Source organism: Rutilus rutilus, assembly GCF_951802725.1.
Source record: "Rutilus rutilus genome assembly, chromosome: 1".
NCBI classification, from domain to species: Eukaryota; Metazoa; Chordata; class Actinopteri; order Cypriniformes; family Leuciscidae; genus Rutilus; species Rutilus rutilus.
In genome coordinates, this window is record NC_140209.1 from 48,657,116 (window position 1) to 48,801,294 (window position 144,179).

Sequence of the window (144,179 nt, forward strand, 5' to 3'; positions counted from 1 at the left end):
TGGTAATAGTTCTTGAAATTTAGACTTCTAACATTGGCTGGATTACCAATCAGTTATGTTTTAATAGAGCTATAGACTTAAGTCAGGGGTAGCACCATATTTAGAAGTACAGTAGGCTATATTCAATGGATTGTACCGTTGTTTAACATACCAATCATTTAGCTGGCTAAACATCTTTCCAAAAAATGATGTTCACTACACTTTTGAAAGTTGTGGGTTTTTAAAATACATGTGATTTAGGACCTTTATACAGCGGCAAGCCTATAGCCTTTTTTTTATTTATTTTTTATCTGTGTAAAGTTAAATATGGTATCTACACTGACTAAAGAGTCCATCTGAAATTTTCTTCTAGAATGACCATTTTTATCAAGCTCGTATATTTCAGTTCAGTAATTTCACTTAAATGACAATTAATAGGTAATTTTCATTGCCATTTAAGTGAAATTACTGAACTTAAATATACGAGGTTGATAAAAATGATCATTCTAGAAGAAAATTTCACATGGCACTTAGAGGCTTTTGCATCTGAACTCTTCATATATATTATATATATATATATATATATATATATATATATATATACTTGGTGCATTTCGCTAGAATGCAAAATGTTGTATGTGCATTAAAACAAAAGAGGGATGACCCAAATACTAAGACATTCTGAGATTGTTTAAACTTTTCGTGGACTTTTGAACATCACTGTACATAATTGTGCATTGAAACAGGAATTGTAAGGAAATGTGTTTATATCTAGTATCAAAGAAATAACAACTATTGCGTATGTGCTTGAAGCATAATATATAATTTACAATAATTTAAAACAATTACTGAACTCTATTGAATTACAGAAAAGAAAATATGTAACTAGCAAACACAAATAAAGCAATCTTTTTATAAGACATATCTACCTTCCCACATCCGTTTGTATCCGAAGATGTCACTGAAAGAGGTAAGTGTGTACATGTACAAACAATCGCTTCACTGCACACTCCTTATAACTATAATGAAACATTTAACATATTACTGTTGTAAGTCTGGCAATGTATTATTTTCCAGTTGTTACAGGATGAAAATAATGTCCTTGAGTATCTGAAAGGCAGTCTCACTTTCATAGATTTACAGCGCAAACAGCTGCTTATGCTAGTGCCTCAGTATAACCCCAGGATGGCCCTGAAGGACTCCATCACTTTTCATTTTCTTTTCACTTTCACCTTCTCCCTCCCTCCCTCTCTTTTTTTCTATTTTCCTCCTTCCTCTTTTGTCGCACCATTTCTAGATAGAGAATAAACCATTTTCCTATGCAGTACTTATGCAACTGAAAATAGCATAGAATACCGAACATCTGGGTTTGCAAAACTACAGTACATATTTTCCAAATGAAACAGTCAGTGGGTTCCCTGAATGACTAGTTGACTAATTTGACTTAATGAAGTTCTGTAAAAACACAGAAAATTAACAAGCAGTTTTCTGCCTCTCACTCGCCTTTTCCCACCATTTTTCTTGATTCTTTGCCTTTTCTGAGCTGTAATACGTCTATCCTTTCTCATAAAGTTCTACATCTATCCTTGAGGATTTATATCCCTCTTTTTCTCCACTTATTTTCTCCTCCACCAGATCACAATCCAATTCTCTCTATCCTCTGGACTCCATTCGTGGTTGAGTCTGACTCCCTCGACCCAGACCTCCGTCTGTCTATTTCCCTCTCTCTCATTTTCTCATCTAATCATCCCTCTCTCTTCCTCTATATTTACATAGTGGGGTGAACGGGGTGTAGGCTCTTACAAAATGCTTCTCCCTGTAATATCCTTTTTTTCAGACTTTTTTTCTCCTCCCATCCGTGTCCTGCGGTTGGTAGCGCAGAGCAAACACAGCCTGTTATTATGGCACGCTAGGTGGGCAAATATCATCAGCCCACTGCCATGGCTATTTTTACACATCAATATTAACACAGACCACAGAGAGTAGCAAAGCACTCTGGGAAAATTAGACCCCCCAGCAGAGGTCTAGCCATGGGGGGAGTTGTAATTGTGGATGCATACTTATAAAAACAGATCCTGCATACAACCAATGCCCATGTGAAAACAGCTTCACCCTCTGAAACACCATTAAAGTGCATCAACATGTCAACCAGTGTCATATTACTATGGTAAGTGAAGCTTTAGTACAAAACATGTCAATTACACAAAGCAAAAGAAATGGAGATGTGTATTTTCAACAGCCTTTGTCCTTGTTAGGTGTGTGTCCTGATGTAAAATCCGTATGTCTCATTAGTAAAATTGAGTTTAACATAGACAGTATGGAATAGGAGCAAACTTTACTTCACTTTACCAGAAACAAGACCTAGCTGGCTTCATTTGAGGAGTCTATGTAAATTTGTACCATCTTTTACTTGTTTACTTTAAAGAGTGATTCATTCCTTCATTTGCAACAAGTAACACTGTAAATCACAGTAAACACACCCATTCCGTACCAAACCGGAGAAGACCGGCGAAACGAGAATAAATAACTTGTAAAAAGTTCACGGCACACCTGGAACTCTGCTGAGTAAGCGATCTGAGTCCTCTCAGCGGCATTAAACCCTGGACCATTACAAGCTTGTTTCCTTTCACATCGGAAAACTCTTTCAGCCAGAGCCCATTGGCTGGCTGCTTGGACTGGGAAAGAGCAATCTTATTACAGAGAAGCCAAATCTCAGCGCAGAAAAGCTCTACTGTATGCCATCGGCTGTAGATCCATTCGGCCTGGAGCAGTCAGTCATGAGGATTAGTGTTGTTATTCTCATCTTTGGAAGTTGAAAAGCACTGCCTGCTTACGAGAGAGAGAGAGAGAGAGAGAGAGAGAGAGAGAGAGAGAGAGAGAGAGAGAGAGAGAGAGAGAGAGAGAGAGAGAGAGAGAGAGAGAGAGAGAGAGAGAGAGAGAGAGAGAGAGAGAGAGAGAGAGAGAGAGAGAGAGAGAGAGAGTTGCTCCATTCTCTGTTCCAATCATAATCAAAGGCATTTTATGTTTCTGCTGTAAACAATTGTTAGATACGCAGTTGTCTCTTATGCTCACCAAGGCAAAACATTTCTTTTTTGTTCAAAAATACAGTAAAAACAGTAATATTGTGAAGTATTATTACAATTTAAAATAACCATTTTCTATTTTTAATTATTTTACAACATTATATTATATATCTTTCCGTAATTATATGAGAAATTCTACATTTCAGTAAGATGTACTGTATCTTTCAATGTACCTTCAAAGGTTTATTCATGTTTTTTGTGCTATGACAAGCGGTTCGCTTGCGCTCCGTTCACTTCACATCCGTCACGTCACATTAAAGATCGTCAAAAGCGTAAAAAATAGGCTATTGTTTGGATTGTGTCATTTTTTTAAATAAACAATTTAAAGGCTGAGACCGTATTTTCTATAAAAATTACCCGAAAAATGACGCTTTTTGCTTATATTAATAAACAGCGTACTGTGACTTCTGTCTCATAATGAAAGCGTGCGTCACAAAGTCTTACAACAAGAATATGATGTCAGGCCATTTAAATCAGGTGTGAATTGTAAAGATGTCGATTCAAATGCTATAGAAAGGGTTCAAGGAGAATGAATAACACAATAGATACACATACACTAATATACACAAAAACACACATACCCATGTCCCACCACTAGTTCAGCTCCTTTGGGAAAAAGAAAAGAACAGTAAATGAAGGACATTTTACAGAACTCACAACCTTTCCAGGCATGAGCTGTGTTCAGCATCCTAAACCTAAAATGTCCCTTACACGCAACTTTATTCGCTCATCAAAATGCCCCAGAATCACATGGAGGCCTGCATAGGATCCAATTCATCAATTTAATGCCACACAACAAAATGTGAGTGAAAAGAGTTGGTTTATAGTGGAAGCATATTAGAATGCTAATCACAACTATAAAAAGCCAATCAAAATTTTTGCAACTGGTGAGGAGCATATTTTTCTGGTCCAGAAAAAAAAAAACTAGTCTGGCTATCACGAGACCAAGCTCAATCTTTTAAGACTGAACATTAGTCTGGGGAGCCAGTTTGTGATTGGTCCCCGCTAATTTGTAACGGAAGCAGGATAGAAGAATGTACAGGTTTTCAGCCTGAGCTGCAGGGCGAAATCAAATCGCCGGCAGATCGGGCTGGGTTTACCCAGTCTAGGAAAAAACCCTCATAAAGGAGAAAAAAAGACCCTGCAATTCAAACCCAGAGGGGTAAATATTGGCCCTTAATAAAGGTAATTTCTGACACCGGAGTGCACACATCTGCACAAAGTGCTTACGCTACATATAAACCATTAGGCCAAACCCAACATATTTCATTAAACAGTTAAAATTGTGCTTTATTTTTGTGCAGCATCAGGAGAGATTAAAGACGGCTACGTCTCTGCAGTGTGTTAAACAACGCTGGCTCTGCAGAACAAGCTCAAAATCAAACCCAATCAACTCAACTGCACTGCAGGGACGGCTAGCCTTTTCCACTTCCTGCAGTTCCGCAAACCGATGCAGAAACATCAGAACCCCCCGTAGACTCCCCAGGTATCAGAGACTCATGCTTGATACAGAATGCACTAAATCAAAGCTAAATTAAAGCCAACTGTCCTCTGATACCTTAGACTGGGCTCGAAGAAATCTAAATCTAAAATGATCCACATGCTATTCATGAGCGCCAGTGTTGTGATCTTTTTTAGTGGCCTATTTGTTCATAAAGTTTCTAGCAAACATAGGCATAGGCATACACAAACACATGTGCAAAACTTTAGAGAAAGCATTCTTAGTCCTTTTTTCTTGTTCTTTTTTTTTTAAGTGCACTGATTTAATTCAAGGAATTCACATACTGACTGACTATCAGTGTTACTAAAAAAAAAAAAAAAAACTAATAAGTAATTAAGATGACTGTACTAATTACTCTCTCTGAAAAGTATTTCATTACTTATTACTTTCTAATTCCCATATCAACCTCGACTAGTTGAACAATACAAGGATAGATTTTAAAACTGCTCTTTTAATTCTTTCAAACAAATAATTTAAAATTGCATAAATTGTTCTTGAACTGCCCAAAGTATTTAAAGGGAGAAGATTACATTAAAAACATACATTTTATCATTAGACGTTAAATTTTGTTGTTAAAATCCACTATTGTTTTATAAAGAATGGTTCTATAGTCTACAGTAGGCCTATAGTGCAATTGCATCAGAAGTAACTGTAATTAAATTAAACCCCTTACTTTACTTTTTCCTGTGTTATTAACTAATACTGATGAGATCCCTAACTAGCTTTATCAGCTGACTCATTCAGTCAGAAAGATAAGGAATGCATGCTCGCACACACACACATTTGCCAACCCACACCCCCATCAAGGATGAGACAGAAAAATGGAGAATGGTACAAATAATAATAATAATAAATACACAAATGTACATTTATAAATGTTGTACATTTTCAAGTTAAATGCAATCTGGTGCAGTTTGAGAGAAAATACCAGAACGAGTCGTTCGCAGACAAGGAATCGCTGCCCAGGATCAAGCACTCAACACCAGGTACCACCAACGCAAGAACCTCAACTTGCAGATCGACAGTAGATGTAGAATGTGTGGCGTATCCGAGGAAACAGTCAGTCAAGTCATTTTCGGTTGCCCCACACTTTCTGGCAAGAAAGTTACTTTCAGACTATATGGAACGACAGCTACATCCACTGGATGATGTAACGACTGAGACAAATCAGACACAATTATTTGTTATATGTAACAAATAATCTTTAAAACTCACTCTGAGATCTGTGGTCCCATCCCCCCAACAAGGGCAAGAAGGGCCTTGGTTACCATGACTACGATCAGATAAGTTGGTTTTACTGCTGTTAAAAATGTGGTCACATGGAAAAAGCAGAGGCCATAGAAAATACCCACAGCCCTTAAAACATACATTTTCTGCATCAATTTATGGACGAACTGATATATAAATGAACATGCACCCCAGGACACTGTGTGCATGATTTACTGTCTTGTGTACTATTATGTCTTTGATACTACAGTATGTATTTTATGATACAACCAACGGTCAATGTAACCCCATCGGTATTGTGTCTCCTATCTAATTAATCCTCATTTAATGACTCACACTTTAGTGTACATCACCTTCTCTTAGAATGCAGTGTGTGTTTGTTATATCTATCTGAGTATGAATGGACATAAATGGCCAGGCCTATGTCTAACCACACTTGAGATAGAGTCATAAATCCTACCAATAGAGGAATCTCCCGTTTGGAAATTCCCCCTTTCTTATTGGTTGAGCCAACCCTGAAAGGTGGGAACTTTCTCAGGCTTTAAATGGTTTCTACACAAGCCCTTCCCTCTCTTCTTCTGGCCTTCACTGCTGCTTTCTTTTCTGCTTTCCCATGAGCCTGTTACCACAGCCTGCTATGCCTTCACTCTCCCAACAGAGTCAGACTGTATTTTCTTCAATCCAACTCAGAAGAAAACTGCAACTTTACCATCACTGAATGGGCAACCATCAACTCTTCCAACTTCCTCACTCCTTGGTTGCCTGCATGGCCTTTCCGGCCCAGGGCCGGCAGGTCACAATCTGCATGTGCTCAGCCATATGCTCATGGAGAGAGAGAAAACCTTCAACCAGAACAGAGTCAAAACAAACCACTCAAGTTCATCATATCTTCTTCATCCAACAGAGAAGAAAACGATTGCAACTTCAATGTTTGACACTCACCGAACAATCAACATCCTTTTTTCCGAGAACTTCAAGAATTGTTTCCACTGCAAAGGCCATGCAAGTATACATTTAATGAGGTGCTCTGAAAATGATAAGCTGATGGTTCTTTTCATAGTTAAATGGATCTTTTCCATAGTTCCATTTCCTGCTTCTGGTTCCATTCTGTCACTCACCATTTTACCTATGCATGTATGTGTGTTTAGATTAGTCGTGTTTGTGATTTAGTTCTTCAGCAGTGATTTTCTGCTTGCGACAAAGTTTACTTTACGATTTAGATTTTGACTACAGGCTCTAGAAGTACTGGCATTTCCCTCCCCTGGAAATGAATATTTATTAGAATGAATAAACAATTAACGCTGAGTGTTCATGGGATGAACAGGTGGGTTGATTGTAATATTAATTTTACTACATTAAGTTAATTCTATTAACTGATCCAAATATTCATAATCAATTATAACAAGTTATGATTGATAATTAATATTTCTTTGAGCCAACTCGTTACAATGATTTGCAAGGAACTTGGTATTTAAGTGCCCAACAAGTGGTATGAGAATGTCCCACAACCAGTAGTGAACACCGACGGCCAGAGGTGGGACAAAGTCATTGTTATGCAAGTCACAAGTAAGTCTCAAGTCTTTGCCCTCGAGTCCCGAGTCAAGTCGAGTCAAAGATGAGGCAAGTCCCGAGTCGAGTCAAAAGTCAAAGCCAACAAGTCTCAAGTCGAGTCCAAAGTCCTACCATTTTAGTTTCGAGTCATTTCAAGTCCTCTTACCACAGAAATAAAATTTATACAAATCATGTACGTCTGTAAGATTTGTATTTATTTAAACCTCTTTTTATACAATGACATTAATCAAATACAGTAAAAAACAGAAAATTTAATTTTCACAAAAAATGCTTGTATTTCAACAGCATATTGCACTAGAACAATGCACAGCATGCAGCTTCAGTCCTGTATTGTATTAACCTCATATTGCAAAACAGTTTAACTTTCAAATAGACATGGGTCGTTTTAGCCTAAACCTTTTTAAACATGTCATCAATAAAATCCTCACTCCTCAAAATTATCACTTCTGAAAAACTGGACCAACCTGATAATATAATTGGAATGCGTGTTGCAGTGCATATGCGGTGCAAGACCAGCACGCGCAATAGTGCTTTCACATATGCTGCGTTTGCAGTGCGTGATCCGCGGCTGTACCACAAATACATACTCACTATTTGTATTTCAAATCCAGAAGTTATTAGCATGTTTTATTTTTAAAAAAAATTGTCAGCATTGCGATTCTCTTTGTACACACGTATACACTCTTTAATAGACGTATTCACGTTTAAATACAATTTAAACAACGTATTATTTAATGCATTACTCTTATATAATTATATATTAAGTTGCTCAAGCAAGTGGTAAAATATTTAACCATGTACTTATATTAAAATCGCATAGCCTACATTTTAAATTAAAACTTAAAATTGACAAAAACAGCAGACTCATACTCTTTCTTTTGCATAATTTAAATCTTTATACAATAAATCTCGCATGTCACAAAGAACTTGTTTTTCCACCTCCACGAATGAGACGAGTGTTATGTTTCCTTGTTGAAATATGTATTTTCCCTTGATTTAGGCTACCCCGGTCTTAACGTCTCAGCATTGCGATTCTCTTTGTACACATACACTCTTCAATAGACGTATGCACGTTTAAACACAATTTAAACAACGTAGGCCTATTATTCAATGCATTACTTCTACTTATATTAAGTTCCTAAAGCAAGTGGTCAAATATTTAACCATGTAGGCTACTTGTATAAAAAAACAGCCGACTCTCATGTCTTTTATTTTATATTTAAATTAATACAATAAATCTCGCATGTCACAAGGAACATGTTTTTCCACCTCCACGAATGAGACGAGTGTCGTTCATTATGTCGCCTTGTTGAGGTAAATTGTAGTTTTCCTTGCTTTACCCTGGTCTTAAAGTGAAAATAGTATTTAATTAAATACATTTATGGTGAGATTACTACATTTTATTTAATTAATCGCGTTTATGGTGAAATTACTAAATTTTTAGGTCAATCTGTGTTCATTTTGACCACGAAACATGCGCTGTCACTTTAATTCAGCGCGTGCAGCACATGTGCAGCACAGCAGAAATAGACTCGGTGCGGAAACGATCGCGGCACTGCTGTATACGCTCCGCACCTGGAACGGATTGACCGACTGCAACCGTGTGCAGTGTGAAAGCTCTAACCTGTTAACATGGGTACGGAAAAAAATACGCACCGCTGGCGCATACGCACTGCAAACGGAGTTTGTGTGAAACGGGCGATGCTGTCGAATCAAAACAACGTGGGACTACAGTGATTGGATGTCCTGCAGGCAGCGCGCGCGCTCGCTGCATGCATACAGCTGGTGCACATTTTTTTTCACAGATGCAGATAAACTGAGAGCGGCGCGGCCATGTGGACATTTTTTCCCCCAGTTTTCGTGGGAAGTAGCAAGTCTTCTCGAGTCAAAAGGTGCAAGTCCAAGTGAAGTCACGAGTCATTGATGTTAAAGTCCAAGTCGAGTTGCAAGTCTTTGTACATTTTGTCGAGTCGAGTCTGAAGTCATCAAATTCATGACTCGAGTCTGACTCGAGTCCAAGTCACATGACTCGAGTCCACACCTCTGCCGACGGCTGTACCATCATGTGGGACAAGGGTACGTTTACCGACCTGGCCATCAGTGCAAACCGCACGGACATCATTGTCCACAACAAGAAGGACAGGCTGTGCCTGCTCATTGACATCGCCATCCCAGTGAACCACAACATAGTGGAGAAGGTGAACGACAAGCTCACCAAGTACAAGAGCCTTGAATCGACATCAGCAGAACCTGGAATACGAGAACACATAGTGCCAGTAGTGATAGGAACCATGGGTTTATTAAGATTTGTTAAGAAATTAAGAGCACCAACTCCTTTTATAGTATACAGAAATGTATTAAATACGACATGAGTATATTATTTTACTTTACACTATTAAAAAAACAACAAAAAAACAATTACTAAATTTCTTCACTTATATCTGATACATATCTAAAGGCTTTGTACTTCTAAAGCTCTGTAACTTGCTGCTAAATTGCTGATGATGATGAGCATTAAAGATTCACAAAGACTTGGGCATTATTGCATTTGTACAGAGAAAATATGCATCTTTCACATTTTGTGAAACGTTTGAGCATATTGACTGTAAATGAATCAAATACATAACTATATATTTAGAACTACATGTTGAAGATAATACTGTAACCAGTCCTTGCAAAGCAGAAAACTTAGATTAATATTTAGTTTGACCTCCTGTGGTTGACCACGAACATTCTCGGAGTGGAGTTTTAGACCCAATTTTGCACCATTTCATGGAAAGAGCCTTTTAACATGGAGTTTGTCAGTGTGCGGTCTGGTCAGAGTTGGTCAGTTGTCAAGACTCTCCGCTCATATCTCTAAGAGCTCTGATAAGCAATGCTCTGTGGCTCATTCTCTCATTAGCGTTTAGCGCTACAGCTTTGTTTAAATGATTTAAGCTGTTTGCTGTCATCCTTCACATACGCTGCTTAATTTCTGATGTATGAGAGTCCTGGCCTCAAAGGGAAGACTATAAAACAAGTTCTTACCATGTCCAGATGAACAGAAAAAGGAGAGGAGAAAGAAAAAGGAATGAAATAATGACAAAAGGATTAAAGAGGAAGCATGAACATGCTGGATGGGTAAAAAGAGAGATGTAATACAGTGATAATAGCTCAAGTGACACAACAAACACATTCATGTTGGCCATGACCTTTTAAATGAGTGTGTGTGTGTGTGTAGCTTACTCTCTCTGAAGGACACTGGATCTAATGTATCTGTCTCATGTTTGAAAAACAATGAATGGGTTTCGCACATCCTTCTTTCTTCCACCTTCTTTCTTTATCTCTCTCCTCATATATTTCCCTGTTCTTTCTCTTTCATCACTGCCTTCTTTTTTTTTTTTGCAGTCCTTTTCCACGCGCCCTTCTTCCCAGACCATCTACAGACAAGTCGCCGTGAGCGATTGCAAGTTGCCATGACGCTGTCTGTCTGAGGACTCCTCTGACAGCAAGCTTGTGTGGGATTCATCTGTCAATCAGCGACTTAACACACAAGAACACACACGCTTAAAAGACAGTCAAGCAGGGATACATTAAACAGATCAGAATTTCAAAAATGCAGAAAGCAAACAGAAAGACGTCATTTGGATTTCTGTCTGTGAAGAGATGTGCACATGCACAGACAGCTTAATGAACAACTGCAGACAGATATGTGACAAATTGATCCTCTAAAAATGACCTTTGTGACAATACTGCAGATTTCAAGAATGATCCTGCTGCTCATGTGGGATATCAGTCACACACACACACACACACACACACACATATTAGAAGAACTAAGTAAAAGTAGCAACACTCTGGTAACTGAATTTATCAGTAGGTTTTTTTTCTTTTCTTTTTTTCAATAAAGAGCTATTTTTCCAGCGTTTAAAAGTGAAATGCTGTATACATTTCACTCCTGTAATCTGTAAATCAGAGTAAAACAGGATTTTCGATAAGAGGAAAGAAACAGGACAGGACTTGATTTTATCTAATGAATTGATAATAAATGGCCTTACCAGATTGTTGTAAACATTTAGAGGGCAGCAATACCACCAAAAAAAGGAGCAAATTAATGTATTAAATAAAGTCATTTTGAATTCTAATTCAATTTAATAACCAAGTGTGATTTCATCCTTTTTTTTTTTTAAACATAGTAATATACATAGCATTCAAAAGTTTGGGGTCAGTAAGATTTTTTCAATTTTACATTTTATTTAGCACTTAAATTGATCACAAGTAACGGTAAATATATTTATAATGTTACAAAAAAAATCTATTTCAAACAAATGCTGTTTTTTTAAACTTCATACTCAAAGAATCCTGAAAAAAATGTATTGTGGTTTCCACAAAAATATTAATCATCACAGATGTTTTCAACCATGATAATAATAAGAAATGTTTATTGAGCAGCAAATTATCATATTAGAATGATTTCTGAAGAATGACACTGAAGAATAGAATATACCTACTTGAATAGTGCATTTTATATTTATGTATGTAAATATAAATAGTTTTAGTTGGCTTTGACTACAATGTCGTTAGCTACATCTATTAGTAGCTTATAAAGTAGCTAACGACTTTTTAAAAAGAGTTTTTAAAAAGAGTGACTGTATACATCACTTTAAATGACCAGCAGCTTGGGTCTGACACACACACCCACACCCAATACAGTGAGGTGACTGTGCGCCACACAAACACCTTGTAGAGTTTGTTAGGAGCATGCATTAAAATACACTCAGACCTTGTGCAGTTTGTTAGAGCAGAATGTGAGACAGGCGCACACACATACACACACGCAAACAGGCAGGCGAGTGAAATCCCTGACTGCCTCCAGCCTTCACTTTGCATTTTGAGTGAAACTAAAGATTAAAGCCCTTCTCAATACAAAACCCCAACAGCAGCACAGCCAATTACACCTCCTAGACCTACCATAGAGAGAGAGGGGGAGAGAAAAAGAGAAAGAGAGAGAGCGCAAGGAAAAAGCAAAGAACTGGACTGAGAGAGGTACAGAAAAGAAGTGGGCAGACATGCAGAAAACAGAAGAAAGAAGAAAGGCAAGAGAGGGCTGGTGAGGTTGAGGCCAAGACACACTGTTTCCTCCAAAGAAACAGTCGAAGAAGAGAGATGAACCATGCTGACAAAAAAAAAAAAAACACTTATTTAGAACAAAGTCAAAACACTCTGAAGATTGTAAAACCCAGCAAAGGAGCCACTATTTTTTTTGCTATCAGTGATTACACACTGTTTTTTTTTTTTTTGTTTTTTTTTTTAGAGCAATCAAGGAGCCTGGTGCTCCAGACCCTTCCAACGCATTGAAAATGGAGGGAGACGAGGAACGGGAAAGATTAAACAAGTACACTTCCACCATCTTTCAAGCTGTGGTTCAGATACAGGCTCATTATGGAGGGAAAGTGTGTGTGATGAAGAATAAAATAAAGCCACCATTAGTGAAGTGTTTAAGTGAGCTTCCATAATGGTCGCAAGTAGACTGACCTAGTATCGTAATGGTTGAACATTCTAAATTCTTGGACATGTCTCAAAAATGCAGTGCTGCAATTTATTTATTTTTGGCATTACAGATGTATACAGAATTTATGGAACTTAAAATGGTCTTGAAAAGAAGATGCAGGAACAAACGATGTAATCATAATCATAAATATGTTGCGCTTTTCACAGTTATAGCCTAAATATCGTTTCAAATCAGCTTTACAGAAAATGCACGTAGGCCTATCTACATAATTTAGAGTTATCTGTTATCAGAGATGACATTGTCTAAGTTATGTATTTCAGAAACGTACATAAATATCACGCAATATATCTACCTATACATCTAATAGGCTACAGTATGTATCAAAATAACACAATCATTAACATTAAACAGCATATCAAAACTGCCCAATGTTACTGAATGAAATGTCGACGCAGGACGAGCTATAGTACTGTGCAAGCATTAATGGTGTTGATGGACTCCATGTTCTGATCATCATTCTGAATCTGATTCAGATGTAGTTTAACAAAATTCGTGATTTTCTCTAGCCTGGTCTACGTAGCTCATAGCCAATCGTTTCAATTATACCAGATGACGTATGTAGAGCGACAGAAATTCGAGGAAGAAGACGAAATAAACTTGCGTTCTAAACTTAGAACACTAAGGCTGCATCGAAAGGCAACTTCGCGTCTGATGCCATGTTGGATCCATAGATATAAACAAACTGCTTCGGTGTGTCGCATAGTCATCGTCATCGTCTTGCTGCTCCCTCCCCGTTCTGTGATTGGTTCCCTTTTTGAGGGGAAAATCTGGTCCATGGTGTCCAGGCTGCCTAGCAGCGAATAAAATCGCGCTGCGGCTGCGCGCAAGGCAGCATGTGGAAACCCAGGCTAGATTTTCTCAGCTTTTTGCTAAAATTTTTGCTTTGTCTTTTAATGAAACTTACATTCAAGTGTTGATAAAATTTAAAAGTTAATAACATTTTGGGGCGTTAAACAGTCATTCAATACTGTGTCTCAAAATCTAGTGAGCTTCCTGCCCAGCATTTTGCATCGTCAGTCAGTGCTTAATTTGAGCCGGATCCAGGGACAGATTGTGGCGATGATGTGCCCTGGGCACGGATGTCTCAAGATGTCGGATGTCTTCACCACATTTTTCGACATTTTTATTTTTAATTTTTTTTAATTTTTGCTAAATCGTAAAATTTCACGAGTTGCCCAATTCGTATGAATTCATTCTGGACACAGTATGCAATACCTGCTCTTCCTCTCTCATCTCCATCTCCTCCTCTCTTTCTTCTCTTGATTGATACAGTCTTTGCAAACTGATTATTTTTGTCGGTCGCTTAAAACTTCTATCTTAAAACAGCTGTTTTGCCTCTTATCTCGCACTGTATGACCGTTAACTGAAGCGTGAAGCGCGTCGCGCTGGAATTCCCGCTCGGCTCGCGCTTCTGTGAACATAAATTAAGCCCGCCTACTGTGTTTTAATTGGTCATTTGGTCACTCGGTCAGGTGTTTGAGAGTGCTGAAGCAGCTCAGATGAGAAGATTGGTTATCGTTACCGTCGCGACTCGCGAGAGAGATAGTTGGAGTCTGGAGATACCTGGAGATAGTTGGTCGCTTTGAGGTTTTTTTTTTTTTTTTTTTGCTTTCTTTTCATTGATCCACTCGGTTGTGGTTTTAAACTCATTTTTGTTTTGTTTTTCGAGTAACCATCTTCTACGCGTGACTTTACATTACGCAATGATTTTCAATCGCGTCCCTCTCAGCAGAGCAGGAATACATTAAAATGATTTATTTGATTTATTTACCAGTTATTACTTTGCAACTGCAAAAAAGAATCACATTATTCCACAATATTCAACAATTTTACTGAAAAAAAATTAATAATAATAATTATTATTAATTGAAAAGAACATAAATTTGACAGGGACCCCTGCTGGCCCTAATCCGTGCCTGGCCTTCCGGAAAATGTCCGATTTTTTTTGTCCTATTGAAGAGATGAGTCCGAGCTGCGTCAATAGCAGAGGAGAAAGATCGCGAAATTTAAAAATACGACTGCTATTGTGTCACGAAATGTAGTTTTAAGAGTTTCTCAATCGAGAATGTAGGTGTTTGAAGCTCAAATATGTTGTTTATTTATAAATAAATAAAAAACACTAACAACGAGAAATGTTTAATTTCACAATCTAGCTTCGGTTAAATATATGAAACATAAGTTAAAATACATTAATGACTTGTTATAACGTAGTACAAACTTCTTCCATGGTTGCCAATTCTCACGCATCTGGCGTAACACTCACGCTTTCAGCATCAATCTCACGCTCTCACGCACACGCAAGAAATGTCACGCCAAAATCCACGTTTCTCCCCTCTCAATCCGTTAATTTTCTGTTGATGACTATACTAGACCACAGCGTATTAATGACAGGAGAGGAGTTTAAGGCACACAGCTGTAACATCTGCCTACAACGTTCTCACTGCAGTATTCTCTGATCGTTGATTTGCTGAAACCTGATACGTCAGTTGCATGTGAAAAGTTCAGAGAGAGTTCGAACTTCGTAGCATAGGTTCGGAGTCAGAGCCACTGATGCGCGTTTGAAAGTTTGGATGACAATCAAGGTAAGCTGATAATAAAATGGTGTGCCTTGTCACTACAGACGTAGCCTTGACTAATCAGTCTGTGTGCCGAGAGTACAGACTTCAACTATAGTTGCAAACGTTGTCTGACGTGCGTTATGTGGGCTAGCTATTTGCTCAATAAAAATAGGCTCATGGTACAAATTACGTTTTGTCAAATCGGGCAAGTGGCATTTTAAAATTCCCCAAATTATGAAAGGTTGCCCAGATTGTGTTAAGTCTGCCACAGTCAAATGCGGAGCGAAGCTTTTCAGTTATTGGCCTAAACAAGACTGTCACCAGGAAGTGATGGGAAGTTCGGATCATTTTACTGACTCGCTTGTTCTACCTCGTTCATTAAAATGAACTAATCTTTTTTCGAGTCATTTCGTTCATTTAAGGGGCTTTAAATGTTATACTTTTAACAGCCAAATTCCACGAACACAGTCTACGCAGTCTTTATCATATTCCGAATTAAGAAATCATTATAATGCAGTCAAAAATAATTTACAGGGAACATAAATAGGCTACTTACTTTACCTTCCGAGTCTTTCGTTCATTTGTCACGTGACAGACGCATTACGGTTCATGAACGGATTGAACCCTGCTTCAGATACGAGCCTCCTGCAGAGGTGGTGAAGCAGGCCAACACTGCCACAGTGGCATAGGCTCCAACAGGCCTAATGTGTGAAACTTGTGTGTTGTGGTTTTCTGGGGAGGTTGAGTAACTATTATGTGTCCCTTTTGTTTTGAGATTTCTTATTGTTTTGATGTTGTTGTTTTACATGTTTGTTATTTAATCACCTCTATCTTAATTTTTTATATCAATCGATCAATCAAATTATTTGTACCATTCTATTAGTTTTTTGTCTTTTTTTCCCATAAATCAGGGTTTATACTAAGTAAACAAGGACTGATATTTTTAAAATTAGGGTTGGCAAAAAATTTCTCAGCGTGCACGCGCACTGAAGTTTTACAGAGTCTCACTCCAGCCAAAGTCCCAAAGTTGGCAACCCTGCTTCTTCTACAATAAAGTGATTTTGTATGATTTGTGACCAGGCACTAAAGCGATTACCCATAAAACGTGCTTTGAACCAATCGGATTGCTTGGGTCCTAAGCTCGGACTCATCTCTTCAGTAGGACTCATTTGTTCACCACACCGGTATTCGTTTTTAAATGATCTAGAATTAATCACATGGTGACAGTCCGTGTACATGAGACAGAGCGAGCACGGGTTTATGCAGTAATTGGAGGTTATGTTTTGCTACTGGCCTTTAACATATATTTTTTTATAACCAATCAGCTTTCTTAACTTTAAAATCTTTGGAACCTCACACTGGAGGTCTGGAGGAGGGATTTTAATCACTGAGCCCCTGCACCATCACTAACCAGTCTCACACATATGCACAACTGCAATCAAAGTGGCGAGACAGTGGCGAGATGTCTAGTGAGATTTAACACAATCATTATACTAACAAGCCCCCTCTGTACACATAATGAAGACTAAACCAAACAAACATGCTCTTCTCTATCTACGTCACTCTTTCTACTATCATTTTGCCAAAAAGTTTCTATTTAAGAAGACACGTCCTAAATAACTGCATAATACTTTTTAATGTTAAACAGATTTTTTTTTTCTAGTGATAAAGTATGTTTACAAACGGTTTAAATAATAACATTTAATAAAAATAATAATGGATTAAAACAAAATTAACTATTAAAAATAAAATAAATTATATATATAAATAAATAAATAAATAATTGAGAGAGAGAGAGGGAGGGAGAGAGGGAGAGAGAGAGAGGGAGGGAGAGAGGGAGGGAGAGAGGGAGGGAGAGAGGGAGAGAGGGAGGGAGAGAGGGAGGGAGAGAGATAATCCAACCTCAAATTACGACATTGAAAAAAATAGCCAAAACAAACTATGAAACTTCAATTATTTAAGCAGGTAGCCTAAAACTCCCATGGACATTTGCTGAAGACAGTCACAATAAAAAAAAAAGAAAAAAAAAGACAGAGCAATAACAATACCTCCCCCTCCCAAATTCCACATCCCATCTATCCATCTTTCCTCGGCAGCATTATGCGTTTTGCTTCATTAGACTTGAATCTCATCTCCTGACTGCGTTCAGTGCCAGCCAGTGTGGCATCCGCAGAGGAGATCTGCACATCGGGTTCAATGGCACACTTAATACGTACTTAATACGCACGTCTGCATCAGCATCACTACACACACACACACACACACACTTGGCACAGCCATTAAACCCCCAAAACACAAGCTGTCAGCGAGGAAGAGAAATCAGACTGGAGCATTCATGCAGGGTGAATGGTATATTTGTTTATATGTTTGTCGGATGAAGGAGGTAAATGTTGAAGAGATCAAATGAAATGTTTAGGTAATAAAAGGTATGGAAATAAATAGCAAAGTGTAAAATGTGTGTGAGAGGGAGCGAGTGTGAAACAGACATGAGGCCCCTGAGAGCGTAAAAGCGTCTGCTTTCATTACTTTTCAGAGGCTTTTAGTTTAATTGTATTCTTATGGTACGTCTCTGGTGAACGGAGGGGTTTGCTGAAGGATAAAAGTCTGTTTGCTCTCCATCTCCCACTGAGAATTGTGTGGGAAGAAAATTTGAAACTATTTTTTTTTTTAACCAAAACTCAGATAAACTACTCAAACAAATACATAAATTACCTCTCAGATATCAACACTTTAAATATTCATTAAAATATTAAACAGTACTCTAAAATCCAGTCAGCGCAAATGGCTACACTGTGTCAGTGGCTTTGGTTTCGGTTTTTCCTATTCAGTTTATCTAGAGGAATTTAAAAAAAGTTTTCAATAAAAACAACCAAATTCAAAACGATCATAACCTTTGACATGAAGCAAAAAAGTATTTTAAAACTGGAGTGCGTTAAATGTAAAATATATGAAGAGTTCAGATGCAAAAGCCTCTAAGTGCCATCTGAAAATTTCTTCTAGAATGATCATTTTCATCAAGCTCGTACATTTAAGTTCAGCAATTTCACTTAAATAGCAATGAAAAGTACCTATTAATTGTCATTTAAGTGAAATTACTGAACTTAAATGTACGAGCTTGATGAAAATGATCATTCTAGAAGAAAATTTCAGATGGCACTTAGAGGCTTTTCCATCTGAACTCTTCATATGTTGTACATATTATCAATGATTTTGTAGTCTGATTCAAAAATACAATGCAAACTACATTCATTCCCTTTTATCAGTCTAATATTTTAATTAAATTATTTCCTTAATTTAAATCGCACATCAAAATTGCTTATCACTTTTTTGAACAAAGTTGAAATCATGAATATTAAAATTGCACATATTTAAATAATTGGAAGCTTATTGCTTTTTTAAATTATAATCAAATTGCTCAGATTTCTTTGTGCTAAATCAATTCCTCATATGAAGAAAATGAATGCGTTGCTTTAAATTTATGGAACTTAACTCTTAAGAAACAAACAGCAAATCAAAGAAAATTTGTTCATAAGCAAACATTAAATTAACTAGCATTCAAAGTGAGAGTTCACACTTATTGCATTCAAAAACAGCGAGACGGAGTGTCAGAAGTTAACCGTTTTAAACATGGCAGCACTTAAAAATACAGTGCTATGCATAAGTTTAGACACCCATACTAAAGTTGACTAAAAAATCATCTTTTGGAAACTGAACTTAATGCCTTAATTTAAAAAATTAGGAAAAATCCAACCTTTAAGGACACCAATTTTCTTTGTGAATGAATAATGTGATTCGTAAATAAATAAATGTTCTTCCTTAAAATACAGGGTGCATAAGTTTGGACACCCCTATGTTAAATTCCCATAGAGGCAGGCAGATTTTTATTTTTAAAGGCCAGTTACTTCATGGATCCAGGATACTATGCATCCTGATAAAGTTCCCTTGGCCTTTGGAATTAAAATAGCCCCACATCATCACATAGCCTTCACCATACCTAGAGATTGGCATGGTTTTATTTCAGTTAGCCTAAAAGCTAGTTTTTGCATTGAGAGATGATCTTATGGAAAGTACCCCATGCCAATCTCTAGGTATGGTGAAGGCTATGTGATGATGTGGGGCTATTTTAATTACAAAGGCCAAGGGAACTTTATCAGGATGCATAGTATCCTAAACAAAAAATAAAAATAAATACTTAAAAATAAAAATCTGCCTGCCTCTATGGGAATTTAACATAGGGGTGTCCAAACTTATGCACCCTGTATTTTAAGGAAGAGCATTTATTTATTTACGATACATTATTCATTCACAAAGAAAATTGGTGTCCTTAAAGGTTGGATTTTTCCAAATTTTTTTAATTAAGGCATTAAGTTCAATTTCCAAAAGATGATTTTTTATTCCTCTTTTTAGTCAACTTTAGCATGGGTGTCTAAACTTATGCATAGCACTGTAGATCTGCCTATGGTTGCAATGTTTAAACACATCTGTGCATGATAGAAAGGAAAAGATGACAACAACAAAACGGACAGACGATAACACTAACCTTTTGGTGATTTTCAGTGGTGTAAAGTATCTGAGTAAATGTAATCAGCTACTTAAGTACCTTTTTGGCTACTTTGTATATACTTGATATCCTTGATATACCTTTTATACGCTTACAAAAATACTTGATTTGTTGGGGGAAGTAACTACACATGAATGAGCACATATAATTTTGAAAGAACAAAGTGTTTTTTTGCTAAGAATCAACTTTAAAAAAAAATGACACAGTGTAGATTTAATTCATAATGCAATTACTCATAACATTTTGCATGGCACCTAACATTTTCTGCAGCACTTTATTTCTGCTACAAAAGAAGTGATATCGCCATCCACAGGACACTGAAGGTACTATATCTTGTGCAAACTTGTCAACAAGGCTACTTCATGCGAATGCAAGTGCATTGACGGGTAGTTGCTGAATCGCAGGTGTTTCTGTATGAGATGAGGACATGCAGCTGGTGATGAGGCCAAAACAAGCACGACCAGTGCAAGTAGGCTTTGACTATTTAATTTTACTTCACATTATTTTATTTTTCCCCTTTTACTAAAGAGGCTTTTTGGAAAGATGTTGGTTTACTGATGCCCTCTTTGAGCACTTGAGCTTAACTAAGACTTGAGTGTTTGTAGACGTTTAAAAGGCTGTTCCGACGACCTTGATTTACTGCTATATTGAGGTGTTCAGTTTTTAGGTTCTTACAGGTTTTGAAGACTAGTGCTTTGAGCCTACATTCAGCAAAATACTTAAGTAGTGTTAAAACCAGATACCCTAAGGCCTGGTTTCAAAGACAGGGCTTAGATTAAGCCAGGATTAATTAGGACATTTAAGTACCCTGGAAATCCAGAGTTCTCGCAAGAGCACAAGTTGAATTTGCTCAGCGAGTTACTCTGGCGTCAAGTAATGATGCTCATTAAATATGCCCTTGTATCCGAGCTGCACCAATCACATTGGGTTATCTGATATAGGCGGGCGGGCTAACATTTAAGTAGCTTTTATAAAATAAAAATAAAAAAAACCTTACTGGTGTGCCTCTTGAGACAAAACTATGGCAGTGACATATTTTAAGATCTGTCAGTGCAAGTTGCATTCAGTTAAAACAGCTAAATAGTCTGGGACTAGACTTAAACCTTGCCTGTGAAACCGAGGGTAAGACTTCTGGAATTTGTGACTTGTAACTTGTATTGGAGTCATTTTTGCTGTCAGGTATCTGTACTTTTACTCAAGTACTACTATTTAGTAGTGCTACTCTTTACACCTCTGGTTATTTTGGAGGCCTCATAAGACTCTCATAACTTCAGCTTTGTGAATAAGATGACAAGAACTTAGAGGATCCATTATCCACATTCTATCAGCTCTCTCAGCGAACAAAAGCTGTGAAGAGGTCAAAATCTTCTCTTACATCTAGACTTTGACAATAGTCTTTCATGGCTGACAGACAGCGCCGCTGGCCAGAAGCCACAAGAGTGGCATCAAAAGATAATGATCTACGGTCGCATTTATTCTGCACCATTGACTGCCCTGCTGTAGTCTATACGTCTACTTAACTAACATGCCCAGAAAGAGATAAACAACCGCTGCTCCCTCCACATCCTTCTCCATACATCTCTGTCCCTTCCCCTTTCCCGGGCTGTCTCATCCGCCACGTTCTCTCTCTTGCTTTGCGTCACTTTCTATCAGTTTATCGCTTCCCCTTTCCCTTAAATATCCATCCATCTCTTGTTCTATCACAAGGCCACAGTATACTCCATTCATCATAGAAACAGGTCTGTCTGAGGGCATCTATCTGCAGCGTGTGTTGAGACAAGAGACAAATCAAACGTTCATATATTCAGGAAAAGCAGAGACATGAGGAGGAGGAGGAGACGGATGTGAGAAATCGTAAAACTCCATATGGCGGCTGTAGGAACACAAGTCCCGCCTATCCGTTAAAAGAGCCAATTGCCTTTGTGATAAACTCGTCACAACTTTCAGCACAGAAGACGTACGACTAGTCCTGGCTACCATTAGCAACAATCCTGAGCAGTGATGGTAAAGACAGTAAAGCGAGAAAAGTGAATAGTCCTTTTTGATAAAAAATAAATAAAACAAATCAATTTAAGAGCCCTCAAAAAAGATATAATCGTCATATTTAAGAGAAAAATATGAAAATGAAATATTTTATAAATGTATAAAAATGTTTAGCAATATAAATGTGTAGGAAAGATAGATAGATAGATAGATAGATAGATAGATAGATAGATAGATAGATAGATAGATAGATAGATAGATAGATAGATAGATAGATAGATAGATAGAGAGAGATTACATGTAATTAGACCAAAAGTACTTGTAATTAGATTATATTACATTTTAAAATTATTGTAAACAGACTACAGGTACTTTTTTATTGATTATATGATTACATATTAACACAATAGCAGTAAATCATTCATAATTTATTTGACTGAATTTGATTCTCCCTAATTGTTCTTATTAATCTCTTTAAATTTTCCCTTCTAAAAGCCTGCCACTTATATACAGCGGGGGAAATAAGTATTGAACACGTCATCATTTTTCTCAGTAAATATATTTCCAAAGGTGCTATTGACATGAAATTTTCACCAGATGTTGGTAACAACCCAAGTAAGCCATACATACAAAGAAACAAACAAAAATAAGATCAGAAATGAAGTTATGTGTAATAATGTGAAATGACACAGGGAAAAAGTATTGAACACATGAAGAAAGGGAGGCGCAAAAAGGCATGGAAAGCCAAGACAACTGCTGAAAACTTACAGTAATTAAAAAGCAATCCAGCCCCCTGTCAGTGGAAATTAATAACAGCTGGTTCAGTCCCAAATGATGGCCTACAAAAAGGTCTCATTGCCAAGGTGTCACACAAGACACATCTCATGATGGGTAAAAGCGAAGAGCTGTCTCAAGACCTTCGCAACCTAATTGTTGCAAAATAAAATGATGGCATTGGTTATAGGCGCCATTCTAAGCTTCTGAATGGTCCAGTGAGCACTTTTGGGGCCATTATACGGAAGTGGAAAGACAATAATTTCACCATAAATTTGCCTCGACCAGTGCTCCTCGCAAGATTTCTGATAGAGGAGTGAAAAGAATAATCAGAAGAGTTGTCCAAGAGCCAACACCAAGTTGTATGGTGTTTTTAGGGTAATGTGCACTGCCATTTCTCCTCCAAATATGGTGTGTATTATGGCATCCAAACAGTTCAATTTTGCTCTCATGTGACCACACTATATTCTCCCAGTATTTCACTGGCTTTTCCAAATGTTGTGCAGCAAATTTTAAATGAGCTTCAACATGCTTTTTCTTCAGTAATGGAGTCTTGCGTGGTGAGCGTGCATACAGGCCATGGCGGTGGAGTGCATTACTTACTGTTTTCTTTGAGACAACAGTACCTGCTATCTGCAGGTCTTTTTGAAGCTCTCCACAAGTGATCCTTGGCTCTTGGACAACTCTTCTGATTATTCTTTTCACTCCTCTATCAGAAATCTTGCGAGGAGCACTGGTCGAGCACATGCCTTTTTGCGCCTCCCTTTCTTCATGTGTTCAATACTTTTTCCCTGTGTCATTTCACATTATTACACATAACTTAATTTCTGAACTTATTTTTGTTTGTTTCTTTGTATGTATGGCTTACTTGGGTTGTTACCAACATCTGGTAAAAATTTCATGTCAATAGCACCTTTGAAAATATATTTACTGAGAAAAATGATGACGTGTTCAATACTTATTTTCCCCGCTGTACATCCAGAAAGTCTTCCAGTTTTGTAGAATTGCACATATAGACCAGCTATGGTCAGGTGGTTATAATTGCACGGAAATGTGCATTTAAAGCATTTGACCACTGGGTTTCTGGAAATTATTTCACTTTTAAGGAAGGTATTCTCAACATTGCATATTGAATCAAATTTTTTCAAATTATTGTTTATTTTTATGATTTATTTATTAACTTTTCTTTAAACCCACAAACCCCCTACAGTTTCATCTCAAACCCCAGTTTGGGAAACCATGACTATGTAATGTTTAATGCACTTCATGTTGTTGATTTTTTTTTTTTTATATAAACGAGTTGGGTCAAAAGTAATCAATAAATTGTCAGATTATATTACCTAAAATGTGCAATGTAATTTAGAATCAGTAACGGACTACAATTCGTAAGTAAATATATATATATATATATATATATATATATATATATATATATATATATATATATATATATAAAATAATGACTTTGGCCAAAGATGAATTAATGCGACGGCAAAATGACACGTGTACCTGTTTATAGCAGTATCACACGTAATTGTGTTGTTCTGTTTTCATACCATAATAACCCACTCATACCTTTTCTCGCTCTCTACCTTTTTAGTTTGGACAGCCAGTGCACACCATCCATCCATCCATCCATCCATCCCTCTCGCTACGGCTTTCTCTTGGAGAGCTGTTCATCCTGTTTGCAGACTTGACCTGCTATAACCCTCCATTCAATAAAAGACACAGAGTGATGGAGAGTCAGACGGAGCATTGGTGATTGGCCATTTGTGCTCTTGTATCTATCGATCAACAGATGTTGTATTGATCTCACAGTATAGCCACATAAATCGCACACTTGATTGCAAATTGGACACGTACAGACAGAGGTAAAATAAATAAATACAGATTCACAAGCAAAAAGGGAACTGTGACATAAGGAAACTGTGCTGGATGTCTCAGTAAAGTGGTTCAAAACTGAATGGGTTCAGAAACCTTGAGCAAGATCCTCATAATGCCAGAACTGAACCATCAATACACAAACAAATGCTTCATTCCAGACGCTCAAGGATGAGACACACACACACACAGTTTTTTTATGAGCTTACCTGCACACATGGCAGCACACATCTTTATAAGCACATTCATGCCACACAAACATGAATATATAAGAAAACAAACAAACACAAAACTCACACATTCCACCCACAGGGGATTATACGGGCCACGCGTATCTAATATTCGTAAGTGTTTTTTTTCCTGAGTCTTGTTAAACAGAGCAGAGAGAGTATTAGAATTCCAAAAGGCTTTGAGAAAAAAAAAAAAAAAAAACCTCAATTAGAAGCAGCTCAGGATGTACTTGGGATAAAAATAAATAAATAAATCCACACAAAACACCAGCAAGTACCACCTTTTCACATCTAATCCACTGGTTAGCCCATCAGACCTGTTATATGAAACAGCCTGCAGGTAAGTTCTAGAAAACACTTCAGCCAAGCTTATTGCGATCAGTTTCCAGCTGGTAAATCAGAGGAGCCGGCGACCCGAGTCTCATTAGAAGGAAGAAAAATGGAACAGCATGAAATTTGTTCATGTTTTTGGTCAATATAAAGTGGGGTCCACACGGAAAATCTGTGACTACATATCTTATTTAAAGTTTTAAGATGTTGAAACATTTCAAAGAAATATTATGAAGGCACTACTGTATATCTAGGTCACTAACCAAATTGTTATACACACATCACTATTTGTAATGAAAAAAAAAAATAGCATTTTCACTAGAGGCCTTTTGGACCCCACTGTATTGTACATGTGTATTACAAAAAGGGTAGTTCCAGTTCTGGTGTCGGATTTGTCAATTCATTGTTCAAGCGGTTTTGTTACACAGCAACATTCTATGTCGAGCTCTATTGGCCCATTTACACCAAGGAGGATAACTATAACTATAACTATAAAGTATTAACAATTGTTCTAATTCTATGAAAATAGGGATATCCACGCCACAGCTATAGCGGTTATCTTTCTAGTTATTGCTCTTGGTGTGATCGGGCCTTATATCTTTAAGCAGAAGAATGAGACTTAAAAGAGCACTGCAGGGATGATGTGTTTTTGTAGGCCAAAACCCAGAAACGAGTCAGCATTTCAGCACTTCTGGTTTCATCATCCCGAAGTCAATGGGTTTTTAGAAAAAATGGGTTTTTGGTTAAATGCCTGAAGTAAGGTCTGTGGTGAACACAAGCTATTTTCACGTTTTATTCTATAACATAAAATACATCAGTACTACTCTCTTGTGATTTATTTTAACGCTTATAATTGTCTTGACCAATGCGGTTGTTAACAAGTGGCTAAATGGGACTACAGAGGTTGTCTTCAGCTGAACAGGTAAACTCATCTACTCACTATTCTTTCTCGCACGCTTGCAAACTATTAGCTCGAACTGTCAGAGGCTTAGTGATGCCAAAGCCATGTGACCACGGTGTAGTTCGTTTATAGCCTACGTTTAGCTTTTGACTTCTGCAGATTGTATTTGCGCTTCAAAATTCCTAAAAGTTGTGTTCATTTGTGAAGACTATCACGATGACCAAAACGAGCAAGAATCATACGTTTTGTTATTCACATGCCTTATTTTCAGCAATTATACATATGAGAGAGAAAGAGAGAGAGAGAGAGAGAGAGAGAGAGAGAGAGAGAGAGAGTGTGTGAGAGAGAGTGAGAGTGAGTGAGTGAGAGAGAGTGTGTGTGTGAGAGAGAGTGAGAGTGAGTGTGTGAGTGAGTGAGAGAGAGAGAGAGAGTGTGTGTGAGAGAGAGTGAGAGAGTGTGTGAGAGAGAGTGAGTGAGAGAGTGAGTGAGTGAGTGAGTGAGTGAGTGAGTGAGTGAGTGAGTGAGTGAGTGAGTGAGTGAGTGAGTGAGTGAGAGAGAGAGAGAGAGAGAGAGAGAGACCCAATTAATTCATTTCAGCAAGTGCCATTTCTAAAATAAATGCTATTTAACAAGTACTCCATAAATAAAGAACATCTGGATATGACAGAACACACACACACACACACACACACACACACACACACTGCACAAATAATACAAGTAGTGTAGAAGAATGACATTCTGCGAAGAGACTAAGCACTGAATTATATCTGGAGGACTAATCAGTAAAAAGTTTTCCTTAATAAAAATAATAATAAAATAAAATTTACAGAACAATTTTAGTAGTATTTATTCTTGCATTTCAATGTTGGTGATTATAAGTAATTCATTCAAGTCCTTTTGTCACTAAGAACCATCCAGTATGTCAAATTTTTCATGAAGAATATGTATGACCCTTTTGGGCCCCAATATACTGGCGGCGAACAAAGTTCTTCTTTGTTCTACGTTTAGGGGTAAAAAGTTACGAATACGAGACCAGCAGTATACATCCCGACGCTGCCGAGAACGCCCTTTAGATGAACGTGCTCCGCGCTTTCCTCTCAATAAAATAAAATGACAGTTGTGAGAAAATTGTAGTAAAGAAAGCATCTGATCATAGCAAAGTGAATGTTTGCACGACATCTGCAAGTCAGCACTTCAGTAAAGTCACGTCACATTTACTCCCATAGCACATAATAGATCGCTTTAAAGCAGCTTTACAGTATTAAACATAAAAAAAAAATGTCTGTCTCTTTCAATTAGAATTACAAATTCAGCTTCTACAATAAAGTGACTCTCCAGTGTATATATGTTTTTACTTGCGGACATATGACCTCGATGGACTAAACAAAAGAAATGAAGATTTCCATGTCAAAGCAGGCGGAGTCTCAGAGCCACACCTACCTATTACATCATCGCCACAGACCAATGGTAGTTCAATGACATTTTTCCGGAAAGCTCGCTTTGGCAAGCCGTTTCAAACTCCCGACATGAACACAAAACGGACTTCATTTCGGCCTGACTTTGTTCAGAACGACGTCACACCGTTTGTTCTACGGTTTCACTTGAAATATATCGGGGGCCTTTGGTCTCTGTTGAACATCGAAAAGGTTTCATTTTATTTTTTTTGGTTGCGTTTTACCCAATTTTTGTGAGCATGCTCAGCAATTATTATGTGTGATTGGTTTTGTTGTTGTTGTTTTTTTGTTTTTTTACAACCAAGATTAAGACCCGTACAAAATTCCTTTTATGGAACCAAAAACCCTGTATGTTGTCTGTCGGACAGGCTTTTATTTATTTAAAAAAGCCAATTTTCTGTTTCAGCAAGAGCTCCAGATTTGACTAATCCATGACTGAGACCAAATATAAAGATATAATGAAATCAGCAGAAAGCAGGATAACCGCTAAGATACGCCCATAACACAAACATCATGTTGTGGCTGTTACAAAACAAGAAGAAATACACAAACACAGACAGGTTTGTGTTTTTTTGGCTTTTTTTTTTTTTCATACAGAAAGCCTGGATTCAAATACACAAGTGCTACAAGGAGGAAAAATCTCAAATAAACATCACAAGGAAAAATAAAAATAAAAATAAAATAAAGAGTTCCATGAGCATTTCCCCATTTTTACACTCCTCACTGGATTCGTCAATTTACTCACCCTGTAAAAGGAGACCAAACCACTGTAAGTCCATTTGAACTCCATCTCCATTTGGAAGTCAGGCTAGCTTGTGGGTTGTAAGTCAAAGTTCACAAAGGTGGCAAGTTCTAGGTTTCAATTTTCCCAAGAAGCAGAGGACAGTTCTGGAAAAGGTTGTTTGTTGTCACACAGGATTCATAGTCACACAGGAATCTACTAAACGCTGATGTCGTCATTACGAAGACACATGCTACCTATTAAAAAGTTATTTCGCAATGATAACGGAGTTTGTCCTCTATTCCTTTTCGAAAGAACAAAACCTCAATCCATGACTGTAAAGGGGAATGTCTACCGGCCAATCATTTTTTGGAAGGAGGGATGAAGCGAAGATGGAGAACCGGTTCACACAGTGAAGGAGAGCACAAGGTAGTGCCAGTGGAAGGAGTTACGTAAAAAGTCCAGTCTTAATCCATCTCATGTTTAACTGCCCAACCAAAAAGCTCAACCTTGATCCATCCACCCACGCTCATGAATCCAGTCCAACAGAATCATTTCTCTCTGGAACAGACAGCCAGACTGATGCAGAGGATGGCCACATTTTTGGACAGAAATCGACCTGCGGCAGCCTCCACACTCAATACTGAACACGGAGGAACCCGACGGTGGGGCAGCGACAAACAGGGTCCTCGGCGCTGGAGGGTTCTGTCTGGATAACGTGAAGGAAGGGGGCAGGTCAAGAGCTGGTTTAGGCATCTAAAGGGACAGAGCTTGGGGGGGATGTAAATCTAAAATAGCTCTCCCCCCCCCCCCTCTTGTAGGCAGTTGTCTGTTGAGTGTGTGTGCAGGTGTGCGGGTTAGGTAACAGTAAGGGGCGGCACTAAGACTGTTTGAGTCGTTTGCGGGGAGGGCCCAGGAAAGGGCACTGGGCGGAGGCCAGGGAGCGGTATGCCTCGGCAACCAGGTGAGGATGAGACGCCACCATCGACTTCCACCCTGAGGTCTCCATCACATCAGACGCATGGCTGAGAGAAAGAGAGAGAGAAACATTTAGAACACAACCCTCTTCGCTGAGCTCAGCATCCCGAGGGCACTCACACTGCACTATCACGCACACCAAAAAATGGCCTTTAACGACATTTACTCTGAGTGTGTTTGCGTGCGAGACGCTGACCTCCACCTAACCCCACCACGCTGTTGCCCCCAAACACTTGGCATTAATTGCAGCTCTTGCTCGTAGTGTCGACATCAGGCTTTGCGGGCAGATACCCATACCACTTTCCCCAATGCAAAAGGTCACTGCGCGGTCAACCATCCACAAAGAACAGGTTACAAGCACAAGCTTTCCAGAATAAATGGGAAGTAAACAAGACGGGGGGGGGGGGGTCAAAAGCAAAAACAGCTTTTATATGAAACAGTCTTGTGTTTGTAAATGTGTCAGTGGAAAAAAATCTATACATTTATCAAGCATTCAGAAGTTAATTTGAAAGTGTTGCTCAGGATTCATGCACTGGTGTAATCCAATATGGCAAAAGTAGACATGACAGGAAACAATGGTGATATGAGGGGGAATGGGAATAGGACATGCTGCATGACTTAAACCCACATCTTTCTAAAGATGCACTGATATTACAATTCTGGCCAATACCAATAAGTCATTTTTTTTATGTTATGGCTGAATACCTGAAAAATTTATAACAATTGAATTGCACACACACACATACATATATACACACACACATCTATAGCTATATATATCTATATGGTCTATATATATATATATATATATATATAGACCATATAGATATATATATATATATACACAGTGCAATGCATAAGTGAATACACCCATGCTAAAGTTGACTAAAAAGAGGAATAAAAAATCATATTTTGGAAATTGAACTTAATGCCTTAATTAAAAAAATTAGGAAAAATCCAACCTTTAAGGACACCAATTTTCTTTGTGAATGAATAATGTATCGTAAATAAATAAATGTTCTTCCTTAAAATACATGGTGCATAAGTGAGTACACCCCTATGTTAAATTCCCATAGAGGCAGGCAGATTTTTATTTTTAAGTATTTTTTTTTTTTTAATTTTAGGATACTATGCATCCTGATAAAGTTCCCTTGGCTTTTGGAATTAAAATAGCCCCACATCATCACATAGCCTTCACCATACCTAGAGATTGGCATGGGGTACTTTCCATAAGATCATCTCTCAATGCAAATCAAACTAGCTTTTAGGCTAACTGAAATAAAACCATGCCAATCTCTAGGTATGGTGAATGCTATGTGATGATGTGGGGCTATTTTAATTCCAAAGGCCAAGGGAACTTTATCAGGATGCATAGTATCTGTCATAGTATCATAGTATTTAAAAAAAATACTTAAAAAAAAAAATCTGCCTGCCTCTATGGGAATTTAACATTATGCACCATGTATTTTAAGGAAGAACATTTATTTATTTACGATACATTATTCATTCACAAAGAAAATTGGTGTCCTTAAAGGTTGGATTTTTCCTAATTTTTTAAATTAAGGCATTAAGTTCAATTTCCAAAATATGATTTTTTATTCCTCTTTTTAGTCAACTTTAGCATGGGTGTATTCACTTATGCATAGCACTGTATATATAAATTCAAATAAAAAATAAACACTGAATTAAAAATAAACTACTAATAAATTAACATAAATTAAAAATAAACACTGAAAACTAAAATCAATAGTCAAAAATCAATAATACTGTATTTAAAGAATTTAGGCACCACAACATTATAAAATACAGTGTGAAAAATAGATATTTAAATTAGAGTATTTTGTTTTTAAAGATTAACTTTAAATGAGCTAGAAAACAGCAGAAGGTAATATAGGACATGAGCATGCACTATTAAATATTGAAACTAATAAATTAGAAAAATCTCTAAAATCTCCCAATAATATGTTAAAAATACATTGATATATTCCTTATGATATATTGATACATCCCAATTCTTCTAGTACTTGCAATTTAGTACATTGGATGTTAATCCATTATCCGCTCCACATGATTCTGTTAATGAGTCATGTAAACGATTTTAAGACCTTTCAGATTGCCAAATAATTTTTCTTGAAGAATATTTATAACCATTTTCTCTCTATGCATACATTACACAACTTATTTCTCTTTTTTTGTGTGGTTTTGTCTCTCACCATTTTTGTAAGTATACTCAGCAATTATTATATAAGAAAGTACAAAATTCCTTTTAGAGAGTCAAAACTGTATGCTGTCTGTCGGAAAGGCTTTCATTAAAAAAAAAAAAAAAGATTAAAAGAAAGATTTGTTTATATCTCGAACCAAAAAAGAACCAGATCATGAGTCATTCGTTCTTGAATCGGACTACAGTGGCCGTGCTTTATGCTTGTAGTTGTGTTTAGTTGGAATAGAAAACATCTTTCATTGTATTGTTTTAAATGTATTCATTTGCAAAATTTCACTTTCTTTTCCTGAGCAGGGGGGATGGATGCTCCTGCTGGCAGCCCTTGTCCTGTGATGACTGGACAAAGTCTGGCACTGTGTGGAAAACTGCTGCACTCTGACACTAAACTCCAACATGCCGCAATAAAACCATTTGAGAAGAGGAAGACGAGCACATAAACCAATAACATAAGCAGCAAACATGAAAGCAGGAAAAGAAGGGCAGAGAGGACGAATCATTTTGGGAGGGGGTGCTGGTGTGCATGTTTATTTTCTGTGTTGCCCTTGTTATTGATCTCCCTCTGTCTCTGCTGTTGTTGTGGCGGTGGGTGTTTTGTATAGAGATGGAGAGAGAGAGAGAGAACTGAAATGATATGGCCACAGTCCAGCTTCATGCCAGCCAAGTTACTGCCATCCACAAAATGAACTCAAAATTACACCGTCCAATAAAGCTGCTGCAAAGACAGACTGAACAAGCTAGTTAAAAAAAAAAGAAGAAAAAAAATACAATATAGAGCATAAAAGATAAGTGTGGACTGTGGAGAGAACAGAGGAGGGGACTGAGTGAAAATAACAGTAAATTGAAAGAACTCAAAGTATTTGCTATTCTAAGATTGAAAGGAACTGGTAAATTGGTATTTATTGTTATTACTTGCATATACATATAATTATTGATTTGATAAAAATATTTATACTTAAATTTATACACATACAATAGCGGGGAAAATAAGTATTGAACACGTCATCATTTTTCTCAGTAAATATATTTCCAAAGGTGCTATTGACATGAAATTTTCACCAGATGTTGGTAACAACCCAAGTAAGCCATACATACAAAGAAACAAACAAAAATAAGTTCAGAAATTAAGTTATGTGTAATAATGTGAAATGACACAGGGAAAAAGTATTGAACACATGAAGAAAGGGAGGCGCAAAAAGGCATGGAAAGCCAAGACAACTTGGTGTTGGCTCTTGGACAACTCTTCTGATTATTCTTTTCACTCCTCTATCAGAAATCTTGCGAGGAGCACTGGTCGAGGCAGATTTATGGTGAAATTATTGTCTTTCCACTTCCGTATTATGGCCCCAAAAGTGCTCACTGGACCATTCAGAAGCTTAGAATGGCGCCTATAACCAATGCCATCATTATATTTTGCAACAATTAGGTTGCGAAGGTCTTGAGACAGCTCTTTGCTTTTACCCATCATGAGATGTGTCTTGTGTGACACCTTGGCAATGAGACCTTTTTGTAGGCCATCATTTGGGACTGAACCAGCTGTTATTAATTTCCACTGACAGGGGGCTGGATTGCTTTTTAAGTTTTCAGCAGTTGTCTTGGCTTTCCATGCCTTTTTGCGCCTCCCTTTCTTCATGTGTTCAATACTTTTTCCCTGTGTCATTTCACATTATTACACATAACTTAATTTCTGAACTTATTTTTGTTTGTTTCTTTGTAGGTATGGCTTACTTGGGTTGTTACCAACATCTGGTGAAAATTTCATGTCAATAGCACCTTTGGAAATATATTTACTGAGAAAAATGATGACGTGTTCAATACTTATTTTCCCCGCTGTATGTATATATATATATAGAGAGAGAGAGAGAGAGAGAGAGAGAGAGTACAATTAAATGTAATAATAAATAATAATAATAAATGTAAATATTCCCATGATAAACATTTAATAATGGCAATATTTAATATTTATTTTTTTTATTTATTTTTTTTACTTTCTACTGTATTTGTAATATGTGTGTGTGTCTGTGCGTGTGTCTGTGCATGTGTGTGTAAAATAAAAATACATTTAAATATTGCAATTATTAAATGTTAAATCAATTTATTTTGGTGGGGCCACTGAAAATGTAGGCAGGTCAAGTCAAATCTGAACTACTGACAGGAGTACCACTCACTAGTTGATGAAGTCGACGGCCTGCGTCTTGAGCTGGTCAGCGCTGTGCAGGTCAGCCAAGATCAGAATCTCTGCTGCGTTTTCCACGGACAGACTGGTGCACAGAGCGTCCTCACACATCACCTTCAGCCGCTCTAGAGCATACTAAAGACAGAGGCATGCACTTCAATAAAAATATGTATACTAGAGTTGGCAAAACAAAGCATGTACTATTTGCAGCCAATACTTGATTATCATTTTAGCTTGCTGCTCATGACACGTGCACATTCTGGTCATTTTATTGGTGTGTCTGGCAAGAAAAATGTGAATGCATGACTGTGAAGGGGCAAAAAATGCCATTGTGGCTTTAAATAAACTTCTTCCTCTGTTTGGCATATATATAGCTAAATTTAGTGTTTGTGCATGCGCAATACTCGCCTTGTCAGCAGCTGCGAGCAGGTCGTCAGCCATCTTGTCCAGATTGGGTGCTTTGCCAGTGTAGATGAAGAACATCATCTCTTTAAAGACCTCAGCCTCCACGTCATTTATCTCCACTCGGTTCTAGGCAGGAAATCACAGCAGAATCTGGTCAAACTTACAGTCTCAGAGAACATCAGGTCGGAAAACCGTCAAGATTCCTGTCAGTCTACTGACTGAACTTTTGAAGTTTTAAGAGCTGACATAATTGGACCTGATGCAGCAGTTCAGGCCGTTAAAACTGTTGTAGAAGCATAATGAGAAATTGTGTCGAAGTCTGGCTTTTCCGCTCATTAACAGCGAACATACCGAATTCACGCGACCACTGACCTCCACCGTAGAGTGCAGGGTATACGAGCACACAAAAGGACAGAGTGGATAAAAGCAAATTAATATATAGTTCAGAAAGCCTCAATCTATTTTCTGTTCCTGCCCTGATCAATGTTCCGGAATGAGTGCTGCGAGTTTCTCTCTTCTGCCCAAGGCTGCCGGAGCACAAACTCTTTGTCGATTGTCGTGCTGGTAACAAAGGCTTTTCCGTCCCAGCCCGTCCATCACAGCTAAACTAATTAATCCAGCTACTGCTAGGAACTCCACCCCACCCACAGACACACGGCAAGGTCAAATGAAAAACTCCACTCAAAAGAAAAACACAATTTATTAAAGGCTACTACAGAATAGAATAGTCTGTGTAGCCTAAAGGTGCCTAAAGATGTGCAACAGTCACATCAACAGTCACATCTCAGGCTTTTTTTTACACAAAGTTTTTTGGGAGTATCATAATAAAAACGAATTACAAATGTAATGTAGGATTTGAGAATGAACCAGACCCAAATTCCTTTTTCAGACTAATCAAGAAGCAGAATTTCATAGAAACTCCGGATCTAAATCAGACAATCTGCCATTTGAGTCTGAGCAAACTAACGAACCCCCCCAAGCTAAGTACTTTATGGCAATGCAAGCTTGTAAAGATGAGCCTAGCTAAAGGAAGAACGTGTCAACATTAGGCAGTTAACCCAAGACTAATGGTCAAAAGTACGAGACATCGTGACCAGCGCAAGGAAAACCACAAAGTTAACACCAGAGGTTGCTTGATCCCAAGACAAAAGATCCAATAGAGACCACCTCCTTAAAACCTTTGAATGACCTATCTTACCACAGGATTGAAATCCACAGAAATGCTTTCAAATGATTAGAATGCATCATCACTCCAAAATTCTAGATTGACTTATAATTAAACATCATTCAACTGAATAATTCTATAAAATGTCTATTAGATCACATAAGTAATGCAATTGTTATAACTATTAGATGGTTGACAAAGTGTTTCTTGTTTCCTATCAGTATGATCGTATGCTCATAATTCAGAAGATGGCTTGATTGAAATCTGTGCAAAATATATTGTATCCTTATAATAAGAAATCATGATGAAACTTTACTCTCTGCTAGAGCTGGAAAGTTAAGACACCAAGGGTCTTGTCAGATAACGTGTATTTTATAGTGAGAGGAAGAGGAACAGCCACCTCTGAACTAAAGACAGTCTAATTGGTCAGAACTCCCCTGAGAGGCTGGACAAGCATTCAAGTTAAACAATCTTAGGACACGAACAAAGCATTAGACGAAACATGTAGAGGAGACATGTAGACATGTAAATGAGCAGATGAAGAACCAGATCAAGATCAGAAGAACAGCTTCTTTCAAGCCATCTAATAGCTCTCGTCTCACTTTTCTTTCTCTTACTTTGTTTCTTTTCTTTTCCATTGAGAGTCTCAGTCCTAAGTTAAGTTTTGCTGCAAAGTTCAAGGACTTCTAAAGACTTTCCATCCATCCGGCAACACACCAGGTGATTGGCCGCCCAAGACATCAATCCAGACACGACGAGACTGCCAGCCAATCAACAAACCCAGAAAAAAAACCTTTTTCGAACAAAGGACAGAATCCCCAAAGGAACGCAAAGACAAATGCAAGTAGCCTCCAGACTGAACTGATGAACTGGTGCTTTGACATAAAATTTAATAACCCACCTAAGAAACGAAAGAAGGGTTAAATAAATGATTGATGGTTAGTTCAGGTCATGTCTTATAAGTGCATATATTGATATAGCATATAGATATAGCATATAGATTTCATCATATCACTCTCAAAACTCATTATTTCCTCTCTTTCTTTCTGGAACTGGTGTGTGTGTGTGTGTGTGTGTGTGTGTGTGTGTGTGTGTGTGTGTGTGTGTGTGTGTGTGAGATATTAGTTTCATGTGTTAGAATAATCAAAGTCTTGTATGTATTTTAAAGAGAAGTGTTCTTGCGTTATGTGCTTACGAATTTAATGTCTTAAACTACTTATCTATTTTACCGTGCTAATAAATAGTGTTTTCACTATAGTTTGGATATTAATTTCAGCTGCAGAGCTGATAGTTACGGCCCGTTCAAGTGAACACTGGACGAGTCCCTTACAGTAACTAGGTAAAAATTATGAGGCAAAGTCACACACAAAAAAAAAATGAAAGGCTGTGATGCTTTCTATTCTATGACCAAAACTACAAGGGGTTAGTTTGGCCAAACGTAAGAATTCACACACAGTTGTGACATTCCAAAACTACACTACCGTTCATAATTCAGTGAGTAGGATTTTATTTATCGAAATCAATATTTAAAAATTTTTTTTTTTTAAATTTTAGCAATAAAGACATTTATAATGTTAAACAAGATTTCTATTTCAAATAAATGAGGGTGAGTAAATGACAATATAATCAGGGCTCGACATTAACGCTTGTCCGGGACAAGTGGATTTTTTGAAGGGCAAGTAAATAAGAATTTTACTTGCCCGACCGGACAAGAAGCCTGATTAGAACGTCAATAACAAAAAAATAACTAGGGAATCACTAAAACGAGAGAATGATTCTGATTTTAACACACTTATTGTAAGTTGCGATCGATAGTGGATAATGTATTACTGACGGTAACAAGGTTGTGCACACACAGTAAAACTCAGTTAACAACATATTTACCGATAAATATTCAAATTGTGGAGATATTTTTAACATGATGCAGTTAAGCAACCTCACACAAGTGCTGTTTTCCTGAATACCATGATTGAAAATGTGACATTGATTTCATACAACAGTTAAATAAACAGTTAAAATTAGGTCACTTACATTTTAGATACAATATTGACTGTTTTTGTTCCGTTTCAGCAGCGAAAATATTTCCAAACAAAGATCACAGCAGAACAATAGCGTATCTCACAGGAACACTCAGCCGTGTTTTCAGTACTGAATGATTCAGCATTTTGAATGAGTCAAAGATTCAATGACCCATTCATAAACAGTCTCATTTTTGAATCAGTCATTTGAAAAAATCTTTGAATGAATGACTCAATAACTCGCTCATTAAGGCGGTCGCCTGCCGCCACCTACTGGTGGTTTAGTGTTATGTTTAAAAGTATCATTCTTTCCAACATTTCTTATTTGTATATTTAAAACAATCTCATAACATTAGTTAAAGCAATTGTAATTTTTCGGTGTAAATGATTTAATTTGTAATGTAATATAATATATATGATATCAAAATATCCATTGGTTGCTTACATTATGTTAAATGTTTCCAAGAATTTGTACATTCAGAGAAATTCACAATTTTAAATAGTGCCCGTCCCTTGTAACTTGTAAGCCAGTCAATGACTTAATATCCACGTTATCCCTAGTTTCCGCTTGTACTGCCATAGTAACCATGGCTACAGACATGGACAACTGCGTTACATCTAGCGGCATACTGTTGTTTCATTCAAACATTATGGACCATGGCATGCAGACTTTGGGACAAAAGGAGAACTAAAACGAGGATCAATATCAGCGTGGCATTTTCGAGATGCCGAGAGCTACACGTCCGCAACTAACTTGGACTTGACAGAGCTTCACGAGTCACGACTTGACCGGGACGCCGCTCTTGCACGTACTTTATTAGACAGGTGAGCAAATGTACTTAAAACGAATCAATGTTATATAGCTCAACATGATGAAATATTAGAAAATGATCAGTATGTTATTCTAACGTTGATCTAGCTTACTGCTAGTCTCATACAGCCAAAGAAACTAACACATAGAATAACATTATAACTTTCAACTCACTCAAATGCAGTTTAGTATGATAGTGTAACGTCCACACCAACCAAAAAAGAAAAAGAAAAAAAAGAACTTGGTCATCAAAAGTACTCTGGTCCACACCTGAAGCTCTGGTGTGAAAAGTCACAAGTATCCAGACAAGCTCATGTGCAGATTTTCAGGAGTCTTTCCTTTAGATATAAAGGGCAACTCATCTGTTTAGTCTCTCTCTGATGAGGCATTTCCTCTCTATTCTCTTGAGATTTTCTCTATTTGAGCATCAAAGCCATCAATATTCTACAGATGCCACAGCTAAATCACTGAGCCCCAACCATCATCTAGACCTGACACACTCGCTTTCACACATGCCTAATACACAAACAGCCCCAGATCCCAACATTCATCTATTAACCACACACACACACCCTTCTCTTAGCACTTAACTCAGTCTCACATATTTGCATGGACCCTCACAAAGTTAATAAGCCACACAAGCAAAAGGAACAACAGGAAATCTCACTGCTCCACAAACCCCAAAAGCAAGCACATCCTGTCCCAAAAAATGGTGCATGATGAAACTCTGGGAAAGGGGGGATATGGAGAGAACGACAGGAGGAGGGAGGCAGAGGAATACTGGATCAGCAGATGGTGAAATATGTGAATATCATAGATGATGATAAGGAGGAAGAGCAGGAAGTCTGTCAGGGGAAGGGTAGGGGTGTAATTTCAGGATCATTTCTATACTATTGCAGTACTTATTCATATAATGAATTAGCATTTATTTATACAAGTGTCCTTTTATTATTTTGTATTATTTTTTTCTTTATTTTTATTTCAGTTTTATGTATTTCAACAAACTTATTTTAGTTGTCGAATTACATAAAAAAAAAACCCTTTTTTTTTTCATTTTAATATTATTGAATAGTTTAAGTTGTAGCTAACAATAACAATGCTGCGAATATATAAAATATATTCCAAAAATTCCACTTTTTGTATTTAACAAAGTGCAGCCCTCTTGATTTACACAGGCTATCCTCACTGCTGTGATCTATATCAGGCCTAATAAGACTGCCATATTAAAAAGCCACGTAAGAAAAATAGCAAATAGTGATTTATGATCGGCTATTGAAAACCGAGCAGGAAGACAGTACAGTTGAGCAATTCTGTAAATGCAGAGGCATTAGATCAAACACACACGGCCGGACTGAAAATAATTCTTACTGAGAGATCACGAATACACTTACTGTATAAAAAACACAGAATTGAGACATCAGGAAAACACTTGCATGAAAAACAACATGAAATGTAAATGGTGTGAGGGGCTCTGTGATTGTGACAGCCTAAAAGGACTGGAGTTGTCTCACTGCTTTTGAAGATTAATGAGACAAAAATGGGAGAAGGGAGGGAGACTACACTCGACTCACCTTTTTACTCTCCTCCATCTCGTGTTCAAACATAGCGCTGAAAACTGGGGAACGTGCTGAGAAAGTAAAAGAGAGAGAAGAAAGAGTTTGTTTAATACACAACACAAACTTACGTCAAAAATTTATAATAGAGCAAAACAGCGATAGGCCACTTTTTAAGCAGCATTGGTTTCAAGTATTTTCCTCCATTCACGTTCTCCGAAGGCAATTTAAAAATGTTCTTTGATAAAGAGTTCATGCTATGAACCACAACATTACACATTTTTAAACCTTGAAAAATAACATAAAACAAATAAAAATCTGAAAAAGAAAGGTACAATACAATCTACTCAAATAAGAGGAAAAGTTCTGCTTTCATGAAGCTTGGCAAATGACAATCAATTCAAATTATGTGTATAATGCTTTTGTGTTGAATCATAAGAGGTATGGTGAACAGGGATTCTGAAGAAATGTTTCAGTCAACATCTAACAGCGGCTCCTCCGACAACTTGTGCCTTGGTGCAACTGCCGAACCTTTTGGCTGATTAACCCAGGGAATGGTGGCGGCTCAGACCTTCCTCTCTGTTAAGTCTGGATATGGAGTCAGATCCATCTAGGGCAACTTTAACTTGTTTAAAAGGAGCATGTGAAGTCTGGCACATTCCCTCCCTCACGCGCACAGGCGCGCACACACAGTCTCACACACACAGTCTAATCACAGCTCAGACACCAGCCGATCAGCTCAGTCTCCAAGGCGATTAATGAGCACTACCAGGTACGGCCAGATAACGAGGAATCCCGCCTCACCATGAGCGACAGCGGGAGAGAGTGAGGCTGTGTGAAACCTGAACAACGCTGCCCTCTCAGACAGCATACATTGGTAGGAAGGTATTCAAATGTTCCCCTAACATAATGTCAAAAATTCTGTCTGGTCGATTTTTGAAGGCAGCACATATGCGTCTTTCGCTGCCTATGATATCCCACAATCCTGTGCGTGTGGGTCAGCAGTTAGATTAAAAAAAATTAAATAAAAATGCTGCTGGTGTGATAGAGCAGTTAAAAACAGCGAAATAGTTAACACATGTACATTTTCAGCTTAAGATTCATTTTTAACCAGATATAAGCATTGTAGTCATTAAATATTCACTTGGTTATCTCTAAAGCTCACATAAATTTGTTCTTGAAATGTAAAACCAATTTCCATAAAAGGCGCCTTCATACTAAAAAGCGCCTTCATACTAAAAAGCTGTCTGGTGAGTCACTGACTGACTGGGCAATGAGACAGCTGTCTTATTCTTTGAACACAGCCAGAGGGAGATCTGAATATTATTTACTGATAAGACTTTAATGACGTAAAAAATCTACTAATAAATTTGTCAATATTATTATGTAAACTTGTTGCGAATTTGTCATTAAAATGTACTAATGATATACAGATTCAGATTATTTTATTTAGTGCCATGTCAGCATTCAAGGCTAAAAATACAAATATCATATAAATACAATAAAAACCAAACCAACAAAAACAGCAAGTCATATTATACTAATGCATAATACATATTATACTATTTTTTGTTTCATTTTTTTTTTGCCCGATTCAGCATGTAGAATCGGCATCGGGCCGTCGGTGAGAGAGAGAACTCTGATTGGCTGTTCAGCTTAGTGAACGAGTCAGTGCACAACAATAAAAGTAGCGAGCAAAGAAGTCGAAACGGTACAGATAGAAGGCTGTTCTAATGTTACGTCATCTTACCTGAGTGTTCCTGGGCGAATATTTTAATAATAACATGAGCGGAGTGGAATAAAGAAAGTGATCAGCAGGATTGATATTCAAAACTGTAAGCACGCACTGCTTTGTTAACGGTTTGTGTATCTGCAGCGTCGGTTTCCCTTTTTGAATGACGAATATATGTGCAGAAACAGACAGTCGTCTCATTTACATGCAGGCGCAGAACGCGCATGCTAGCTGACAGCCGGCTGTAGTTCTCTAGGCATGTTAAAGAGCAGCTTTTTTGCCCAGACGAAGGCAACAACACAGTCGGCTTTCATCAGCGCTAGTTCTTTGCCGTCAGTTTGGTGTGTCCCTACTTTAAATATCTGCATTAGTGTTGTTAACTAAAACAAACTAAAACAATTAAAAATAGTTTTCAATAAAAAAAAAAGATGAAAAACAAAAAAAAGGAAAATTAGAAATGTTGCCTCGCCAACTAACTAAAATAAGTTGAAGTACTAAAATGACTAAAACTGAAATTAAACCCTGAAAAAAATTAATAAAAATATTCATAAATATTACCAAAGTATATAAATAACACTAAAATTAGACTTATCAGCCAACCCATATCAGTTGACATCTGCAATAATTTTATTTAAAGTTGTCCATGACCAAATCTCAGCATATGTGAATAGAGTGCATGCGAGTGTGTGTGTCTGTGTGTTTACCACATACCTGCCAGAATAGCTTTGTGCGCCTGGAACTCTTGCCCAGCGACACACAGCGAGCAGTCCGTGAATCTGGAATGTTCCCACAGTCCGCCCAGTTCATCTGCCAGGCGGCAGTCAGGGACCTTCACCATGTTCATGGTGTTCTGACCCGAGATATTCACGGAGTCCTGCACCACACTCACCTAAGCTCACAAAAACAGAATGTTTTGCACATGAAAAATTTGTATTTTTGCAGTTACAACAATACTATCATACTAGAAAGAGATGCCTGCATATCAGCCCATGTATTGAACGCGTGCATTGTAAAGGTAGTTAGACTGGTATATTGACCATGCCAATAATCAGCCTATATTTGATCATTTTGAGATAACAGAAGTGGTCATTCCTCTCGGCATCAGTTGCAAAATAGGACAAAATTGTTAATTGATAGTTCACAATTTTAAATATTCTTAAGTGCCGTTGACTAAGTATTGAAGAAAAAGCACAGTGTATTTATTTAACAAAATACTGAGTGCACCTTTATATATTATATATAATATATAATTATAATTATAATTATGTCAGCCATTAGCCACCCTTCTCCCGATAGTGGCCATTTAAAGAACACACAGAAGTCAATCACTACTTAAAGACACCAGATTCATGTGTCATTTAAGGACAATCATATGAAAAAGTAAAATATAATTTTTCTTCAACTTAACGGTTATATTAGTATTAAATTATATATATATATATAAATAAAAAACGGTTAGTTCCAATCCTTGATTCTGATTGGTCAATAGCTGTGCTTTATTCACGATAAAACACGGCTATGACCGCTTCCCCCAACGGTTCTATTTATCACTGCGCCAAATTCATCTGCCTTCTATTCATCACGATAAAGTTTGAGAACGGTTTGTTGTTTTTATTTGAGCTTTCATGCATATTCCACATTGGAACGTTGTTGTTCACGGTCAGGGACTATTTTTTTCGAGCGGAAGGAATGCTTTTATTGATTTAACTTCATGAAAGTTGCACTAACACATTTTTTTTTTACACTTTAATATTGTGTGTTAACTGTTTTATAAAAGCAATAAGGTACTCAAGGCAAGTGCTGTATCGTGAATAAGTAACGGCTGAAGGGGTTGCCCTTCAGCCGTTACTTATTCATGATACAGCACAGCCTCTCGTACCTTATTGCTTACACACACACACACACACACACACACACACACACACACACACACACACACACACACACACACACACACACACACACACACACACACACACACACACACACACACACACACACACACACACACACACACACACACACACACACACACACAGCCATGTTTATGTGATTTGTGAGGACATTCCATAGGCGTAATGGTTTTTATACTGTACAAACTGTATATTCTATCCCCTTACACACACACACACACACACACACACACACACACACACACACACACACATACATACATATATATATATAAAAAAAAACACACACACAAATCAACCACTACTGTAGATTCATGTGCACTGGGTTAACCTTTGTGTTTATTTTAAAGACACATTTAAGGACATCCATATGTCAGCCAAAATGGTAGATTCTGATTATCAGGGGGGACACTACAACGACTGTTCAACAAGGGCAGCCGTCTAGTTATCTCTTAATTTGCACAAATTGCCTCAATTTGTTACTGGTCTCTGTGTGTGAGCGTGTGTATGTGTGTGTGTGTGTGGCGGGCCACCATGCTGACTTAGCCACCTGTTCCCGCAGACATAAGCAGGTTCATTTATCTCACTCCAGGTGACACACACACACACACACACACACACACACACAGAGAAATGCCACAGGTTCTCACACCAAGTTAATTGCCGTATAAGGCACATTTCCTTAATGAGCAAAACTCCTCACAGACAAGCCTCAAGACTTCAAAACCTTGTAAGCTGCCTTCCTTTACAACATTTTGGGCATCATAAGGCAAGTACTGTATATTCAATTTAATTTGAACTGTGTAAAGGCAACGTTAGAAAACTGGAAATTTCTTATTTGCTGCATAATGACATTCAAGCTCAATTTAGCCAATTAAACAATTAGCACAATCCCACAATGTTTGTGGTTAAAAAAAACTAAAAACAAAAACATTCAAGGATCATGAGCTGACAGGGGTGAAAATGACACAGAAGAAGAGTGAAAGGGAGTGAGAATGAGACGAAGCTGATGGAGATGGAGGAGAGTGAGTATGACACAGAGGAAGGGGGTAAAAGAGCACCACAAACAGGAAATTAAATGTCAAGGACCCTTGTATGTTCTTAATGGAGGAGCAGGCTTTCCCCTGAAGGAAAACAGGGAAGACAGCAGACGAGAAGGAGAGGGACAAACAAGGAAAGAGGGTGGGAAAACTAGCAAGATGAGGACAGGTTGGGGACCCAAAAAATACAACCATTTCCTGTTTACCCTTTCTGCTATCCATATATATATATATATATATATATAAAAAATATATATAAAAAAAGGGTTTTTTTTAATGCTCTTACAGTCGTAAATGTTCCCATTTTATAAGCAGGTGATTATTAATGCATCAGTCGCTGTAATTTCATCATTTTTGGTTCATTTCAAATTACCACGAAACATGAGAGAAAAAGCCTCAAGATAGTGTTGTAATGTCATGATTCATATCAAATATTATAGCTCAAGTCTTTTTGTTTTTTTATAAAGCCTATGGAATTTATGGAATTATTTAGTGTTGAAAATGCTGCTGAAAAAGTCCTGGAGTTCTGAGTCAATCTGTGTGTTTACAAACACAAGACTTTATCTTCAGCCTCAGAAATTGGACGGATCACTACTTTAAAGTCGAGCACATCACTTTAATGAGCAGTGCGAGATGGGCACTAGAGCAGCTCTGTGCTGTCTGGACTCTAGTATGAGAGAACAGTTTACTGTGTGTGTAAATCTAAACACAGAAACTAATGAGGGAGGAGGGTGTAAACTTGTGTGTATGCAATTCTCCCCCTGAATTTAATGAATGAACGGGCAACACACGTTAAACCCATGTGCGGACATTCATCACTCACTCATTAGTGGCACGCAAAACAGAAAGAGGAAGAGAAGAGAAGAGAAGAAAAAACAATGCCAGGTGACTTCCTGCATCTATAAATACACACTTAAGGACAGCGGCAGTTCTGACTACTAGCACTGCATCAGCCTCATGCTAATGAGCTTGTTCAGGTCATAATGCATTCATTGATTAATCAAATCAAGCAGTGAGTAAATTACACACACTTTATTGAGCGAATTACCACACTGTATCTTCTCTCTTCATCTCTTAATAAGAAACACACCACTGTGCATCAATGCAAAAGACATTAAGCACAGAATGTTCCACTACTTCTCAGATATAATACAGAATATGGAATGTATAATAATACATTCGATGGTCCTATTTACAAAAGCTTTCTATTTCAAATAAATGCTGTTCTTTTGAACTTTGTATACATCAAAGAATAGAACAACATTTCTGAAGGATCATGATGCAGAAAATGTAGCTTTGTCAACACAGGAATAAACCATTTTAAAAATGTATTTAAATTGAAAACAGTTATTTTAAATTGAAAAAAAAAAAATCACAATATTACTGTTTTTGCTGTATTTTGGATTAAATAAAATGCAGCCTTGGTGAGCAGAAGAGACTTCTTTTAAAAACATAATAAAAAATAATAAAAAAAACACGATCTATGGTTTTATGTATCAGGACATACAAAATATAATCTGGTCTTTGGCAGGTCTAAAAATTAGGAAAATACAACCTGAGATGAACACCAACATGACATATTACAACCATGTCAATATTTATTTAACAAAAACTAGGCCAAACCAGAGAAGCCATGTGTGAAAAACTGCTAATCAAATGCCATTGATCTTCAGCAATCATGATCACCTCTATAAAAGCAGAAATTTTGGCAGCTTGGTGGTCTAGAGCGTGCAGGTGTGTTAACACAATGCCAAGGAGGAAAGACAATGATCAATGATCTTAGAGAAGCAATTGTTGCTGCCATTAATCTGAGAATGGCTATATGGCCATTTCCAAACAAAGTCAAGTCAAGTCAAGTATATTTGTATAGCGCTTTTCACAATACAGATTGTATCAAAGCAGCTTCACAGTATTAAATTAAAATAATACAACAAGGTTTGTTTCTAGTGGAATTTATTGATTGATAAAATCAAATTAAATATCCCCAGAATATCCCCAACTGAGCAAGCCAAAGGCAACAGTGGCAAGGAACCGAAAAACTCCAAGTGACCTAATGGTGTCCTAAAACTCCATCAGGTGACCCAATGGAGAAAAAAAAACCTTGGGAGAACCCAGGCTCAGTCGGGGGCCAGTTCTCCTCTGGCATTTCTTAACTAGAGGCCGGATTGTAATTTGAACTGTAAGATTAAAAATATTATATGAATGCCTGGCTGAAGAGATGCGACTTTAATCTAGTTTTAAACTGGGAGAGCGAGTCTGAGCAACGAACACTATCAGGAAGGCTATTCCAGAGTTTTGGGGCTAAATGTGAAAATGCTCTCCCTCCTTTGGTGGATCTGGATATCCTAGGTATGACCAAAAGCCTTGAATTTAGTGATCTTAAAGAGCGCGATGGATTATAGGGCGATAGAAGATCCGTTAAATAGACTGGAGCTAAGCCAAAGTCCATCATTCTACAGTGAGGAAGATTATTCATAAGTAGAAAACATTCAAGACAGTTGCCAATCTTCCCAGGAGTGGACGTCCCAGCAAATTCAGACATGTCAGACAGTGCAATGCTCAGAGAAACAGCAAAAAAAAAAAACAAGAACTACATCTCAGACTCTACAGGCCTCAGTTAGCATGATAAATGTTAAAGTTCATGACAGTACAAATAGAAAAAAGACTGGACAAGTATGGCTGGTTTGGAAGGGTTGCCAGGAGAAAACTGCTTTACTTTTTTTTTTTTTAAATGGCAGCACAGATTTGCAAAGTTGCATCTGAACAAACCACAATACTTCTGGAACAACGTCCTTTGGACCAAAGTGGAGATGTTTGGCCAAAATTCACAGTGCGATGTATGGCGGAAACCAAATGAAACCAAGCCAAATCAACCAAATCAAGCATCAAGGTGGAGGAGGGGTGAATGATGATTTGAAATTTTGCAGCCACAGGACCTGCTGAGCATCTTAAGGTCTTTGAGTCGACCATGAACTCCTCTGCGCACCAAAGTATTCTAGAGTCAAATGTGTGTCCATCTTTCCGACAGCTAAAGATTGGTCAAAATTGGGCCTTGCAACAGGACAATGACCCCAAGCACACCAGCAAATCTACAACAGACTGGCTGAAAAAGAAAAGAATCAAGGTGTTGCAATGGCCTAATCAAAGTCCAGACCTCAACCCGATTGAAATGCTGTGGCAGGACCTGAGAGAGCTGTGCATAAACAGATGCCCACAAACCTCAATGAACTGACGCAACGTTGTAAAGGTTTTTTTTTTTTTTTTTTTTGGCCAAAATTCATGCTGAACACTGTGAGAGACTGAGAAAGCCATATAGGAAATGATTACTTCTAGTTATTGCTGTTAAAGATGGTGCTATAAGCAATTAAATCATAAGGTGTACTTAGTTTGTCACACATGGCTTCTCCATTTTGGCTTTATTTTTGTTAAATAAATGATAACGAGGCTTAATGTGTCATGTGGTGGTGTTCATCTGAGGTTGAATTGACCTTTTTTTAAGACCTGCTAAAGACCAGAAGATTTTTTGATTCTTAAAACCATAGAACTCAAAGGGAGTACACCCCTTTGAGTTCTATGGTTTTAAGAATCAAAAAATCATCTGGTCTTTAGCAGGCCTTAAAATTCTTTTTCACATGACTGTATAGACATATACACTCACCTAAAGGATTATTAGGAACACCTGTTCAATTTCTCATTAATGCAACACGTTCATGTAACATGTAAGGGTGGCGCTGCCAATAAAGCAACTAAAAGCTGTCACAACGAACCGCAAAAGTAATGATTATGAATATGTCAAATATAGCAAGGAGACATTTTAATTGTTTATTAATAAACAAGTGTTTTCTGTGTTGGCTGAAATTCTGCAAAGATGAAGTTGACTGACTCGCGGTCTTCGCAGTAGTGAACGCGCCAGAGAGAAATGCACATTTCGGATTACATAGTTTTCTTTCGTTTTGAATTGTTCTGTTTAAAAATATGATTTCAAGCGTTCTGTAGATAATAGATATATTTCTCAGGTCTGTGAGGCAAGTAGGCTATGCTGAGTTTCGTTTCATTTATGAGACTAGCTCCAGTTCAATCGCGGGCGCCTCCGTGTCATGATATCTATTATCTGCTTTACTTATTATTTATTAAATCCAGGCAATTGGTTGATGAAACATTGATTAAAATTAAGATACAATTAATACAAAACGAAATTCACTTAGAAAGGCTTTGTGCTTTCTGCTTGAGGTCTCTGTGAAAGTTTTAAAGCAGTCTCTTTTAGTGCCGCTTTCAGAGCGCTCACGTCCGTAACGGAGAACTGTCACTGTTTTTCCTCATAAATGCGAACACGAAAAATAAAATAAAATGAATATTTTATGCTCTGTGGAGAGCATAGTAGCTTGGAGAGTTTACATTAGTAAGCTACAGGACATCGTCTTTCAAAACATGACCTGTACGAAAGAAAAATTACTGCGTCATTGTACCCAGCACTTCTGAAAACGCACTTGCCAATGTGTCTCTGTCCCCAGCACATCTCAAACCAAACTGACGCCCATGCTCAAAATGCCTCCACATGTTAAGTTGCTGGCCCTCATGCACGGTCGTCACATGCACATAGGAAACACGCCACACTATCGGCAAGGCTCATCGGCAGAAATGATCATATCGGCCGATGCCGATGATGGTCATTTAAAGCTTTTATCGGCCGACACCGATGTTGTGCCGATATCATCGTGCATCCCTAATATTATCTGATGTCAAAACTATGTGATCAATTTCACTCACTGCATCCTAAAGAAACAGATACAGAACAACAGAGATGCAAGCTTTATTTGTGAGCAGCTGTATGTTTGTGACAGAGTTTGTGTTTAAACAGTCATTCTGTTACAGACAACACATATGTTTTTACACGCATCATTTCCACTCAAGCTGTTCAAGTCTGGCCCTGACCGCAAACCTCCCTTTTTCTCCTTCATCTGATCTTATTTCTCCCTTTCCCTCCTTCTGACACCAGCATCTGCCTCTCGTCTCACCGAACTCGTTGTGATAATGTATGCGTGTGAGCTGACTCGTGCGCAGAGAGACTACCAACCTCATACATCTGTGAAAAGGGATTTCTGACTTTTGTAGAGATGCAAGCACAACACTGAGGAAACGATTAATGCGTTTTGGGGTGTTTCTCAGAGGATCGTAACACATCAGTTTGTCACATATGTTGTGTGAATGTACAGTATACAGAGAAACTTTCAGTGTAAATACTAACACAATCAAATCCTCTTTCACTTTCATTAAGGTAACATGGTTTAGCACTTCTCCTTCCCTTCATCACACTCTCATCTCTGCTGAGCCCTCAGTGTTTTGGGGGTGAAGAGAAACAAAGCAGATGCTGCAGGTACAGAACATTCCTTCCTCTTAAAGTGACAGTTCACTCATAATTTCCCCACACCATGTTGTCCAAAACTTGTATGACTTTCTTCTGTGGAACATACAATACCGTTCAAAAGTCTGAGGTCATTAAATGTTCTTTTTGAAAGAAATGAATACTAACATTCAGCAAGGACAGTAAACTGATTAAAAGTGACAGTGAAGACATTTATAGTGTAGTCAAATATTTCTATTTCAAATAAGTGCTGTTCTTTTTAAATTTCTAATCATCAAATAATGTATCAAGGTTTCCACAAAATGTTAAGCACAACTGTTTTCAACATTGACAATAAGAAATGCTTATGAAGCAGCAAATCATCATTAGAATGATTTCTGAAGGATCATGTGACACTGAAGACTGGGGTAATGATGCTGATAATTCAGCTTTACATTATCTTACTATATTTTTGATCCAATAAATGTAGTCTGGTTGAAGATAAAAAAGTACTGACTTTAAACGTTTAAATGGTAAAAGGAGAAATTTTGACGAACCGTATCTGTCGCTCTTTTTAATACAATTGCAATAAATAAGAGGCTTCAAGCTTCAAAAAAGGAAGCAAAAGCACCATAAAAGTACGAGAGTGAATAAACAATCTTAATTTTTCAGTGAACTATTCCTTCAACTTGCTACCATTTCTTAACTTTTGTGTGTGTATATGTGTGTACGTATATATCAGCAGCAGATGTTGCAGCCGTAGTGGATCTCTGAGATATCAGTGTGGCATATGGCTGCACTGAGTGAAAGATGGCTGCTGTCAGATGGAGAGAGAGAAGTGCAGAGCTCATTTATTTACTATGAGCAATCTACCTGCTGGAGGATGTAGGTGGAATGAGGGAGCGATGGAGAGGTGAGAAAGAAGAAGAAAGAGAAAGCAAGAACAGGTGAAGGAGAGAGAGAGAGGGGGGGCTAGAGGGGAGAGAGGGAGAGAGAGAGAGAGAGAGAGAGAGAGAGAGAGAGAGAGAGAGAGAGAGAGAGAGAGAGAGAGAGAGAGAGAGAGAGAGAGAGAGAGGGGGGGGGGGCTAGAGGGGAGAGAGGGAGAGAGAGAACAAAATTCTAGAAAAAGAAAAATGGAGCTTGGAACTAGAAAAGGAACAGAAGAAAATAGCTACCAAAGTCAACGAATCATTAGCTAAAACTGATGCGTTATCAATCTGATTTGTCGCCAGTCTTTAAAGTGGGAGAAAATGAAACCAGAATTAGATCCTCATTTTCCTCCTAAATCCCTCCATCTCACTGGCCACAATGACACCAAGTACTCCACCTCTAATGGGACCCCTCTCCTCATTAAAAACACAGAGGGAGAAAAGGAGAGAGAGAGAGGAATGTATGCTCAGGCCCTTATTTAAGGTGCTAACACCTAAAAAAGAAATAGAGAGAAACACCTCAAATGTAGGCAAAAAAATAAATATATATAAGAATGGAATTTGTGGGAGGAAAAATGTGAGTTAAGAATGGTGCAAGAAGGAACAAAGGAGGAGGCAATGCTAAAGTTCTAGGAAATAGATACAGGAAGAGAGTGGAAAGGAGGAGAAGGAGGAGAAGGGAAAGGAAAGAGTTCATCCATCTTGATTAGGGATGTGTAAAACTACATATTTTCAAGACTAGCCGACTAAATAGGGGTCAGGTGATCCTGAAATCAACTTAAACTATCAGACACATTTCTTTGGGAGTGTTTACATAAGGCACTCAAAAACAGCTAGACGGAGCGCAGCGGAACAAAACTGGGATCTCAAGGGGGTTTTTTATTTATTTTTTAGAGTTTGACTATTTCTAAACAACACTTGTAGCAGAACGCTCAAACACTGCAAGGCATTGCGTAACAACTAAAAGCATCCGTCTGAATGTCTATGACTAATAGTGCTTTGAAGGGGATGATTTTAAAAAGACACTATTTTTCAATTAATACTTTTATTTAAAGTACTAATTGATCAAAAAATATTTGTGTTTCAAATAAATGTTATTGTTGGAACACTTTGTAACAGAATGTAAAAAGTGCCTCAGTTTTCACAGTTTTCAACACTGACAATAAGAAATTAGTCTTGAGCACCAGATCAGCATAATGGAATGAAAGGCAATGTGACACTGAAGAGTAGAGTAATGATGCTAACAATTCAGCCATTACTTTACATTTTAAAATATATTAAAGGGATGGTTCGGACTAATTTCAACCTAGGGTCCTTTGCACCATGACCTCGAGCCAAACACCCCCTCAGAAGCTTTTTTCCCCCTTGGTCGAACATTATTAAAGTTAGAGCTTATTTAGAGAGATCAGCCGAATGGCTTAGTGCAGGCGCTAATGTATCCAAGTTTGTATCTCGGAAATTACCCCACTAATGATGCCCGGAATGGTACCAAACTTATACAGTAGTACAAATAGGTTCTGTACTCATAAAACGAGGCATTGGAAAGTTTGTAAGCACATCAGGGGCTGGTTTCACAAAGCTATTTTAGACTGGTCTATAGTGTTAGACAAGTCTAAAATTTACTCATAGACTAGTCTAATGCAAGTTAAAGACTGACTTAATGTAGACCAAAAAAATTAGACACCTTACCCCCAGGTTAACTTAGGTCTAAGACTCTATGTTACCTTGGCAACCAGCAGTAACAATCAGTTGCATTACAAACAGCCAAAAGAAAAGGGAAAATGGCTCATAATTTAAACATTTCTTCTTGTTACTACATTCTCCGCTAAATTTCCCAAGTAAAATGTCCTTGTAACTGTTATACTCCTCCAACAAACACATATTTTCCACTGGGGTAAACTGCACTGAGCGGTTGAATGCGCTTACTCGATCCGCCATGTTTTTTGTTTTGAAAAGTGTCTTATTTTACCCAGAATGCATTGCAGTGTAGTCCTACTTAAGATAGTCAGAGTCTTAAGTGCTTTGTGCAACGGTCTGATTTAGATGTCTATCTGAAGTCTGACTATCTACTATATCTAAGCCATAGTCAAAGTCTATCTTTGTGAAACCGGCCCCAGGAGTTTATTTAAATAACACTTGCCTGATGGTTTATGCAACCGCTAACCCGGATGTCGAGGTCACTTCCGTGATTTGGGAAAAGCCCATAAAATTCCTTTGCAAAACTCACAAGTGTAAGGGAAAAGTTAGTGAATTTAACAGTCCATAGAAATATATCCCAAAAAATGTACTGTTGTGTTGACAACTTAGTGTTAACTAATAATTGTTGCAAACTGGTATTACCAACTAAATATTAGTGCATTCCTGGAACTGGGCATCGTAACACTACATCCTTATGCATCGCTTTCTGCCAGGACTTTTACGGGCTTTTCCCAAATCACGGAAGTGACCTCGACGTCCGGGTTAGCAGTAGCATAAGCCATCAGGCAAGTGTTATTTAAATAAACTCCTGATGTGCTTACAAACTTTCCAACTTTCCGTTTCATGAGTACAGAACCTATTTGTACTACTGCAGAAGTTTGGTACCATTATTAGTGGGGTAATTTCCGAGATACATCCTAGGATCCGTTAGCGCCTGCTCTAAGCCATTCGGCTGATCTCTCTAAATAAGCTCTAACTTTAATAATGTTCGACAAAGGGGGAAAAAAAGCTTCTGAGGGGGTGTTTGGCTCAAGGTCATGGTGCAAAGGACCCTAGGTTGAAATTAATCCGAACCATCCCTTTAAAATAGAAAACTTAAAAATATTTACAATTGTAATGATAATTCACAATATTACTGTCTTGACTATTTTTGATCAAATAAATGCAGCCTTGGTGAGCAGAAGAGACTTTGAGCCCAAACTTTTGAAAAGTAGTATATCTAAAAAAACTACGAAAGGAAGCTCAGCATATGATTGGTCGTGCATCACTTACCTCACAGAAGAGTGTCAATTTGTCATCAGGCAGCAGCCCATTGGCCTCATCCAGGAGGAAGTCTCTCCTTATGAACTTCTTGAAACCCCAGTCCTTTCCTTGTACGAAGCGATACGCTCGCTGGCTCTCTGCACAAAATAAAGCATATTGGCACAAAATTGATTAGGTGGACACAGAACACCGGTCTTGCGCTAGGTCTCTGTAATGGCATGACCTGTCAACATAAATTTAATCTAAAGAACCTTCAAAACAATACAGAACATCTGCTAATTCAGTCAAGTATTAGATTGAGGCAAAAACATCAACATCTCACAGACACAGATCAGACTAATCTGAATCCAAATACTCTAATAATAATAATTTAAGAGGCTTTTCCACCTATCTGGCAAGGTCTATAATCTTGCTCTCCATTAATTTCTGCTTTATAACCAGTCTGATTATTCTGTGATTTTTCGTTCTCCTGTTGTTTCTCTGAAAGCACATTAAACCTGCATGAATGCATGAACCTCCATGCACGCACGCGCACACACACACACACACACACACACACACACATAGAGAGAGAGACTGTTTTTTTTTTGTTTTTTTTTAGCTGCTATGTTCAAACCTTCACTCCATCTTGACTGCAGATGTTTTAGCTGACCGGCAGGATCTGGTTGAGAAGTGTAAGAGAAAGGAGGAGAAATAGAGGGGAGAAAAGGAAAGGGAGAAGAAGGATAAGGAGGAGGAAAATGAGAAAGAGAATGAGAATGAGGAGGAAAAGGAGTAGGAAAAGGAGGAGAAGGGGAAGGAGGAGAAGTAAGAGAAGGAGGATATGAGGCAGGAGAAGGAAAGGGGGAAGGAGGAGGGGAAGGAGGAGGAGGAGGAAGGGAAGGAGGAATGTAGGGAGGAGGAGTAGAGGGGAAGGAGGAGGAGGGGGAAGGGGAAGGAGGAGGAGGAGGGGGAAGGAGGAGGAGTAGAGGAGAAGGAGGAGGAAGAGGGGAAGGGATGAGGAGGAGCAGAAGCGGGAGGAGGAGGAGAATGAGAAGGGGGAGAAGGAGGAAAAGGGGAGGGAGGAGATTGAGAAGTGGAGGAAGGAGGAAAGGGGGAAGGAGGAGGAGGAACAGAAGGAGAGGAAGGAGGAGTTGAAGGAAGGGAGGGAGGAGGAGTAGAGGGAAAGGAGGAGGAAGAGGGAAAGGAGGAGAAAAAGGAAAAGGAGGAAGGGATGAGGAGGAGTAGAGGGGAAGGAGGATGAAGGGATGAGGAGGAGGAGAAAGAGAAGAAAACGGAGAAGGGGAAGAGCAAGAACAGCATGGAGAAGAAAAATAAGAGAAGGATGAAGAACAAAAATACAAGAAAGTGATGCTGAATCAAGACATATTTCGACATTACCTACAGGAGGATTTCTCCTTTGTCACTACTTTCATGCACAGAAGTGGAGAGAAGAGAAATTCATGACACATTAAGTGGGGAAGAGTGAAAAAAGGAGAGATGAATAGATTCCTTTGTGCTTTTGTTGCATTGTGGGTATGTGTGACAAGAACACTCTATCAAGCGTGACATCCTCTCTTCCTAAACGTTACACTTGTTCTAGTGAAGCATCTTTCCTCTTTTCTCTGTCAGCCAAGTGCAGCTGGGGCTCAAATCATTTTGGGTTAATCTGCTGCTGTAGTTTGTTTGTGTGTGTGTGTGTGTGTGTGTGTGTGTGTGTGTGTGTGTGTGTGTGTGTGTGTGTGTGTGTGTGTGTGTGTGTGTGTGTGTGTGTGTGTGTGTGTGTGTGTGTGTGTGTGTGTGTGTGTGTGTGTGTGCAGGGGTTTTAACATGGTGTGAAATGGCTGTGTTGACAGCTCGACTGTGACAGTCATCCACACAATGGGGGAGCAGTGGAAGGGCAACAAAACACATGCCTCAGGAAGACCCTGGTCTCCCTTCAAAACAGAACTTGAGTCACAGCAACTTTCCAAAGACTGATGCTGGTATCCAGATAGCACAAAGGCTAATATCATACTGATTATAATGATTACTATATTTTGCATATAGAAAAATCAATTTTAGAAAACACATTTTTGCATTGTGACAAATAAGCATATGTCAATTACATTTTTTATTTATTAGTGTAATACTATATTTTTACACATGTATTTCAGATGTATTAACTCTTTACAAATTATACTTTTAGACATTTGTATTAGATTGGCAAATGTGCCAAGTTGTCATAAAAAAAGGGAAAATAAATAAAATGGCAAAGTGTATCTTTATTTTTGTTCAATTAAAACTAAATATAAAATATAAAAGTAGCCTTTTGATTTTGTGGTGAACTTACACATCGGCTAGACCCACTTTGGTTCACCATAGTTCAGTGTTAATATTTTACACATTTTGCAACCAGGTGATTACCTGTCAAATAAAAAGTATCGTCTTCAGCCTGTGCGTGTCCACGCTGCCCGTGTTATTTTGATGCATCGTTAAAGAACTGTGGCTCTCAACTCTTCATTAGATGACACATTATTTAAGGCTCTGTTGAAGTATGGCTTTCAGGGCTGCCTGTATTGCTCATGAGTTGTGATGTCTCGAATTGAACAGACAGGAGTGTTCACAGATGGCATGTTTTGATTCAGCTGAATTGGAGAAGATGCTGATGGACCTGTGGGTAATTAACCCTCCCAGCATCAAGAACTTCCTAGTAAATCAAGTTACTCACCTATTAAATGGGAGAAGCAGAATTTAAAAACTTAATTTTTCAAACCCCACACCATACTGGCATGAACACACAACAGGTGAAAGCAACTTCGCTGCTCATTCCATGACAGAAACAGCCAAAAAACTATTGCATTCCACATGCTAAGCAAAATCCTTGACCACAGATGCACAAAACTTTAAGAAATATAAAAAGAAGATGGAGAGACAGAGCGAGAGAGCGAGAGGAAGTGGAAAGAAAAAGTGACAGAGACACTGATTGGTCTCTCGAGGAAGTCTGAGGTCAGATCAGGGCAGTGGCTAAATTTGTGCTCTCATTGGGGACGTCTGGCAACTAACCAATTGCAGTAGGGCAGGGAAAGTTCCTGTTGGCATCCAACCAGGGTCAAGCCTCTGTGGACACGAATACACAAGCAGCGAGGAGGAGTGTTTTAGGACGTCTGACAGAATACAGCTCCAATAAGAAAGGACTGACAGATGGATTATGCAGATATCGAGGGATAAGAGAGGGTTAAAGCACTGAAAAAGAAAGAGCAGTCAGTAGGAATACATATTCAAGCCCCGGCACTGGGCATTGGGGCACAGTGCCTAATGTCCTGGCACACAGAGAGAAAAAGAGAAGGTTGCTCGGATCACAAATGCACTAAGCATACACCCACAGAAAGCCAGGGAGGTTGAAAGGCCAAGTTCTGTTTGCCCATACCTTAAAAACACGTCTGTAAGTGAGCAAAAATAGGTGAATTCCTGTGGGCATGCATCAATTGACCAGAGTTCAACAGTGAATCATTTTAATCTGCAACACCACAATTCCAAACTCCTCGAGAAAGACATCGAGGGCGTTAAGTAGTCTCAGCCTCGGACGAAATGCCCATTGAGCGCCCACAGATGACCTGATGCAGTAGGCACTGCACACACACAAAGCAGCTAAAGTTGGCAGAAATAGCCAGTTCTGATCCAATTGGCTTGCACATTCGCAATTTTCAGGTGTCAGGATACACAGGTTATTCTCTACTGAAGAATTCCTTATTGGATTTGCCAACATTTGCAAGGACCATGGCATCTAGTCTTTGAAAGATATCCAAAAAAGCCACGTAGTAGCAAGCAAATTATATATCTTTTAGCAGATGGTCTTTTAGTTAGATGGTCGATTCCTGTCTACATGGGCGGTTGTTGGACAGAATAAGCTGCAAAGTGGAGAGGATTTTACGAGAATAGTCAAAAGTCTGGCTATATGACACTAAATAAAGAAACAGAGAGATGTGTCGCATTTGCTTCAACAACAACAACAAAAACATCCTCTACTTGCACTCTGCCATTAATAGAGAGTTCAGTAGCACGGTGTCAGAACAATAATGAGAGTAAACTGACATTCTCACAACAGCATCAACACAATCCGCTAGTGTAAACACTATCCAATAATTCCTCTAACCTTGACACTTCTATACAAACATACAGAGAGCAAAACACCTTTAACTGTCTGATATGATAAACCATCAGCTTAGACTGGCTTGTCTCGATTGGGTCTGTAAAAAGTCAGATCTCTGGGTGGTTCTTGGCTAGAATAAGCTGCAATTTGGACCACAATTTATGTTGTTAGTCAAAAGTCCAGCTTCATGAGAGCACGGCAAAGTATTTAAATATAAAATCTATATATGAGAGCAACAGAAACAAACACAGTTTAATAGCATTAGTTTAATAGCAATCAAGACCTGCCAGCAGGCGAATGCAGGTACTTTTTGCACAGATGTGACGGGTAACCTTTATAAAATGTGTGTTTATATCACATGTATTTGAATGAAAACTACTGATAAAACTAGATACTGACCAGTGAATGTGGTTGGCAGGCCAAAAAAATATTTCCTACTCTGATTAATACATGTATAGACTGCAAATGACTTAAATGGATATCACAAAAGCAGTTACGTTGCAAAACCTCATTCTTCTGTGGCTTTACAGTGAAACGGTCAGCGTTATAAATGTTGATCTACGGGAGTATTAACAGCTATGGACCACGCGGGGCTGAAAGCAATAGCAGTAAAGCTCTGTGGTGTAAATATTCATCAAACGGTCAATAGCCAATAAAGCAAGTTCAGAATCAATATCTGCCAGCATGCAGTCTCATCTGAATAACTACACACGGCACGCAGAGCAGAGATCGTCAGCTAGGTAGTTTATACACTACCCAACATCCATCTAACCTACATCGGTGTGAATCTTTCATTTCTCTATTAGCCCAATGCCTCTTTAGAAATATCCATTTCTAAAAGCCTACTCACAAAAAAAAACTAAAAACATGAACACTGGAGACTGGAGTAATGGCTGCTGATTTCAAATCAAATCAAATTCAATCACAGGAATTTACTGTATTACGGGTTTTGATGTATTTTTGATCAAATAAATGCAGCCGTGGTGAGCATAATTGACGTATTTCAAAAACATAAAAAAAAAATCGTACTGACTTTTGAACAGTAGTGTACTTCTGATTGGAAATGGGATGTAGCAAAAGATGATCATGGTAATGACGTAAAATAAATTCTACTGACCTATCCATGTAGTAGCCTATCTAATAATATAGCCATACATTTAAAATATACTTCTTTGTTCATATAGATATAGTCTGTTATATAAATTTGTACTTTAGATTTACATAATGTCAATTATTGCGTGAATTTAGTAACAAGTTAATTTCTGTATTATTTAATGTGTTAATTTTAAGTAATACGTTGCTTCTGTGGACTTTATTTCTTCTATGCTACAAAGTGGAGTTTAGTGATTGTTTTGTGATTGGTGGTTTTGGAGCATCTCTGCCTTCACTTCAGGTGGTTCTTTGATTTCTTCCTTGGGAGCTCTCATTAAGGTTCACAATTCGTCTGGAAATTTGACTTGAGCTGAAATAAAAATAAATATTTTTTCCAAGACAAACAAGACCCCTGCTTCAAAAAAAAACCAAGCAGCACCTGAAAGAAATCTGCAAGCCATTGCAGCAGACTACATACACAGTGTTCTCCTGAAACTGGTTTCATGTGTCCGTCAAACCTGATCATCGATCCTCAGAGGGGAACAGGTTCCTCTGCACCTCTATTTGCTCGGTGTCATGCGTAGGACTGACTCCATAAACACAAGTCATGCTGCAGAGTCCCAGTGCCTTCTCATAGCCCTCTTAATTAAAGCACTTTACTTTGTTTTTATTTCTCTCTCTCCACTTCTGCTTCACCCCTCCTCCCCCCTTCTCTCTCGTTCATCTCGCTCTCCCCCAGGAGGAGGGCAGGATTAAATTGGATTCTAAATGATCCAGAACCGATAGAGCAATTTCTGCTGCCATATTTTCATCCTGCGTCCCGCTTTAAAAACTCTCCCCATCCACTGTAAGGAGGCTGTCGGTGCTTCTTTGTCCCCGGGGACGCCCCAAGCACGTCACCCTCCCCACATTCCGGAGGGGCGCTAAATGGAGAGAATGTTGAGTGTAGGAGTGGGGGGAGTGCGGGACAAAACACAAGGAGCGCCTTCTCGCCCATTAAGGTGCAGAAAATGAGAAAATTGGAAAATGAGAGACAGGGTTGTTCAACCTCTCATCTCGCTGCCACAATCTGGCACCCTTTTCTCTTTCTTTCACTCATGTTCCTTCTGCTCATATGTGAGATTCTTCAAAAAGATGAGTGTGACTGCTGCCCGCATATCGGTTTCATCTCTCTAGGATGCACGCAATCTTTTGTGAAACATCTAATACAGGCTCATATAAAACTGCCAGAATCTGCGCAAGGATTATTCAGGGGCGGTTTACCAGCTTAAGCTCACCTTGCCTGAAATCACACAAGTACAGGTTGAGGACAATTTTAGGTCAAAATCTATATGTTAATGTGCATTTACAGTTTTGTTCATAGGCCATTAACTCTTTCCCCGCCAAACTCAGAATAAAAAAAAAAAAAAAAGAATGCAAGCTAGAATAAAACTTTTTTTTACAGAGGGTCTGTTCTTTCTTTTGATATATTGCATGTTCAGATATTCATACAACAAAATATTCTGGGGTGATCAAAAACGTTGGTGGGGGGGGGGGGGGGGGAAACGTATTTTAATGATAGCGATTTACAGTTCACAGTGAACAAAGAAAAAAGAAAGCATTTACTGTTGTTCCTCAAACAAGCAGATATTTCGTGATGAGAGTTTTAAAGGACCAAAAAAAAAAAAAAAGCAAGTCCAGTCATCATTTACTTTCTTTCCAAATCTCTTTTGTTCAACACAAAAGGTGAATATCCCTGACAAACTTTGCATGTAATAGAAGTGGATGAACACTAGAGCCACCAATCTCTACAAATTTAAGTATCATAATACGGTCCAAATATTTTGTGATATATACACACAAAATTTTAAATTTCCTTGAAATTTGCCCCAGTTGTCCTTGGCAGTTGATTCAGCTCACAAAATGGAAGATTTGTTCATGATCCAGTTCTCGAGTTTCACTCACTAACTCACTCAATGATCAGTCACAGTGGTTAACAGCTAAATGATGGGGAAGATTTTCGGTCTGTTTGTGACACAAATCAATCATATGGCTTTGAAACACCCAAAATATAGTGCACAAGTCATATAGTCACTTATATGTTGCTTTTGCATCCTTTTTGAAGCTTAAAGGGGTCATCGGATGCCCATTTTCCACAAGTTGGTGTGATTCTTTAGGGTCTTCATGTAAAGTTTGGTTTGTAAACGTTTGTCATGTTAAAGTACTTTTTGTTAAAATTCCTCACTGGTTGTGTAAAAACACAATTGTTACCTTAAAAACAGGTCTGTTCACAGCGACCCGTTTTCGGTGCATGTCTCTTTAAATAATGAGCAACTGTTCACCCCACCCCTCTTTTCCATGGGGGGTGTCGACACAAGACATGTAAAGTGCTGCCTTGGCAGACAGTATACAAATGGCTGAGGGCGGAAATATGCTAATACGGGACAGCCCGCGGCCGTGGGCGGAGCATAAGCAATATGACATCATATTGCTCAGAAAATCCAAACGGCTTGTTGAGAGTGTTTAGACTTTTTGAGGATAAAAAAAAAAAAAAAACGGTGTGAATGGATTGCTTTCATTGTATGGTGGTTGTGTCCACACACACTGCAAAGACACATTTATATGCAAATACCATATAAAAGCGAATTTTGCATCTGATGACTCCTTTAAAAAATACAGTCTTCATACATTGTAAATTGCATGAAAAACAGCAAATGGTACAACATTTCTCACTTTGTGTTCCATGGAAGAAAGGTGTGACATGATGGTGAGTAAATGATGACAGAATTGTGTTCGGGGAAAGCAGAAAGTTTAGTTGCACATTAAAATGTTTCTCACCAAACAAACAAATAAAAACTTTTAAGGCACTATTTCTTCTCTATACCATAACTCCATGACCCTGTGAGCTACAGAGTTCACCGACCTAACGCACACATACCCACACTCTTATCATACATATTGATCTTTTCAGTATAACTTTGTATATTTATAAAAACGTATAAATTCGTCGGGTTTTAACATCCACGCCAGCATATCAGAAATGTTTTCCCTATGCGAATAACAAAACCACCTTAAAGAAATACACCACCCCAGCTATGAATAATACTTGGTTTAAAAAAAGGCAGACACTGAAATCAGCCATGAAGTTGCTCCGTCTGAGCGAGTGAAATTCAGTTCCACTGAAGGCCAAAACCTCTGTAACTCTCATACACCAATCAAACAAGACAGCCCTAAGGCCATCACCCCCCAAAAAAATCTCAATTAAAACACTGTCGCCTTCCTCAAATTTAATATTACAAGGGGAAAGGTTCACATTGAATGTTATTACTTTCACAGGAAATACAAGACCATTCACACTTTCAAAGGCATGCTAGTCTGATTAACTCTGTTTCGCAGGTATCCGCGTCTGTAGCATCTACAGCTCCCTAAAGGAATCAAGTGATACTGTGCTAGTTTGCAAAAACACTGATTAAATAAATGTTTCATAAAACAGTAAATGTGATGAGTATGCGAGAAAGAAATTTGCTTCTGCTTATACAAAAAAAAAGGTTTTTTTTTTTTTTTAAGAGATCAAATTATACACTAGATTAGAGTTGGGCGGTATGACGAAATACAGTAAGCAATTTTAATTCACTGTAACGATATAGTTATTTTGTCTGGAAAACCAATGTAAAAACAGTTTATATATTAAATAATAATAATAAAATACTTTGGCCTGGTTTCACAGACAAGGCTTAGACTAAGCCAGGATCAGGCCTTAGTTCAATTAGGACAGATTTTATAAACATGCCTTAGAAAAAAGAAAAAAAAAAAACTTACTGGTGTGCATCTTGAGACAAAACAAAGGCACTTATATATTTTAAGATCTGTCAGTGTTAATCGTTTTCAGTCCAAACAGCTCAAACATGCATTTTAGTCTGTGACTAGATTTAAACCTTGTCTGTGAAACCAGGCCCGTTGCATAAACATAGCCATTATTCTAATATGGCCCACTAGCAGTTAGTCAGGGACAGTCAGTGTTACTTTTCGGTATCAAATAGGCCAATCTACGTTTTTATGTAACTGATTTAAAAAAACATATGAAGAAAAAAATGTGATGTCTAACTTGTAAGACTAGTCTTAGAGGTTCATGTAACAGGTTTTTAAAAAAAATTTAATGAAGCACCTTTAAAATGGTCATTGTTTTTTGGGAACTTGGACATAAACCAACACTAAAAAGGCAGTAAATATCTACCACACCATGGTCTAACCGTATTTTACTGCTCAGCCCTTCACCAGATAATAATACATATATTTTTTATATATCTTTTTTTATAATCTTTAGAGTTTAATCAACATCTTACCCATAGCTTTGGTTTCCTCGCCCTTGGCGTTAAGGATGGAGAACTTGAACTTGGCCCGAACCTCGCTCTTAGGACAGCTGACCAGGAGAAGATAGAGCGACAGATAATCTTTACTCTCTTCATCCAGACCTTTTGGATTCACTCGCAAACACCTGCTCAAAAAACAAAGAATCTTGCATCAGCAGACAGGCTTTATTTCAATAAAAATATTTTTTTATTTTTTTTTATGTAATGCAAATCCAAGTGTGCTCCTTCCCTTCCTACCATTTGAGCTTGTCATTGGCCCCTGAGGAGAACGTGGAGCTTTTGATGACCTCGCCCATCTCCTCCCGGCAGAAGCTGAAGTTGTTGATGGTCCACATATAGGAGAACTTAACCACTTTGATCTGGACAAACACAGAAGAAAAAAGATAACAGACAAGACACTTCATTCTTCCATTTATTCATCTACCCTCCCCTCCACCCTTTTCTACATTAGATCCACAAGTGTTGGCCAAGACATCAAAAAGCGACACATCAAAACCACCTTTTATCTTAATGCGCTCTGACAACAAACAGGATGGGGAGAACAAGGAATAAAAAACCTCAAACAAAAACACTGGGGGAGAATGAAGGCGAGATAAATGAAGGCATTAATGGAACATGTTTCACTAGTCGTGGGGATTCTGAACACGCTGGAGGACCTTGTGAAGTCACACACACTCAAAACACAGAGAAGATAATGGCCATTACATAGTTTTACACAGACTGCTAGATCCTTTTTTATTAAAGTTTATTAAAGAAATTAATACTTTTTTATTCAACAAGGGTGCATTAAATTGGTCAGAAGTGACAGCAAAGACTTTTAGATTTCTAAATTCCGTACTTTCTTTTTTTTAGCAGCAAAACATCATATTAGAATGATTTTTGAAGGATCATGTGACAGTGAAGACTGGGATAATGATGCTGAAAATTCAGCTTTGCATCACAGGAATAAATAGCATTTTAAAATTTATTCAAATAGAAAACAGCTATTTTTAATTCTAATGATATTTCACAATATTATTGTCTGGGGTGTATTTTTGATCAAATAAATACAGCCTAAGAGAGACCACCCCATAAGAGACTTTTCAAAAACATTCAATATTAGTTCCATATTATTCTATCTATATTCTATTATTGACTGTATTTAAGTTTACATTAATTTACTTCCATTAAATACAAAATAATTAATAAATGTTAATTTCTTTGAATAAGATAATAAGTGAATAAAGACTTTGGATTCTAAAGCTATTATATGTTTTCAGAAGACTTAATGGTGTTTTGGTCCTTTTTGAACTGTATGATTTTGTTGAATGAAAAAGTACAACGTGAACATTCTGATAAACTTCACCATTTGTGTTCCACAGGATAAAATTCACAGGGATTTGAAACAACAAGGGTGCTCCAAGGGTGCGTTAATTTTGACCTTTAAAATGCTATTTCAAAACTACTTTTAATTACATTTTGCAAAGAAAAAAAAAAGTACGCCAATCCCACATGGGCCTGTTGATTGGACATTTATAATCATCACATTAGGGTTATTATGTGTCTGGGACACCAGGGTGCTCAGATCTGCACCTGGAAATCTAGGGTGCATCTCAATCAGCTCTCTAGCTTCCTAGGTCGTGAATCAGTATATCATGTACATGAATTCGGGCACTAGTAAGGACATTAAGGACCCTGGCTCACTACACACTGGGACACTATTTCCTGCGACATGACAACGTCCTCATTGTACAACATCACTACTGGGATTTATGAACAACAGCAGAACTGATATCTTTCTCAAATTACTTGTTAATGTTATTTAAAGTACATTATAAATACTTTGCTTGTTACATATACGTGCAACATTTCAGCCGTAAGTAAATTATAAATGTTAGCTAGATTATGTTCATTACCTGTCTAGAGATGTTTATGCTGAAATATAATACAATTTTGTTTTTTATTTCTAAAAACCATCTATCGTGTGCCATTATGTGTAGTGCTTTGGCTCACATAATTTATGTTTCGTGCTTCATAACTTCCGTTTAAGGTGGGCATACACTGTGCGATGTCTGTGCGATTTCAGCAAGGTACCTACTCACACTGAACGAGTAGATCGCATGCGATGTAAAGCCAAAGCTCAGGATTTCTGTGCTCACACTATACGGGTCCGAACGTCGAGCTGCGACTTCACTGCTCACACTATACGTGTGAAATATGCGCGAATCAGCAAGATAAACCCTTGTGCCGGGTTGCGCCTATAGACGATATCATGTATCCAGAGATATTGTCAAAACAAGCATCAGCTATCAATATCAAGATGATTTAGCATTTCCAATTTATGTATTAACCCTCATGTGGTGTTCAAAACCCTATAACACCTGTGGTGTTCCCGGTCAAAAATGACAGGCCCATAAAAAAAAGCTTATAAATCACTCATTATACCATATTTTCACCCAATCTTGGATTCAATCTTTTTGTCAACTTGTTCTCTTTCAATTAGGACTGGTTTTATATTTCTGTTTGCATCTGATTAATCATGGGCCTCATTTATCTGAGAGTAGGCATCTCATTTTTTGAGTAAAAAACAAATAATTTATGAGTAAATTTGGAAATATGAAAAAAAAAAATGAAAAAATGGCTACTGTTGATCACACTAGTCTACTCTAATATTTCACCAGGAATTTTGTTTTGAAACTTTTGTTTTGTAAAAAATATGGCACATAGTCACACTTGTGGTGTTCCCGGTCAAAAATGACCGGCCTATAAAAAATAGCTTATAAATCACGCATTATACCATATTTTCACCCAATCTTGGATTCAATCTTTTTGTCCACTTGGTCTCTTTCAATTAGGACTGGTTTTATATTTATATTTGCATCTGATTATTCATAGGCCTCATTTATTTGATAGTAGGCATTTTTCTCAATATTGCCAAAATTATTAACAAATAATGCTTTTTTCACTCAAAAACTGAGGTGCATAAGCTCGGATAAATGACTCCTACAATTAAACTGTTTGAAAATTGAATACAAAACCAGTCCTAATTGAAAGGAAACAAGTTGATAAAAAGATTGAATCCAATTTTTGGGGATAATATAGCATAACGAGGGATTTATAAGCTATTTTGTGTAGGCCTGTCATTTTTGACTGGGAACACCATAAGTGTAACAAGGTGAAAAAAACACCACAAAAAAAGTAAAAAAAGTAAAAAAAAAAAAATTTGGACAAGTTGTTATAGTCTCTGTGAACAAAGTCACTAAGTTTCAGTTCAATGCGATAACATTAACTAGTATTTTCAGGAAAAAGAAAATCTTCTCCAGTCAAAAATGACATGAACCACATGAGGGTTAAATTATTATTAGTATTATTGTGTATTATTATTATTATTATTATTATTATTAGGAAAGGCTACTTTTATTAAAGTGATAGGCTGTTAAATTGCCACGCAATAATTTCATAGCGCATCATGCAAAACCAACGCGCTGTGAGGATAATAAAATATCACACAGAAGCTTACTCTTCCTCATTGAAAATTGTCTAAAACATTTAAGTCGATTACAATGAATTATAGGCATATAATTAATTATTAACCGTCTATAATATGTCCGACCACTGCAATAATTCATCAATGAAAATTAAAAACAGCTTTATTTCAAAAACATTGTTTAACAAATTAATAAAAGAAGCAAAGGGTACATCGCAGGTGGCTTGGAAGAAGTGGGTAATGGTTAATCCATTTTGCAACACGAACTGGAGGTAAGCAACAGTAATTTGTAGCTAGTTTGAACTACAGAACTTAAAGATCTCCCTTTTTTTTTTAGCTGCATATGAAATGGTTAAACTTCTGTTTTCGTGCAGGCGCAGTGAGGGAAAAACGCTGAGTTTAGGGCAATCGGTTCGTATCTCTGCTTCAACTGCGCGATATAGTCACGAGGAGCGACCAAAATTTCTAACATGCCAGAAATTCATCCGACCATCCGATTGCCGGTCGGGAGAGGTTAATCGCCTCTCGTTTCCCCCTGTACACTGCACGAACACTGCACGACAAACGACGCACGACAAAGCTGAAAATCGGACCGACACGAAAAAGAGTCGCACGAGTCAGAATTCGCCTCAAAATCGGACGAAAATCGCACAGCGTATACCCGCCTTTAGGGAACACAATGAGCATCGCTCCACATGAGGCTGAACTAGGGAGCTGATCGAGACGCACCCCTAGTTTCCTGCACACTTTAGTTCCAGTCTTGCACCAACACACCTGCCTGTAATTTTGAACTGAACCCATTGAGTTTGATTAACGTGTTCAGGTGTGTTTAATTAGACATGAAGCTCACTATGAAGGTGAACAAGCAGAATCGAGCACCACTGTAGTAGATTCACAGACCCAGAACCACACACGCACACACACACACACTCACCTGTGTGTAACACCAGCTTTCGGCCACAGGGCCGCTGGTCATTTCAGCAGGAGGGGGCGGACTCGGCACCCTGGACATCGCCAGTTTTGAGCGTGGGGGTGGGGCAGGGGGAGGGTCACTACGCCAGCCACCGCAGAACGTCCCCGTCAAAACGCACACACGTGATTACTCACTCAGAAGCAAATACATGCACACGCACGCATGTGTACTTCACAGCCGCCGCCAGGATCCGGGCACACACTCGTGTTCAGCGTAACCCAGAGAACATGAAGGGAATGCAGGCAGAACCTTGAAGTGTTTTTTCTGTGAGCTGTTCAGTTTATCCTGTAGTAGAGAATACAGAGAGCAGAAACAGATTGATTATTTATATCAAACTCTTGTAGTGAAAGGCTTTAAACTCTGATCTTAGAAATGATGCTGGGCCGCTACATAACTTGAATGAATTGTTTATTGTGAGCAAAGTAATATTATTATTAGCCTATAAATAAATAGATTTACATTTGTTATACAACTTTGAACAGAATTACTATTAATAAACACTACAATTCCTACTATTATAATAAATGTCTGTAGTTTATAAATGTATATAAATAAATCATATCAAAAATGATAAAATAATTATTTTATAAATAAATGTGTTAAAGTGGAGAGATTGGACAACTGATTCACCATAAACATCCACCTTCAGCAAATCAAAAACAGACAATTCCAGACTGTTCTTTATAAAAAAGAAAACACCTGATTTGTTGATTTTGCACATTGTGCAAACAGGTCTACCATCTTTCTTGAACATATGCACGAACCACAAAAATATGCAGAATCAAACAAACCACCAAATAAAGATGGATGTTTGATCTCCATTTTGTTGATCTAGTTCAGTACGTCTAAGTAAGTACTAAGTACTACTGTAAAAGCCAGACCTCTGAAGCACCGTCAGCAACTACAGCGCGTTTAAATCTGTCAAAGCAACATGCTTATAATGCTAGAGGGAAAAAATATTTCTTCTTTTCCCCTTGTGTGAAACAGCCCTCCTCCCTTTTCCAGAAGAAAAGCACATTCATCATTCTATTGGCTCTCTTGTTCATTTCCCCTCAACCCTCTGAACCTTAAACCTTTTCAATCTTTTTTTCTTCAGATCAAAAAATAAATAAATAAAACAGAACCTCAGGACTAATCCTTATTTTTCTATCCCTGCTGCTAATTAAGGCACTTTAATCGTTAGCTGGCTACACCCCAGCCATTAATGAACTGACCAGAAACACCAAACTAGCCACTTGTCTAACAGTACAGTAAGTCATTAATACGGCTAATTAATGGATGTAAAAACAGTCCGACAGAATAACCAATTAAAGCAACAAAGTAAATTTCTCGCTTTGTGCATGACATTTATAAATGTTTAAAGAACACATGGTCATGGTTAAAGATCCTCATGGTCATGAGAAGGGTAGAATCGTCTTTATTAAAAGACGTCACATGTAGGTAACTTTTTAATTTACTTCACAGAACAGTGAGATTTTCTGCGGTCAGATCACAAAGTTATGAAAAGTTGAACATTTACTAGACATGTCGACTGGGTGACCTTTGATTTTAACCAAACTTAAAAAAAAAAAAATACAAGTATTATCTTCTCTTTTCTCAATCTGAAGCGACCTAATCAACCTTTCATTTCTCATTCCTTTCTCCATTTTTACCGTCTTGCACTCCTCTCTCCCCTTTCTCACTCAACCTGCACGTCCCTTCGTCTGCGAGCGAGGGAGACGGAGACGTTTCTTTCCCTTAATTAGCATCTGATTGAAAGGATAGACCATGGCCCGGCGGAACCTTCCGGAAACTGTGCAGCGATTTGAAGAAGACAGTGAGAGAGAGTACATGACGGAGAAAAAAAACGAACAAAGTGCAAAACAAAGTGTATTGTGGGAAGGAGAAAAAAAAAAAAAAAAACATTAGGAGAATGAAAAGGTCAATTCAAAACTTTTCAGAAGTACAGAGCAACTCATCCATTTCCCACCTACACACTAGGACTGGATGATACAGTCAAATTACAACTAAATTTTTATATATTTGCTCTAAAACAGCTTAAAGGGTTAGTTCACCCAAAAGTGAAAATTATATCATTTACTCACCTTATATAGTTCCAAAACCATAAGACTTTCGTCCATCTTCAAAATACAAATTAAGATATTTTAAATCTGAGAGCTTTCCATTGGCAGCTACGCAACTACCACTTTGACGCTTCAAAAAGTTCATAAAGAGATGAAGTCGAGTCGAGCAGTTTAGTCCAAATTTTCTGAGGAGAGTCAGGAGACTCAATCGTTTTATATGATCAGATTTCATGTAGTCTTTTATTCACATATAAACATTGTTTAGCAAACAAAAGCTAAACCAATCCTGCTTGATGCACGAGAATGAACCTCATTGGCTCTTGTGGAAGCTCAAACGTGCTGCATAACACGAGAATGAACCTCATTGGCTCCTGGTGAAGCTCAAACGTGCTGCATAACACGAGAATGAACCTCATTGGCTCTTGTGGAAGCTCAAACGTGCTGCGTAACACGAGAATGAACCTCATTGGCTCCTGGTGAAGCTCAAATGTGCTGCATAACACGAGAATGAACCTCATTGGCTCTTGTGGAAGCTCAAACGTGCTGCGTAACACGAGAATGAACCTCATTGGCTCTTGTGGAAGCTCAAACGTGCTGCGTAACACGAGAATGAACCTAACTGGCTCTTGTGGAAGCTCAAACGTGCTGCAAACTCGAGAATGAACCTCATTGGCTCTTGTGGAAGCTCAAACGTGCTGCAAACTCGAGAATGAACCTCATTGGCTCTTGTGGAAGCTCAAACGTGCTGCGTAACACGAGAATGAACCTCATTGGCTCTTGTGGAAGCCCAAACGTGCTGCGTAACACGAGAATGAACCTAACTGGCTCTTGTGGAAGCTCAAACGTGCTGCATAACACGAGAATGAACCTCATTGGCTCCTGTGGAAGCTCAAACGTGCTGCGTAACACGAGAATGAACCTCATTGGCTCTTGTGGAAGCTCAAACGTGCTGCGTAACACGAGAATGAACCTCATTGGCTCCTGGTGAAGCTCAAACGTGCTGCATAACACGAGAATGAACCTCATTGGCTCTTGTGGAAGCTCAAACGTGCTGCATAACACGAGAATGAACCTCATTGGCTCTTGTGGAAGCTCAAACGTGCTGCGTAACACGATAATGAATGAACCTCATTGGCTCTTGTGGAAGCTCAAACGTGCTGCGTAACACGAGAATGAACCTCATTGGCTCTTGTGGAAGCTCAAACATGCTGCGTAACACGAGAATGAACCTCATTGGCTCCTGTGGAAGCTCAAACGTGCTGCATAACACGAGAATGAACCTCATTGGCTCTTGTGGAAGCTCAAACATGCTGCGTAACACGAGAATGAACCTCATTGGCTCTTGTGGAAGCTCAAACGTGCTGCGTAACACGAGAATGAACCTCATTGGCTCTTGTGGAAGCTCAAACGTGCTGCGTAACACGAGAATGAACCTCATTGGCTCCTGGTGAAGCTCAAATGTGCTGCGTAACACGAGAATGAACCTCATTGGCTCTTGTGGAAGCTCAAACGTGCTGCATAACACGAGAATGAACCTCATTGGCTCTTGTGGAAGCTCAAACGTGCTGCATAACACGAGAATGAACCTCATTGGCTCCTGTGGAAGCTCAAACGTGCTGCATAACACGAGAATGAACCTCATTGGCTCTTGTGGAAGCTCAAACATGCTGCATAACTCGAGAATGAACCTCATTCTCGCACCGAATTTAAATTTTTTGGGTGAACTAACCCTTTAAAAGAGTGATTTCCTGATTGGTGAAAGAATAATTTCAAATGAATAGTCATTTCAGCCAAATAGATTTAAAATGTTGAAGTATTTAAAAACATCCAAGACTTGTAAGGAAGAATATTTAATAATGTATTTGCCGTGAAATAATATAATAATAAACAGTTATAAAAGCATTAGCTACACCTTTTTTATATATTAATAATCTATGACGCATCTTATCAAAGTTGTGTGCACACAATACACAATGACAGAACATGTCATCGGAAAAGCACTAATTAAACCAAAAAAAAAAAAACTAATTCAACCAAAACCTTTTGCTGTTTTGGCCAAATATTTTCAGCTGCAGAAATTTCACTGTATACCTGTAAGCTGTAATCAATTCATTTATTCATTTTATAGATGTCAAACTTACAAATTCACCAAACCTGCAAGTCAAACTAAAAAAGGTATTATAAAAAGTTTATCTTTTTACTCTCATGTGCAATATATTACCCAGCCCTACTTCACACACTGGAATTAATGTGCAGAGACAATATTCAACACCTTGCAACTCATTATTATCAGTTAAACCAATCTCTCTCTTTTTTTCCCTCCTCCTTCCTGTGTGCTATTTGTTTCTGATGAAAAACACTTGTGGCATTTTCACTCAGTAAAACAATAAAATATTAATCATTCAAGTCGGGGAACAAGTTGGTGTCCATTTGCAATTCAAATTACCACCAACTTCCTGGCAATTAATTTCCACGCGCGTGTCTCCCATCATGTGTCTCCAGTTATCTGCTTTCTGAACTTAATTTCCACTGGTCTTTGGATCACCATCTATCGGCTCTGTCAACACAAACTCACCTTATGGCAACATATCACTCACAAATCAGCTAACTACCTTCCTGCACTGAAAACACAAACAGACACACAAACAACAGGTTACACACCATGCCGTAACAAGTAACAGGCAGGCCCACACAGAATCAGCTTGCACAAAACTCCACAGAAATTTTCCACAAAGTTGGAATCATTCACAAAGCTGTAGTTTATTCTTATATTTCACAAAGTTTTTAATTTAATTGTTTTTAGTTACCAATAGAAGCACAGCACTTTCGGCTGCATTTAATCTGTAAATCCATTCCACACATTTCCCCCCCCTAAATCAACACAGAAAATGCTCAGATTACGTCTGGGCCAAGTAACAGGCGAGGATATACACACACACACACACACACACACACTACAGATGTCAGAGAGGTATGAGAGAGGGAATCTGAGCTTGCAGGCACACACCAGATCAAAGAAACAGCATATTTTACATGTGATCCTGTTCATTAGTTAGCAAACTATTCAATATATGACTTCATAACTGGAACCACGCATACATTATCTAGAGATTTAATAGACAGCTGATGTTAAAGTCTTAATTTCATATCAAAGAATCCATTTTTAGGTCGACACACTGTCAGGGCTTGACGCTTTTTTACCTACAAAAATTTAGGAGTGCATAGAGAACAAAGAAAGCTCCTCCCCTTTTTTTTTAAGTAGCCAGTAACGTTTCGTTTATATCACAGCTCAGCCAGATCCGTTGAGCTTGATAAAGCAGCAGTTCCCCGCTAATCTCCTCAATGTCGCTTTAAAATATAGGGTTTTGTGCAGAATTCAAATGGGTCCGATATGTTTTGGGTCTGGACTGCGCACAGACTGTTTGCACGCTGCCGCGGTTCGCATGACAGTAATGCGAAACCACCAGACTTCATTCGCCACAATGGAAAGCATATTTACATATTTTAGCCATAGGTTGTTCAGTGTCTATTTCTAATGTAGAAGGGTGGGACGCTTCAGATTCTAGAGAGCATTTGATTGGACAGAAAATCTGATGAGAAGCTGAAGTGCAGAGTGATGCCATCAAAATCATTGATCCATCCTGCCGGAAGTGAGACTAAGTTTTGAACGCTTACATCTTATAAATGCAAATGTTGTCATTGTTTTGGAGCACACTACCTTATAGATAACAGTAAGGCTAACATATTCACACTAGAAGCCTTTCACACCAGAGTCTGCAAAAAAAAGAAAGAAAATAAGATGCTTAGTTCCCTTATCAACAATGTATAATTTGCATCTTTGCATGCTCCTAAGACACAAATTACAAAAATAATGCATTTTTCATTGCTGCTTTCTCTAAATAAATAGCCTTCAGAGTGCAACTTACATGTTTCCTGAGACGCATACGATAAATCTAAAGGAACCAAAACGTCAATATTAACACAGTGAACCTGGGGTTCAACATCTGATCAGACTCGAGTCTGACCAAGCAATGGAACCAACCAAGTGTGACAAGAGCCTAAGATACAACAAAGTTGGTTAAATCACGATTAGTTTACAACCAAGTCAGACAGCATCTGAGATCTGATCGGCTGGCACATACGAGGCGGGTGGGACGAGACGGGTGCCAGGCAAGGAGATTCAGCCCTCGAGGAATTCATTACTGCAACCGTTACCCAGCCAAAATAATTAATGAATTAAGGAGGGGAGAGGAGAGAGAGCGAGGGAGAGAAAACACACAGCGTTTCAGCGCTGAAATTCTCTTTTAGCTGCGACTTGAAAGAGAAACATGAAGTACAGCCCCACCCAGCACACTCTCCCCACAGGCCTGCGCTTCTTGAGGAAACGAGAACTATGACATGACCTTTCCCTTATTTAATCTCCTCCCACAGAGCACGCATCAGCTACACACTTTTAGAAGAGGAGTGGCTTAATATAGAAAAAGGGAGGGGTTTAGCATGGGTTTGGGGAGGGGTTTACAGAGAGGATAAAACTTCGGGAAGATGGGTCAAATTTACGGAAGACTTTTTTTCTTTCTGAGTGAATTTTATCCAGTCTCTTTTTTCTCTCTCCATTGACACAGAATGAAAGAGATATGTTGGAAGAGAGTAATAGATTTTTACTTGACCTTATTCAAACCCCCCATGCAATGCTAAAATACATTCAGGGTCAATGTTAGGCTGACATCTAACCACATTTAAAATCAACATGAAACGTTAATTGCAACCCACTTTACTTCCATAAGACATTTCCAAATCAAACAGGATATTCAACAAGGACATTCAAAACAAAGTTTATATATGGCGAAGTTCATTTTATTTGACGAAAAATATATTTTTTCTCAATTTAAAACAAGTAGATGTAATATGTTATTTGACGCTAATAAAAACGGATTGCAAATCCATCGTATACATTTTTTGGTCGGATGAGGGGAAAAAAGTACTATGGTATGAATATTAGATGTAACCTTAAATAAGTCGATAAATGCCTAAATTAAATCTGTCCATCATAAAGAGATCATCACTCATCAGAAGACTTGATTTAAACTGCTGTATTCATTGCATTACTTTTATTATCTCTTTAAGAACTTTTTGAATCATACATTTTTGTGTAAGGGATTTTCAAATGGAGAGACAGAAATCTCTCATGGGTTTTGGAACGACAGGTGAGTAATTGACAAAATTTTCATTTTCAAACTAACCCTTTGAGACAGTACAAAATATTGAACAAACTGTACTTCAGCCTTGAAGGTCAAATTAAACAAGCTTCTGAGTATTGCAGGTCGATAAAATGTCAACATAAACTTGAGAAGGAACAGTTCGAATTTATCAGCTTGACACCATCAATTCACGCATCCAAACATTCATTTCCTGCCATCTTCTGAGGATAAATGAAGTTAGTTAATTATCAGCCTGATTAAAATAGGTGACGCCAGAAAATAGAGACACTGAAGCATAAAACTTTGAGTGCGAGATTGTAGACCTTTCTCAACTAAACTTTGTCATCCAACTAGACCCTGGAACTTGAAATTTTATGCACATTTAGCTCACCTAAAAATAGTGCGTATGAAGCAGCTTAATTTTCCAGGGAACAAAGTAGTCCAAGAAAATGGCTGTAGTCAAAGAAACACCCTTGAATTTCCCTTCTCTTTTTTCTTCTACTGAAAGAGAGAGAGAGAGAGAGAGAGAGAGAGAGAGAGAGAGAGAGAGAGAGAGAGAGAGAGAGAGAGAGAGAGAGAGAGAGAGAGAGAGAGAGAGAGAGAGAGAGAGAGAGAGAGAGAGAGAGAGAGAGAGAGAGAGAGAGAGAGAGAGAGAGAGAGAGAGAGAGAGAGAGAGAGAGAGAGAGAGAGAGAGAGAGAGATTCTCTCTCGTTCAGACACAACGAGGAAGTCGTTGTGTGTGTGCTAACAGTTTGCCATTGCACACTGCTGCAGTGTGATCAATTAGACAGCTGGCTCTCTCAAGTTTACACCACAGTAAAAAAATAAAAAAATCCTTGGTTGTAAATAAACACACACACACACACACACACACACACACACATATAGCCTTCTCTCCCTCAGCATGGTTACTTAATTATACAAAATGTTAAATAAACTGAAAGGAAGCCTGTATCTGTCTAGCAAAAAAAGTATGCTGTACTCACTAGACTTGTAAAATGTATCATAATTCACGAATCCATGCCTGGAGAAAAGAAACTGCTAGCTCAATACCTGAAACTGGCCAGAGCAGGATGCTGGTAGTTCCCAGCATGCTTTTCATAGGACTGATAAAGTGTTACTTTACATAATAATATCCAAAAGTTTGGAGTCAGTGGTTTTTTTTTATTTTTAAGAAATTAATATTTTCATTGAGCAAGGACATTTAAAACAAAAGTGACAGTAAAGACTTATACATTGTTATAAAAAAAAAATCTAATTCAAATAAATGGTGATCTGTTAAACGTTCTATTTAAAAAGTAATAAAATAGAAAAAAATATTTGTGAGAGATTTTTCAAAAACATGATTTTTTTTTTTTAAATATGTTAATTGCATCATTATACCAATAGGTGGCGACAAGTGACTTAAATGTATTTGTCATTGAATCATTCAAGACACTGTTCAAAAATGTTTCAAAACAAGTGAAGTCTTTATGAGCGAGTCATTAAATCATTCATTCAAACCTATTTAAAATAATAAATTAGACTAATTCAAATTAAAGGTGGGGTATGTGATTTGCAAAACGGCCGGCAGATTTTGAAAATACACAACTCAAATGGTCCTACTACCTTCTTTCCTTTGACTCCACCCATTCGAAGAACATGGTTTGGCGCGAGGGGGATGGGGGGATTGGGGGAGGGGGGTATGGTACGACCGTTTGATTGACGCACTTACTGTCCAATGATTCTAGGTGGTCTTGGAAATGATTGGCTGGAGTTTTTCGAGTCCTGCCCGTTCCACAGATGATTAAATTGCTTAATTTTCATTTCAGTGCTTCTAACTCAGTGGCTGTAAGTGGGTTAGGAATAGGATTTCAAGTGATTTTGAAAAAAAAAAGGCCAAAAAAGAGAATCACATTCCCCACCTTTAATTACATATTTTTAAATAGACTGCAGCAATTAACATTTTGTCAGAACATCTAGTACATTTCTGCTATGTTATAACAGTATCAAAAAGTACTATTATGTTTGTTAATGTTATTTTGTTTAGTTGTCTATTCAAAATCGTGGGAGAATTGTGATCTTTTATAAACAAAAACAAAAAAAATGATTCTCAGTTTATCTAGCTCTGCCCCAAATGCAATTCTAACCATGACTGAAAACAATGGCAGGACAGAAGTGCCTTTTATGGTTCTGCACGGTTCCAAAAATCACCCAAAACAAGTCTACAAAATATTCTCTCTTAGAATAAAATACTGTGGACTACTGCTTGAAAGCACAAGTAAAAAATAACATGAAACAAGAAACTACAAGGCAGATTCAATAGACGAGCTTTAAATGCAATTTCGAAAGGAAAAAAAAAACTTTTGATGGTTTTCAAATCAGCTTTGTGGAAGCAATGCCCACTAAAACCCCTTCAAATTGCCAGAAGTTCCCCAAGGCTCACCCTCAGGTCCTTTTCTAATTTGTTGTTCATGCCGAATTTGGTGTTTGAAGCACTTCAGCAGAGTTAAAACAACATTTTTACATTTGGAACAAAGAATGCACTCTCAAATGGATCATCGGGTCCTTTTATATTTTCAGTAATGACCTTCAACCTAACACATTTCCAGGCTCAATTATCCCCCTTCAATAGATTTCAAAGGTGTTCTTTAGAAGCATAAAACGCATTATAATTAGCAGAAGCCTTCCCTCACGTAACGTGCCAAACACAAAGCCGCTCAGTAGCTGCTAATTTCTTTGGCTGTCCTTACAGTTGTGTCTCATCACTGTTGATAAGTCCTTCTTTCCTTCCACACATCCTAACACTCCTCTCCAGCCGAGCTTGAGCCATGTGTGAAAGCCCTTTGTCTCTCTGTCTTACTCTTCTTCTGGTGAGACTCAAGAGCTGAAAGGAAAAAAACAACTTTTCCCCCTCATAAGCATACTCTGAAACATAACTAGAAGTTGGCAAAAAATTAAGTGAGAAGGGGGGGACACATTTCCACACATGATAAAAAGCTAAACAAGCCTGGCACAGAGCCCTAAATATCCTTAAACCTGCTAATTTAAATGTATTTGTGTAGCACTGAGGCAGTTCATATTAAGATTGAATTAGTATATTTAAATTGGATATTTATATAAACCAGACCCCTAATTTGTGAACTGGACCACATCAATAGCTATGTTTACATACATGGACACCATTTGTTTCAATCGGAATTAATTTTTTTTGAGAGATGAATCCGAATGCAGTTTACATGCAAGCTAAATAAAGTGACAGGGGTTGATGTGTGCGTTTATATGTCACAAGCTTTAAATCGGATCCCACTGTTTGCGCATTCCACTCTCCTAAATTGCTGCTTTTCTTTGATTTCGGGTCCTAATTAGGAGACGACGAGCACATGAACTATAGTGCCGTGCTGCTTATATTAAATCAAGCAGTAAAAACGGCCATTCCCACAGCCAAAACAAAGCGTCCGTGGATAAGAATGCGAAACAAGGACTGTCTGAGAATGGAGCAGGGCACTCTGCTTCACAGACGATGAGCGGAAGGAGAATTTTAGAATGACATGACTTTTATAGTCTTTTATGACACTTCATTCAACACATGTCCTCCAGATTCGATTACAAAAGGTTTAAAGCGCAACTTACAATCCGATTGAAATTGTAATCAGATTCGGCCAATTCATTCTGATTGCTGTGGTTACATGTGACTTTTTTTATTCCGACTGTACTAGTAGTCCGGTTACAATCGGATTATTAGAGTCCGTGTAAACGCTGCAAAAAGACATTCATGTGCATTTGCTTGATTTTAGATAGCATACTGCAATTAAAATAAGCACATATAAAAATAACAGTGAATGGTTTAACTTCTTTTCCACTCAACTTAATTGAATTTTACTTAACTGGAACATAGAATGACAAAATATTATTATTCATTTTACATTTGTAATTGCCATTCATAACATTCCACCCTTTGTAGTATGTAGTTACAAAGCCATTAAGGAAATCATAGATTTTAATTTATAAGCTGAATAAATGAGACATGAACAAATAAGTCATTAATTACTATTATTTGTAAGAAAATTAATTGCCAGCAACTACCACAGCACCACTAGTCATATTTCACTTAAAAACAAAACAAAACATGGGGAGTAGGGAGTGCAGATATCCAGACAACTAATCATGAAGACGGCTAAACAACAGAGATAGTGAAAGTCACAAAGAGATGTTTGATTATTACGCCGAGCCGAATCTCCCAGCACCCCTCTCCCCTGTGACCTCATCGCAAAGTTAACACAAACCATAGTGGGTGACAGTGTCCATCCTGTAGTCCAGCAGAGATCAAAGTCACAGAAATTAGCTGATCCAAAAAAGACCAGCATCCACCATAACAAAGCTAATGAAAACTCCCAGTTACACATAACGCCCAGCCTTTAAAAGTTAACATCAATGAATTGGCCCCCTAAACGGGTATGCATGCTCGCTCGCTCGCACATAAACGCACAAAAGTGCCTTCGGCAGAGCCAATTAAGATCAAGTCTTCTGTTAACTTGTCATGCTGTCTAAGCAACAGCAGAAATGCAGCCGTTAAAGACAGTGGGCTACCATGGTGAAATGAGAGGGTTAACTGTACTCTCCCTCCACAGGACATATGCCAGTGCTAATACTGACTGCTTTAGCCAACGGCCCTGTGAATGGTGACCAAGAAAGGGTGTGAATAAAAGAGTTTAACAGAGTATTAGGAGTGTAATGATTTAACTTCCTCACGGTTATGTTTTTACCATGGTTCCGAGTTCAGTAAATATTGCCAAGGCATTATAAGGGGCTGCACTAATTTGAGGCCAATACAACAATTGATTTCTATCATTAGGATACCAATCTGAATTTACTATGTTATCAAGCATTAATCCATATTCTGCAGCATACGCATTACACTTATAAAAAAACCATTCAAAATTTAAATAAATAAAAACAAACTGAATCTGTGACCAAAAAAACGAACAATTTAGAACGACTGCAATCTGATGCCCTAAACAAATTAATATTTTGAGCCGTTTTATTTTAGTAGGTCAAAAAATTATTTATTCCTCAAAAGTATTAAAAGAATAGATGAATGAAACCATTACAGAAATGGAATCATTAGGGATCATATATTTCTAGCAATTTCTGTCCCTAAAGTAGTGACAGATCTTTTCTACCATACATTTGAGTAAACAATTTTTTTTTTTATAAAACATGCATGAATGAGTCGGAGTTATATTAATAAACACCCTGATGCTTTATCAACCCCCCAGAGCCGTGTGGAGCACTTTTATCATGAATGGACGCACTTTTTTGAACTTCAATCTGATGGTTGCAATCCACTGCCATTATAAAGCTCGGAAGCGTCAGGGTGTTTATTAATATAACTCCGATTGTATTCGTCTGAAAGAAGAAAGTCATATACACTTAGGATGGCTTGAGGCGGGTGAGTAAATCAAGGGCTTATTTTTTTTATTTTAAAGTGAACTACTCTTTAGGTATCAGAGAGATGTTTCAAAACAAGAGATCTATCCAATACAAGCACAGACTATTCTGCTTGAAAATATTTGCATCTATAAGACTTGTTTACCATCTTTAAGGTTTTGTTCAGGTTAAGTAATGCAAATCAATAATAATCTGCAATAATAAATAACAAATTTAGTAATTGCAGGACGAATTGTTACTGTGAACAAGCATATCTGTGAGCCCTTCAAAAGAGGTTTTTTCCCAGACCAATGCTACTATGAGTCTGAGTGAGACAGGGCGTGCATACGGGCACACTTGTATGTCAAGTCAATTTGACATGTTTTGTAGTTTCTTATTCTTGCTAGGTGTATGCTGAATACCATAACTACAAAAACCTCATATAAATGTATTTATATTTTCTGAAATATCATTAAACAAGATGAACCGTGGTTCAAACACGTGCCAAACCGTGGGTGGCAAACCATATGCTGCTTCTTTCGTATGTGAATCGTTTCACCCCTACTGAGTAAATGTATGACTTTGTGTGATGGAGTGTGTAGGATTGTGGCGTTGCAGAATCTGCATGTGGCTTTAAACTGAGCCCCAGTTACACTACGCCATCCAATTACCTGATGCAGGCACATCCCACTGAATATTCTACTTCTAGTGCCCATGTACACACACAAGAACGTGAAAGAGAATAAAATTCAAAGAATTAAATAAGCTGGCGAATGGTAATTTATATTTAAAAAAGCAGGATGTGAGGCACGGTAAGAGATGAAGCGTGAGACTTTCTCCTCTCAACAGCCTTTGTATCAGGCAACATCTGAAACCGGGAGGATTTTACACTGCATGTGTTTACACCTCTTAAATAACAGGGAGGAAGCCACTGTTTAAATTTGGTTGAGTGCTGTAATGTGCAAATGGATCTTCAACAGAGGCTTTCTGTCACTGCAAACAAACTGACTTTTCACACTCAGGGATTCCACTGTACACCCGGGGGGACGTCTGAAACAAAAACCACAAAAACAAATCCCATACTGCCGTGTCCGTGACAAAATGACAGAAAATTGACAGCTGTATGGGTTCACCTTTGCCGTGTAACACTGGTTAGCACAGTCCACTGTAAAATTGTTAATTGTTCAACTAAACATATGCACAGATCAGCCAATCATTAAAAAAATATTTTGTTTTTATTTTTTATTAATACTTTTTAGCAAGGATGCTTTAAATTGATCAAAAGTGACCGTAAAGACATTTGTATGATATAATGTTATTTTTTTATTTTTTTATAAATATTATTCTTTTAAACTTTCTAATCATCCTTAATCACATTAAGGACGATAACTATAAAGATTACTAAAAAGATATAGTTCTAAAAATCATTCTCAATATTAAAGAATAGGAGAGTTCACACCACAACTATAATGATAACGTTATAGTTGTAATCACTTTCAGAGCGATTTTATCCAGCTGATGAACGATAACATTGACCGCCAATCAGAATCCATCCTGCTGTAACGAGCTCAAGCATTTAAAGTGATAGACAAGCACGCACTTGGAATAAGCAAAGATATCGTCCACTGGTGTTATCTTTATAGTTCCTGGTGTGAACAGGCCTTTAAGAAATACTGCATCATTGCATTACAACGTTTTTTTTAAACTGATGATAAGAAATGTTTCTTGACCACCAAATATGAATAGAATGATTTCTGAAGGATCATGTGCCACTGAAGACTGGAGTAATGATGCTGAAAGTTTTTGTATATTGTAATAAAATTTTACAGTATTACTACTTCTACTGTATTTCTGATCAAATAAACGCAGCCTTGGTGAGCATAAGAGACTTTCAAAAATATATTAAAATCTTATCGACCCCAAACTTTTTAACATTAGTGTACTGAAGTTTTCAAATGTACAATAACAAAAACTGTGTAACACTAAACAGAGAGAGGGTATAAAACGGTAATGTACAACTAAATTACAACTGCTGTGGTGCAAAAAAACACCCAGCATAAGGACTATAAAAAAAAAAAACGATCTTACATCCACTTTCATGTTCTACATGCACTGGCCTCAATGCCAGTAATCACCATGCTTTCACTACCTTACTACAGTTTCATTACATCCGACTCAGAAGAATCAAACATAGAGGTTGAAGTTTACAAAAATGATAAAGCACATAATATAAAAGCATAATATCATCTAAAAAGAATAATAATACAAACTTTCTCAATTGGTTCTATTTCCAAAATACAATAATCTGAAAAAAACTACATATGAACAATAACAGATAGTAGATAGTTTATATATCTTTGATTTGAATAAATCAACACTTAAATCACTCTGAGTCAGACTAACATTCTTGTGTGTGTGTGTGTGTGTGTGTGTGTGTGTGTGTGTGTGTGTGTGTGTGTGTGTGTGTGTGTGTGTGTGTGTGTGTGTGTACGTTTTTCTATCCCGGTGGGGAATTCAACCTGAATGCACAATGACTCATGGGGACTCGTGTCACTGTGGGGACCTAAACTGAGGTAACAAGCTTATAAATCATACAGAATGAGTTTTTTTGAAAATGTAAAAATGCAGAAAGTTTTCTGTGATGGGTAGATTTAGGGGTAGGGTTAATGTAAGCAGATAGGAATATACATTTGTTCGCTAAGATTCAGATTAACAAAGAAACAGCTTAGCAAAGAAAGGTTCATTTAATCTGTATTAGCTCGATATGACCAATTCTAACATGTACAAAAACCTGAACAGTCATCAACTACAGAGAGGGAGAGAAAGACAGAGACAGTGTGCCTCTCTTAAGAGATAAAAGAGCCATAGGGTAATGCTGAAAAAGATGTAGAGAACAGAGACGGGGATAAAAACAGACACGAGGTCATGAACAGCTAATTATCCTGTCAGTAGTAATGCACTCAAGCCTGTGATCACCACAGGGTCATCCGTACTACACACACCTGAGAGAGAGATGTGTGTTGGTGTGTTTTAAGTTAGCAGATGAGTCTGTCTGTGAGCTCAATGAGAGTCCTTCACCTCTTGGATATGGGTACGTGGTCTGACAGAAAACAGACTTAAAACACATTATAGCCTTCAAGAACTTCTCACGTGTTATTCAAGATTTTTCCCTCCATTTCCACATAGTGTTTTTTTAGCACTCCATTATTAGCTGTAAAAATGTCACTTTCATTGCCCCATTGTCATCAAGATGCTCAAATCTGCATCCTTCAGCACCAAGCCTTCACCTTTTCACTCCGGTTCATCTCTTTCTTTTTGCCTCCACTTCACATCTCTGCAAAATCTCTTCCCATTAAAAAGGCACATTTTATTTGTCTCTTCTTGTTCTTCCCTAAACCACTCTATTTCCCCTATATGAATCACTCCCGTCATGTGTCATGCAGCTTATAGTGCAAGTGACCCTGAGCTGAATCAAAGCTTCACACAAAACAAAATACATGTGCATTATACAAAAAGTACAAAGTACAAAATAGGTCTGCCAAGCCTTTTAACCACCACACAGATGTTCCTTACCTATTGGTGACGAGGCAGAGATGTGGCATCACGTGGCAGCCGTTTCTCACTCTCTCCGTCAGAAGTTTTCAGCCTCGCGGATTACGCGGCGTGCCTCTATGCGTTTGATTTACTGTAAAATGATGTGTCCAGAAAGAGATCTGAGAAAACAGGCATAAGAGAACGGTGTGAAGTCAGAAAAATGTCACAGAACGAGAGTACAGCTAAAAGGAACTATAACAAAATGGCAATTTTAACATTTCTTAAATCAAACATAAAAAATATAATGCTATTATATGCTGTTACAAATAATTTTATAATTTCATAGCATGGTTACACACATATACACACATATATACATACATATATATAACCATGCTATGAAATTATACTTTTTAAATAAGTTAGAGAATATACACACATACATACATAAGCAAGCACTGTATCATTCCAATTAAAAATGTTACGTGTAATTTGGACGCAAACCAAAAGACAAGATTATTCATAAATTAAGTCTGCAAAAACAGCTGCAGTTCACTTAACTGTAAAAGTAGTATTATATAACAGAATCAAAATACAATCTATAACAATAACCTTCTTGACTGAGTGCAAACTGTTTACATGTTTTTCTCCATCATGAAATCAGCCCACAGCAATGGAAAAAAAATAAAAAAAATAAGAAGTCTTCACAAAGCGCTGGACAGTCAGGTATTAAGGAGGAGGAACCGCTCAAGGAGAGTTGATCAGTCTGAAGCCCTGAAGGACTCAGACCAGTTCAGAAATCAATCCCATCATCCCCTAGACATGACTTCAAACACAATCTGGGCTCTAACTGCCCTACACTCCCAGGGAAGCCCAAATCTCCTCAGCTTAACGCCATTATCATCTAAAAAACCTGCTCACGGCAGTACTGAGGGCTGGATTCACTATCCCGTCAACTAGAAGAATGTGTGTGTCCAGTCTAGTACAGCAGGTGTAGGTGTAAAGTGAGAGATTATTGGTCACATGACGCACTCACTGATGACTGAATTAAGCCCCTTTCAGATGACTCATGTCATTGAACTCCAACGCATTGGAGCAAAGCATCAACTGCAGCAGGTAGGGCTGAGCGGTATACCGAGTTTGTACGATATCTCTTTTTTTTTTATAAACTATATGAGGCAATTCCATTTATATTGATCTATAGTACTTTGCAAGCGCATCTGAAGAACAGCAGAGGACCAGGGAAGGTGCATAATCCAAAACATGAGCCATGCTTTACATTAAGGGCTTCAAAATAACTGGCGAGATATAGTTAACACGTAGGGCCTATAGTTTTAAGTGGCTTGCCCTGTCAAATGCTCTGAGATACATGTGTGCTGACAGACACTTGCACTGTTTAATCCGTTTGAGATGTGGTGCTTTCCTCAGTGGATAACTTACATTTCAAAGGTTTATTCACCATCTGTATTCTGTAAACGTTAGAAAGTCATGCAAATATTTCCATTTTGCTGTCAGGAGAGGCTGCGCGTACTGCAAGCGAATCTCTGCTAAAATTCACAGACTTCCATGAACGAGCGCTATCGCGCGGATGCACACCAAACAGACGGAACGCAATAATCCTTACTAAAATGTATATTTCTAAAATATTTGTTGTTGGACAATAAATTTGCCATGTAGAATTTTAAACCTACAAGTGTATTTTTATGAAAGTGACTATTATAATGGGGTAATCTTAGGCTAATATTAGTCTGTGCTTTTTTTTTTTCATTTTTAGTTAAGTGAATTTAAAAATAAACTCATTTTTGTTTTTAGATTGTAATGTTACAATGTTAGAATGAACATTGTCTGTAGGACATCATTTGGCAGGATGTGAAATAACATGTTTTAAATAAAATACAGATTTTTTTTAATCCAAATAGAAAAACGTAGAAAATACTGAGATGTACACCGTACATAGCCATTCAACCAAAAAAAAACAGAGATATGATTTTTTTTTAGCGAGGCGCGATGGCTTCTCCTCAACAGCTCATCTTCCCTGAGGTCGCGGCGCATGAGGGAATGGCGCCCCGGCATCCTAGCCCGTCAGCGCAAACATGTGCTTCCCATCCAGACCACGGGTCCGGCAACTCAGCCCATATGGCTGTGCGGGAATCCCTCATACTCCCCTTCCTGGACCCACAAAGACACCAGTGTGCACGCACCTGGGAAGACACCGGTCTCTCGAGGACATGTGCGCTCGGCATTTAACAGCGGCGGTGACGGGGCTCCATTTGATTCAGGTGTGCCTCATCACCCGCCGACCAAGTCCTGGTTGTTACTGCGCCCTACCTCTCTTTCTCACCCACTCCTGTTGGGAACCTGGAGAAGGGCGACGATTAAAGGGGCGAGGTTGTGACAATAAGGAGAGACAGCTGTTCCATCACAAAATATATTCATTTAATCCGTTTCAAAATGAAATTATTCCTTATGATTTCATTTATCTTTCATTGATAGTTCACCTATTGCAAACACATATCATTCCAAACCTGTATGACTTTCTTATGTGGATAAAAAAAATAATAATTAAGTTTTGAAGAATGTTCACTCCGTTCTTTTCTATATAAATAAATGTGAATGGAAAAGATGCTGTGGAGCACACAAAAAATTACTTGTGTGTTATATTCCAAGTCTTCCACATTTTATTCTTCATGAAAGATATAAAGTAATATGGGTTTGGAATAACATGAGGGTGAGTAAATGGTGACATTTTCAGTTTTGGGGGGCAAATATGACTTTCAAATATGATGCCATAAAACTGTCAGTTGTCCTTCCCATAACAAAGTGAACACATTCGATGGGAAGAAGCAGAAAGGGCATTTTAAACCTGTGCAGCTGTAATACGCTTCACAGGGTTCTCACCTCTGCGCTCTAATTGAAGAACATTATTATGCCATCTAATGAGCTTTAGAAAGTCAATTCCTTGACTAGAACAATAATAATTAAAATTGATACTCAGCCTGAGAGCATCTATTCAGCACTGCATAAGAATCACAATACTATTGATTTTCACACCTTTACTGCAAAGAGAAGAAAAAAGAAACCCGTCCCTTCATCTGATGATGGATAGATAGAGATAAAGAATAGTTTCCTGATGTCCTTCTCACAAACTGCACATAAACAGATCTTCTCAAAGCACACACTTCCTTGTTGAAAAAGCAAAAAAAAAAAATCACAAATATTCCAAACATGGAGGCATATAAAAACTGAAAGTAGATTAATGTTAAAAGCCAATTCAGGTTTACACATCACATGCAGCTTAATCAATATTAGGCCCAACAATTGAATTAAATAATCGCCAAAAGGTGCTTCAGTATGTGAGCACAAGAGATGAGAGTGAGAGAGATGAAGTGAGAGAGTGAAAGAGACAGATGATCAACTCAGCACCGGACGGCAATCTACTGCTAGGAGAGATGGAAAGACAGAGGACCGGCGATAAAGAGAGAAGTAGAAAAGACAGAAGAGAAACACAGTGAAAGAGTGAGCTGAATAAAAATGGAAGCATAAAAAAGAAAGTGACGAAATACATGTAAGAACGGTTTTAAACATCCTGCATCGACATTAGATTTCCTTTGATAACAGCCATAAATTATAAAACAGTTATCAGGGTGGGCCATTAAAGGAATAAGAGTTCAACATTTTGGAGTGAATTACTCCTTAAAGAACAATTACAAGATATCAAATTTATATGAGAAGGGTGACCTCATTCAAACGCTAATTTAAATGGAACCACAAACCCCAAAGTACTCATTTGTATTCAGTCTGGCAATTATTTTTAGGTTACAGCTGATAACTGACAAATGCCGATATTGTCAATCTATATTAATTTTAAATATTCCATTAGACATCCATTATAGAAAATATACACTACCATTCAAAAGTATAGGGTGATTTTAATAATACGATTTAAAAAAAAAAAAAATTTTTTATTAATACTTTTATTTAGTAAAGATGCAAATTGATTAAAATTAAATCAAAGTGATGGTAAAAACATTCAAAGCACAAAGATTATTGCGATTTACCCAGCCCTAATCGTTACATGCGCAAGGCAAATGACTCGGTGCTCTTAAAGGGAAAGTACTCATCATCAGTCTCTGACGCAGCTCACATTGTAAACACAGCGCAGCGGTTCCAGGTTCTACATCAGAACGCCGGCTCAGTATTGGCTGGCTACTGCGTCACCATCACACGCATGCGTCGGAGACTGACACGGAAGAGAAGACATTGTGGAATGAAGTCGTTATTTTTGCTTTTTGCACGACTGTAGTCGCGGGACTATTTTAACAATGTCTTTCCTACCTTTCTTGGCCTTGAGTGGTTATGACGTTGCAGTCTATAGGGGGTCAGAGGAAGCTCTTGGATTTCAAAGATATCTTAATTTGTGTTCCAAAGATGAACGAAGGTCTTAAGGGTTTGGAACGACATGAGGGTAAGTAATGACAGAACTTTCATTTTTGGGTGAACTAACCCTTTAAATCTTTGCCGTAATCTGTCACTTATCGTTTTAAGTTAGAAATGCTGATCTACAGGGCTACTGTGTCAAGTAAAGACAGAAATAAATCTGATATATATCAGATTACTTGAAGAATACCCATCACATCATAATTATGACTTGAAAAAGGGAACATCTAAAGGCTCGGGTATTCTTAATTTTCCACGTTCTGCTCCGTCTCGCGTAGAGTCGTGTTCGCACAGCTTTCAAAGTATACTCAAAAACAGATAAACATGGATGGAAGAGTTCGACACATTGGCAGTACAATTGCCTTTTTAAACTCTACCAGTCAGAAGGCAGCACTGAGTCATGTCATTTACAGTACATTCAGTCGGAAGGATTGAAGAAACGTAGCGGATCCCCCATTCGTTGCATGCAAAGTTTAGAACAAGAACCAAAATAAAAAGGATGGAGAAGGATATGCTGCTTTGTATTACTCTTTCCACACTCTTCTTCAACTACTACACAGAACAATTTGAAGGTAACATAGCATTAGGCAGCGGGAGCTACAGGTGTGTTCTTCAGAGTGAAGCTGTAGTGTGTAAAAACATCATAAGAGAGAATAAGTGTCAACATGAAGAGCGCTGCTGTCAGCTGGAGGACTGAAAGACACGCTCACACAGGTATACAGAAGATAAATGCTTACCCTTCACAATTTAACTGAAGACATTCAAGGGCAGCAAGTCATGATCAGACGCTCTCAGCCAAAAGTGCTTCACTTTTCTTCCAGTCCTCTCACTAGCCAACCACATTCCTCATTTTGAATGCTTTTATCCGCACCTTTGAAAGTGCCTTTCATAACTCTGTCTATATACTATCTGTGTGGACTGGTGTGAAGAAATACATTCTGAATTTACACATTCGCTTTCTATCCAACAAAGGCCATATTTTCATTGAAATGTGATGCATTTTAATGTGGGAGGGACTATGAATCATTCAGCTGAACTTTAGCTTTGACTGCAGTTAACGTAATATTTTATTTTTAACATTTGAATTTTCTCACTAATGATTTTTAGAATAAAATAATTGCCAGACCACCTGCTGAAGACCCCCACTTTAAGTGCAGCACTACCTCTCATAAAAATATTCATATACTTGTTTTGGTGGCCTAATGACAGTAATAGATCACGTGTGTGTCGCCACATGGAGTTCGAGATGAGAAAACTTCCAGGAGCATTAAGGGGGGCATACTATTCACATATGCGCATTGGGCGACTGAATTGTTTTCCAATTGGGTATGCCTGATTCATTTCCACTTGGCCACATGAAAAGTGTCTCTTCAAAACCAAAATGATTATGATGTACTGTTCCCATTCTACATGCAAATATAATGCATTCTATGCAGCAAAATATATGGGGTATGGCTGGGCATATATGGGTCAATGATATCTTGACACAGTCTGTGAGAAATTGAGAATCATCTCTTTCCTTATAATATATAGCCTATCTTATATGTATATATTCCATGTTGGTTAGACTACATAACTTTTTTCAAATGTTAAAGCGGGGCTCAGTAGTTTCGGGATTTCTTCGCTGTATTCTCGCTTTTTGCTCGCAGGTTTCTCTCTAGAGCTCCCCCACAGCTTCGGAATAGATATTTGACAACACTGTTGTAAAAACTCGTTGGCTATTCTCAGACACCAGAGGCTAGTAGATCAACGACATCAAAGCAGATGGGACATTCTTTAAAACGTCTTCTTCATTCGGGTTCGAACAGCGTGAGGGAGCGCAATAATGACAGCATTTTAACAGATTTCTTTTGGCCGTAAAGCAATTGTTTACATCGCAAGACCTGATATCACGCGATACTTCTTGATGCGGCGGCCGGCGGCCCGCCGGCTCAAAGTTGCAAGTGCGGGTTTTCCGCTCACGGGCACCAGGGGGGTGCGAAACGACCACCATTCAACCCGAAATAAGTAATATAACCATTCCAATGACTCCGAAGCTGTTCAGTTAAGGTAAAAAAGTTACTTAGTTCACCTTTAATAAGCAATAAGTGATGCGTTTTAAAAAAAAAAAAATAATAATAATTCTAATAAGTAATAAAACATAACACCAAAGTTGACACTGACCCATTTACCAAGTGTGGTTTACCATATTTATTATAATATTAGGCATAACATTTTTGGAAAACAATGCACCACATGCTTGATTGTTGATTTTTGTGCACATTTGAAGGAAAAAAACGCAAGAAGGGTAGACTCGTTTAGTCAAAATTACACCACTCTACCCACAACAATGAAAAAATTATTCTAATTTTGATTTGTTTTATTAACATGCTCAAACAGTCTACATTCTGAGTAAACGAAACGACAATGAATAGAACACATTTTCTGCAGATGACAAGAGAGATGAAAAGAGAGAGAAGCACTGAACTGAAGGAAAGAACAAAGATGTCACCAGAAGAAGAAGAGAGGCCTTTCTTGGACATCTGAAGAGGGTCAGAAGCAGACGAATGAAGATAAAATTGTTCGGTTGAATGAGTGATAAAGACTTTGACACTAACTTAAATGACTGATAATTGATTCTGCTCCTAAGAAGATGGTGATACAAAGAGCTATCAGTGGCATCAGCGTGTATGTGTGTGTGGCTGTCAGGAGGTATTCTGAGCAGATCTATAAAGCATCTCGACATCATACCTGATGAGAATGGCATCAGAGCCCTCAGAGACATGCATTGCTTTGATCAGAAGTGCAGCTCTCTAAACCAGCAGACACGTTGCTGAGACTAGACCCAGGCCACCCGTTTGGATGGACAGCACAGAGACAGAGTGAGATGAAGGAGATCAAACATGTCCGCTCTGAGTGGTCCCTCTCACTGATGAACAGATGAGACTGACAGAATGTCCTTTCAGCCACTAGCACGTACACAAACATACACTCATCTCAAGCATGGGTGATATTCAAACCAACCAGAAATTTGAAGCAAGTGGTGCATTTCCAATCATCACTTCCACTGGAAATCCTAAACTTTGCTTTGATTCAGTCAGAAGTAATGTTGACAAGCTCTTTAAAAGTCACTTCATGATTCCCAAATTCCTTCACTCATTCCTGAAGAGAATACGTTTTTTTTATAGGGACATCCCGATCAGGTTTTTTGTGCCGATCAGAGTAATTGAATATTGAGTATCTGCCGATACAGAAACTCGATCCGATACTTGTATTTTCCTAGTGCTTGGTAGCCTGGGTTTCCCCATGCTGCCTTGAGCTCAGCGTGATTTTATTCACGCTGCTAGGCAGTCTGGATACCATGGACCAGTTTTTCCCCTCAGCTAGGGAACCAATCACAGAACGGGGAGGGAGCAGCAAGACGATGACGACATCTATGCGACACACCGAAGCAGTTTGTTTATATCTATGGCTCCAACATGACAGGCGTAAAAATATATGCATATTTTTAGGAACACATCTACAAAAATATGCCTGTATTTCAAGTTGATAAAATAATTTAAAATCCACATCAGTTTATTATTTACCACGCCCTCCCAGGATCTATAACGTTACCTAGGCTACTTTCACTTTTAAAAATTCATCATAACTGCGCGCGCGCGATCTGCTTGCAGTCGTCGAGATGGATGCTGAGGAGTTAAAGAAAAGAATAGCTAGTGGAGATTGTAAAGTTGTCGACAATACGTCATCAAAAATCAAGTCCAGTGTGTGGGAGAAATTTGGAGTTATCTGAAGAAAATATTGTGAAAGGCTTTGCTGCAAACATTTTCGTGTTGGATAGCCGCAAATGTGGAACTTCATCCCTGAGGAAGCATGCAGAAACTGTGGTAACAAAGCAATTCTATCGAACAGTATTTTTCATATTTAACACTGTTAAGTATGTGTGGTGTGCAGGGCGTGTTTGAATCCAGAATTGTCAGATGTAGGCTAGATGAAATTGCGTGGCAGATATAGTGTTATAGTCTGTTATTAGGCTACTCAGTTTTGTGGTAACGTTAGCCATGTTCTTCATGTACCGGCCTTTTGACAGCTTCGGCTGAAGTTGTCCTTTTGTTAATTGTCGTGTAATAACTTCTGTATGACCTGGTAATAAACATTTTTGTAAGTGTGTCTATAATGTGATTGTCTAAACTGATTTTATTTCGGGTGCGGGTCGGGTGAAGATTTTAATTAGTGCTGCTGTCGGAAAACTGGTCAGGTGCTGTTTTAAGCACTGCGGGTACGGGCGGGTGCGGATTTACAAAATCGGACCCGTGCAGGACTCTGGTGTACACATAAATCTCTTGACCCATCGTCGTCTTCTTCGTTGAATATCTGTCGCTCTACATACGTCATCTGATATAATTGAAACGATTGGCTATGAGCTACATACAGGCGCATTTGATAGACATTTGTAGCGCCCAATAAACGGCTCTGGGCATTCGTAAACCACGCCTCAAATACGAGAAAATGAACATGTAGTTCCCAGACCACGTCTCAAAGAGAAAGTGGTCTGACGTTAGCCAGGCTAAGTGCTTGGTACATTACAGTTATTCAAATCAATCCAATGTGTACAGGGACATACAGAGGGGTTTCTCAGGGGCTCATCTATCGCATCTAGGGATGTGACTGAGGAAATTTTCCCACCGGGTAATTGAAGTATGACATTTTACCTTCTAAAGCGCTAATTCTGGGCTGGCAATTGCTTGAATGGTGGGTTCATTATTATTCTTAATTAATAATGAAAAAAACATAACTCTTTGCAGGTTTCCTATTAGAATTAGTTTTAGGGCTGCACGATTAATCGCAATTAACATGAAATCGCGCATAAACCATTTTGGCTTATTGCAATAATGAAATCGCAAAGGCTGCGATTATTTTTTTAATGCTCGTGTCAGTGAAGCACGGCGCTGTGATCAGTAGTAAATGCTGCTCTATCGCTGAAAGCACGGCGAGTTTGAGTCACTTATAAAGAGCATTTGAAGTAGTAACACGAGTCAAACATCTTTCCAAACATAAGCATTTATGAACCTCTTACACGGAATAAGGCACACAACGTATTTCATAGTATTCTACACAGTGATAAAGACTATGTCGATTAGCATTGAAGTATAAATATACTTTATTAACATGAAAATACCTGAGAAGGCTTGAAGAACTCAGATAAACCATATATTGTCATAGTCGTGTGTTTATTAGACATGTTTAATTAAAGTGTTTCAATCTGTTTAGTCAGCTACAGGGATAGTATGATGCTCATAGGGATTTCCTGAAATGATACAATTCTGCGGGGCATATTTGGATTTTTCTGCGCGAGAGCACCCTCTGGCTTTCAGATGGAGCAGCATTTCCACCTGATCACAGAGCCGTGCTGCACTGACAAGCTGCGCATAAATAAAACTAGGGCTGTACTGTCCTAGTCGATTAGTCGATTAATTGGTCGATACGTTCTGCCCTAATTGGGTTTAAATCCAAAATATTACCAAATATGCGCTTTTACATTTCGCTTTAAAACCAAATCTTCTACCATCGTCTTGATCAGCTCCTTGCTCTCGTGATAAATGAAATCTGACTCCTGCAGCTGATCTGCGCTGCGACTCCCGTTCAGCTCACGCTGCAGACACGTTCAGATTTTAATTGTAGTGTCTGTTCTCTAACTGAACTAAATGATTTTATTACTATATAAAAAAATTTTTTAAATCATTGTAAACAGACTGTGTGGTCACAATTATGAAAATGGGACTACCAACACTATCTCACGACCAATTCGTACGAATTCGTACGAGTGATAAAAAGGTGGCTAATTCGTACGAATTCGTACAACCTCACTCGTACGAATTTGTACGATTTGTCTAAACCCACGTGATGGGTAGGTTTTAGGGGTGGGGTCAGGGGTAGGTCATTCGTATGAATTCATACGAATTGGGCAATTCGTAAAATATGTACGATTTTAGCAAAAATCTTACTAATTCGTACGAGTGAGGTCATATGAATTCGTACGAATTAGCCACCTTGTAGAATTCGTACGAATTGCTGTGAGATCAGGCTGATATACAGTCCCCTCCAAAAGTATTGGAACAGTGAGGCCAATTCCTTTCTTTTTCCTGTAGACTGAAAATATATGGGTTTGACATCAAAAGATGAATATGAGACAAGAGATCAACATTTCAGCTTTTATTTCCAGGTATTTACATCTGGATCTGATACACAACTTAGAAGATATAACTTTTTGTTTGAACCCACCCATTGCTCATGTGACCAAAAGTATTGGAACAGATTAACTTAAAATAGATTAAAGTGAATAAGACTTAATATTTAGTTGCAAATCCTTTGCTTGCAATAACTGCATCAAGCCTGTGACCCATTGACATAACCAAACTTTTGCATTCTTCTTTTGTAATGCTTTTCCAGGCTTTCACCGCAGCCTCTTTCAGTTGTTGTTTGTTTTGGGGGGCTGCTCCCTTCAGTCTCTTTTTAAGCAGGTAAAATGCATGCTCTATAGGGTTTAAGTCTGGAGATTGACTTGGCCAGTCTAAAACCTTCCACTTCTTGCCCCTGATGAACTCCTTTGTTGTTTTGGCACTGTGTTTTGGGTCATTGTCTTGCTGCATGATGAAGGATCTCCCAATCAGTTTGGTTGCATCTTTCTGTAAATTGGCAGACAAAATGTTTCTGTACACTTCGGAGTTCATTTTGCTGCTGCCATCATGTGTTACATCATCAATGAAGATTAATGAGCCCGTCCCAGAAGAAGCCATGCAAGCCCAAGCCATGACATTACCTCCTCCGTGTTTCACAGATGAGCTTGTGTGTTTAGGGTCATAAGCAGATCCTTTTTTTCTCCAAACTTTAGCCTTTCCATCACTTTGGTAAAGGTTAATCTTTGTCTCATCAGTCCATAAAACTTTGCCCCAGAATGTTTGAGGCTTGTCTCTGTACTGTTTGGCAAATTCCAGCCTGGCCTTCTTATTCTTCTTGCTAATGAGAGGTTTGCATCTTCTTGTGTAGCCTCTGTACTTTTGTTCATGAAGTCTTCTGCGAACAGTAAATTGTGATACCTTCACTCCTGCCCTCTGGAGGTTGTTGCTGATGTCACTAACAGTTGTTTTAGGGTCTTTCTTTACAGCTCTCACAATGTTTCTGTCGTCAACTGCTGATGTTTTCCTTGGTCTACCCATTCGAGGTCTGTTACTTAGTACACCTGTGGTTTCTTTCTTTCTCAAGACATTCCAAATGGTTGTACTGGCTATGGCCAATGTTTGTGCGATGGCTCTGATTGATTTTCCATCTTCTCTCAGCTTCACAATTGCTTGTTTTTCACCCATAGACAGCTCTCTGGTTTTCATGATGGTTACACGTCTAATTATAAATGCACTCTGCACAGGTAAAACCAAAATCTGAAACTGAGCGCAGACATTCAGTGCTATTTATTGTTTGAATTATCAATGTAATAGGACAGACCAGGGCAAAAAAACACACCTGCCAGTCACATGTTCCAATACTTTTGGTCACATGAGAAATGGGTGGGTTCAAACAAAAGATTGTATCTTCTAAGTTGTATGTCAGATCCAGATGTAAATACCTGGAAATAAAAGCTGAAATGTTGATCTCTTGTCTCATATTCATCTTTTGATGTCAAACCCATATATTTTCAGTCTACAGGAAAAAGAAAGGAATTAGCCTCACTGTTCCAATACTTTTGGAGGGGACTGTATCTGATAAATATCTTGTATTTTTTATGTACAATAATAACAGAATAATTGCAACAAAAAGAAAAAAAGTGGAGCTAAGGTTAGAAAGCATGAAGCTTACAGCATCAGAATCCCAGTCAGTCAAGTAGGCCTAAGTCCAAAGCAAAATGCAACCCAACGGGTTATGGCAATGACACCTTGGATAGTGTGCAAACCTAAAATAAACAGTAAATAAATGATTTGAGTGATGTGTTACAAAAGTACGCATTAAATATGCGAAACACGGAAGCTCAAATGCGAGTGGCGTGCTAGAACAGACCTCATTGGTTCTCACATGTCACAAATGCATAGAGCTTCTTTTCCTTTTAATGGCAGTTGGCAAACCCACTTGAAGGTGCATACTGCCACCTACTGCATGACAGCCGAGTGAAATACAGGATCGGGCTTAGGATAACCGATATCGATCATAAATGCTTAATCAGCCCCAATACCAATCCTTGAGATCGGCTCAAGACATCCCTACTTTTTTGTGAGCTTGGAATAAACGCCTTAATTCAATTCAAACAATTTAGACTGCAAGGTCCACAAATTATTATAATGAAGCCCAAACAAACTATTAAGTGCTTCAAAATATGGATTTCACTGCACTTGCCTTCCATAACTCTATGAGATGCTGCACTAAATACACACATGTTCGGAGTTTGTTCATCTCTCTCACACATGTGAAACAAACCTAAGTCAGACACACACACACACACTCCTCTGTTTGGCTGTTGGGTGGCAAAGCTTTGAGGATCAAAGGTTTTACAGATGGCTTAACGAGCAGTTAGACACAACAGCAGGAGACAGAGAAAGAGAAAAAAGTGAGGAGGAGAGACAGGTATTTAGACAAGTAAAGTCACGGAGAGAAAGAGTGAGAGAAGTTGACATGCAGAGAGAGAGAGAGAGAGAGAGAGAGAGAGAGAGAGAGAGAGAGAGAGAGAGAGAGAGAGAGAGAGAGACACAGGAGACAGATAGGAGTAAACAGTTGGCAAAAAACTAACTTTTGTTAGAAAATGAGTTAGGCTATAACTTGCACAATAACAGTGTCTCGCTTTCTACTGAATACAACTTTCAGTGTAAAACAGCCTCAACCTAACAGATTTTTCATTTCATATAATGCCAGCCATACAACAGAAAAAAAAGAGAGAAAAAAACCCCATCACAAACATGTAACCGATCCCAGCCATAAATGTGTGGGGCGGGGCAGGGCTTTCTCGATGTTCAAAGCACTGATTTTCAGAAGGCAGCTGTCTGACTCGGAGATGGCGAACGGGAACATGGTTTGTGCAACATTAGCAACACATTATTAGCTGTTTGATAACGTAGTCCAGCAAAAGGCTGATCATATCAATTACTGTAATGTTTCTGACATTGTAGAGAGCGATACATAAAATGCATTACCATTCTGACACATTGACTAGTAGATGACCCTGTATAATTTGCTCTTCCTCTTCTGAATCCGTTTCTGGTTCAAACATATATGGCTGAATTAAACCAGTAGTTCCACTTGCCGTTGTGTAGCGTTTACTACAGTAAAGTTGACAGAGTGGATCAGGTATTCCAAGCTGGTGTAATTGACCCTTCGCTAAGCCCCGCCCTCCTTAGTTACTGTTGCTACGCCTGTCAAGCTTTTGCGTCTGGCACGTCTATTACAGTATGCACCGGTTTCAGACATTCCCAAGGAGATAATTAGTCATTTTTGGCGAACAGGTGAAAATCTGAGAGCAAGACAAAAGGGACTGCAGTATGCATTCGAGGGATATATCCACGACATAATATGCAAACGAATAGAGAATAATTTAATCAAAATTGAAGCTAAAGCCTATAACGTTAACGTTAGGTCCCAGCGCAAGCAGCAGCCGCCTCATCCGCTGACCATTCAAATGGGAAACACACAAATTGAGGAACAGCTATGTTCATGCACAGCAGGGTGGGTGAAATTTGAAAATATTCTAATATTTATAAATCAAACAGCTTATCCATAAGTATTAGTATAAGTGTAAGACATTAGCCTGACCACTTTGCAATGATAACATTCTCCCGCTTATATTTTTAGCGCGCCAGGCTACTGCTCACACGTCGTGGGTCACATAAGTGACTACTGTTATGAACTGATTAAGTTTGCATACCAACCTTTTCCTTGGAGATCTCCGGCAAGCCCCCTGGTGTTCCCTCCTTTTACTAACTACCTTTTACTTTTACTAGAACTAACACCGAGAGAGTCGCGATCGGATTGGTGTACTAGTTTGGCCGTCGATTAACAAAATACTGAAATATATTTTTAAGTAACGTTAAGTTATGTCAGTGAGCCTCCGTCTTGCCTTTAATCACACTGCTTGATCCACGAGCTGGACAATAACTTTATTTTAGAGCTGCTGTAAAGCCAAAACACTTTACTTTAAATTTCCTATTATCACTGTAAAGCTGCTTTGGAACAATCTACATTGTTAAAAGCGCTATATAAATGAAGATGGCGCCCAGCATTTCTCCCCTTGGGTTTTAGGTTTCGGGAAGTGAACAAAATCCACCACCCCGTCCAAACTTTTAGGATACCGGGTATCTGATTTGCACAATCCATACGCACAACGCTTCGGCATGTTTCCCTCGCTCGAAAGCTTGCCAGACCTCACGCGCCTAGTTACGGTTGCTAAGCCACGATTGGCCTGTGGCGGTTTTTGGGCGTGGCTTAGCGAAGGGTCAATTGAGTGGAGGCGGGGCTAATTTGCGTATTCATTAATATTGGTTATATACACACATAAGCCGCATTTTCACCACAGGAACTTTCCCCAGGAACTAGGGACTTTGGGGTGGTACTCTGTGTGTTTACACCACAGGAACCAGGGTCTAAATCAGAGTTCTCAAACCGGTTCCACGGAGGGCCTAGTGTATGCAGGTTTTTGGTCTTTCCCTTCAATTAGTGCCCAATTAAGACCTAGACTACCAGGTGAGGGGAGATCTTAACCATTTAGTGACCTACTCAATCAGTTTGGTTCAAGGTAAAAGAGAAAACCTGCATACACTAGGCCCTCCGTGGAACCGGTGTGAGACCACTGGTCTAAATGAAGTTCTTCTAGGTAAATATTTCCCCCTCCGAAAGTCCCCTCCAGCAGGAACTGTAAAGTCGCGCACAGTCCAACGTCACCAGACTAGTTGCCTAATCTTCACGGTACTTTAGATCACGGGGAAACACAGACAACCACAAGTCTAGGAGGAAAAAGTCCCAGGGAAAAAAAAAATCCTGGGGCAAATTGTTCCGGGTAATTTTGGTGGAAACACGGCTATATATTGATCTACGCAGTATAATAGCATTATTCTGCTGTCAGCACCTTCATTCAGATTCACAGGAATCCTGATCTACATGCTGCAAACAGCCCTGCCTCATGAATATTCATTAAACTCATTACCACACAAAGTTAGGAAACAAACCAGATGTGAGTGAGTGAGTGAGACACACACACACACTTTTTCTGCCCCAAAACATTCTACTAATGCAAACATTGAACACGATATAAGGCATGTCTGAATCCATACTGTCTAAAATGCCTCCATCTGGATGATTTGTTAATGCAGCACAGACGTATGATATATGTATGTGTGTGTGTGTGTGTGTGTGTGTGTGTGTGTGTGTGTGTGTGTGTGTGTGTGTGTGTGTGTGTGTGTGTGTGTGTGTGTGTGTGTGTGTGTGTGTGTGTGTGTGTGTGTGTGTGTGTGTGTGTCAGCTGTTCACAGAAAAAAAAAAAAAAAATTAAATTGGTGTCTTGTGATATTTGTAAAAATGGTGTCGTTACATTTGTGAGCAAGGAGTTTTCTGAATTGTATACATATGAGCCACGTGTATGGCAGGTTGCCAATACAGAACTCAGACATTGTAATTTCTCGTCGTGATATAACTTAGTTGTTTGACAGGACTCGGGTCTCACTCCTGCTATGTTTTTGTTTTCCTTTTCACGTGATCGCACTGAGCAATAGCGCTTAGAACTTAAAATGAGTATGTCGTTTCTGCTACTACACTAGTGGACCCAGCAGAATTACAAAAATAAAACAACATTGCAACTCTTCTGTCTGATTATTGGATACCCCTTTAAAGGGATAGTTCACTTTGAAATTAATTTTTGATATGTTTTAGCTTACCTCAAGGGCATCCAAGATGTAGGTGTCTTTGTTTCCGCAGTAGTTTCAATTTTGATATTTTTAGGTCAAACCGTTCTTGTCTGTCAGTCATATAATGCAGGTCTGTGGTCACTGTCTCAAACCACAAGCACAGAGTCCAAATTAAAACAATTCCCCATCGTCCAAATGAAACAATTCCCCATCATAAGTACACATTGATGGTCTAAGACACGAAACGAGCGGTTTGTGTGAGAAAACGAACAGTATTTATATAGTTTTTAGCTCTTGAAAACAGCACACGTCCAAATGATCTGACGGCGCGGGCGGGTATAGATATATACATAGATGTCGCCTTGGCTACTGCAGTTCATTGGAACGAAACCGTAGCAAAGCGACATCTATTGTATATATCTATGCGGGTATAGATGTATACACTAGATGTCGCCTTCGCTACTGCAGTTCATTGGAACGAAACCGTAGCCAAGGCGACATCTATGTATACATCTATACTCGCCCGCGCCGTCAGACCATTTGGACTCTGTGCTTGTGTTTTGAGACAGTGACCACAGACCTGCATTATATGACTGACAGACAAGAACGGTTTGACCTAAAAATATCAAAATTGAAACTACTGCGGAAACAAAGACACCTACATCTTGGATGCCCTTGAGGTAAGCTAAAACATATCAGAAATTAATTTCAAAGTGAACTATCCCTTTAACCTCAGCCCTGTTGGTGGCTCGGGACTCGGCTGCCCGACTGTTTAAAAGTTGATTTTCAATAAATGCATTGTTGATTTGAATTCTTCACTTCTGGGTCCTCTCTGTTGCAGAACCTGGCAGGGCTTACTATATACTGTAAGCCACCTTGCCATACCCAAGTGCTAAAAAATGTATTATAAATAAAATGCATCAAGATATAAATAATTAAATTAGCTGTAAATTAAATATCTTTAAATACTAATACAAAAAGAAAAGAATAATACATTGACTTGGGTATATAGGCCTCCCAATATAACGTTCACGCAAAAACTGTCATTCTGATTGTCTGACGGACCTGAGCACAACAGAGATAAATAGGCAACACATACTCCTCTGAGGTTTATACTGTAGCTTTGTGTAATTAAAATGTATTAAAGCTGAAATCCTAAAAAATAAAAAAAATAAAACATAGGCTAACTTTTCCTGGGCGCACTCACGTGTATGTAGCAATGGCAAGGCCAATATTTCCAGTATACATTCAGAACAAATATAGCAAGATTTGCATGGGATTATTTTATGACATTTGAATCCTCTTCTTTTTTTTTTACTGCATGAAAGCGCAGGAGGGATTTTTTTTTGTTCAGAAATAAATAAGGTAATAAGGCTTTAAAACAATATCAAGGTGAGTAAACAATTACTGAATTTCCATTTTTGTGTGAACTGTCCCAAAGAGAGTCACAGAAAAATAGTGAAGGGGTAAATAAACTTTAAACAGATCAAATACATCGTGTTTGCTAAGCGACATAGGCCTATAGTGGCTTTTAAACCAACCGAATTCACTAATCTATGAGATCTCTATTTCACCTTTTTTTTTTGTAGAAGCGTAAGGGAATTTTTATTCATTCATATAGCTGCCTGTTACCAGGTTATTTCCAAATATGTGATTTTTTTTTAGGTTTTTAGATCAGTTGGTGCTGTTGGTTAATGTTGTAACTGCAGTTTTGTCTTGTACTTATCTGTCGTTTTTGACTTACTTGAATTGATGTTGTTGTCATGTAATATTGTTAGATTAAATAACGTCATTTGAACTTGCCCTACCATGACTTTTAGTGAATTGGTGCCACTGAGGGATGGGTCCATCATTTTTTATTTTTTTACCCAAATTAAGCCAGTTGAAAAACATTGGATGATGCAAATTAAACCAGCCCACCCACACTTTTAGAGGCCCACCCATCATCTACTCTCTGCCTCCGCCACTGCCTGTATCGATATCATGCGATACTGTTCTAAACTGTTAATAAAAAAAGAAAAATCCAATTCTAATTTATACCATCATCTCTTCTCACACATACACACACAGAAAACAGAAGGTACAAGCTTTTGAAATACTAAATAAAGGTTTAAAAGGACATGAGAAACAAAATATTCCTTCATCTGTGGAAATAAATCAGATCAACTGAGCCACTTTTTGAAAGTTCTTCTATTCGTCATGCATGGGAAACTTCGGTCCTGGAGGGCCACAGTCCTGCAGAGTTTAGTTCCACCGCTAATCAAACACACCTGCTTTTAATTTTCCAGCAATCCTGAAGAGTTGCATTTTCAGGCCCGGAGTGGCCATCGGCAGAACCTGAAGAATTCCCGGTGGGCCACTCATAGCATATCACTTGGTTTCACATGGGAGGTGGAAAGCACAAATCTGTAGTTCATTTTCAGTGAGAGACACACTGAAAGCGGCAAATTGCAGGCGGTTCTAGAGACAAAGACGGTGTGCAAGTGGTGCTCCCCACATTTGCCCATGCACAGCTCTTTGAAAATTATAAATATTATACGGTGTAGGGCTCCGTATCGAGTTCGATACTTTTTAGGCACAAGCAAATTGCCTCGGTACCAATTTTCAATACCTAAGGGGTAAATCTCGTTAACGTCAGTGAGCCAATAAGCATGCAGCATGATTGGCTGTGGCGAGGCATCAAGGAAAAACACTAGTTTACGCCGGTTACACCCAGAGACGTGGCTCACATGAGGCTGTAGTGTGTAAGCGTCCCAACCCCCATAGATGTAAAAGATGGGGAAAAGATCAAAAGTGTGGCTACATTTCACCAGGCTCGACGACAACAGCCCGCAACAAGATAATTACTGTCAAGACTGGCAACGTGATAAATCCGATGAAGTACTTGACAGTGCATGGAATAAACTTAAGCAGAAAGTTGCTCCGTCTTCAACTGCAAGAAGAACTGGAGCGCGTCACAAATAAACCGAAATTAGGCGTATAGTAGTGTTGTGGTCAAGAGACCACCTAAACCGAAATCAGAAGTGGTTGAAAGTGGACAAAAGAAATGGATTAAAACACCAGGTGTAAACAGGAATGGTCTACTTGTGATCCCATCAACCAAAACGCATCTTAATACCAGGTGTAAACGGGGCCAAAGAGTGAATCCGCAGTCAATCCTCCCTTCCAAAAAAAAAAAAAAAAAAAAAAAGCCATCAAGACAATATCAAGGTTTTTATACAGTGGTGTAATGTGACATCTTATAGATGAGCTTAGTCTATACAGCTGACTGATATTCATTTTAATTTATTTGGCTTTTTAGGTTTGTATGTGCAATATTTTTCAGCTGTGCCTATTTATTAGTTTGATTGCAGAACTTTTTAGTTTGCTTACAAAACTTATTTAGCTGTATATTCCTGTTAAAACAGGCCCTCGGTATGTTTGATATGGGATGGAACTTATCCCAAACATAAAGAATGAGGAAACAATGTCTGTGGGCCATGGAGGGGGACTTACAAGCCAAATAAACATTTTATTTGCCTTTTTAACAACAGGTAAGTCAACTAGAAATAATGTGGAGGCCTCATATTATTTACTAAATGAATGAATAAAATCCCTAGTCCATTCAGTATTACGCAACCTACCCTGTCCTGAACAAAAGTCTGGACTAGAACAACGGGCTTAAACAACCATAAGAGAGGTAATTTGCATATAAATGACCTTAAGATACAGTAGCAAAAAACTTTTTTTTTTTTTTTTTTACTTTAATTCTAAAGGGTCACAGATAGGGTGAAAAAAGCAACAAAAACAATACATCACACTTTCAGTGCAAGTAAGCTTGACTAAGGTTGTAATTGAACTTCATAGATAAAAAAAAAGAAAAAAGAGAGAGATGTAAACTACAGTCCAGTCTGTTTATGTTTTCAGTGTATTAGGTCTGCATGAATACTAATGAGGGCAACAAGAATTCAGAAGAGAAGGAAAGCGTGGGAGAGAGGGAGAAACTAGAGTGTCTCTATAAGAAAGATGGAAATATTCATTACTGAGATTAAAATTCAAATACTGGCACAATAAGTCCAACTACACAGACACATAATCAGATCCAGTTCATACCTTTTTGTGACTGCTTACATCTAAATTTAACCGGACACACAAGCACACACAGCATACGCTGATGTGTGCACAGACACAGCTCAAACGCAAAGATGAGGAGCAGGAAAATATTTGAGCCCTAATATGGAAGCTCACACAAGCATTTGTGACCTCAATCCATATTTCAATTTCCATCCTCTCATGTAAACGAACTCAATCACCACTACGTGTCCTCAGTGCAACTGTCTGTGTGAAAAATAAGCCTATGCTCACTTACAGTTGATCAATTTACATTATTGATCCTATGGAGCCAGACACCTTGTTCACTCCCATCTTTAACATGTGCGCACACCCTCAAACCGGTCCTTCTCTTCATAAACCATTCATTCATTGTCAAATCTCACAATGTGCCATCTTATAAGTCAACCTCGAAAATAACACACACAGAAAAAAAAAAACAAGCTTAATTAAACTTCAGACCCACTTCAGCTGGAATATGAGAGAGAGAGAGAGAGAGAGAGAGAGAGAGAGAGAGAGAGAGAGAGAGAGAGAGAGAGAGAGAGAGAGATTAGTGATTTAATCACTATTAAATGATAATGTTACTCAATGAGATCTATAATACCTGAAAAAAAAAAAAAAATTGTTAACATGCACATTCAAACAATTAGCAGGGCTCGAAATTAACTTTCTTACTTGGTAGCACTGGTACAATTTTAAGAGCACCACAACTAAAATGTTTATCCTGAATTCTTTGCCACATACTTGTCCCAGCATTTCTTGTGTGAGAAACCTATGAGAAATTGCTTAACTTAACATCCTTAACTAAACATATACATAAATTATTCTGATAAAACTCTTTTCCAACATTATGTTGGAAATTTGTATTATTACGTTATTGATATAAAAACTTATAAAAAGCCTATACTTATCAGTTCATTTTAATCTTTAATATTATTGTATCAAATGGGGTTCCCTGTATATTGTAGATATTTATTTAATGCCATATCAGCATCTAAGGCTATTTTCATGGCATATATTCAATTACAAAAATACAAAGTTCATATAAATACCCCTGTATATTATTTCACAGCATTGGTTGAGAGAATTTTTAATACATATCTCAATGAATCAATATCGAATTGAACTGAATATACAATTGGCACTGAATCGAAAAATCGAATCGTGAAATGTGTCAATACCTAGCCCTACTACAATATTATAATGAAATATTCACAATTTATCAAGAAGAAAGTCCAAGCCTGATGCCTTACCATTAAATGCAGCTCCACCTGCCAGTTCACATACTGTTCTGCCAAGTTAACATTGTCAGTTTGTTGTTTTATACTAGTTCCTCTTTTAAAGGCACCAGCTGTCTTTAAATGATTCAGACATTGTAAATGTGAGGTTGTTCAACGGGTAAATATTAAACAAACACTTTATCAGGGACTTATTAAACAAATACTGATCCATGTTTATTACACACAAGCAAGCCATTTACTTCTGTTAACATTACTGATTATTTAAAAACAACAGCTTTAAAAAAATTATAATAACAATCTGAATATTTCAGCAGAGCAATCTCTCTCTTTCGCAGTCTGCCGCCTGGTCTCGGGCTTGTTCATAAATTACAACTGTTCATCATTCGAGGCAATTTGGTGCGTAATATCTTGGCTTTGATGGAGCTGCTGACTAATTGATGGATTACTTTATTTTGGAATAGCGGAAACTGCCAAGCCGGAGTTGCGGTAGTAAATCTCTCCGCAATGAAAGAAAGCATCACATTTACACTGGACTTTAATCAGCGCCTAATGCAAGAGTTTATTCAGAGACCCACCATCAGCCCCATTTTACACAGCTGATGGTTACGGCAAAGAACCTGTCATTTCTGACACACCTGCTGAGAGACCCCTGTCAGACACATCATAATCCATAACGGCACTGATTTAAGACTGTTATTAATGTAAACAAAATTTGCATGTAACGATTCAGAGTGATTTGAGATGATTATCAAGAAACAAAATCTAATGGCATAAATGCCATGGGAATACTAAAATGAATCCAAAATGAGCCAATTTTTTAAGGGCCAAAATCTGCAGAATTATTTAAAATAGCTTTAAAGACGCAAACAGAAGTTCCACTGAGCTGCTGTATGAGAAATACAATGCAGAACTCACATGAATATCATAGACTAGAAGAGACAGACTTCAGCTCTTTAAAATTCTTAAACAGTGGGAAGTGGGTCAGACTGATTTCAGGATGCATGCTAAAATGGCAGAATAAATATGGAAATACAGAAAGTGAGTGCAACAACAGATGGGAGAAGTTTGACATGATTAAAAAGAGCAGTATACTCAGATGAGTTTCAATATTTCACTTTCATCATTATTTTATTGCCGGGTTCAGTACTGGGCATCAGACAGATTAGACAAACACGTATATCCAGAACTGCATTAGCTGAGCGTTTCTCTCCCATCACACTCAAGAATTGCTCTCTGTAACTGTATATGAGGCCATTAATACAAAGTGAGATGGCATTCCTTCTCTACGGGAGATGAATGGCAGGTTTGCACTGGATGGACGACAGAGCAAGAATCAAAACGAGTGCTGAACTTTATGCAAATGAAAAGAAAATGTCGTGACATCTATTGCCAATAAATGCTGGAATTTCTAGTAGACCAGTGCTTAAATCACATGGTTACTTATTACCATTCAGAATAAATCTATGTTTATATGTTCGAAAGGTCGGGTTCAGTAAGATCTTCAAATGTTTTTGAAAGAAAAAAATAATTACAATTTAATTTAATTTAACTGTTTTCTACTGAAATGTATGTAAAATAGTTTATTCCTGTGAGGCAAATTTTCAGCATCACTACTCCAGTCACATGATCCTTCAGAAATCATTCTAACATGATGATTTGCTGCTCAATAAACATTTCTGATTATTATCAATGTTGAAAACAGTTGTGCACTTTTTTTTTCAGGATTCTTTGATGAATAGAAAGCTCAAAAGAACGGCATTTATTTGAAATAGACTATTTTGTAATATTATAAATGTCTTTACTTAAAGAATGTACAAAATGTTGTTGTTTTTTTTTTTTAACAAAATTGTTTAAAAATTCTTATTGACCCAAAACGTTTGAACGGTAGTACAATGTTGCAAAAGCTTTTTTATTTCAGAAAAATGCTATTCTTTTCAACTTTCTATTCATCAAAGAATCATAAAAAAAAAACACTGATCTTTCAACACTGATAATAATAAGAAATGTTTCTTGAGCATCAAATCATCATATTATAATGATTTCTGAAGGATCATGTGACACTGAAGACTGGAGTATTGATGCTGAAAATTCAGCTTTGCATCACAGAAATAAATTACATTATTATAAAAAATATTCAAATAGAAAACAGTTATTTTACATTAATAATATTTCACAATATATTACAGTGTTTATATATGGTAAGCATAAGATACTTCTAAAAACATTTAAAAAAATCTTACCTACCGAAAACCTTTGACCCGTAGTGTATGTTTCCATTAAATATAAATTTAAATGATTAAATATCAAATTAACACAATTTCTGAGTTGAAAAAAGCTAAAAGCAATTAGATTCAACAACCACCTGTGCTGCAGGTGGCAAAGTGGCAGAGCAGGCGTTTTGGGTGGTATTGAGCAGATTTCTTCCATGCCAGTGGACACATATGGTTAGTCACACATGAGATGTGACACAGGTGTGTGTAAAACACTGGGGATTCTCCAGCTCTGATGTGTCAAAATGAAGTGTGTTCCTACAAACTCAAAATTTTCCCCCAATAAATGACCAGCTGGGGCCCAGAGCTGATCGAAAACACCCCCACAAACCATCCATGAGCGGCACAGCCATCGTTCCGCTTCACAGCCGCCACAGACCAACATGTCAACTGTCCCTAATTCCTGCAATGCAGCAACCCATTCAACACGTCTGCGTGAACGCGATCATGATAGCGGCTCAGTTTCTGGCAAAGAGCGCCCCTGCATCGCCGCACTGCGCGTGCGCACAACAACTTCCCATTATCTGGCAGGATGCGGGAGATGTAGATGGCGCATGCGCGGAAAGATCCTTCCATTCACAGTCAAAGCGGGATCAGTATTTAGCAATGCTCGTGTCACTGATACCCAGGCCTCTGCCCAAAAACAACTTGCAAGCATTAACAACAATACTCAAGTACTGCATTGAATCTGACAGGGCACCATAACCCAAAACACATCTTTCAAAGTCATACTGTGCATATGACATCACAAATGGCCGTGCAAAATATGTTTATTAAACATAAACACAACAACCTGAAGCAGGTGGAAGAGCCAGTCTGCTCATCAACATGACAGTTGTCAAAAGAATCACCAATTTGACTACAAACCCTCAGTCGTTCGTAGGTTAAAATATTTAACTATCAAGACACAAAAATGTGCTGCTTAAACCAGGATAAAGAGCTGTTTTTGTATTATATAAGAGTCATAAAGTAATAAGGCTGGCAAGCGCAACAAGGGGCTAAGCTAGTTAGCACTGCAACAGCAGCCTGAAACAAGCTCAAATATTACCGACACATATCCTCTAAACGCGCTGTTTTCACTCTTACAAAGCTAATCAAGAGGTAAAACAGAAACATATGACATCCCCTGGTGTGTTGTGGTGTGTTTGGGTTTATAAACGTACCTTTTTATGAAGGTAAGCTGTTTTGCCGTATCGGATATTTTTCTATGGAGCGGCTTCACGTCCGGGTTAAATGAATGACGGAGGACGGGAGTGCGCACGTACTCGGGTGCGCGCACTGTGCTGTGGTTGCTAAATCAGTGTAAATTTCAGTTTACATGCGACATGCGAGTATGATTATTATTTTAAAGCACAGAATCATATAATTCGAATCTAATCTCATGGTATTGTCCCTGTCATCTCTCATCTGTCGATTTCGGTGAAATTTATGAGAGCAAGGCTATGTCTATGAAATGTCATTTCATATATTTTAATAGACTCAAATAAGTCTATTTATTTTATTTCGCTTTTATTTGTTATACAAGCCTAATATCACCATATTTGTATTGTATTCTTACTATTTATCTGTAACTAAAGTAGGCTACATGTTATTGCATGTAAAACAATTAGGCTATGATAATAATAATAATATATTTTTAAAGTTGAATTTAGGCTAATTGAAATGTGGTCCCCTCTATCATGGCAATAACTGCGTGATTTCTAAAAAAAAAAAAAAAAAAAAAAAAAAAAAAAAATCTTTTCCCTATTGTTTATATTAATAATAATGATCTGTTTATTGTTGATGTTTGGATGAACATCTGAATTTCTTTAAAATAACAGATTGTCTCTAGTTACAGTTGGCAGTGTTTATGAGGGGAAAGATTTGCTGCTGCTTGATTGAATGCGATAATTATAGCAAATGAATAAGCAAGCAATCTCTCTCTCTCTCTCTCTCTCTCTCTCTCTCTCCTCTCACCACAGTTTATCATTCTTTCTATCACACCTATTTTGTCATTATTTGAAGGTCATTGGTGTGTTTGGCTACAGGTTATGTTTTTCCCCTAATCCAGTGAAGTTTATTGTGGTGTTTGGGTGTTTCATGTTCTTCTTCCAATCTAGGCTCTGAAGGGAGACATGAATCAGCACCAGCAGATGTTCATGAAAAAATTACTCTGTAAAAAATGAAAAAGAAAGAGTTGGAACTTGGAAGGAAGAAAAACCAGAATAATATTTAAAAACCCAAGGGAAATTGAATAAAAAATATGCACAGCTTCACAAACTATGAACATCACTGTTTGTTAAACCTAAATGGCCAGCTAAAAGTCACTATAACTTTTTTCCTTTTTACTATTATTTTTTTATTCCTAAAAACTGTGTATAAAATGTGCTATATAAATAAACATGCCTTGCCTGTGGAAATATTGCAATACTATTTATATAGTGCAATACTCAAACTATCCATTTTTGATGTTGAAACAATCTAGACATTCTGTGTGTGAAATTGTATTAAATTATATGATTGTATAAAAGAAATATCACAAGAGCAAAAAAAAAAAAAAAAAAAAAAAACTATATACACCGGGCTAAATATGGCTGGGTTTCGGCCCTGGCCTCGAGGTATAGGTAATCACAGCCATGCTGATATTTGTAATTACATTTTTCTGAACGGCAACTCAACTCTTTGTCTGTCTTACCTGATGGCAACAAGTCGGCCTACCCTTATGATCCCATTAACCATGGTAATTGTGTTGAACTAGAGTTCTTGATATCTGAATCCTGTTTAGAGTTCTCTGTTGTTAATATGTGACACCAATTAAAGCGTGCAGGGCCAGTGTATCCCATCCACAAATGACACAGTGTTGACAGTACTTGACACTCTCGCAGGATTACTTGAGGGGGTTTGAAGAGAGTGAAAATCGCATGTGAATACAGAGATCAAACATAAAGTACACAGCTGAAATGTTCATGCTATCAAAACGAATGTGATAATGGTTTGATATTCATAATATTTCATCATCAAGCATCTCTTTGAATCAACGTGAATCAAACTGATCTCCATTTACTTTCTTAATATAAATTCCTGCCCCCTGGTCTTATTGTGAGCAAATCATCGGTGCATATTATTCCAAAGAAAACAATATCTGTCTTCTTAACATTTCATCAAAATATAATAACTTGCTCTGTTTTTCAAATGACTTTACTTTTCGGCTGACATCACCAAGGAGGTCTATAATACTTAGAGAAAGCTATCCGTTGGCATTCCCATTCATCTCAATGGCAGTTCCTTGGCTGTCTGCCATATTTGCTCATAGGCTCTCAATTCTGGCGACTTTTTTTTTTGCCAATCACCTGACTTATAAATGTCACACGACTAATCACATTTTTACTTCACTTTTTTACATTTAAATGACTTCCTGTCATGCTACTCTGATTGGCTGATGGCATCACAAGAATGAGCACGGTCCCAAAATCTTCAATATGACTTTCTTGAGCTGTGACATCAAGGGCAGCAAGGACAGTAAAAAATATAAACCCATTTCAAGGGTTGGTTCACCCAAAAATGAAAATTTTCATCTTTTTAATGAAATCTGAGAGCTTTCTGTCCCTCCATTGACAGTCTACGCAACTACCGCTTTCAAGCCCTTTCATGTGACTCCAGTGGTTTAACCTCTTTTTTGAAGCGACGTGAGTGATTTGTTTGCGCAAAAACAAAATTTTGTTATTTACAAAATATTTATCTCCAACGTGCATTCACAAGAGCACCACGAAGCATGCGTGTTATTGACGTAACAGCAGACAATGTTGAGTGAACGCAGAGGTACAATTTTTTTTTTTTTTTCGCAAACAAAGCACTTGCGTCACTTCAAAAAATAAGGTTAAACCACTGGTCACATGGATTACTTTAAGGATGTCTTTACTTTCAGGGGCTTAAAAGTGGTAATTGTGAAGAGGCTGTCAATGGAGCTCTCAGATTTCACTAAAAAGATCTTCATTTGTGCTCCGAAGATGAACGTCTTCGGGTTTAGGTTTTGACATTCGGGAATGTCTTACGGGTTTGGAACAACATGAGGGTGAGTAATTAATGACAGAATTTTCATTTTTGAGTGAACTAACCCTAAGTTAGGGTGACCATACGTCCTGTTTAACCAGGACATATCTGGCCAGGATTTCGAGATCGCCCAAAATGCCCGGGATTCGGCTTTTGCTTTCTACAGTCACCATTCATTATGTTTACATTATTACATTATTTGACACTGACACGTACGTGCCAGCTTTGCAGGTCATGCATTCTGCTTCACACGGACCCCGATCGAGACGAAAACACAGGAATTTTCTTAGCAATGCTAAAACGCACATCAACCGATCACTTGTTTAGCGTTCATGTAAACACTACATTCAGATTCACCAATCAGAATTAATTCAGTCCTACTGAATCAAAAGGTGTGCATGTAGAAAGCAAAAGCCGTATCCCGGATATTTTAGGCGATCTCGAAATCCCGGCCGGACATGTCCTGGAATATGGTCACCCTACCCTAAGTGAAACCCTAACCTAAGTTTTTTCAGAGCCATTTGTTTTGCTGACAAAAATAAATTACATAAAATCGGAATACAAAGCCAATTCTGAATGAACGTCAATGCAAAAAGATGTTATTTGCCCCAATATAGTGCAGTCCTGGCATTATGCAAAAACAGACCACTTTTTCCATTCTGGCATGTACTATTCATGATCCAATAATAAAAAGGAAAAAAAAAAAATGGGATTCGATCAATTCCCAGTGGACAAAATCAAGTCCCGCCCTACATTTTTTCTCATTGAATATTCTGTTTCACTCAGAAATATAATCACATTATGGAATGATTGGTTGCAAATCCAGTTTCATGCTGACTGCAAACAACAAGGTTCTTTCTTATTCTCTGTTGGTCACCAGTCCCAGCAACACCATTAAAAGTGACCTTTTGGAACAATGTTATCCATTACTATGTGTGTGTGTGTGCGTGTGCGTGTGTGTGTGTGCGTGTGCATTGTTATCAGTGTGTCAACAATTCAGTGTTGTAATGTAATCAGACATAAATAAGCATGAGGAAGTCACAGCTCAACGGGGGATGGAGGAGAGAAAATAAAGGCAGTGCAATTAAAGCAGCAGTACCCTCACTCATATTAACCAGGGAATATGTGACTGAGTGTATGATTTACAAACACCCACCATTTCCAACCCACGTGTCTGTGTATCACTTACCATTCCATTGCCCCATGCAAAATAATTAAGCATCTTCAGAGAAGAATTGGGTTACCTCCACATTACATTGAGAGATGTAAGGCTAGCTCACACTGGGGACCTGGAGGAATGAACACTGGGCGAGAGATGAAGAAATTATGGGAAGAGAGGGAGGTAGAGATGAGAAAGATGGCTCATCTCTGATGCACGGTCCCACCTGTGCATATTAGCACCATCTAGCACCATCACCTATTTATTTTGATGTGAATGACAACAAGGCTGTTATTGTCACAGTTTAAAGAGTCCAAAGACAAAGATGAGTCAAAAGTTCCAATCCAAAGGTATATAATAAAAGAATAAACTTGGACAATCCAACATATAGCAACAGTGTGTTTACACACAAGCAATAGCCGACACTGAACAGAGTAAACCAAGGAACTTAAGTATACATTGATAATAAACTAAAAGACTAACAGGTGTGATGATCAAATGAAATGCCATGGTAACTGATAAGATTGGGAAACAAAGGAAACAGGTGACTGATGATAAACAAACTCAAAGGTTTCATCCAAAATCGCATACAGTACTTCCCTACTAGTAGGCGAAAAACAGTATGTGACAAAAGTAGTATGTCCAAATTCACAGTACTCATAAAAGAGTAGCCAAAAAATACCTGGATGACCTACTTCTTCCTGCGAGATTCTGAAGTGTGCATCTGATGGACACTTCACTATCCCAAGATGCCACTGGAGAAGATTTGTGAATCAGTGAATCGACGCAACTGACGCTGGTAGGTCACGTGATAATGACAACATGGCGAATGTAGTATGTCCAGATTACATTTATAATAAACACATTCATACTATATAGAACACACTTTTTAGCGGTCATGAAGTAATTACTTATTTAAAATAGGTGCCTATTTAAGAGAGTATGTGATTTCAGATGCGGCCTATGTCCATGAAAATTAAACCAATATACTGTATATGTGACTGTTATAGGCTGTTACATCGCACTTGCATGGTTGTTTTGCCATATACAATTAAAATTTGAGTTTTGTGGCTTCCAGTCCATCACTGCATCTGAAAACGCATACTGTATAAGTACTACATTTGGTTTGAAAGAATTTTCTATATAGTATGAATGAAATTCAGAAGTACTACATTCGCCATGTTGTCACTGTCATATGACTTACGGCATCAGTTGCGTCGCTTCACACACATCCATAAAAATCCTCTCCCGTGGCCTCATGGGATAGTAAAGTGTCCATCGAATGCACACCTCAGAATCTCGATAGGTCACCCGGGTACTTTTCACGATACTTTTTCGAATACTGTATTCGTACATACTACTCTGTTTAAGATGTCTTGTATGACCCTGAAGAGGTTATTTTGTGAAAATGACCAAATGACTGTACATTTTGGCTACATATTAAATAAAATTCTGATTTGAGTTGATATTATTTAGTAAATTTACCTGTATATGACCGTAAAGTTTCCACTATGAAAACAATATGACAATGTACAAATGGGCCTAGCATCAAGACAAGCATTGCAGCAATATTACAGTGATATTAGTCACCATGAAATCAAAATTGGCAATTCTTATTTTGTTATGCAATATTGCAGTGTCTATTTTAATATGATTTATCCGTGCATTTTTTTTTTTTTTTTTTAATTCATGTGTACTCGTAATCTTTAATCAAAATTGCTTCCCCTCCCTTTTGCAGCAACATTTCTTCTCTTCTCAGATGACGTGTTTACTGGAGTGAGGGCAGGGCAACCTGTCACTCACATGACATCACAGCAATAAACTACAACCATCCAATCAATTCCTGATGGACAAAATCATGTCTCTCTCTACAATTTTTCTTGTTTGAGAAGTCGTTCACTCAGATATACACTCACCTAAAGGATTATTAGGAACACCATACTAATATTGTGTTTGACCCCCTTTCGCCTTCAGAACTGCCTTAATTCTACGTGGCATTGATTCAACAAGGTGCTGAAAGCATTCTTTAGAAATGTTGGCCCATATTGATAGGATAGCATCTTGCAGTTGATGGAGATTTGTGGGATGCACATCCAGGGCACGAAGCTCCCGTTCCACCACATCCCAAAGATGCTCTATTGGGTTGAGATCTGGTGACTGTGGGGGCCATTTTAGTACAGTGAACTCATTGTCATGTTCAAGAAACCAGTTTGAAATGATTCGAACTTTGTGACATGGTGCATTATCCTGCTGGAAGTAGCCATCAGAGGATGGGTACATGGTGGTCATAAAGGGATGGACATGGTCAGAAACAATGCTCAGGTAGGCCGTGGCATTTAAACGATGCCCAATTGGCACTAAGGGGCCTAAAGTGTGCCAAGAAAACATCCCCCACACCATTACACCATTACACCACCACCACCAGCCTGCACAGTGGTAACAAGGCATGATGGATCCATGTTCTCATTCCATTTACGGCAAATTCTGACTCTACCATCTGAATGTCTCAACAGAAATCGAGACTCATCAGACCAGGCAACATTTTTCCAGTCTTCAACTGTCCAATTTTGGTGAGCTTGTGCAAATTGTAGCCTCTTTTTCCTATTTGTAGTGGAGATGAGTGGTACCCGGTGGGGTCTTCTGCTGTTGTAGCCCATCCGCCTCAAGGTTGTGCGTGTTGTGGCTTTACAAATGCTTTGCTGCATACCTCGGTTGTAACGAGTGGTTATTTCAGTCAAAGTTGCTCTTCTATCAGCTTGAATCAGTCGGCCCATTCTCCTCTGACCTCTAGCATCAACAAGGCATTTTCGCCCACAGGACTGCTGCATACTGGATGTTTTTCCCTTTTCACACCATTCTTTGTAAACCCTAGAAATGATTGTGCGTGAAAATCCCAGTAACTGAGCAGATTGTGAAATACTCAGACCGGCCCATCTGGCACCAACAACCATGCCACGCTCAAAATTGCTTAAATCACCTTTCTTTCCCATTCTGACATTCGGTTTGGAGTTCAGGAGATTGTCTTGACCAGGACCACACCCCTAAATGCATTGAAGCAACTGCCATGTGATTGGTTGATTAGATAATTGCATTAATGAGAAATTGAACAGGTGTTCCTAATAATCCTTTAGGTGAGTGTACATCATAATAGGGAATAAAAAACCTATCACAACTTCTGTTTTATGCCGACTTTAATACTTAAGTCTATTTTCAGTACCACTAACTAAGACACAAGATAATGCTATAGTTGTGTTTGTATGAAACGAGGGAGCGAGTCTGCGATGTTATACGAGAAACATGGAAGTAGTCTTGCGTCGAGAAAAATCGGGTCTCCATCAACTGTCAGTAAACATTAAGTAAAAAAAAAATAAAATAAAAAATAATTATACAATTGCTTACTTTATAGCATTGCTATGGACGACAGCAAATATTACAAACTATCTGACCACTGAATTCTGCAGTCGACCAATCAGAATAGAGTATACAAGAGAGCCATGTAATATGCAATCGACCCGATTTGATAATATGAGACGACCCGCTCCACGTAAAATAAAACCGATTTTTCTATTGTGAGTCTACATGACTTAAAATATAGCCTATTTAAAAAAAATACTATTCATTTATTTATGTATACAACTTTTTAATGAGGAAAAATTACAGAGTGCATCTTTAACAAGAGCAAAGGAGACAGAACAACCAATTATATCCAAATAAATGGAATATGTTTCTTGGAGGGTTAGCTGGTTTGTCTGCTTTGGTCACAAGATGACCATGATGTCTTCTCCACCTGCTAGTAAAAGTCTGCAGGACAAGACAAAGCAATCAAACCATGAAGAGGACATCATCCTTGAGAAAATGTTCTCAAAATATGTCTCAGTGGAACCAAACCTTCTCAAGAAGAAATTTACAGTTGTTTGTAATGAATCATGTTGGATATAAAGGGGACGAACTCAATGTCAGGTGTTTGTTTTATCTCTTCTGCCCCTTTGTGAGTGATTTTATAGCAACAATTACTCTTAGAGAAAGGATGAGAGATAAATAAAGGAAGTGACATGGTAAATACAATGGATTATGAACACACTTTTAGAGAGGATTTGCCTGTGAGCGTGTGATAACTGCCGCTTGTGTTTTTTTTTTTTTTTTCTTCATTTAGCCACTCCGTATTAAAAGAAGGGCCGTCGAAGGGCATGCTTTTTTAAAAACAGTAAATCAGATGATATGGCGGAAGGGGGAAGGAGAATAAATAAAAGCGCGAAAGAAAAAACTAATTTGATTACTTGGCTGCACTTTAAAACACAATGGCAGATAATATGAATAATTAATTGTAACAGGTTCTTCTGACGAGGCGCTTGCAGTTTAATTACCAAATGTGTTGTTTGCACAAGGGCGCCGTAGATTAGTGTATTTCAAAGAGAAGAGCTGAAGAGACAGAGAAAGAGAGAGAGAACAGAGTGAAACAGTGGAAAAGAGGGCTGAAAAAGTCTTTGAAAACTAAACTCAATTGGTTCCACTGTCAGGGTTCTAAGGATGTTGAAAGGAATCTGTTGCGGCTCTTGTTGACGCGTCTTTATCAACCCTGCTCCAAATGTCAACATGAGTCCAAATGTCAAAGATGGCAAGTTCAGTTGAGGTGAAAACTCAAATGTCTTTGTGCATGCTGGATCAACAGCAGCGTGTACGTGTGTGCAGTGCTGTTATAATGTGCAAATATGCCTTGCGGTCCACAGAGAGCTGGATGTTCACAGAAAATCTGCATAATAATTAGTTAGGGAATAGACAGCAGCCCCTTATCAGTTCTAAGTAAGAGGAACTCAGAAATAAACACACACATACAGCGACACCAGTACATGCAAACACACAATAACGCACATAAAAACATTCACATACAGTGCTAGAGAAGTATTTTCTTAAGTGTCTTTCACCCACACAATGTATATTAAGTGAAGAATGTGGGCATACCAGCAGAGAGTGAGATGTTTCTTCATATGTATGCTGACACTTGTGTACTCTCTTCCCCTCTCACTTGACTCTGCTTCTCCACCCTCCTACCAGATACATGACTGGGCTCTAAAGGGGTCATTTAATATTTAATAAAGGTGTTTTTTGTTTTGTTTTAGTTTTTTTGTTTGTTTGTTTTTGCTGTGCCTTTAAGACTTATTTGCAAACTCCTTCTTGGTTGCACATAAACTCAATCAAAGAAAGAAAATCAGTAGAAAAAAAACAGATAATGTCCTGGCAGAGAATTACCTATTAAGTTTGTGACAATTCCTTCAAGCCTAAAACAACAAAATGCAATGCATAATTTAAAATATAAGTAAAACAACTGTGAAAACTCAATCCAGATAATTCCTTCATATTAAAAGCACACCTCTTATGCTCTTTTCAAAGGTTCCTAATTTTGTTTTGGAGGTTTCCTACAATAGGTTTACATGCATCCAAAGTGCTTTTTCCATGCAGCATCACCTCTTCTCTCACAGTCTCTGAAACAATAGGATCAAATGATTATATTCAACAGTCTGAAAACAAAATGGGGTTCAAAACCTGCTAAATATATTCACCTTGGTCCATTTATGTACATAAATAAAGAGTGTAAATTAAAATCACATCTTAGTAAGATGTCAACATTTGAACTGCTTTAAAGTTTTTTACATTTTTACTGTTTGCTATTCAAGTAAGTTAAAACCGAATACTTACATTTAAAAATGTAATTCTGCATTGTCTCTATAAAAAAAATAAAAGCGCAATAAATCTTGAGATTGGCTAGGCTGCAAAGGTTCCATTCTTCATAGCCCGGGAAACAAAGGCCACATTTGTTGGCCACGTTCTTTCAAAATGGGACAGTCTTCGTCGCACCGTCGTTACGCATTCGGACTTCAAATGCAGCCTCTGAATCAAGGTACACAGCTACAGTAAACAGTAACAATGGTGTCCGTTTTCCCGTATCATTTCGAGCCAGAGTCCTCATCTTTTGGAAGTGCGTGCAAATTGGATTCGCTTTCACAGCGCAGAAAATGGCATCTTCTCGACATGTCGACAACACGAACCAAACGCTTCCAGGCATCAGCTACAAGTACAGTGTTTGAGGGCAGGTCAAAGTAGACATTGTTCGTGGGCAGCCAATGAAGACCATAGGCAGGCATAATGCAAATTTGATACAAACCTTAGGTTCATGCAGGAAGTAAAACTGGAATTACTAACGACTCGTTTCAGGAAGTTTAGAATCTCTTCTTTCTTTTGAAAAACAATAACTCCATTTGTTGTGCACTTTGATCTTTGAAACTTTGCAGACCTGTTATATTCACAAACAGTTACACTCACCTAAAGGATTATTAGGAACACCATACTAATACTGTGTTTGACCCCCTTTCGCCTTCAGAACTGCCTTAATTCTACGTGGCAATGATTCAACAAGGTGCTGAAAGCATTCTTTAGAAATGTTGGCCCATATTGATAGGATAGCATCTTGCAGTTGATGGAGATTTGTGGGATGCACATCCAGGGCACGAAGCTCCCGTTCCACCACATCCCAAAGATGCTCTATTGGGTTGAGATCTGGTGACTGTGGGGGCCATTTTAGTACAGTGAACTCATTGTCATGTTCAAGAAACCAATTTGAAATGATTCGAGCTTTGTGACATGGTGCATTATCCTGCTGGAAGTAGCCATCAGAGGATGGGTACATGGTGGTCATAAAGGGATGGACATGGTCAGAAACAATGCTCAGGTAGGCCGTGGCATTTAAACGATTCCCAATTGGCACTAAGGGGCCTAAAGTGTGCCAAGAAAACATCCCCCACACCATTACACCACCACCACCAGCCTGCACAGTGGTAACAAGGCATGATGGATCCATGTTCTCATTCTGTTTACGCCAAATTCTGACTCTACCATTTGAATGTCTCAACAGAAATCGAGACTCATCAGACCAGGCAACATTTTTCCAGTCTTCAACTGTCCAATTTTGGTGAGCTCGTGCAAATTGTAGCCTCTTTTTTCTATTTGTAGTGGAGATGAGTGGTACCTGGTGGGGTCTTCTGCTGTTGTAGCCCATCCGCCTCAAGGTTGGGCGTGTTGTGGCTTCACAAATGCTTCGCTGCATACCTCGGTTGTAACGAGTGGTTATTTCAGTTGCTCTTCTATCAGCTTGAATCAGTCGGACCATTCTCCTCTGACCTCTAGCATCAACAAGGCATTTTCGCCCACAGGACTGCCGCATACTGGATGTTTTTCCCTTTTCACACCATTCTTTGTAAACCCTAGAAATGGTTGTGCGTGAAAATTCAGACCAGCCCATCTGGCACCAACAACCATGCCACGCTCAAAATTGCTTAAATCACCTTTCTTTCCCATTCTGACATTCAGTTTGGAGTTCAGGAGATTGTCTTGACCAGGACCACACCCCTAAATGCATTGAAGCAACTGCCATGTGATTGGTTGATTAGATAATTGCATTAATGAGAAATTGAACAGGTGTTCCTAATAATCCTTTAGGTGAGTGTACACTACATGAAAAATAATATCCAAAAAATTATAATATAGGGGTACTTTAACATGGTACATTGAGCCCTATTTTTACCGACATTTCTTAGAGTGCATTTTACTTTTATTTATTTTTATTTAGGAGTAACAGGATCTATACTGCTCCCTCTGATTAGATGGGTCAATCTACTGACTACCAAATAGGCATCTTTGATGTGTAAATGAGAGTGGTCATGTGTTTATCTGATGGCAGAAAGAATCCAATGTTTAGAATAAGCCAGCTAAGTTTTTGTTTCACTGATGTTTGGAGTTCTGAAAGTTCCAGTATTTTTCCATACAATGAACTAGTTCAAAAAGATCAAGGAAAAGTAGATTCCTTGTAATGTGTCCCCTTTAATTTGCTTCTCTCTTCATCTATTGTTAACATTTATGATTGTGGTTAGCTGAATAGTCCATGGCCATCCCTGAAGTCCTGATGAAATTGCAATTACACAAACAGGCACATACACACAAACACACACAATAATCACAGCAGATTATTTAGCTTGAGCTGACATCTCCTCTGGGAGCAGCCAGAAGACCTCAGTGAACAAATCAAACTGCTAAACAAATGAACAGGAAAAACAGAGAATGAGGGAAAACAAATGAATGGGAAAGAAAGAGTATCATTCAAGGTGGAACAAACAAAAACGTTTGGTTATGTTTAAACGCATTATCAGGCCATATGGTGCCAGGACTGCATCTCTGTGGTCTTTTAAAACATAAGAGCAGTGACATAGAAATAAAATTTGTGTGTGCTAGAGATGACCAGTTAAATGCTCTTCTGCGGGGGCAAATTAGTAAAATATTTACTCTTTTCTGCTTCTACTATTGCCTCAATCTTTTAATCTACTGCCTTAAAAGGCCTTCTCTAACTATTCTCTTCACAAGACAGTTCTGACCCACACCGAGATGAATACAAACAAATGCATATGAATATACACACAGTTTCCTACCAATTAGAGGCAACGATTGGAAGACAGTCTTATGATCTTCAAATGTTGTTTATATAGCTCGTTCTCCATTTTACCCCATGGAGAGAAAATGCAAGTGCTATGTGTGCACGACGTCCCTTTCTAATGACAGGCTTAAATGAGCTTGAAATGTTCTCGCATATGCACTTCACTCGCATATGCAATCACGAATGAGATCTCTGTCATATCGCAATGGTTTCTCCACAACAGCAATGAGAATTAAAGGAGAGCATATGGAAAAAATACATTTAAGGAGAAACATCTGAGATACATTTAAAATGTTACATTTAAATGAAATATTACAGAGCCCATAAAGGGTGGAAAAAAATATGAGATGGGAGGAAAAAAATAATAAGTCAATGCTTTTGCGTTCTCTCACATATTGTTTGAGTTCCCCCAAGAAACTTTGTGTTCGCTCACGAAACCTTTGCGTTCCCTCGCCCAAAAAAATTGTGTTCTCTGTGAATGCAAAATATTTGCACGAGAACGCAAAAGCATAGCCAATATTTGCCAGTGAAATTTAACTGAGAACTCCATTAAAAGGATATTACATCTAAAATGAATTTCATCTAAATATAGAACTCCTGACATTCTGCGATATATTGGGAGTAGAACAACATGGTTTTAGGAGAACTGTTCAAGTTGTACTATCCCAATATTGCTTAACTAAACAAGAGAAACACTTGCCACTCAGAAGTATTGGCATTCTGAACAGTCTGAGATAAATATGTTACAACAGCCTCCAGTACTTACCAGATGAATGCCCTGTTTGCTATTTCAGAGTTTCCAGCCTGTGTCGAGTCTCAGAAGTGTCAATTATTAATATCTTAATTAGCCAGTGAAACATGAAACGTGTGTTTGAGGTATTTGATCTGAAAGCTGCTTGGAAGGATGCAGGCTGTTTCCAGAGTCTCACTCGTGGAATTCTAATCGCTGTGCTGATGGAATACTGATTTTCAGGGCAGAAGAGCACAGCAGACAGGAGATGGGTTCCTCTATTCAGCAGAACATTACAGAATTTACAGCTCACATGAACACATGTATTGATGGTATTTTTTGTCCTTTTTTGGAGATTGACAGCCACTATGAATGAACACTCTTTTAAGGCAAGAGTAGTGAATTAACTTTTAAATATACGCTTGCGTTCTACTAAAAAATAAAAAGCAGCATACAGATGACATAGATGTCAAAAAACTGCTGGGATGAGCTCTTCCTTTAACATACTTAAACCAGCCAAATAACCCATTCTTGTCCTTACTATGGAAGTCCATAACATTTCCAACTCTAAGTAAAAAAATATATATATATATAAACAGTGAGGAAAATAAGTATTTGAAAACCCTGCTATTTTGCAAGTTCTCCCACTTGGAAATCATGGAGAGGTCTGAAATTGTCATCGTAGGTGCATGTCCACTGTGAGAGACATAATCTAAAAAAAAAAATCCAGAAATCACAATATATGATTTTTTAACTATTTGTATGATACAGCTGCAAATACGTATTTGAACACCTGTCTATCAGCTAGAATTCTGACCCTCAAAGACCTGTTAGTCTGCCTTTAAAATGTCCACCTCCACTCCATTTATTATCCTAAATTAGATGCACCTGTTTGAGGTCGTTAGCTGCATAAAGACACCTGTCCACCCCATACAATCAGTAAGAATCCAACTACTAACATGGCCAAGACCAAAGAGCTGTCCAAAGACACTAGAGACAAAATTGTACACCTCCACAAGGCTGGAAAGGACTACGGGGAAATTGCCAAGCAGCTTGGTGAAAAAAGGTCCACTGTTGGAGCAATCATTAGAAAATGGAAGAAGCTAAACATGACTGTCAATCTCCCTCGGACTGGGGCTCCATGCAAGATCTCACCTCGTGGGGTCTCAATGATCCTAAGAAAGGTGAGAAATCAGCCCAGAACTACACGGGAGGAGCTGGTCAATGACCTGAAAAGAGCTGGGACCACCGTTTCCAAGGTTACTGTTGGTAATACACTAAGACGTCATGGTTTGAAATCATGCATGGCACGGAAGGTTACCCTGCTTAAACCAGCACATATCAAGGCCCGTCTTAAGTTTGCCAATGACCATTTGGATGATCCAGAGGAGTCATGGGAGAAAGTCATGTGGTCAGATGAGACCAAAATAGAACTTTTTGGTCATAATTCCACTAAACGTGTTTGGAGGAAGAAGAATGATGAGTACCATCCCAAGAACACCATCCCTACTGTGAAGCATGGGGGTGGTAGCATCATGCTTTGGGGGTGTTTTTCTGCACATGGGACAGGGCGACTGCACTGTATTAAGGAGAGGATGACCGGGGCCATGTATTGCGAGATTTTGGGAAACAACCTCCTTCCCCCAGTTAGAGCATTGAAGATGGGTCGAGGCTGGGTCTTCCAACATGACAATGACCCGAAGCACACAGCCAGGATAACCAAGGAGTGGCTCTGTAAGAAGCATATCAAGGTTCTGGCGTGGCCTAGCCAGTCTCCAGACCTAAACCCAATAGAGAATCTTTGGAGGGAGCTCAAACTCCGTGTTTCTCAGCGACAGCCCAGAAACCTGACTGATCTAGAGAAGATCTGTGTGGAGGAGTGGGCCAAAATCCCTCCTGCAGTGTGTGCAAACCTGGTGAAAAACTACAGGAAACGTTTGACCTCTGTAATTGCAAACAAAGGCTACTGTACCAAATATTAACATTGATTTTCTCAGGTGTTCAAATACTTATTTGCAGCTGTATCATACAAATAAATAGTTAAATCATACATTGTGATTTCTGGATTTTTTTTTTTTTGATTATGTCTCTCACAGTGGACATGCACCTACGATGACAATTTCAGACCCCTCCATGATTTCTAAGTGGGAGAACTTGCAAAATAGCAGGGTGTTCAAATACTTATTTTCCTCACTGTATATATATTTTCCCACAATTTCAACTTTATTTATCATAACTATTTCTCAGTATTTCATTGTTGTTTTGTCAAAAAAAAAAAAAAAAAAAAAATTGTTATTTGATGTTGTGTATTTTACTGCATGTGTTCACTGTTCTCAACATTGAGAATAAAAGGAGAATTTTCCATAAGCTGAAGCATCTGAGACAAAGTTAGAATCTTAAACTTAAATGAAAGTTTTCTGGTCTGTGCAAACACATAAGTTCTACCTATTAGTAGAGATGAGTAAACTACCACACAAACAGCTCAACACTGGACTCATTAAAGATACCATCGAATTTTTAATTAAACCTCATTAGAGCCCAATAAATGTGCATGCGGTGCTACCAGCACTTGTGTGTGGGTGATTGAGAGATCGAAATATTATCAGTATGCAAACTCTAACACAACACTGCTTTCTATCTCTATTTCTATATCTATGCAGACTGCCTTTCTATTTATCTCTCTCTTTCTACCATCAGCTCACTCTGTCTATAGCGTCTTTAGCCTGTTCATAAGCCACTCAACATTTCACACAAAGCTGTGTCCTATACTTTATCAGCAAAAAAGAAAAGCCCACAGCCTGTTTCAGAACAATATATTCTTCCATTACATTCATATCTGACAAAAAAACAAACAAAAAAAAGTTCAATCCATGCTGTGATGAAAATGGGGATGGAACGGTTTTGAGATGAAAAAGGGATGTATCAAAAAGCTGAGCAGAAAGAGAGAGATGGAAAGAGGAAAAGAGAGAGGAGAGAGAGAGAGAGGTTAGCAATGCATGGCCTGGATTTGATGGTCTTAGATCGGAGCCGTTTCTGCCTTCAAACACAAATGGGGTTTCAATCCCTCTCATTCCATCTGTAGAGGAGGTCCACTGAGTGTGCGCGCACACACACACACACACACACACACACACACACAGAGTCGAGCAGGTTGTGGTGACCTCCAAGCTCAAATACAAACCCTAAATCTTTTGAAGCTCACATTAATTTCTGCACACAGACAGGGCAAGCAGTACATTTCACCAATTGTGATACACACACACAAAACACACATCTACACAAAAACACAAAACTGACACATGCATGGAAATATTTTAAAAATAACTAAATAAAAATGTCCAATATATTAGATCACATTGCATTTGTCATGTTTAGCATTTGTGTTTTAAAAATAATGTAAGCACTGGAAGGCAAAAAACAAAGACACCATCTATAAAAACACAGCCATCGTATTTTTATAGTTGGTGTCTTTGGTTTTGCCTTCCAGCGCTGACATTTATATAGATGTGACTCTAGCAAATATTTACCTCAGGAAGTTAAGCTATGAGCTTTCTTTTCAGATGAATTTATAAAATGAAAATTTTTGTACAGCTTCATAAATGCTAGGGAGAATACATAACTCTTGATTATAGGTCAATTTTTTTTTTTCATTTGTTATTTGAATTACACCTTCTACACAGTTTTTTAAACTATTATGTAGCTGTCCCGATCGCAGTGAATAAGGTCCACAGAAGAAGATCAGATGAAGATGAATTCAAAAATAAAACTATTTAATCAAACAAACTCAGATAATCCCCAGGTTACGTAACAGCATGCGATTCACAAACAATAACCGACAATCAAGGCTCTCTGCGAGGAACTTAAATACACACTGATAACAAACTAAAAGACTAACAGGTGTGATGATCAGATGAATTGCCATAATAATAGTGGAGAAACATGAACAAAGACAACTGTAAATAATGAGAAGCAAACTAAAAGTCCATGATAATGAAACTAAACGAGCAAATGACTAAATATCCCTGACAGTAGCCACGTAAGTATCTGGAGAATTTTATTTTTATTATGAATATAATTAATTATTATCAGTATTCAAACATAACACAAATAAGAAGCTCCCCACAAAGCATAAATAAAAAATTCATTTTAGCATTAATGTTAATTTTATTCATTTTGGAATTAATATTAATTCAAGTATTTTATATTTATCCTTTTGGGGATAAATTCTTGTGTTTACATATAAGAAGAAATCTATAAATTAAAATAGAAAACGTATATGAAATGTTTACAATTAAGATCCAATCCTTTTTTTCAACCGTAAATGCCCTCCAAGATACATTGGACAAGTGAAAGTGTTTCTATTATGTTTACATTGAATGCTTTTATTTAAAAATGTGTATGATATGTCCCCTTTAAATGCAAATTAACTGCAGTTAATAAAACATCTTCACCCTTTCAGGTCCTGGCATCAATCTCACCACCAGACTTGTGAATTAAAATCAAAGGTCAAGCATTCGGACTGACTTATCACAGTGTTTGATCTTCATGGACAGACAATAATCTCCAGTCACACGGCAGAAAGTAGCATTAGCCGGCAGGAGAAATGCAGGCTGATGAGCTTGGCCACTTGCGCATGTTGCTGTGGTAACTCTATTATAGGGAAGGTAATAGAGAGCGACGTTTGTTTGTAAGCTTGGAATTTGTTTAATTACGGAACTGCGAGCAGAGCTGGCTCTCATTTGCATATGTAAATCCAAAGCAGGATTGGATGGAATTCTTTTGGCACAGATAGGGATATCTCACAAAAATAAATATTGTATAAATTTATGGTAGGAAATTTACTAAATATCTTCGTGGAACATGATTAATATCCTAATGATTTTTGTCATAAAAGAAAGATTTATAATTTTGACCCATACAATGTATTGTTGGCTACTGCCACAAATATACCCGTGTGATTCAGGATCAGGATATATATATACACTCTGTTTGAAAACAACTGTTATCATTCTATTTGATGTCACTATAGTAGTCAGATGGGTCAACACTTTTTCTTTCATGAGTTCACTTGCCCATTCAGTCTTAAAGGGTAACTCTCGCCAAAATGCAGCCTAGGGTCTTTTTGTTAATCTACCTGAGGCAAACTTTCGTTTAAAAGTATAATTAGAATGGAAACGCCACTTTTGACCGTATTTTCGTTTTCGGTCAAATTGCCTTTTGAATGGGAGTGCTTGGGGCACTTCTATGATAGCATCAAAAATTGCTATTTTTAAAACACTAAGAAGGCTCGACACAACATGAAACTTTGCTCGAAGTATCACCAGGGGCTCTTCACATGAACTCGAGCACTGAAAACATTGTTTGTGTACACAGAGTTTAGTAAAAAGAACGATTTTGAACAACTCACTGTAGCTGTGTCCGCCGACATTTTGACAGCCAAAAATAGTCAATCTTCGAATGCGAATGAACCATAGGAAAGAACTGACTCAGAATTTTAGCATTGTTTCTTATATGAGTATCCTTTTTCAAATACAAGGTCAATATTGATTTTCACTAACGACAAAACAACAAATTATCCGTGAATTTATATGGAACTAAAGCTTTAGGAGCTTTCCATCTTTACTCTCCTCCCTGTTACGTTGCATTCGGAGATCTACCATTTTTGACTGTCAAAATGCCGGCGGACACAGCAACAGGAGTTGTTCAAAACTAAACTCTGTGTACACAAACAATGTGTGAAGAGCCCCTGGTGATACTTCGAGCAAAGTTTCATGTTGTGTCGAGCCTTAGTGTTTTAAAATAGCGATTTTTGATGCTATCATAGAAGTGCCCCAAGCACTCTCATTCAAAAGGCAATTTGACCGAAAACGAAAATACAGTCAATACAGTGGTGTTTCTATTCTAATTAGGCTTTAAAACAAAAGTTTGCCTCGGGTAGATTAACAAAAAGACCCTAGGTTGCATTTTGGCGAGAGTTACCCTTTAATAGTTAATGGTAAACAAACTTGGCTTGCTGTCCTCGAAGGAGGCTCGAACCCGAGCTAAACCCCCTATAACAGTACTGTGCAGAGGAATAATAAGGGAAATAAAGAAGGACATGGGGAGGAGGAGGGATGCCGGAAGAATTGTTGCTGGGATGGTGCAGTGTCTGCTGCTTATATACGCTCGTAATGATGATGTTTAGGCTCCTCCCGAACCTACTTTTCAATCTTAATTTAAGTTGGCATGAAACCGAAGTTGCGATCGTCACTTCTTCCTTATAGTGACATATATCCGAGTGAAACAGCATCTTGAACAAGAAAAAATGTAGGGCGGGACTTGATTTTGTCCATGGGGAATTGATTGGATGGTTGTGGTTTGCCATTGCTGTGATCTCATGTGAGTGACAGGTTGTCCCGCCCTCGTGCCAATAAACACGTCATCAGAGAGGAGTAGTGATGTTGGTGAATGTGGGAGGGGAAGTTATTTGGATTAAAGAATACGAGGGCACATGAATTTAAAAAAGAAAATGAAGGGCACCGATAAATCATTTAAAGACTGCAATAATCCATAAAATGTAGGAATCGCCAATTTTGATTTCAAAATGACTTTGAATGCACCTCAAAAAATGTTTTCATGATTTACAAACAACATATCCACAATCCCGCTGACAGTGGAGAAAACCCCAACCCTTTAATTGCATCTTGCACTTTGACTTCTTCACTCTTTCTCCATCTGTCTCTCTCTGTATGTGGTTTATATGGAGGATTCATCAACAGTAATTAGCCATCTTGAGAGGTTGACACTCAGCACTGTTCCTCAGGGAGGTTTTTCCGCACTAGGTTGAAGGGCCTAAATGTGTCAGCACGCAGGTGTGCACAGGCTTTACCCACGTGTGTTTTTGTGTGTGTATGTGTGTGTTTCTGATTAGTCACATTAGCAGCGCTGCATGTTACTAATTCACAAGGACAGACGAGATGCGACAGCAGTAGCTCCCTGGGGGCAGTGAGCAGGGTTCAGAACTCAGGTTGTGTTTGCGACATTTTAGGTCGTGAGGCAAAGCTCCACTCCTACTTAAGCGTTAACCACACCACTGACAGACGTGATCCATCTCTGCAAATATGCCCGGCGGCAGAACTAAACAAACAAGCACAGAAGCACAAGCATGAAAATGGTTAAGAATCTATTCTGAAAATAATGTTTACACAGTCTATAGATATTGAAATATTCCTGTATTCCTGTTCTGGGGTGGAAATCAATACAATACAATAGCACTCGAAAGTGTAACAAACTGCAAAATAGGATTCTTACAAATAGGCCTTTAAATAACATGAGAATCAAGTCACTGACAAAACATGTCCCATAACTTTACCTGCCATTAGTTTTAAAAGACATATCCACTTTGACATTCATCAGAGATAATGATCCCATAGAATTTGACTTGCACTTTATTTTATCATATAGATTAAATTATATATTAAGACTGTCTGGACCAAGAGCTCCATAGAAACACTTTCACTTGTCCAATGTGTCTTGGAGGGCATTTACGGTTGAAAAAAAAGGATTGTAAACTGTAAATTGTAAACATTTCAGATATGTTTTCTATTTTAATTTATAGATTTCTTCTTATATGTAAACACAAGAATTTATCCCCAAAAGGATAAATATAAAACACTTAAATTAATATTAATTCCAAAATGAATAAAATTAACATTAATGCTGAAATTAATATTAATTGAAGTATTTTTTTATTTATACTTGTGGGGAACTTCTTATTTGTGTTATGTCTGTATTAACTATACTGATAATGGCTACTCTCTCTAAAAAAAAACTCTCTCTTGCAAAATTAGCATCCCCATCCGAGACGCAATCACCTCAGTTGATCACAGCTCAGTATCATCTTAATCTACATTTCTTTCACTTCACCCCCTCTTCCCCCATCACTTCTCACCAAATGCGGAGATCACCTGAAATTAACCCAAAAATCGATATGGTTTATTGTGAACAATTATCACACAACGCTATACTTGTTTGGTATCATTTGAAATGTCTCAGTGCGACTAATACAATGGCCCCATCCCCACAGAAGTAAACCAAAGGGTAACAAAGGTTTTAAGAGTTTGTAGATTGGCTTACTGTGGTTGGTGTACCCTGTTCTAAGGATCTTTCATGCAAATTACCTTCTGTCCTCAGACAGTAAGGTGTAAACTACCCAAGTCTGGGACCTTGATTAATACAAATTCTCACTTTGTCTTGGTCTGAGTATTGAAAGAAATGTTTCAAGAGACTCAGGTGCGATTCTGTAAGCAGATCAGCCCATAATGCAGAGTGCACCTCCAGACACTCATCATTATGTAGCCTATTTTTTCTAATGTCAGGTATGCATCTTTTACTCATTATTTCTGAGCATTTGATGTTATTGTATTGATTTTCTTTGAATTGATTATGTAATTGGCATGATACATTTACCTGACTGATAATAAATTGGGTAACGCTTTAGATTACAGCCCGCAAAGTACTGCGTAAATTAAACAAATTTACAGCGTAACTTTCGGTAATTACAGTGTACCTGTAACGTGGAAATATAAGGGAACAATATGTAAAGGTAACAACCAGGAAAATTAACAAATTATTTATGCTGTAAATATTTTAGAACTAAAGGGTACTTATTCTGCTATTATGATAGGCAACAATCTTATGTTTGGGAGCAATTTAGCAACAATTTAGCAATTTTTGCTTTTTATACAGCATTTATACAGTATTTATTTATTTTTGTTAACAAAAGTGCACTGATTAAGTTTGCTCTTCTGTGTTTAAAGGCAAGTAAAACTAAAACTATTGCAACTTTTGTTTAAATACTGGGGAAATATACTCTTGTTTCATGTAGTTACAGGGTAAGTATGACATTGCGGGCTGTAAATTAAAGTGGTGCTTGTTACCCTCTTGTTCCATGTAGTTACAGGGTAGTGTGACATCTGTGGGCTGTAAATAGTTCTATATTTTCTTTTAATACATAACACAGAATAGCAAGAGACAAGGATTCCTTCTTAAGATTCATCAGTGGAAAGAATGAAAAGGGAGAAGAGGAACAAGAGGAGGAAGAAGCCAAGCAAGAAAAACAAAAACGGGACAAAATGTACTACTTTCTGTCAAGACTTTAGTATTTGAAATAAAAAAATTATTTAAAAAAATGTTTTAGATGAATAAGAAGTGTTGTAAATCTGTTTTGAAATAAGCTGTTTTTCAAATAAATTTTTCAGTGTCAGTGATATAAAATTTTGTGTATGTATTGTTATTGTACTTACCCTGTAACTACATGAAACAAGAGGCTAACAAGCATAATGAGTATATTTCCCCAGTATTAAAAAAACAAAACAAAATTGCAATAGTTTTAGTTTTACTTGCCTTGAAACAACCCACTTGCACTTTTGCTAAAAAAAAACAAAAACCTGTATGAAAGGACAGATACAGTATATACCCCGTAAAAAAAAAAAAAAAAAAAAAGCCTAGGCATATGTGTAATGGTCATCAGCTGGAGTGCCCTTGAGAGCCACCTGAGGGCACTCTACATCAGACTATCATTATTCACTCACAACTACATTTCCCATAATTCACTGCCCGGATTCATCATCCCTGATTATCACATTCACCTGTGTCTCATTATATTGTTTAGTTCACCCCATATAAGCCTGGTTCACCTCATAATTCCCGGCGAAGTCTTGTACGTTATTCCACTGCATTTCTGAGCATTTCCTTTGTTGTCATTGTTCCTGGTTCTTGATCTCTGCCCGTGTCCTGGTTTTCCCGTTCCTGCCTCACCCTCTGGATTTGTCTGTTTGTTTGGATTGCCTGCCTGTGTATGACCTTTCCCTGGATTCTGATTACGATTTTGATTTACTTTAATAAACTGCATTTGGATCCTCAACCTTCGTGTCTCGGAGCAGTTCATAACATATCATACACTATTATTACAAAAAGGTAATACCCTTTTACGTATGTTCTCGCTATTTGGGTAACACTTTATTTTACAGTGTCCTTGATACACGTTACATGTAGTTACTGTAGTAATAACTATAAATGATGCATAATTACACGCAACTAACCCTAATCCTAACCCTATAGTAAGTACATGTAGCCTAGTTAATTATTAATACTCAGTACTTAAATGCATAATTACACTGTAACACAGACACCTAAAAATAAAGTGTGACCATAATTTATTAATTTTCCTGGTTGTTACCCCTTTTTTTCCCAAACACATTGTTCCCTTATACTTACATACATACATACTTTACAGGTAGACTATAATTGTACCCCCGCAATGCTTTGTATCCTGACTTCTAGCGTTTTTCATATGAATGTGAATCACACACGAATACACTCTAACCAAAATGGACCCGCAACAGACTGACCGCTTGTTTGATGTGAGCAGTAAAATCTCACTTGGTCAAGACCACACAAATACACTTACACACACAATCCATTAACAAGCATCCATTTGTGGCCCCAGGTCTTTTCCTCTTGCTTGTGTTCCTATCGTTCCTATCTCCCTAACAGATGTACTGATTCGCAGCATCACCAGAAGTACCCCCCACCTCTCCCATGTCTTTCCCTCCACACTGAACACCAGCACTGGGCTGAGACTACAGCTACACATCATCAATTAATCTCCACAGAGGACGTGTCCAAGACCAGATGGTCCTGTCTTGCTTATGTGAGAGTGTGTGCGGGTGTACGTGTACATGTTTTATTGCATTATTAACAGCTTTCATATGACCTTGCTGCACTTTGCTATTTTTTTCCCCCACCCCGTCTTCTCTATCTGATAGACTCGTGTATGTCTGTAAATCCTCTTGTGGGTGAGCTGCGTGTTCGCTTCTTGATGCTTGTGTTGAGTGACCTGAAATCACCAGGGTCAAAAAGCATCCTCCTTCGATTTCTCTCTATTTCTTGCTCTTGCTCATTCGCTCTCTTGATTTCTAAACCACGCAATGTTTGGAACGGAATAATGTAGAGCTAAAGTTGAAAAAATAGGAGGATGTAAATCACTCCGATTTGGGCACTGTTCTACAGCAAGAAAAAAAGAAGAAGAATATATCTAGGAATAAATCACTCAAAACCAACATTTCTTTTCATCATTTATTCACCCTCATGTTGTTCCAAACTTGTTCCAGACTTTCTTTCGCTTTCTGTGTAATAAAAATAAGATATTTTGTAAAGTGTCTCCGTGTTTTTTGTCCATACAGTGAAAGTCAATGGGGTCCAATGTTGTGTGGGCCTCATTGACTTTCATTAAATGGACAAAAACAGATGAAACATAGTTCAAAATATCTTATTTTGTGTTCTGCATAAGAAAAAAGTTACATGGGTTTGGAACGACATGGGGGTGAGTAAATTATGACAGAATTTTTCATTTTTGGGTGAACTAATCCTTTAAGCTATAAAGACTTGGTGCTCTGGTGTAAAGGATGACAGGTTACAGGAGAAGGTGATTTCAGAAAGCCCACTCTTTCTCTCTCCCCGTTTCCTTTTCTGACACATGGCACGGAGTGCCACAATTCCTAAAATCAATGACCCAATATGTTCAGGCACAGATAACAGATGATCAGAAGATAGGCATAATGGTCCCCACGCAATCGGTGAATGTCCATCACCAGCGTGAATATTAGATGTGAATCAGATGGGGAAGGTGAGCAGGCTGAGAAGGAATCTCATGGGAATGTCAATTGCCGTTAAAGTAACGACAATGTGGAAGACAAATGAAGGCAATATCTGGAAATGGAATTAAACTTGTATAAAACGTGGATATGGGAGAATTTGAACATTTGTCACGACTATTGCGCCAGATGCGCCAAAGTTCTTATTGGAGAACACGAGGATAAAACTCCTAAAAATGGCACGCCTTGGATTCATTTTGGGGATAACTTCCTGATAGGAGGGGCAAACCCATTCAACACCATTTTTATTATAAGGTGCAATATTCCTTGAAATCTATGGGGCTACAAAAGACTTAAATAATAATAAAAAATAAAATAATATATAGTACACAAGCTAGAGCAAAAAAGAAGAGACAGACACATACCCAGAAACACACACACATATATATACATATATATATAAAAAAATCCGCATTTCACCCGTTATAAGTTGTGTATTCATATGCTTTAAACCTGGCTATGTTTACTATGAATATTTTTGGCAAATTACCTGTGATGAACATCATTTTTAGGCTGCTTTTGATCAAATTGTCTGCTAAATGTAAATGTAAACTTGCAGGTTAACCATCATTGTTGAAACAAATCAGCACTAACCAGCATGGGAAAAACAGAAAATTCACAATGGACAGGTCTGGGGTCTCATTTATAAAACTGTGCGTAGGAACCTTACTAAAAGTGTACGTGCGCCCGAAAGCTAAAAATGGCGTACGCAAAGAAATATTCAGATTTATAAAACCGTTCGTACGCCAGAACCTGCGCAGAATTCACTTTATAAATCCCAGTCAGCGGAAGATTGTGCGCACATGCGTCTCCTCCCCGAAATAACCATATATGGAGCTTATGTTTTACTATGCAGATCCTCATCTGCATATCATTTGCATATGATTATTCATCCACGTGATAACGTTTAACGGTACAAGACACATTACATTAATAAAAATCATGTAGTTGCCTAGGTTTTGAATACATAAATCAAATAGTGTAAAATACATTTCAGAGAAAGTTTTTCTCAATCTTTTCCACTTGCCGAATTGTATTTTTAATTGATTTATATTTTTAATGGAAACAGATAGGCCTTGGGCATTATTTGCACGAAACTATTTTCTCAGACAATCTGGTATTATCATGATAAGCAATTATCTCTGTGGTTAAAACATTAAAACAGCACGCCACAGGAAAAGTGTTCAAAAACATCGCATCCATAACAAATATTTCTATTGACTGAATTTGAATATAAAAATGTTGTAACTTCTCAGTATTTCATGTTTAAGTGTTTAACTCCATTAATTTGAATGGCATATTTAATCTAAATGTTTATATCATAAGTAAAACATAGTTTAAATCATTATTTTATTTATTTAAACTGTTATTTGCGTCAGTTTCACTAAACGGCCCAAAGCGCTCGCTGGCGCGGACATTTAAGAAGGGATGGATATTTGCTTCAAGTGACAGGCTTGGTGAGTGAAATTATATTTGTATTATCTTTCTGTATATGTTTAATTTTCTTTAGATTTATCGGTGTCGCCAATTCCCTTTGTCTCCAGAATGTGCGTACGCACGGCTCAAAGTTTGCTTAAAGGTGCGAACATTCTCCCGTCAAGTTTGTTTTTTATAGATCACAACCTTTGCGTGGGAACTGGCGTACGTACGTTTCCAGCCCCGTTTTGTGCGTACGCACGCTTTATAAATGAGACCCCTGGGGTCTCATTTATAAAACTGTGCGTAGGAACCTTACTAAAAGTGGACGTGCGCCCGAAAGCCAAAAATGGCGTACGCAAAAAAATATTCGGATTTATAAAACCGTTCGTACGCCAGAACCTGCGCAGAATACACTTTATAAATCCCAGTCAGCAGAAGATTGTGCGCACACGCGTCTCCACCCCGAAATAACCATATATGGAGCTTACAACGCCTAGTTTTACTATGCAGATCCTCATCTGCATATCATTTGCATATGATTATTCATCCACGTGATAACGTTTAACGGTACAAGACACATTACATTAATAAAAATCAAGTAGTTGCCTATCCTTGCCTTGTTTTTTAATACATAAATAAAATAGTGTAAAATACATTTCAGAGAAAGTTTTTCTCAATCTTTTCCACAGGCCGAATTATATTTTTAATTGATATTTTTAATGGAAACAGATAGGCCTTGGGCATTATTTGCACGAAACTATTTTCTCAGACAGTCTGGTATTATCATGATAAGCAGTTATCTCTGTGGTTAAAACATTAAAACACAGCATGCCAGAGGAAAAGTGTTCAGAAGCATCGCATCCACAACAAATATTTCTATTGACTGAATTTGAATATAAAAATGTTGTAACTTCATTTCATGTTTAAGTGCTTAACTCCATTAATTTGAATGGCATATTTAATCTAAATGTTTATATCAGAAGTAAAACATAGTTTAAATCATTATTTTATTTATTTAAACTGTTATTTGCGTCAGTTTCACTAAACGGCCCAACGCGCTCGCTGGCGCGGACATTTAAGAAAGGATGGATATTTGCTTCAAGTGACAGGCTTGGTGAGTGAAATTATATTTGTATTATCTTTCTGTATATGTTTAATTTTCTTTAGATTTTCTGTCTAAAAGTGACCAAAAAGACACTTAACTCCAGCTCACCATCGGTGTCGCCAATTCCCTTTGTCTCCAGAATGTGCGTTCGCACGGCTCAAAGTTTGCTTAAAGGTGCGCACATTCTCCCGTCAAGTTTGTTTTTTATAGATCACAACCTTTGCGTGGGAACTGGCGTACGTACGTTTCCAGCCCCGTTTTGTGCGTACGCACGCTTTATAAATGAGACCCCTGGTCTTTTCCATCAGTCATCAAAGAGCTCAGGGAACTGTATGATTTTAAAATAAGATCCTAAATCTTGTTTTCCGCTGATGTTTAAATGGAATCTCGCCTTGTTCGCCCCTGCGCTTGAGATGAATGATGAGGGATTCCTTCTAGCCACTAGAAAAGCTTGAAATAGCTTAGAACGGCTATTGATATTCAGACCACAACGTTTCACTACAAACCCTGAGTGGAAAGTCAGAGGTTCTGTGGTAATCGCCTCGGTTACTGGGCCAGGGCCATTTCCAGGCTCTGATTGTGAGTTTAGTTCCTGTTCTCACAGGTATCTCCTATCCCATTACAAGCTGTCGAGGTGGAAAATGAACATTTTTCCCTCAACAATACTTTTTCCCACCTGCAACACTTTCTTAACGTATCTTTCAGCACAAAAAACCCTTTACCTCAAATAATACAACAGCCTAAACCATTTACGTCTTCATTCCATTTCTGTGTTTTACGCATTCGGGAAGAAATCCATCTACCTGACCACATTTTCAAATGGCTACGAAACATGACTGGCATCATTAAACAATGAGGTCAGTGTAATGTTCACTTCTATTGAAAGTTTGATCTTGTATCTAATCTTTTTAAAGATTAAGACCACATTAATGTGTCTGGTCCGTCACCAACTTTCTAATCGATTTGTAGAAAGGGATCCCTCATTCAACCATCATTAACATTACTTTATCACTTTAACATAAGTAACACATGCTTTTTTGCATTGTGGAGACAAGCAAGCAAAAGGCAAACGCTCAAACTCTGTATTCCCCTGGCGCCCACCCAGCATGCACCTGGACTCAGATGTCTTGGAAAATGTTGTGTATAAACACAGCGAGCCTGTAATTCCAATACGAAAGTGTGGGTAATTGCTAAGACTATCTAATATTTATCTTAACACGGATCCTCACCTCGGTGACAGAAAAACAGGAAAGAGAGAATTGCTAAGTTTTAATATGACACGATCGGGGGAGCTTTTAAAATGCTTGTTATTACTGCCTCAAAACTTGGGCTTAATGACTTGTCTGCTCCAATGCTAAGGTTTCACGTAATTGTCTCTTATACACAAATATGAACAGTGTCGTCTCATTATATCCGGCTGGTGTTCTTAAGTTTCAGGCCTGAATGAATTATTCCTCGCCTCTCATGACCGTCTTTCTGCACACCCCACGCCGATAAGAAATTAGTACAAGCAATATTTCTTGTTTTTTGTTTTTTTTAATGGAACAATATTTCTATTTGTTAAACACACCGAAGACCAGAGATAGTAAGTAGAAAATGTACAATGAAAATGTACAATAATAAATTATATAGTTACTAAATTAAAATAGACAATTTCAGAATAGCTTTACAAATAGAATATTACCCTCTTAAATTAGCTATACACTATACACCCTGTTTGATGTCATAAAATATGCCTTTATATAAGAACAATGTACTTAAATACGTACAGTATACAATAAAAGTTGCTGCCTTAAATTTTAGTACAATCAACTTGGATGTTTAAGTCATTTAAACTTAAAACTGACAAAAATGTATTTAATCTTGTATAACATAATTTTTTTTCAATTTGGTTAACTTATTTTGATGAGTTAAAGTAATGTAAAAACATATGTTGTCATAACTTATTGATCATAATTTTTTTTTACAGTGCACAATGTGCTGCTATAATTTGCTGGTAATATACTGTGTCTTTTGTTTGAACTATTGTCAAGTTCTTGCAATCATCCTTGCAATGCACAGTAAACCCTGTTTAAAATGAGGAGGGACAATTGAAGATTATCTCCAATACCCTTATCTAGAAACATGGTGCCTTGACCGCCACCATACAGACCATATTTCTACATGGGAATGAAGCAGTCAAGCCTCTGATGACTGTTTGCAACACAGAAGCAAGATTGTAACGGATAATTGGCAACACAAAGACTAATCAAGCATGGGTGATTGCCTGTTTTTTTAAATTCTCGTCCAGTCCTTGTATCAATTTACAACTAAATGGAAAAGGCCTGTTCATTGGAATCAGTAATGTGGGCTTTCTCTCCTTCTGCCTCTCTCTATCCCTCTCTCTCTCTCTCTTTCTGTCTTTCTCTATGGGTCAGTGGCAATCTCAGGTCCAGGGCTGGTTCCAGCGTGGAGAATGAGGGGGTGGTAGTGTATAAAAATATAAAAGGCCTTTTGCTTTGTTTCCTGCGAGGACCAGTCAAGAATAACAATGCATTACACCCCACAACCTTGCAAAAGACGCTGGAAGTAGCCTCAATGTCCCATTGGAGGCCTTAAAGACTCCCTGCTCAGTGTAATAGCGCCCTCTATGGGTTTTAATATTAAATGCAATCAAATCCCAAACAATCCCATGAACTCTGACACCAGAAAAACAGTGGAACAGGTGATGATGGCGATATCCACACTCATTAAATAGACCTGAAGGACTGATGGAGTTGCAGAAAGAGATAAAGAAAGTTTGTCCACAGCATCAGCACAGGTGTTTGGTGTCACGGCAGCTGGTGGGGTGGGTCCACCTGTCTTCCACCCATCCCGCAAACCCCCACCCTCTCTGCTGTCTCCATGGTGACAGATGGAGTCCCGAGGTTCTGATGTATTCTCACCGCTCCTCCCCGCGGTCTGTCCCTGGGGGCCATTCTGGCCTGCTCATTTGGACCCTTCACAGTAGCACAGGTTAACTGCTTACAGAGAGGGTCAAGACCGAATGAATGACAACAGAGATCCTCCCGTGAGCAATTAAGAAGCGTAAAATTGATTTGTAGTCACAAATAGCACAAGGAAGTAAAATCCTAAAAACTGAACGGCCTTAAAATGGAAAAGCCGAACCCCAGAGGCAGCCAATAAAAATCATGGATAAACGGATTATTTAAAGGAATAGTTCACACAAAAATGAAAGCTATGTTCGTCCAAACATGACTTTCTTTCTGGTGTGTAACACAAAAGGAGATGAGAAAGTAAATGATGTCTGAGGCTTTCATCTCCTTTTGTGTTACATGGAAGAATAGTAAGTTGTTCAGGTTTGAAAAACATGAGGGTGAGTAAATGATGGCAAAAGTTTCAACTATCCCTTTAATATTTAAATGGCTTTTTAGATATTAAATGGAGAGTAAATGCTTCTCTTGAGGAAAATACACATTTGTCTCTTAGACTGGGCTCAGATTTCCCAAGATACCAAAGTCAATCATAAGTCAGATTTTAATATAAAATCAAATTTTAGGTCAACCAAATTGTCAACTGAGAACTTTTTTCATTGTTTTTTATACATTCAAAAGTTTGTTTAGCAATATTTTTTTTTACATGTTTTTGAAAGCCTCTAATGCTCATCAAGGCTGTATTTATTTGAATGATAATATAATAAAAACAGCAATATTGTGAAAAAGTATCACAATTTAAAAGTTTTCTATTTGAATGTATTTTTCAAATGTGATTTATTCCTGTGATGTCAAAGCTGTATTTTCAGCATCATTACTCACATGATCCTTCTGAAATCATTCTAATATGATGATTTGATGCTCAAGAAACATTTCTTATTATCAATGTTGAAAACAGTTGTGCTGCTTAAAATATTTGTGGAAACCGTGATAAATTTGTTTCAGGATTTTTGGATGAATAGAAAATTCAAAATAACATTTATTTAAAACAAGAGATCATTTGTAACATTTAAAATGTCTTTACTGACACTTTTGGTCAATTTAATGCATCCTTTCTGATAAAAAGTATGAATGACCCCAAACTTTATATAAAAGATTTTACATTCGCATTCATTACCTTTGTTCACAACAATTGTCTGTATTGTCAATATCCTGGAATGTGAAACTCTAGCTGGGTTTCCATCTAAACGTGAAGCAAATCATTTTCGCCAAAAAAAAAGAGGAAAATAGGTGCTTTTCTATCAAGTTGTTCAAGCGGATTACGGTGGTATTGGTAACCTTGAAACCAACAGTAAATAAAACACCATCAGCGGAAACAGCTGATTAGTCACACGGGTTTAATGTTCGCTATACGTCAGAATTTATTCAGCAAATGCGTTTCCATCTCCCATTATTCGCATTGGGCTAACTCTTTTTCGTCAAAAAGTCAAAAATCACCTCAAGTGAGCGTAATTTTTATTTATTTTTAAATTAAGGGATTTATTTGGCCTTTTTCCATCACTTGTTTCAGATGCGATACTTCAAAATGCGCATAAAAACAGGGTGATGGAAACATAGCTAATGAGTAAGACAATTAAAAAAGAGCAACCAATGAGTAATATTCCAACTGGACAAGCAAGAAAACAAATGTAAATTTCTCTGTGTTAGTATATATAAAAAAAAAAACAGCCCAGACAGCAACATGGTGTCGGACCAGATCCGGCCCACATCTGGTACGTGTGGAACACTGTTGCTGTCTGGGAGCCATCATGTAATGCTCAATGTATCTAAGCTCGGTGCTCTGTGTGTGTTTTGCACTGCAGTAATTTCTACAACAACCACTACACTACACATGTTGATTAGATAGTGCCTGTATTGCTCATCATGTGGGTGACTGGTCCAATTCCAGTAAATGACTCTAATCCATAAGAATGGATCTGTCCTAGAGGACCTAATGATGTTAATTTGTTGAACTTACTGCAAACCAAACCGCATGTTGATTTTCACCGGTCGTGTTCATGTCGACTAATACCGCACGTGTGAGGAAAGGCGTTCAACAGCAGCCAAATGAACATCAATGACTGCTGCCTCTATGGGGACAAAACAAGCACCCACACAGGAGGCAATATAAAGCCCTTAATAAACACGAAAAGAAATAAATAAATAACTAGGCAGCTCTAAAGGGTCCGTGAGACCTACATCTGTCTCATTTCCTGTCAGGGAGTATCTCAGTTCAGAACTGTTCCAGTTTTATTTTATCACGCGTGTTCGTAAGCACGCGCTCGTTACCAGTATGTCTGAGTTATTTCCGACTAAAGGTCGATCTTCTGCAACAGCCACAAAACTGCATCGTTTCGCCTCGCGTCCGTCAACATGGCTCCCACCGGATCCACAATGGCACATTAAGCAATCCTCACCCGTCCCATAAAATAGACAGACTGCAGTTCTGGCTGCAACAGTAGACACTTTCTTCATAAGCGCTATGGGTTTGCAGCCAAGAGCAGAATACCCTCAACCCCTTTATGACGATAAAACCAGATAGTCAGCCATTTTGGATAAAATGGACTCACGATTCTCGAGCATGGACTGATTCAGCCAGCTCGAAGTCTCCCGCTGTGTGGAATGACAGACTGCGAGACTCAGATTGACCACTGGCTTCGGCAGTAGGGCCATATCACCATGACAACAGTCAAAGGAATTGCAAGGCATGATGGGAGGTCAGCACCAGACTTCTTCCCAGGGGTCCAGAGAAACAGTTGGAGACCAGGCTTTCACGTACCACAGTGCAAAATGAATCCTGTAAAATCTAGATTTAAAAATGTATTTTCTTTTGTTTTAAATTCACTACATATTGATTTGAAAACTGCAATGAACACTTACACCATAAGGCAAAAAGTATAGACACATGAACATCCATTTGTGCTCGCTGAACATTTAATATGTCAAAATCTTTATTTTATTGTATTATTATCATTATGTTAGCATTGTTATTGTTATTATAATGAGTAATTTAATCCATATTTTAGTTGTTTTTTTGGCGTTGAGGAGGAGAAATGTATTAGGCGTTTTGTCATGCTTTGGAAAATAGCGTTTTCATTAATTTTTTTAAATCAAAATCATGACGTTTCTCACCAACCCTTTCTCCTCATTTACCTTCAAATGTCAAACAGATCAGTCATCCTATTGACAAACCGTTCTCACAAACAATATCACACCAACCTATCTGATATAGAAAGAGAAAATGATGCCATAATTACAAAGCCTGCAAAGACATCTCTCTTTTTTCCTTCTTTCCTCTCTGTGGAATGAGTCGGGGGACTCTCCATCATCAGTGAGTGTGTAATGAATCCATAGAGACACGTTTGGGCAAATAATTGAACCGTTATCATTCACAACTTAATTACACGCTCAGGGAGTAACTATGAAGTCGGCGTGAACGCCAGCCAGCACGGAGAGAGTAGAGGGACGCAGAAAGAACAGGAAAAGCAATATAGCGTCTTCAAGTTAAGGGATACGTTCAGCCAATAAATTAAAATTCAGTCATCATTTACTCTAAACCTGTAAGACTTGATTTTTTTCTGTGGAACACAAAAAGTGCATTTTTGGAAAAGTGCAATATTCGCTGTTTTCAAAGTGAATGAGGGGTGAATGCATTCCAAAAGAGCACCATAGGAGACCATTCGTGCTTCGTAGAACACTGGAAAAGCAACGGGAAAAAAAAAAGGAAAAACGATGTGAACCACCCTTAACTGTATCATAAAATGCCTCGTATGCTAAATTTTAGGACTAGTAGCTTTGTGTCATTTTATGCTCAGTTTAGCTTTAGTTTCATTTTCATTGACTTTTAGTTTGTTTGTCTTCAGTTACCTGTTTCCTTTGTTCTAGTTTCCCGCCACTAATCAGTTGTCATGGACATTCATTTAACGAGCACACCTGTCTATATTCAGTTCATTATCTCTGTGTATTTAAGATCCTAGGTTCATATTCACATTCCGAAAACTAAAAAGACTTCGGACTCGTCGGACACATTCCAAGGTAGGAGGGCATTAAGGTACGTCCAAATCCAATGTTAGCTTCACTTCCTGTCTCCTGAGATACCTTCATCTGATCCAATTTTGAAGGCAGCATAGATGTATCCTTCGCTGCCTTGGATATCCTACAATTCTTTGCGTTCCATGCGGTGACAGTTAAGATAGAAAAAGAAAGTTGCGGTTTCTGGTCAGTTTGTGTGTAAATGTACGTTTTGAACCAACATTTTCCACTTCTGATGTCACTTCTAGCGAGAAATTACTACTGTAGTAATTAAATATTTGTTTCTCACCAAAGCTCGTTCTATTTTGCTGTAGATCATTAAACTGTTACGCTGCCTCAGAAGTCTGTCTGAAATCAGTTTTTATGAGATTCCTTCATGCGCAAACGCTGCCTGCAGAGTCATTGCCTATAAGGCAGAGAGGCAACAAGTCAGCTGCCTATAGTTTCCGGTATTGTTCGTGTGTTTGTGCTTGCACTAAGTGAAAATACAATTACAAATATCAAGAATGATAGTTTTTACTAGTTGAAATTCAATTGTTGATATCAAGAATTAGCATTTCAACTAGTGAAAATAGTATTACAGATATCTAGAAATGTAATTTTTACAGGTAAGAATAGCTATGGTAATGCGTTTATGAATATTAATGAGAACTGGATTTCCCATACTCCTCTTTTAGCACCCAGTATAGGCCAAAAATGGAGGAAGAACATCCAGTCGGAGAAACGCCCCCTTGTTTATTTATTTATTAGTTCGTTTGTTTTTGTTTTGTCAGTTTCCACAAATCCCTTCACTCGATTGGGATGTTCTCTTTTATTCTGGTCGGCAAGGGCAGTGACTGTAACATCAAGTGTATTTTGCAGTATTAAACACGTATTTATACCGATTTCATCAGGCTCCAAAAATTCTTCAAAAAGAACACAAAGAATGGCCTTCTCAGCTGCCATA

The 144,179-nt window shown here is 38.1% G+C and overlaps 1 protein-coding gene across 3 annotated transcripts; it reads right to left on the minus strand.

The window, feature by feature from the left end:
• Positions 1 to 27,941: 27,941 nt before the first annotated feature.
• Positions 27,942 to 108,951, minus strand: spop (speckle type BTB/POZ protein). Of its 3 annotated transcripts, none has more exons than XM_084409853.1 (11): positions 108,797 to 108,951; positions 83,784 to 83,923; positions 67,502 to 67,825; positions 63,339 to 63,460; positions 63,075 to 63,226; positions 53,559 to 53,686; positions 42,077 to 42,254; positions 39,652 to 39,707; positions 34,090 to 34,212; positions 33,674 to 33,816; positions 27,942 to 29,334 (listed from the first exon to the last, which is right to left on the minus strand). In XM_084409853.1, exons 3-11 carry the CDS (start codon positions 67,577 to 67,579, stop codon positions 29,190 to 29,192), a joined length of 1,125 nt encoding a protein of 374 aa, XP_084265979.1. In that variant the 5' UTR covers positions 67,580 to 67,825; positions 83,784 to 83,923; positions 108,797 to 108,951; the 3' UTR covers positions 27,942 to 29,189. The 3 variants fall into 3 exon arrangements, with proteins under 3 accessions (XP_084265979.1, XP_084265981.1, XP_084265980.1); XM_084409855.1 differs by lacking the exon at positions 108,797 to 108,951 and adding an exon at positions 105,376 to 105,418; XM_084409854.1 differs by lacking the exon at positions 108,797 to 108,951 and adding an exon at positions 85,946 to 86,102.
• Positions 108,952 to 144,179: the final 35,228 nt, after the last annotated feature.

Coding starts and splice junctions, on each gene's coding strand:
- spop (XM_084409853.1), bottom strand. CDS start 67,579: ATGTCCAGGGTGCCGAGTCCGCCCCCTCCTGCTGAAATGACCAGCGGC. Junction 63,227..63,338: donor GCCAATGACAAGCTCAAATG/GTAGGAAGGGAA, acceptor TTTTTTGAGCAG/GTGTTTGCGAGTGAATCCAA. Junction 29,335..33,673: donor GCCGTCGACTTCATCAACTA/GTGAGTGGTACT, acceptor TCTTTCTCTCAG/CCATGCGTCTGATGTGATGG.